At 38.0% G+C, this 112602-nt stretch overlaps 5 protein-coding genes and 2 long non-coding RNA genes across 15 annotated transcripts; 3 read left to right on the top strand and 4 right to left on the bottom strand.

Annotated features, from left to right (window-relative positions):
* Positions 1 to 1579: 1579 nt before the first annotated feature.
* Positions 1580 to 38259, bottom strand: LOC110842667 (L-2-hydroxyglutarate dehydrogenase, mitochondrial). 5 transcript variants are annotated; one of them, XM_022088449.2, is made up of 16 exons: positions 37967 to 38259; positions 37702 to 37865; positions 30345 to 30469; positions 20620 to 20762; positions 20506 to 20521; positions 17959 to 18083; positions 15220 to 15276; positions 14898 to 14988; positions 14381 to 14460; positions 11164 to 11266; positions 10866 to 10924; positions 8938 to 8965; positions 8363 to 8426; positions 8057 to 8254; positions 2117 to 2222; positions 1580 to 2043 (listed from the first exon to the last, which is right to left on the bottom strand). In XM_022088449.2, the coding sequence occupies exons 2-16, from the start codon at positions 37857 to 37859 to the stop codon at positions 1954 to 1956; spliced, it is 1443 nt and encodes a 480-aa protein (XP_021944141.1). In that variant the 5' UTR covers positions 37860 to 37865; positions 37967 to 38259; the 3' UTR covers positions 1580 to 1953. The 5 variants fall into 5 exon arrangements, with proteins under 5 accessions (XP_021944141.1, XP_035704551.1, XP_021944142.1 ...); XM_035848658.1 differs by lacking the exons at positions 37702 to 37865; positions 37967 to 38259 and adding an exon at positions 30846 to 32616; XM_022088450.2 differs by lacking the exons at positions 20506 to 20521; positions 20620 to 20762.
* On the top strand, positions 2214 to 3071 carry LOC118434649. The gene is made up of 3 exons (XR_004834170.1): positions 2214 to 2458; positions 2570 to 2872; positions 2937 to 3071. It is a non-coding gene; the product is annotated as an uncharacterized LOC118434649 (long non-coding RNA).
* On the top strand, positions 18556 to 20305 carry LOC118434648. Its single transcript, XM_035848655.1, has 3 exons — positions 18556 to 18775; positions 18833 to 19464; positions 19521 to 20305. The coding sequence occupies exons 1-3, from the start codon at positions 18568 to 18570 to the stop codon at positions 20256 to 20258; spliced, it is 1578 nt and encodes a 525-aa protein (XP_035704548.1). The 5' UTR covers positions 18556 to 18567; the 3' UTR covers positions 20259 to 20305.
* Positions 38260 to 38590: 331 nt separating the features above from the next.
* LOC110842666 (cytochrome P450 4c3) lies at positions 38591 to 41533 on the bottom strand. The gene is made up of 13 exons (XM_022088448.2): positions 41188 to 41533; positions 41019 to 41125; positions 40849 to 40939; positions 40583 to 40768; positions 40422 to 40497; positions 40222 to 40348; positions 40053 to 40146; positions 39860 to 39975; positions 39677 to 39751; positions 39525 to 39605; positions 39361 to 39451; positions 39131 to 39292; positions 38591 to 39053 (listed from the first exon to the last, which is right to left on the bottom strand). Exons 1-13 carry the CDS (start codon positions 41378 to 41380, stop codon positions 38875 to 38877), a joined length of 1578 nt encoding a protein of 525 aa, XP_021944140.1. The 5' UTR covers positions 41381 to 41533; the 3' UTR covers positions 38591 to 38874.
* A 2907-nt stretch (positions 41534 to 44440) lies between these two features.
* Positions 44441 to 109585, top strand: LOC110843043 (E3 ubiquitin-protein ligase TRIM9). Of its 4 annotated transcripts, none has more exons than XM_035847854.1 (18): positions 44441 to 45352; positions 45802 to 45973; positions 46076 to 46261; positions 82431 to 82526; positions 91322 to 91479; positions 92079 to 92154; positions 94033 to 94255; positions 95341 to 95364; positions 99140 to 99279; positions 102236 to 102374; positions 104470 to 104563; positions 104725 to 104773; positions 104854 to 104869; positions 104948 to 105013; positions 105601 to 105641; positions 105759 to 105843; positions 108338 to 108384; positions 108672 to 109585. In XM_035847854.1, exons 1-18 carry the CDS (start codon positions 44727 to 44729, stop codon positions 108804 to 108806), a joined length of 2373 nt encoding a protein of 790 aa, XP_035703747.1. In that variant the 5' UTR covers positions 44441 to 44726; the 3' UTR covers positions 108807 to 109585. The 4 variants fall into 4 exon arrangements, with proteins under 4 accessions (XP_035703747.1, XP_021944647.1, XP_035703748.1 ...); XM_022088955.2 differs by having other exon boundaries at positions 95332 to 95364; XM_035847855.1 differs by lacking the exon at positions 95341 to 95364.
* On the bottom strand, positions 99286 to 102228 carry LOC118434406. 2 transcript variants are annotated; one of them, XR_004833986.1, is made up of 3 exons: positions 101975 to 102228; positions 101272 to 101465; positions 99286 to 101189 (listed from the first exon to the last, which is right to left on the bottom strand). It is a non-coding gene; the product is annotated as an uncharacterized LOC118434406 (long non-coding RNA). The 2 variants fall into 2 exon arrangements; XR_004833987.1 differs by having other exon boundaries at positions 101272 to 101448.
* A 1145-nt stretch (positions 109586 to 110730) lies between the features above and the next one.
* On the bottom strand, positions 110731 to 112315 carry LOC118434650. Its single transcript, XM_035848659.1, has 3 exons — positions 111867 to 112315; positions 111621 to 111791; positions 110731 to 111542 (listed from the first exon to the last, which is right to left on the bottom strand). The coding sequence occupies exons 1-3, from the start codon at positions 111933 to 111935 to the stop codon at positions 111303 to 111305; spliced, it is 480 nt and encodes a 159-aa protein (XP_035704552.1). The 5' UTR covers positions 111936 to 112315; the 3' UTR covers positions 110731 to 111302.
* Positions 112316 to 112602: the final 287 nt, after the last annotated feature.

Below are 112602 nucleotides of genomic sequence, written 5' to 3'. Positions count from 1 at the left end.
CACTCAAAAATATTTCGTTGTATTTATTAACCAAAATTCGAACGTTTACAATTTTTCTGCTGGACCTCATCCTCAAATCTCTCACCCTTCAGCCATATACCGGGCTTCACTAGGTTTAATGCTAGCAGCAGGGAAGTAATATACATTACGATTTTTAAATAAATTTTCACAAATATTTTTTAGTGTGCAGATTTAGGCTATTTTGGCTATATTTATGACGATTTTCAAAAAATTCCTGCGGCCAAACGGGGCGTGTAATCACCTGGCGACTTTCTTGGGGTGAGAGCCCAACATAGGTAGCGTCGTTTGAGATAGCTACGAACTCATGAATGAGGTCGCGCACTGCGCCACGAGGGCGCAAAGTTGGCGCAGAATGCAAAATTTCGATGTTTGGAGGCCGATAACTTTTCTCTGGAGCGTCGTACATTGGTGTAACTTATATGAATTTGGGTGAGCTTTCAAAGATCTATCGAATGCAATAGTTTTCAAAGCCACACCCCTTCAAATGGAGATAACTCCTCCCCCAGGGGGTGTGGTCGCACTACAGTCATATAATCTGTGTCATCCGTCCCCAAACTACCTCATACGCATAAATAGCTCAAAAAAAGTCATAAAATAATTTCTGATATTTCCTACCATAAGGCGGCCCCATTGTGCAACCGCTAAAACATGGACACTTCGCATTTTTTCCCTTCACAATATTTATCAGTTTCTTTCGCCTTTAAGTATTTTTATGCCTAGTAGTATTTTCGCCAATTTTCATGGAAATTAGTCCAGGCACAGAGGAGCACGTGAAAATCAGGTAGGCACTAAAACGAGGAGAGTTTTTAGCAAATCGGTTACATTAGGCAATAAAATCATGAGGATATTTGTGATATTTTAATCGATATTTGATGCAAGTTAACTCTTTCATTAAACAAAAATGCTATTTGCACATGTCTTATCGATATCGGTCGGAGTGTATTTTGCTAGATCACGTTTACAAAGGTCGACTTGAGTACATAGTCCCAATGTAGATTTAGATGTTTATACATACATATGAATGCCATTATTATTTATTTATAGTATAAGATATGTATAGGCACATGAAATAATCCTGAATTCGGTTAGCAATTGAGGTGGTTCCACAGTTAAATGTACCTCACATTCATAAATAAATACACAGAGCAAAATTATTACTATTGGGCTTGGTAATTTCACTTCAATCGGCTCACTTTTTCCTGTAGTTCGGGGCTTGCAAGTCTTGATGCCTTTGCATTGTAATGTTTACTGTATGTGTTTGGTTATAGGCAGACTAATCATCCATATTCTATGTATGCATAAGCACCTTACTAGTTGCAACACTATGTACTATACATACTTCTACCAAACGTCATCGCATTTATCGATCGACAATGGCAAGTCAAATTTAGCTCTCATGAAGACAGTGCGTTGAATGATCGGTCGGCACTGATTATACTCACAACCAAACCGTTCATTGCACAGCATTTTGCATGAATCGACGTTCAGAAATAAATTCAAGCATTGTTCTCTTTTTTTACACAAACGTCTCGTTGCCGGGGCGACGAGGTTAATGATGTCGAATTGACAGTTGATATTTATTGTGAATTGATTCAGATAAAGAAACACACATTTCCAAAGAATTCAATGTAAGATGTATTATTTAGAAATATATCAGTATTCGTTATGTAGTAGCATTGGATACCAGTGTCATCAGTTTTAAGCTAATAGCACCGAAGACTTATTTCAGAAGCGAAAAACTGGCAATATTAGATATTTAAATAACAACAATAGTCTAGCCATAACATAATTAACCATTGTTACAGGGCCTGCTGCTTGTTAGCTAAATAAATGGTACATAGAAAAATACCTGCGTCTAATTTAATGCTGAATGGAGACATCGGTCTAGCTTGTACATGTCTATCATAATCATAAATGTAACATGCCGTGCAATTATAACGAAAATTTTGCAGTAACTTTTTCTAGAATCATTTTTGCGATGGCAAGACTTGATGTTGCTCCGGGTGAAGGAGCATTGCGGACCTAAGACCAAAAATTGGCGTACAAAACTAATAAAAATATACATGACATCAAAAATAAACAGCTTTATCCTTACGTGGAGTACTCGGTCACTTAGCTCGCCTTTTCCTGAATCGAATACGAAGTCCTCCACCAAATTTCCGGCTTCATCCATGGCCTGTGCTCTCACTCCAGCAGGTCCTCTGTAGGTTTGCATGCAAAGAAAAAATGTTCATAGAGTAATAACTGCACATCTATACTTTGAACTATAAAAATGATACAAGACCTCAAAATTTGTTTCAAACAACGCAATTTAATATTGGCCCAATTGTCATGATGAAGAATAATGATAAGCTGCAAGATTATTTGACACTGTATCACTCTATAAGGGACCCTAACGTTTCTAAACGTCAAGCAATCGTGGATAAGGTGATATAAGGTAATTTTTTCCATTTCATAATAACGTACTTTTTTAAAGGATTTTACTGTGAAATGCATATTCTTGTATGGTTTGTTGGTGCTATGTCATGGTGTATTGTATTTTTGCAAGACTAATTGCGGTACTCTGCACTTACGCCTACATTGTTCCTTTCTAAACTCAAACTGAAGGTTGTCAATCAGCTCAGGATCCGTCAGTGTGGTGTAACAAAGTAAATAAAATGAACCTGACGCTTCATGTCACTGCAAATTCGCCTGACTGTGCCATTCACTACAAGAAATTAAATCAAACAAAATTTATTTTGTGCCATCAAACCGGGCAAGCTTAGCTCGTTCTAATAAAACCCCCTTTGACGTGTCCTTGGTCATATGGTGATCCTGCATAAAGTACGGAAAGGATGCTACGTTTATGAGGGTACGCTCCTTTACACTATATAATTTTATTTTATTAAGTATTTAACTACAAAGTACATACACAGCATGGAGAAGCACCGCACAAACCACCAAAGTTTGTCGCCTTGCTCGCAAGGTTTCATTTGCACAGTTTCCTCGTTTCTCGTTTAATTTGACGACCCAGACCGTATGTTGTTATTTTACTTTTGCTTCCCCGTCTTGTTTGCTCTGTTCATCGACGAGGAACATTGTAATGGAAATCAACATCACTATCCAACCATCGTAATTTTGATCATGGACATCTACGGCCCTCATCACGAAATTGTTCTAGATTCCAGACCACTCCCAAAACTCTCTAGATGCACAACCAAAGGAAACTTGGATCAGTCTTGAAACTAGTTAAATGATACTGTCGCGTGTGCTCGTATAAATAGGACACGCCGCCGCATTTTCCGACTGCTGACTGGCAACAACGCAGCAGCTACATACATATTCGAAGCACAATTATTGTTCTTTCAAACACGAGGACACAATTACCAACTCAGGGACTACTTTCACCCCAGGAACGCAGTGAATGGAAAATATGAACGTATTCTGAAACTATGCGTGTGTTGCACTGGTATAAAAAATTGATCTAATTCATGCCAACTTATTTAATAAATTCATACATTTTTACAAAGTTTTTTTTAACCAGAAACAAACTTGTAAATTTTAAAATGCTAGATTATTGGAGATGAATGTATGTATTTATGAATCGTGATGTAAATTCCGCTGTATATTCGTTCTGGTAAAATAATTGTAATTATTTGCCACATTGAAGGAAAGTATCAGAAGCAGAGTATTATCCTTACTCTGTGTCAGACTTGATACTTTCTTGTCCTTGCAGTTTTACGATAGAATAATCATCAACAAATATGAACTTCCGCCGTGTAATATTTGTATTATGTAATATGTAGAAAGATTAAAAAATAATAGATTCTTACCAATAAACGGTCAAAATAATTATAGCAAATAACATCGTCGTGGCCATGATATAACACCCATGTAAGTATTCACTCGATTTTTGTTTCAATTTTTCTTAAACACACGCTGTCAGGAAGTTCAACCAGTGAACGTATTAACGGAAATATGTCATGTGTTCATGTGGAATTTTCGATCTCTGACCCAGTAAATATGTACTATCCCAGTTTCAGAAAAAGATTACCGAATGACTTTACTGTAATGTCATCTATCTCTGAATTGCACCCTGGAAATATATCTATATCTAAGCTTGAAGTCGAGGATAAGCCAACTGCCAATTGCAAGGAAAGTGTACAAGATCCAAAAGTTTAGCAGTAATAAAAGCGTGGCAAGACAACACTGACTACGTGCACGACCTTCGTTGTCGTCGTCCAACGTAATGGAAGACACATTAAAATAAGGACATTTGTACAGTGAAAAGTAAAATGCTGTGAGCGTATCCCACCACCACTGACGGCCATACTGTTAAAATGACAGCACAATGCACGCACATTTGCCATCGCGTAGAAAATGACCATCCAACTGCTTTTACTTTTACTTCTTTCTTACAAAAGCCATTGCCATATTGTCGTTTAATTTACTGCCACCATACCATCACCACTCCAGGTTGGAATAATAGTGGTATTGTTTTTCTTTCCCCTGCGCCACTCGAAAAGAAAACTTTGGGCAGTAGCGTTAATGGCTCTGTTACACAAACTTTCCAAGTAGGTGGTAGTTCCGTTTTTATGTGTCGTGGTGGTGTGGTGCAAGGCAGGTTCGTTGGTTGGTATGTAAGGAAAAGCATAACCGACCACAAATTTGCAACACCAACACTAACCAAATTAGAATCAAAGAGAAACACGTTAGCATTATTAGTTCCAAAGCGCATTTCTATGCAAGTTATCAACTAAGTATTCACGAGTGAGTGGTATCACTTATGTATTCACTTGTAACAGAAAGTCGCTTAACTTGCAATGCGACATTAATTCCGCGATATGTGCTTGATGCCTATTAGTGCACGATGTCTTTATTACAGACTGTCCAAAGCTAATAGCTGTCCAGCATACTATACGATGGATAAGGATACAATATAGCTTGGCAATCATAAAACTACTGCCAATTAACTACTTGATAATGTTGTTCGAACATAACTCGTGCTATAAATGATAATCATTTAAACTGAATTCCTTTATTTTCCTTCCTCTAAATTAGTCATATACTGTGTTCAAGTAATTGTAGCACGATTTAACCATAAAATTTTTTAGTAATGCTTCCAACTTACAACCAGAGAAAAAAAGCTACACAACACGAGAATGATACGTAGATACGAGTCAATAATTTAGAGCTGAACCTGCAGCAATAATAATACTAGTTTCCAGTTTCAACTCAGTGCTTTAAATCTACCTTTACATCAAGTCATTCGTCCAACAAACGCACACAATAAACCAGTAACTACATAGATAATCCTTTAATCATGGAAATTTACTCGTTTCTTTCATTCCTTTGCAAACTTCGTTATAATCATAATCACCTCGAGACTCGAGCCTAACCAACAACTGTCCATGTTTTAACGCGATGGATTATAAGTGACCAGGATTTTGATCAGAATATTAATGTTCATTAAGAAAAACTGACTCCCACCTAATGCTCAGAGGAAGCAGTTCAGCATTGTAAATTGAAATATGTCAAAACCAGACTGACTGATTGCCTTGGGTTGTATTTTTTACGTTGTTCACAGCCGGCTGGTTTTCAACTCTTGTTATTACAAACTCAATTCCTAAACCCTATACCAACAGAATATCCATCTACATACACCATTTGGCAGTCACCCGTGCCACATTAGTATTCAGTTTGTGGTACCGTCAACCATCATTTAAAGTGAGACGATCTGTTTGATTAAAATATCCACCGTTTTTTTAATTGATCATTTTTTCCGGAAGGAAATACCCCTGAACATTTGAACATGGGTTCTCCAACAGTCAAACAAGGAGCAGATTGTCAATACCTGACAGACAATAACTGCATGCATACCAGAAAGTGCAAGGATGAGGGATACGGTGTGCGGACGGACATATGGTGGTTACACTTCTTCTCCTTCGTTATTAGGAGCGAGTATCCGTACATATGCGGTGTCTGCATAAAACAACATAATTTTGTGGGGTGGCAGAACCATTAGAATTTACGTCGTCCTGTATTAAACCACCACCTTTCTTTCTCAAAGAGCAGTTGTCGTACGCTAATGGAAGGAGCTCGAGTCTGAGGAAATAAAAGCCGGTTGGACTGAATGGGAGCAGAGCGGAGTGTGTGAAGACTTGGAGCGAGACGAAAGCGCCGTCTTTTCTTCTTTCTCCACAGCTTGCTTTCTTTATTCTTTCAAAATATTGATTAAGTCAGCTCTCTGCTCGCCGCTTGTTGGTTCCGCCACCACCACCGCCGCACCAACTTCACACAATAACCAACATGAGGAAGGCATAAAAACGGCAAAAACACTCAACTTCACAACTAGTTTCAACACAACACACGTAATCTCCAAACTAATGAAATATTTCGTTACACTACTTTTTATCGGGAAATGGTGCTTTCATATGTCTTGCCAACTTGTGCATTAACGAGTTGTCTTATTTCTTGGCAATAGGAACACACAGGACCGATACCGTTTTGAGCAATTTAAATTTAAACTATGAACAGATGAACTGGGAAGGACGTTGGACCAAATAATATCTTTTTTATTTATTCACCCAGAAAATTATAAAGATAAAATTGCAATTAAGGCTAAAAAAATGTGACTATCAAGTATGTACGTTTAGTCTATTTTCTTGGTTACTGCACATCGAGACTAATTGATAGTGCTGTTATTTTGAAGTTCATTTCACAGGGTTTTCCCCATTTAAGAAAGCACTAGTCATTCCGTGAAATTTCTGTATGGACCTAATTTCATGCTATTGCTGTATTTTTAAGATTTAGAAATTGCAAAAAAGGACCATTGTTTTGTACTCACCTATTTGTACGATATTTTAAAAATAATCGTGGATGTATAAACTCTAATCAGCATTACAGCGACATACACAAAGTAACGAATTTGTTCTATGCTTTAAATGGCATAGCCCTTATTTGCATAATGTTAACAAGCTCAATCAACTCGTCGTCAGATTCGGGTTTACTGTTTCTACAATTCTAGGAAACTTTCAAATCCCAAGACAAGTTGATATAATGGATTGAAGCCGTATTGATTGTTGGCAAATAAAGTTTAATTAGCAAAGTGCACCCTCAAGGGCAATGTTAGTAATGATCAAACAATTTATAAGAAAAGTATTTGCAAAAACAAACAACTTGAATACACGACTACTAAAAGCTGGCAAAACACAGATAACTAATACTCACGATAAAATAAATCAAATCAGTGACGGATTTAACTCGCAAGAAAAGAAACCATTACCGTATTCACAGCTTAATTCACCGCTTATGAATACAAACTTCGCAATAATTACGAGTGAAAGTAATACAACAGTAATAATAATTCTGATATTTGTATCGATATAATTTGTACAGAACTACTAAACGAAAATAATTAGTTTTTAAGGGAAGATCTTCGCATAATTCGAGCTTGGTCGTAGCAATCCAAAATAATATTCGTGGGGCAAAGTAGCAGAGGAAGAAATCGATTTCATCTAATCTACAGAGTGATGTTAACCCATAAACTCTCGACATTTGCAATTCAAACTGCTTCTCAACGATGAGTCAATCTTTCCAAGAACCAATATTGGCCAAGAACAGAGGGATATACAGAGCTCGCTTAGGTACTTCAATTAGATAGAACCATGCGGAATATTTAACCCCGGATCATAAGGACATGAAATGTCATTTAGGACATTTGTGGGGTGGAACCATGTGGATTGGTAATGGCTGACCACTGGCTATTAAATAATGAGTACCACCGCATCAAATGTGGTATCCTTACAAGAGTAAAACTCCATTCCTATCTACCGACATGTTCAATATATATTTGTTTGCTGAGTTTTCCACATGAGGTTTTTTGATACATTTTTTTTTTTACTTTCCAGCCATATGAACGCGTTGGAAAAAATAAAACTTCAATTCGCAAGCGAGGTTCGTTGGATAATTTGATTTTGGACAATCCATGTTAATAACTAAAAAGCGAAATGTTTATGAAATTAAAATGTCTCACAATTCAACCTTTCGAACTTACCTTGTTATATCTTGTGGACTAATGTCGGGAATATATTCTTGGAGAGCTCCAAGCTGAAGATTGGGCATAGCAGAGCGAAGCATTTCCCCTAATCCGAAGCCAATGTATTTCAGTGCAAGCTTTTGAAATCCTGGATACCGAATGGCATCCCAGACATCTCTGACATCAACATCTCTCCAACGGTATCCTTCCCTCTTCCTTAAAATATAAGTATGATTTTAAATCAACTTGAAAAAAATAATAAAATTATATAAAAATCAAATTAAAAATGAAAATAATTTAAGTAATTAGTTAAAGTAAACGAACAAGGCGAGCACAGCATTGGGTCCCAGCCAGACACTACCATCCATCCGTGGAGTAAAGTGGACTCCTAATATACATACACCACAAAAGCGATTAGGTACGTTCCCCAGGATATGTATTTATCATCCAAAACAACTAGAAAAATTTGCCCAAGGATGGAAATTGCAAATATCAATTAATCTTTTCAGTCACAAATACTCGAAAGAGTTTATATGGGTCATGGATGCTAAGACCTCTACATCCATGGCTAAGACTAAAGATCTAAATATGTATGAATGTATCTAGTTTTTTTATTGTAGACTTTCCGACTAAAGACAAGAATCAAGCGTAGACCGCTTTGTAAGCTTTTACACAGTTAAACATCTTCTCGAGCCTAAATATAAATCATAAAACTCGTTATGAAAATATTTAACATCATTACCAACAAACTGTGCATATTCTCCAAGACGGTTCTCATAAGTATACTTTGAGTTTTTTTGCGTGGGGGGGAAAACTAACTTTGTTCTTAAAAATCGAAAATTGTCAATTTCCACCTTGAGTAAATTTCCTATCCTTGAACGAAAAAAAAGCGGACCTACCAAGAAACGGGAACCTGGGATCTGGAACCTGTGAGTGTGGAAACGAAAGAAAATGAAATTACTGCGAGCGAATAACCTGCAATTTCCACTTTCTCCCCGGACAACAGAACACCATCACACCAACCTTTCTCTCTCTCTCTCTCTCTCACTCTCTCCTAACGGCAATCGAAAACGACCTCAGTTCTACTTTACTTACTCGGTTAGGCTGATATATTTATAACTGTTTCTACTCCTTGTCCTTTCTCTCGCCCTCGCTCGCGCTCCCCAGCTTAGCGAATCTGAAACTCAGTGAATGAAGAAACTCTTCCATGTAGCTGCAGCTCGTAAGGCGACTTTTACTTTGGTGCGATGCAAGACATCCTCCACCTCGAAACTAATCTAATGGTCTAAAGGTGCCCTGATCCAACTTTGTTATATCTGTGACCTTACTTTCTATATTGTGAATCTACTACTACAACCATTCACGAGCCAAGATTTCTTGGATTCCTTTGCCTCCTTCGTGCGTGGTGATATTTAGCAGTCCTTGTACACATCTAGGGCCTCTTAGTCCTCGTGGTAGAAGGCTTCGCAGCATATTTATTCGTGTGGTATGTGGATATATGTTGTATTTCTATATTTCCACCGAGTATCTCATTTCACTCTTCTCCTCAGTTGGAGAAGCAGTTGAATCAAGATATGTGTTCATATAACGCGATGCCATTGTTTGGTGCTGGGAGGAGGGCAATCTATTCCTTAGGGAAAACCTGAGACACAATAAAGCCTTCTTCAGATTCATGGGACGTAATTAGTCTTGGAGAAACGGATTAGTCCGTAAAGAATTGCACTTTTCACAAGATATCCAGTCCTAGTTTCTCAATAATACACCCGACATCCATTTATCTGCAATATGGTCAAAGTTCTTTCTGGGTGTGTTGGTTGGTTACGAATGGAGAGATCTGTCCTCGATGTCATTGTGGTGGCTTGCTCGCTGTATGTACAGAGAGAGAGCTTCTACTACGTCTGATATATGCGACTGATAGGCTGACAAGTACTTGCGTAATTTATCCTTCAGCAACATTTCTTCCTCTATTACCAACAATGCAATGTTTGTGTCGTGGGGGAATCTGAATTGATCAATTTACTTTGGTAGCTGTTCAGTGGTGGTGTGTCGTTAAGCCAAAAGTATCCTTGCCAGCTACCGGATTATTTGTTTCGAGGGGTGATTTGAATAATTAATTGCTAATTATTCTTACAGCATGTATCTTTAATGTGTCTATGAGATAAGATGCAGGAAGATTTTTTTGGAAGTGGTCATTAAGACAATCCCTCTCAACCCATGCTCACAAACCTGCATATATGCCTTGTATTGTAAGATATGCAATGTTAATTTCCTCCATTTCACCAGACATTTTGATCATTCCAAGGATTCTTAACCAACGCCAGCAGAATTTTGGGGCTATTGTTTTTGTATATGCAGTTGCCGTGAAAATAATCGAAAGCCCAGAGCCAACTTCCCTGATATCTGCAGCTTTTGCGTCATACATTTTCGTTATCTGCGTTAATGTGAAACCTACCAGAAAATCTGGTCCCATAAATCTTTCCACCTGGTTTTATCGGTGTCAATGATAAATACATGGAAAGGATCTACACTGTCTTCTTTGCCTGCTAGATTTTATATGAATGTAGGTGCGATTGAAGTCACATAAAAATAATAATATAGCTGGCAATGATAAATAATAAAAACTGAAAAGAATATTGTGGTCCTTTTCTAATTTAAAATACTAGGAAAATCTCAAAATTTTGCAAAACCTACAATGACAGCTTGTTAGATACTTTGGCTTTTAAGACTCAATAATATGTCCAAAATCGGTTCAGTTGTCATATTTAGACGGACATCACGAGTCCATAAACTTTGATTTAGACTAAATATGGATTGCAAATTTACTTACCGGATATATATTTCCTCGGATCATGTGTGCCTTGTCTTTGTTTAAGAGGAGATATTCACCTGTATTTCAGATAGATTTCATATTATATAAGTAATGCACGAGGTATGTAAATTACTAATATACTCAAATTAAAATGCTCATTAAACTTGGGTTGGTACAAAGATTTACATTTGTAATAAAATTTGGGAATAATCTCACTAACCATACATCAGAATTACCTAAATTGGTACATAATTTTGTGATATCTGTGTATTTTATGGAAAGTGTATAGTATAATTATTTAACATATTATTATTACCTCTGAAAGGAATTATTCGTGGGTTGCGACTACCACCAGACATTTCCGAGAGGCGGTCGGATTGAAGTCCTCCACACGTGAGTACATACTTTGCCCGGATGCTCTGAAACCATAATTATCGTGCAGCCATACAATTTGGAATGCGAAAGTAGTTAAGACGGAATTAAGAGAAGAGTTTGAAATTTCACAGACTACTACGTTCGTCGAAAGAGAGGAGGGAAAGAAAGTAGATCAAGCATTTCACCAAGTTGAATAGGCAACGAGGCGGCGGTTGAAGGAATTAACATATTTTATATCATCGATTCTCTTTCCTCTCTCTCTCTCTCTCTTGATTAAAAAGCATCAATTCTGTCCAATGAAACCCTATTTCTATTCAATGTTGACAAGAACGGATTTAGGCTCCAGTATCTATTTCGCTCCTCTGCCTGTCTCTCTCTCTTTCATGGAAAGAGAAAGCTTACTCCTATCTCCAGCAGCATCCATTCCGCTCGAGATGAAATGCTAGTCTTCACTCCGTCCACACTCATTGCAGACTCGACATTGACTGAGTTTCACCCAGCCATCCAAAGTATTCACATAACGCGGCTAAACAAAACTGGCATCTAGCTTTAAGCCTATCCTCCAATTTGCATAAGTTCATACGTGCATCTGTCTGTCTGTATGAATGTATGCATAATACAAATCCAAATAAATATATATTTCGTGCAGTAACAATTCCTACTCATTCATCCCAGATTATGACTATTTCTACAGAATTGGAATCTTTGTAGACAGTCTGCCAATGCAGTCGCACAATGTGAGATGTGAGACTTTTGGACTTTTCTAACACTCGTGCGACCCTCTCAGAATTTTACATGCCGGATGAAATTTCAAACTGACAAGGCTTTCGTTGGAGTATGGCTTTTATGCCGGCTTGGAATAAATTTCACAATTGCTGAATTCTATTCCCATTCCGGTCAAAACTTTTACATCTTTCGTAGCAATTTGTCTCCAAAGTCCACAATTTATGGATGGAGATTCATTAGTTGAACAGGGCCGTAGTAAGGAAGGACAGGTTTTTTGAAGCTCGCTTGCACCGCATTTCCTCAGCATTTTTGCAAATTGCGAGTTTATACAATGGGTTTTAAATTGTGGTTCCACATTGTTTGTTGTGTGTGTAACAAGAGGGTATACACTTGAGAAGAAAGGAACACGGATCCATTGCTCATTAGTGGTTTTGATTCAACTACAAAAAGTAATTAGGATTTCGGTAATGATCATATTACCTACTGCTGCCTCAACATGCTACCACCCCGCAAAGTTCCTTCTCCTTACTTTCATCCTCTTCTTCTTCTTCCAACAACTAATAATAAACTCGTGTACGGACCAGCTAAAGATAAACTTACTGCCTGTTTGCTGCTCAACTCACGACGAAACTAAATAATGGACCCAGCAGAACACAATGGCACAGCAAAATTCGTTCTGTACCACGGACCACAACTACATGCTACATGGAAACCTGGCTGCGATGACGATGATGATGCTCTCTTTGAAGAGAAACTTTGAAGGAACTACGCTCACGAGAAGGCAGCTATTGAACAGCGAGTGAGTGAGAGAGAAAGTCAGCAGCACTTTCTTTATTAGCCTGTCTGTCAGTTCTTCGGATCGCATTACCATAGAGCACACATTACAGAAAATAGCTTGGCTTCCGTCCGCTTTCTCATCCTTCTTCCCTCCCTCCATCCAACCAGACGGAGCAGTAATGCCATGTGTGGGCTATACTCATTCGTCTTCAATGAATGTCCATGCACTCCGTACTTTATGTACATGTGTATGATTACGAGGAGCTTCCTTGGCTAAATCATTCAGAAAAACAGGCTCCAATAACGAACTGTACGAAACCTTGGTATTATCGTTATTATTATTATTATTGGTAGTAGTATTATTGAGGATGTAATTGTGTAAACTGCTAAAATGACAATTCTTAATTTACTTTGTATAGAAAAATATATTCCATTCGTTATTTAGTTTGGAAGTCAGTACAGGAAAATTACACTTAAATTTCTGTCATTGTGTGCCGTTATTGACAAGTACAATACGTTATATATAACCAGTGCCATTTCGTCGTATTATATTTTAGTTATGAATAGGCATATAAATAAGACGACTATGAAATATAATTGCACGTAATTTCGTAGGTTACAGAAGAATTGTGTTAAGTCCCTCATTCCAATTGCACAAATGTTATGCTTAAGCAAAGTAGTTGTCAGGACGTACTCAAACTCAAAATAATTCGAAATATTCGTACAATTTTCAAAATAAAGCAGCTCTGGAATAAAACTATAGTCGCGAATTGATTAAAAAATGAAGCAAGTATGAAGGTGTGTCTGCACTGTGTACATTCAGAGGCCTTCAATATTTAATCCTTAGATAAAAATCAGATCTACACCATTAGACACATACGCATACATTTTGAATATTCGTGAAAGTAAGAGTCAGTCGTTTTATGTAATGGCCAATTTGCTACTCGAGACTTTGAACAATATTTTGTCATCAGAGTCAAAATAAATGATCCCCTTAGGAAAAATTCTGCAAGGAGTAATCTTTTTTCAAGTTTTTGGCCCATTTGGCAATATCACGTATTCCATGAGTTCAGATGGCAATGTGAGGATGACAGGAAAAAAGAGATATCAAACGAACGAAAACAAACTCCAACTTTCTAATCTCACCAGTTGTCATCGAATAGCGCTCCAGCGTCATTTGCCCATTTATATGTTATGATGATTGTCGAATCTGTTGAATCATACATGTTTGTGTGCATACGAGGATTTCACCATTTGTGATTTTATTCTGTTAAACGGAGATTGCTTTTGTTCTGCATTATTATGAACATTCGAAATCTTGTTAGAACATGGCATGTTTTGGAATAATACAAACGTACATTTGCAGGATATGAATGATTTCGTGTGCTCAAAAAGTCACGTGCATATAGGCACTACATATATATTGCGATTGTAGCATCTAATTTATATATGTGCAAATGTATGCAGTTAGAAAATCTCCTGCTGAATTTCTATCTGTGCTTTACTATTTATTAAGTTATGAAACTATTATTGCTTGATTGAACTACTCATCCTCAGTTAAAAAGTATGACAATTCTGACTTATAAATTTTTACTTGTACCGTCAGTTGTTAATAAGTTTTTATATACACATAAAATTCGAAGAATTTGACTTACTTTTCCCTTATTGTTAAACACTAATACAGGATAGTCGTTTCCTGACTGCTTGCTATTTGGAACATTAGCCCTTTGGTTGCCTGAAAAAGATACAAACCCAGTTAGACATTTTCTATCTTAAGTTTCTCGATTCAATTCATGCTACTTGAAGAACTCGGAGTCGTATAAAGTTGACATGACGAGTTGACGATTTTGTACAAAAAGCGGTCCTTTAATTACAATGTTTTAGAAAAGGGATAGTTCATTTTAATTAGCGTTTGGGGAATTACAAGAGGATAGATTTTTAGACTTGTAAAAACTCGATAAACTCCCCTTTTCGTCCACGTCCACACCCGGAAAACAAAATAAACTATACCCAGATGGTATCCCACCTTGTTTGTCATTTTTATTATCTAAATAATGTTTGACGCTTTTGTGAGGTATTTTCGATGGTATGAAGAGATACCCATTTCTATTTCTCAATGGACCATCACGCTTCACCCTTGAAGACAAGAGTGAAATTATTTTCTCAACTTACTTGAAGATTGGGAACTTATTTGGAATTTAGTTACGGGGAAGTTTGTATGGATTTTCCCTCCTGATTCAATAAAATCGTTGGCGTAGGATCTCTAAAATTAACAAAAGCAAAGAATATTTTTTGCTACATTAGTTTAGGCTTAACGATTATATTTTTGAAATTATTCGCAACCCATTCCGAAAAATTACTTTCGATTAGAAACTCGAGTTTTAGCATGTTTATTGTGGCAGGTATTCGACAAAACTGTATTGAAACCAGGTTTAAGAAATGCAAAATCAACATGCTTGGTTTTATTTGAGATTGAAATCGAAATTTGAAATACCGTCACTTGTGTGTAGTCAACGATGCCAGTTTCCGGCGACCATATTCCCATCAGTCCCTACAAAGATAATAAAATAAATATAAAAATATTATGCCGGTTGTTTCTCTTGGCAGAAGGGAAGATTTTATCTGTAGCTTTCCCATTTCGTGAGTTCATGCCTCTCTCTCTCTCTGTATCTTCGACGAAGCCAACTACATTTATTTGTCCGCATGTGTTCCAATCTAACAAATAATAATAAAGCAAGAGGCATAGGATAGGAAAGTTCAGGAAGTAAAAAGCAAGGATGGATCTCATTTCATACTACTTCTACTATTACAATGAGGACGATTTGTGCCCAGTCTTCTTTATTCCACACACAGTTTACGATTACGAATGTCGTTTCGGGATTGCATTTCAACTATTTGGAACTAGCGTGTACAAAAGTCTGAGCAGAGTGGTGATGGGTATTAACAGCTCGTAGATCTTATGCTTAGTTAGGGTTGGCAGTGGGTGTTTATGGACATTTACATTACGTAGCCCAACTATGAGAAAGATTGTGAACTTCATCCATTCCTCGTCTCGTTTATCTGTGTGGATCGAATTGTGTAACCATTTATCCGTCCATATGGGCCATCCGTTCGCCAGGCGTATGTAGTTCGTTCGTTATTTTGGATGTGATTGTGGATCGAAGTTTTGTCGAATTGAACGACAGCAACAGCAACGGGCAAAAACAGCAGCAGCAGAGTTTCCTTTCACTACGAGTGGGAATTGTTATCGCCTCTCTCGCCCGCTTTCCCCATCTCCTCACTTTGTTACACAGTACACACATGGATACGAGATACGTACGTACGATGAAGTCGGGGAATGAATCTTGTCGGACTGGTTGGTTGGTAAGTAAAATGGGAAGACGCATTATTTTTCACTACGTTTTTGCCGAGGTAATTTCAAGAAAGATAAAAATTTATAGTCGTGCGCTTTACTTATAAAGATATAAATATTATGTGGGAATCTGCTCCATAAGTTACCTAAAACTAATACTAACTGGTTTGCTTTACAATAATGGTTGGAATCTTTGGCTTGGTTACTTTCTCCTCCCGTATAAAACCATGATTATACACGCTGCTTGCTCTGCTTCAAGCGAGAGATAGGACGACCAAAAGTACCCACGATGCAGAAGTAGAAAAGACAGCAACAAAATGGGACTCTTCATCTCATCCTGTGTGTGTATGTATAGAACAGGAGGAGCAGTTAGCGATGGAAACACACGTTGCTTTTTGCAGCTGTACCGTAGTGCAGCATTTATACCAGCTTTTGCTTCATCCGTAGTAGCAGCAGTAACTACCTATAAACCGGTGAACGGAGATGGTCCCTTCTTCTTCTTGCTGGTTCGTAGTAAGTAATAATGGGAAAAAATAAAGTGGGTCGGAAATGGGAAAGAAGATGGAGAACCTCGGATCTTCTGTCTCGCCGATGGATCCTTTCCCAATGAACCGAATCTAAGACGAGGCTTCTTAAGGCCTGCAGAGACGGACAAAGCGAGAAGAAGTAAGAGTAAATTCATGTATTTCTGTTGGGCGTAACCAGTAAATTACTTGCACTCATGTAACGAAAGACTGATTTCTCCATATTCTTCCCTTCTATTGATCAGCTCCACTGTACGCACGATATACTTATATACAACGTATGTATGTACATATACAGGTAGGTATATAGGTATATGTACCTATGTACAAGGGACCCATGTGGATATGCGGGCATCCTTTTATCTCTATGCATCTACATATATTGAATACCATCCCTTTGTTAGATTGAAATGTGGGAAGACAACTATAAAATATATGCAATGGCTGAAAATATGGTAGCTTTCACATGATAAAATTTGATTGCTCGGTAATGACGAAGTGATACAAAAAATATAATTTAGAAACTTAATGAAATTAAGGTTGTGATGTGACTTGCAATCGATGTAGTTATAATATTGGTAGATTCGAAATTACGAGGCTACATTTTCGCGTGCAGCCACTTTTACAATTAATGTCACCGTGGTGGTCGTTCTCTTCAATCCGCTGGAAAGGAGAAGATATCCACAAAAGCGTCCAGCTTCAATGCCTCCTCCGCAAAGTCTAGATAATGGTGATAGTCGGCTCGACAATGAAAAATCTTGGTCAATTATAGCAAACATAAGGAAATTGATCTAGATTTCTGGGAACGACACCGACCGCACAGCCACACCATTTTTCCAACATTGTTTCCCACTACCACTTGAGTTGGCATGAAAAGGCAAACGTGTAGCTACATACGTACGTATATCAGTATTGTCCAGGAGAAGGCAGGCGGCCATTCATCGCGTGTCGTAAGTTGGTGTCAATGATAGGACTGAAAAGAATCGCCACCATCTTTCCTGTGGTTTTACTGAGGAATGCATGCTGGACCGGCTGGACGTATGTAGCATGGTTGTGGCTAAGCTCGTATAAGAGGATTGGCTGCTGCTGCTATAAAATACTTGATGATGGCGGTGGTTCGTGGGCACTTGACTCAACTCAAAGACTAGACTTCAACTTTCTTTAGAAAGTTTGGTACACATGTAACGAGCCCCCACTCAGTTTTGTGAGATCCGTGGCACGTCTCTGGTTTGGTTTCAGTCGGTGGTTCCGGATTTAGAATGAGATATGGGGAAATCGGCCAGGTTATGTGGGAAGAAAGCAAGTTAGCAAAGGCGGAAGGCAGAAAAGGAGGAAAGAAAGTGGAGATCGGACCAACCTGACAGTAGGGTTCGTAGTCCTTGATTTGTTGTCCGTCGATTAGTTTGAGTCCTGGCACATTGTTTTTCAAGCCTCGATCGTACAAATTTTGCAATCGAGGGATTTCGTCCGGTTTGACGGCCACTATATTATAGAAATATTCGAATGATACAATCCAACACAGCTATATACATTTATACATATATTTACAATTTAAAGAAAACACTCAGTCATTTCAAAACTAGTCAAAACTAATCAAAACAGTTTCACATGTTACAATTTATTATTTTATATTTTATAATTTTATCAATGGCTTGGGGCGTGCAAAGAAAAGTGTGAGCACGAGGCAAATGCGAACTCCGATCATACGACGACCTTTCTGTTTTGTGTTTTGATGAACTAAATACTTTCAATTTTCTTCGTCTCATATTTTCCAATACTTTCCCAATTTCTAGCACAACAACAACAACCCTCGGTCATTCACATTCTCGTTTTCTCCTCTCGTGATCTCTCTCTCTCTACTCTCGTTTTCGTCAAAATTGTACAAAACCACACCCACCGGAAAAATGAAGATATGTTTTCAAAATGACATCCATGTCTCCCGTTAATTCTTCAATTAATTAGTATTATGTTGCAGAGGAGCCATCCAGTTCATCCAGATGTTTCAGAGCCTCCCCCATTGCAGTCGGACTCTGAGGAGGAGGAATACGAGGACATGTCCACCCAAAAATTGAAGAAGGTGGTTGAGGAGGGTGGACTCACTCAAACCTCCACGGCACTAATTTTGGGAATTTTTATGCAAAAAGTTGACGACAGAGATGAAAAGTTGAAAAATGGTACGTTGTTCAGCATGTAATTTGCTATTAAAATAATAAATTAAATTGTATTCGCAGTTGTCAAAGCTGGGTCATCTACCACTACTACTACGGTGGCTACAACATCCCGGTTAAAAGCGATACGGGAGGCAGTCCAAGGAAGGATTTCATTTGTGGGGAATGATGAAGACTTGGTGAAGGATCCTCAGTTCAAACTGGCTATGGAATCACTCGTCAAGAACCCGATCACTGCAGTTTTCAACGGTGTCACCCTCACCGCTTTATGGGACCAGAAACGATCCAGGTTTGGATATCGTGACTCCACTCCCAGGCATGAGCACCCCAATGGGGTAAACTTTTTTAAGTGTCGACTGGATTTTTGTTGGATTGATGAGAAGTGTCCCACATGGAACCATTGTCCCACTCACTGCCCAACAAGCGTGTATTTTGTTCGTGATATTAAGGCTAACACCACCACCATTGCAATCATCATTCCAAAGATTCTAAAAACCGGTGGGTACAAGGATGAAGAGCTGCAAATATACTCCAAATCAAAAACCGGATTGTCCAACTCAAAGTCCCTCTACTATTACATGGACTCCCACAAAGATTCCAAAACTAACCCCCACGAAGCTGTTCTTAAATCATTCAATTCCTTCATTTACTCGACAGAAGACTTGTTGGCAGGAGAGGGAAATCAGCATAACATGGTATGCATGAAAATTGTTAAATAATCGTATTTAATCATGTTCTGTTATTCATTTAGGTCGCAATGAGCGTAATGACAATGTTATACAACTCGGTTTGTGATGTGAAAGACAGGGTCAAGTTTATAAATGAGGAGATTCACTTCCGAAATTGTGATGGATTTCAGAAGGACTTCTTTGTGAAGTTGAGACAAATTTTTGAAGTGAACGATTTCATCTTCAAAATCACGGGCGAGAAGAAGTCCACCACCGTTCTACCGAAGTCTCTTCATCCAGCAGTCTCCTACGGCCACCTGCCCAGCTCGTACCTCGCAAGGGACACCACAACGGGTGAAATCTACTCCGGGGTTAAATGGGGGATGAAGGTGCACACAAAAGGTGCAGGATCCAATGGTCATACCACAGCTAAAAAGACGGCATTATCCGATTTTGACAAGAGTCAGATCAACAGGGTTTATCAATTTGCTCACCCCAAAGCTGATCTCATCAAGGACAAGAAGAGTTACACTCGGTTGTCAAAGGGGGAGAAAAAAATCCACCTTGAAATGAAGGAGAAAGCTCAGCGCGTCGAAACTCTTGGCCATATATCATCACTACTCGCACAGATGCTTGGTTTGAAGATCAACAGCCACGACATAATTTTTATGGCTCAAAAGTTTTCCCACTTTGATGACTCCTTTTCAAAATCTATATTCGATGATGTGTTTGGTTATCTGTATGGTGAGGTTGTGGAAGTGGAGATTCCAATGGTGGTTAAAGATGGGGATGGGAATCTCATTTTTCAGTTTGTTAAGTAGGTTGTTGTTTCTTTTTTTACTAATAATTGATTGTACGGTGCTGCTATATGGAGTGAATTAAAAAGGTCTTACTTACCCTTCCCTCAATAACAAACACGAAATCATTTCGACTATTTTGCGTAAAATTTGGAATTTTAGTTTTATACACTTACACAAATACGGCAACAATTAGATCAAACGATTTGCACACCACGTACGAAAATTTTGTTTTTTAATTAACAATTTCGAACTAGAAAAAATAACTTACCTATTAACTTTCCAACCTGCAATATAGATCAGACGCACCAAGCTTATTGTTTCCATTTGTGACTAAATATTCTTTATCGTCATTGTCGTATAATAACAAGAGAACGTAACCAACTTTTTTGTAGGGGATGCCGCGTTTAGATAAGTACTCGTAGCTCAACCGCATGCCTTCAACACACAACTTTGCTTTCAGCGAGCCCGGTGTATAATAGATCCCAGCGTGTATGACCCCAGAATTATGTCCTGACTGATGCTTGGCTATTATATTAAATCAACACATGGAGTAAAAAAAATTGCTTTCACAAGCGTCAAGAAAAAATCATTTATCAAAACCAAACCTCTGTCCGTACATTGATTTGAGCATTTTAAATCCAGCACACGGCTTTAGCATTACAAATTCGACAAACACCCGCAGCAAGTAGTGTTTGTCTATAGTCGAGCCATATACTAAAGGGAGGGCAGCCTGGTGGATACGAATTTGGCCTTGAATAACCCCGGAACGGTTTGTCGTAGCGGGTCAAAATTTTGAACAGACGAGCATGTTATCCTCAGATAGTTGTGTGTAAAATTTCAGCCCTCTACTTTCAAAAATGCCTCCCGTACAGCCCCCAGAAGTTGAGACACTCATTTCAATTTTTTCCAAACTCCGTCTAAAAAATTCGGTCTCCGCAGAAAGAATTTCTTTTTAAGTATCCGAACCCAAAGAAGTCTATTTGACTTATATCAGGGGATTGTATAGGTATTTCACTATTCGAAATGATTTTTATCCCCAATCTAGGTTCAAGGTCATTTGCATAATCTTGGGTCAACTTTATCGTCTGGGAAGACGCTGCGTCACGATAAAAATTACCTTATTTATTTTTTTACCGTGCTATTTAGGAAAATGTTACTCTAAAAGTGGTTTCGAGACACGGTCAGCATATTGCTTTGCAGATTTCTTCACTTTTTGGGGGACTTTGATACGTGGGAGGATACCACGATCGGACATTGCACCCACAACTTAAAACTGTTTACAAAAGTTCTCCTCACGGGAAAACACCAAATTTCGTGAATTTTTTTTCGGCATTTGTCGTGTAGTAAGCTCTTCGAGCTCAATTAGTAACTTGTAGAGAAAATAGTGCTTCGTCAAATGTGACAAATAACTCACTCCTATTCCTCAACAGAAAATTTAAATAAAATTTTTTGTAAGCACGAGCCAGATTTTTTCTGGAACTATTTGAAATGACTATCTCAGCTTCTGGGGGCTGTGGGGCAGGCATTTTTCAAAGTAGAGGGCTGAAATTTTGCACACAACTATCTGAGGATAACATGCTCGTCTGTTCAAAATTTTGACCCGCTACGACAAACCGTTCCGGGGTTATTCAAGGTCAAATTCGTATCCACCAGGCCGCCCTCCCTTTGGTATAATGCCTTTGATGGGTGCAGTACATACTATATTTGAGCCTAAGTTTCGATTTTGCAGCGTCTTCTAGATATACTAAATATATATCGTATACATACACGTAGGCTATATTTGTATGTTCGCATCATACAAATTATTAATCATGATCACTCGCACGCATTTCTTATCGCTACATACGAACGTCGTGTACGATCATTTTTGTCAAATTTAATCCCGCACCTGGGCGAGATCCTATATTCTCATCTTCAGAGTGTGTATTTTGGCATTATCGTTGACCAGCGCTCGTCGAACAGCAGTTCCCCATTTCGCTATAATCCTCTGTCCATGTCTTATCAGAATTGTTTCAGGAGATCTAGATACACTGTTCCCCATGAAATCATCCATGAGACATGAGTTCTACTGATGCTTTAAACCGACACAGGAATCCGTCCAATCCCAGTTCCTATCACGTACTTCACGTCCACTTTTCTGAAAAAAACTTCACAATTCAATATCGAATCTTTATCTAATCTGCTAGCTTACCTCCCCCAGATTCACCCGACCCCGTTGTTGGCATTCTCAACACTTCACTTGTAATTCCATTATCTAACTTTCTCCGTTAAACAATAGAGCAGTTTTTCAAACAAAAAACATGTCCTGTCGTCAGTGAATGGTATTACATTTTTTTTACAGCTGAACAACCCTTTTTCAATGTTTACTTGGTTGATAGCAGACGAGAATAACAAGCACAATAGTTCTGTCAAACTACATGTTGGTATTTTCTTTATAATCGATTGTGAAATTCATTTTCCTGTCTCGTAGATATCTACCAAGCATTGGTTCTAAAATGATTCCCACGACAGTATAAAGTATGGAATGATATATATACAAGTTAATTTATAGCTTTTATTTATCTTGTCGTGTTAATCACATCATGAGAGAAACAACTCAATTTTAAAATAAATCGAAAAATATTTCATCTCTTAATAAATATTTTTGCCAGATTTGACCTGTTTTCCATTATTTATATCGTCTGATCTGCTTTCTCTTAATACCACGGATCTAATACTGTGCCACGGACTTAGGTACATACGTGGATCTACAACTCTTCACTCTCAGTCTCTTGCTGAGATTCATTACATTCCAACGAGGAGTTGGGTGGATGCAATAAGACTACTTTCTCCCCAGCCTGATAGTGGTAATAGGAGTGCAGGCTGATCCATTCTCCATATGAATCAGCCACCAGCACACACACACCACGCGGAGAGTTCAACCTTTAATTCCTTTGCCGGAGTTGGGAAGGGAGGAGGAGGAGGAAAGTAAAACTTGGTGGGTTGTTGGCGGAGAAAGTTCATCCAGTAGTCACTCTCATTTAGTTTAGTTCCTCGTACTCATTCTGGTCCAGTCAGGCCGAAGCTAGTTAATTTTCATTTCCCTTTCCTCGGATTTCACTCAGACTCAGTCCCACTCACTCACTCATTCATAATCTCCCCTAACACTGTTAGCCCAGCTAATTGACTTCCAGCGACCAACCAACTCTAACTAATTTCCTTCATCATCAGTAAAGTTCACCGGATGGATGATACTCGTGCGCTGGCTGCTACATGATACGCACTCGATCCATTCCACGAAATCCTCCTCCCGTCCCATTTCGTTTCACTCCACCCGGTCACCCACCCAACTAAGCTGGACCACGACATGGACGGATGCCGACCACATCACCAGTATCATTTTATTTGCTCTGATATCCTCACACAAACTATTTTGGATTAGTTTAGTTACTCATTTGTATTAGAAAATGGTGCTGCCACAACGATCCCACCTTTCTCTCTCATGCCTCACCAGACCCGCCGGACCGACTTTCTCTCTCTCTCCACGGCATTCCTCTCAGCCCAGCCGCATCCAACGTCTCTTACTTTGAGTCAAGCCAACTTATAATTATAAATTATCTTCAATCATCACCACCTCCACCACCACTGACACAATACTGACTCAACACTATAAATACACAGTCCGCGCTCCATTCTTTCACACTATTGGTCAACTCATCAATAACTTTCTGACAGACCTTTAACTTCCATATGGGCACTCCGCATTCACTGAACACTACACTAAATCCATACAATTTTTACATGTACACATGAGTAGAAAAATCGGACAGCCGCATTGTGTGGCAAGCATTTCTTTTAGTCTCACTTGATCTCCCCTCGTCAAGTAACACGAACGATGCAGTTCCCCAAATGCATAAGCGAGTCACTGCTTCTGCCCTTTTAATCCAATTTATTCTAATTAATCTCTGACATTTAGCATTTAAACACTCATTCATTCTTGTACAATTTGTAATTAATGGCATCCAAATTAAGTAATGAGATCACGATGAGTAGTAATAACGTAAGTAAATATACAGTGCAGCATTCCCGTATCAATCAAGCATATTATTATTTGTAAAAAAACAACGGCAATTTCGGCAGTTTCCATTAATCAAGAAGAAATAATTTTGGAGCATCTCAGAATCGCACTGCAAATACATTCAAAAGACAAGTAGACCGAAATGTATATAATTTTTGAGAGAAAGTGCAATTTTTCTCGACCTGGTACGTGACGTACGTCAGTGGAAATATGCCCCTTGAGTGATTTGACAAAATTTCACCATCCAGTTGCTGGAGGAACCTACATATATGTAACATAAGCATGTATGTAGGAGTACTTTCACTGCTGCTGCGGTGAAATGAATGAAGCCATGAAGCTCTCTGTAAGTGGAGCGAAGCGGTTGCCAGTCAGCAAATTGATGATTTTCATTATTATTATTACTCCACACTATTTCCAGCCCTCCAATAATTACAGGCAATTCAACAAACTAATCGCTCCTTCTTTGGTCTTATTAATACCTATCCGACTGCCCTGGAAGCGTTTCATGAAACGTTTCATGTGGTGACCTGACTGACTGGCTCTCTCCTGGCTTATAATATGTAACCAAAGATAAATGCCAAAACCAAATGAGCTCGGAGCAGAACTAAATCCACTACAATGTCGACCAGGGAAACCGCGCTGCTCGACGACGATGTAATGTGAAAGCCAAACCAGTGCAGCGCTTCACTTTGCTTTCTCTGGATCCTGCCAGAACGGAATAAAATCCTGGTCGGCAGCCATCACTGCACTGCTCATTCCTTGCACGGCTCGAGGTTTTAGTTGGTTGATGACCTCCGGGAGTAAGTAAATGAGCAATAGGAAATAAAATAGCTCGTGTGTCATTTATCTTTTACTGAACCGCCATGTCGGAATGTCCATTTGCGGTGTCTCTCCCTTTCTCTCCTTTCACCTACCATGATTTCATCTGCCCAAAGTATGTAATGCGAGAGGCCTCGATGTACATGTGAGCTCTAAAATAACAATACAGCGAGATTCATCATCGACCGGTGAAGAATTACTTCGTAAAAATTAATGAAAAGGAACAAGTGGAGGAGAAAAACATCATATTCACCAAGTTTTCAGTCAGCCGGCAAGAATTGCGTTAACTAGTTGAGGCATAAGTGCAAAAATAACAAAATGACGTTACATACTAGTAACGCCGCAATTTTGGGAGCAACAAGAAATAATTATATGGGTCACAAGACTTGGGTCCTAAACACACCAAGTATACTTAATGCTCACTGTTTAAGCTTGTCTATATAAATACAATTTTACCCCCGTGATTCTATTTCAATTGTATATCTTTGTGTGCAAGAGGAGATACATAAAAACCTTCATGAGCACATACATGTATGTACATACGTAAAAGGAGCTCAATTCTGCAATAATTTCTTGCTCAGGTACCAGAAGAATCAAAGGGCATAGGTCAAGGCATGCACATGATGGGCAAACACCCCGAGCAATGAAATTATTGCTAAAAAACGTGCAGCTTTTTGCGATTATGGAAGTTTAATTTGCAACCTATGTACGTTTGTTTAATATTTATAAATTACAACAGCTTCTGCAGGGGTTAACTTCATGTATGTACGTAACTCTGTAACAAGAGGCGTTCTTATACATAAATACCTCAGCACATGAAGAGTGGGTTTCATGGAGGGAATGGTGAAATCTATCCAATTCAATCTTTATGTTTTATGTCGACACACGAATGAGGAATTAAAACTGAAGTCCCATAATATTATGCATGTCGACTCCCAAAGCGGAAACCAGGACAGTCTACCTCATAATAAAGCAGTAAACTAGACTCGCTCACTTTCCTCCAGTGCTCGCATTTGAAATACAGTGCACACTCTAAATGCCATGCAGCAACGTTCGTCGTGTAATACCCGGAGCGAGATGGATTGATGTCTCGTATAGCGGCAGTAATAATGCATGCAGTGAGTCTTGGTTAGTGTGCATAATGGAATATTTGTCGTTATACGTTTTGTCCGACTTGGCAAATGAAAGATATAAGATTACACACAATGTATGCATTTAACTTGGTCTCTCATTTCGTAAACTACCAACTAGCTCGAGGGGGATGAATATGAAATGGTGAGCAAAAGTAGACGAGTCCTGGAATTAAAGTTAAGAAAAGCCACAAAACAACAGAACATTCTGCCCGCATTTTGACTTGAACTCCATTTCTCCACCTAGTCTTTACACGTTCGCTACTTGGTTGGTATAAATCTGCTTGGACTTTTATATCATGGATTGTACATTTATTTTAATTTATTAAGCTGCAGAAAGCAACTGCAACTGTTTTGCATTTACATATGTACGTAATATGCGAGAAAATGCTCTGGTCTTGCTCATTTAATATCTCAGGTGGGTCATGCAAACTTTAAATTTGGCTACGCCTACTTCTTACCACCAAGATTAACACAAGACGCAAGACCAGTGCATAATTAAACTTCGGGCGTTCATGTTATTACAACGATAATGAAATTCATTCCAAAAATATACATATTCGCTTTTCGTACTAGACACGACATACTTAATTTCATTTAGTGCGTACTTAGATATTTACATGCATACTTCGGTCCAACCAGCTTTCCCCACATACATAAGTTACATAAATGCATACTTAATTCTACGTCAAGCAAAGTAATGGAGGATGAGTTTCCAATATTTATTCCAGATATCATCATGTGTGCATAAATGGAAATTAAATATCTCTGATCGGGTATTGTTGAAACTAATTAAGGATTAAATTATAAAATCCGATCCGAAATTGATTCCATCATTTCAGGCTTCAAATTTCAGTTTAATTAACAAACATGATACCTTTGTCAGTAGCAAAATTTTAGGAATATGTTGTATGCGGAGTATTTTTCATCGAGACAAGGTAGACGGCGTTAATGTAGATACACAATGCACGTATGCATGTATGTATGTAAGCACAAATAACAGTTGGCTAAAATGGCATGTACGAGGCTTGTATATAAAAATGTATAAAAATATTTATTATGTGGGAAAATTTAAAAATCAGAGATTCTGATTTGGTTCAAACTCATCATTTTCTATTCATGGGAAATGTTGACAAATAATCTAATCCTTAGCAAACTAAATAAATGTGAATAATCATAGATGAAGTTCGTGCTTACTGTGTGAATGATTTAATTGTATCCAATATTTCTTCAATTTATTGGTGATTGACATTTTGTGAACAAATAAATTTTGTATAAATCTTGTACTGTGTAGCAATGAAATTTAAATTCTGAAATTTGTGTATAGAAAATGTAGTGTAGCTCATATTTCACAAAGTCTTATCTTGCTATGGAAGTGAAAAATGGTTTTCTTTGTCTGTATACACCTCTCTACAAGATTGTACCAGCTAATCGTAAGTATTCCTAAGCGAGTGTAGAATATTTTGTAAAATGTTTGGATGGCATTGGTAAGTAAACGGATTCATCGCGTTAATATTCAAACAATCAATAACCCCTTCAAGGGTTAAAAACCCGATTTGCTGAGCCGACAACAAAGACAGTAATCTGAATCTGTCCTCAGGGGCCAAACAATTCCAATCAATTCATATTATATTTAAACCATAATAGCAATATAATGGATTCCAAATCATAACATCAACTATATACTTTACTTTCTAGGCAAGCCTGTCCAAGCAATAAAATATGAGACAGGTGAACAGGTGAACAGCATGCTTACATTACTTTATAACCCCTTTCATCTTGTCTTATCTTTTAAAATCCCTCCACCCTCCACTTTTTACAGGCTTTATAATTTAATTTAATGCTCTAATAATGCATGTCCATAGTCTCGCTACGTCTCTCTGCATACATACCTTTTCATAAACTGAAACCATTTGAGGCTGATGTGATCAACACAAAGCATGCATTAATTCAGTCAAATGGCCAAATAAGCAGCACGGTACGAAATATGGGTTCGTTCTTTCAAGCGTGTCTACAATGAGTGGTAAAAAGTAAACGTTTAGACTTATTACTTTTCAATGTGAAGAAGAAATGGCAGGTAAAGAGAATCAAAAATTAAATTAAATTATGAGACTCCTGGGATATTACTCTAAAACAATATACACGCTGTAAAAGGAGATAGGCGGTTCAGATTTATTCGTGAAATTTATCAGGTGAAACAACAGCGAGTGGATGAGATCATCAAGTAAACGTATAGAGACAGGTGAATATTAAAATAATTCAATAAATGGCGCACAATTTCCCTCGTAATTTATCAAAACGCAATTAACTTTGGAACAAAACAAGAGTTTACTGATTTAAATAATTTGCAAACTTCCATTTCAGGTGAATATGCACATATACACACAAAACTTATTTACACGTTTGTTATCGGCTACCACTATCCAATAGAAATATTTCTGAGTATCATTTTGCCTATGTACGTACGAATTTATGAATTTGGACCAACTGTAATTTGCAATGTTGAGATAAACAAAGCATTTACAACTTTGGTAACTTTTCCATGCAGCTAAATATTTCTAGGCATGTATGTAGTTACAGATTCGTTTTATTTCAACTTCGCAAACGAAAAGGCATAAGCCACGTCGTTGTCTGGCTCAATTTATTTTGCTCAAAATTTCAAAGCGGACTCGGACAAAGTTGCTAATCTAGTCTGGTAATTCATTTAATTTTTCACTCTTGACTCATGCCAGCAATGTGCTGTCCAGAGCAAATTAAATGCTCGGTATTAAACAACGCATCGTGCTACAAACATATAAATAGGTGGTATACTTGTATAGAAAGCATTAGCTTCGTCTCTTATATGCAAACGAATTAGTTGAAGCTGAAACTAGTCCAACAAGCATAATTCAATTTCGAATTTAATTTAGTGTCATTATCTACGAGCAATATATCATTTCCTAGTTGAGCATGATTTAAATCTAAATCACTTTAATTTCGGCTACAAAATGTGAGACATGGAACAAAAATTGTACCAGACTACAACATGGTCTGCATGTACACACTAATACTCCCCCAATTATCTCATCAAAACTGCGTAGTTATTTACCCTGCTATATACTTACTAATCCTAAGTATGCATGCACATCCATAGTCATCCCAGAAGTAAGAATGGAATTTCGGTTAGATTTATATTGAATCCATGAATTGGCACTTTACTTCCCTTGAAAGGTATGCCACCCTTCCGAGATGATATTGATCTTTGCCCACAAAGTATAAATCATGCAAAGACACTTAGTCTCATCAGCTCATGTACCGTCCTCACGAATATAAATCTCTACACACGGGGCTGGTTGGTTGATGTGAGAAATAGGGATTATTCATGTAATAGGCAGGCATGAAGGTATTTTGATGCAGGGGAGACTGCCTGTTTATTCATCGTCGTCGCCGTGTTGTTAACAAGTCCAGATCACGTCAAGAGATTTAAAAATATCATGGATCGAGTCGAAGCAGAATTGGATTCACTCATTCAGTCCGTAATATCACGCAGTTAGTCCCACTAAAGGGATGCATGATAAGAGGGTTTCTCCAACCAAGTCAAGATTTGGTTGGAGATATTTGAGAAGGAGAGCAAGTCATGACCTGAAAATCGTGAAGCGGACGCCATCCACCTCTCCACGGGGCAAAATCCTCTCTGAAACTCTGGTGGAACGCTCGTCGCTGGCAACGAAGCCGTATGAGAAAGTTCATTGAAATTTGTCGCCGGCATTTCTCTCGTGCCTTAAAATCGATATCACCGTTCTCTCATATCCCCCCTTTCCCGTATGTACGCGTAGAATAGCATGCACGCCAACTAACTTGTTCACTGTTGCTTCCTCCTGCACTCCACACAACCAAGTGCTTAATTTCTCAATGTAACGATATGGGATTCAGCATTTTATGCCGGTCCCTATTTTTGGGTATTGAATATTTTTCTACATCGTTAGGACTAGAGAGACAAATCTCCAGGCTTGGATAAATCAATATACATTGACAGAATCTTGGGGTTTGATTTCGCCAAAAACTCAAATACGAACTGTCATAATTTATTCATAATTTATAAAACTTAAAAGTGGAGCTTACCAAGTAGAGATTCTTTCTCTAACAGAGCCATTTTTAGGTTTGGATAGGTTCCACTTAAAGCCATGGCTGTAGCACATCCGACGATCCCACCTCCCACAATGACAAAGTCGTAGCTGTCTCCATTCCTGCATGCAAGAATACATTGGATAAAACATTACGCAAATGCATGTCGCATGTCATCAAGTCTGCTTGTCATCGGAGCTTGTTAATGTCCCGAACTCAAATTGTATCATCTGATTCTATTCCAGTTGATTAAACGACGAATAACTAAGGCTTTGTCCTTTTAGTGGTGCCATTAGTCCATCTTTCTTTCAGTTCTTTCCGTGTCCCAAAATGTATTGTAAATAATCCTTGTAAAATAACCAGCAAAATTCTAAATGTCACGCGTCATTTGCTTTTACCATTGTTATGGACTTTCAGATATGCGCATGTATGCATGCTTGGATGGAATCAGGTAGGTTAAAGAAAATTTTATTAAGTTTCTTTTAAGTTTCAAATTACATTTTCATTTGACTGATTTAATATTCCTCGAAGGAAGCCTTGTCAAAATTGTGGAGCTATGTTCCGTGAAATCCATGAGAAGTTTACCACCATAGCGAAAGAAATCAGGATCGATTTCCTTCTCTCGGAATAAAGTGAATTGCAATTTCATTTTCCTGTTCTCATCCAGAATGTGGGGAAGACTTGTGGAGTTGAGTGGAGTGCAGTGAGGCAGTAATCGTAGTAGTCGTGGGCGAAAATGTGAAGGTACACAAGAGAAGACAGCTCTCCGAGAGGGCCAACATAATAACTTCACAACTACGTGTGTGTATGTTTTATTATACTTGCATTACATCGAATGTGAGAAGAAGAGAAAATGAAAACTGTCATCCACAAGAAAAAGTAGTGAAAAATATATGAAATATGAAATGAATGATGATCATTGAAATGACAATGAAAAAAATGTAGTTATTTAAATATGCTACCCAAGGGCCGGCCTCTTTTCACAGGTGGCAGATTTGCGTCTTTGCGTGCTTTGGCAGCATCTCTCAGTTGGGCTCCCGTAGAAAGGGTACTCCTGTCCGGCTTCGTCTGGCCACCTCTTTTCAGAGGTGGTAAGCCAGCGTCTTTGCTTGCAATGGCAGCATCCCTACGTTTGGTATCATCCGACACCTTCTCTCTGTCTGGTTTCCTTTGACCACCCCTCTTCCGAGGTGGTTGACCAGCGGCTATGCGCGCTTTGGCAGCATCCCTACGCTTGGTTACTTCCGACACCTTCTCTCTGTCTGGTTTCCTCTGGGACCGACTAATATTTTGACCTCGTTTCAGGGGTGGTAGACCAGCGTCTTTGCGCACTTTGGCATTTTTCCGTTGTGTGGCTCTCACTTGAGACGCAGGTGTTGGTAACGGGCGCACATGCCGACTCCTATCCGTGGCCATGTCAACCAAACCAGGTATATCAATACATGGACAGGGTGGGCCATGAGAAGTGACATCATTGCCCCTGCCACAGTGAATACAGCATATTTTCCCGACCGACCAATTACTGCAATGTGGCTTTGGAGTCACATCTTGAGCAAGGCCTATGGTTACTACTAAGTAGTTAGGATGATCTGACGAGATGGGAGGAGTATTTACCAGATCAACTCTGGATAGTAGACTAGGTGACGAGCGGACCATGGCATAATCGAGCATATTATTGGAAGCACCTGAAGGCCCAAGATGAGTCCAGGGATGCGTTTTGTTCCCATTGCGGTTCGTTGTGCCTAATTGAAGATATGACTCTATCCGCATGCCAATATTCGAGAAGGATCTCTGCATTTGTCCCAACATAGGGTCAGAAATGCTGATATTGGTATCACCAACAGCCACCCAAACTGTTGTTGCATTGTTTGGTCCAAACTGGGCATAATGATCCACAGTAGCGTTCATCTGCAAGACTTTGTTGGCTCCAGCCTGTGATCCAGGTCCATGTACGCCTGACCTATAATGTAAGCCAACAAGGTGACAAGTATGCACGCCGCTTGTTAGAGTGGCTGCTATTTGCCGGTGATCGTCCTGTCCCAAGGGCCCGATGTGGACGTTTTGTGGCCCACCGCAACCTAGTGTTGGGTGGACAAGAATGGCCACCCCATTTTGACCTCTACCTCTGGGGCCACAATTGCAAGGGACATGACGGAAATGCCAGTTGCTAAATGCATTTTGTAGCATTCGAACTGAAGATGTTGGGCTGAGGTGAGTCTCGGTCAACACAAGAACATTGAAATTAGTATATGCCTGTATCCCACCAAGCTGGATAATCTTCGTGGCAGTCAAACCTTGAAGGTTAAAATGAACAATTTTAAAAATAAAATTGGGCGTCATGTTTGATTTTCGGGACACAAAGCCCTATCCGCACAAAGCAGATTTATTTCCGCACTAAGCAGACTTTATTCCTTTCCGCACAAAGCAGAAATTATTTAATGACCGCACAAAGCAGTACCAAACAACTACCAATAACCTAAATAAATACAACTAACTAAAATCTAAACTAAACAAACTCTCCACGAAGGAAGACAGCAAAAAACGGAAGATGATTAATTTGGATTCCTGTAAGAAGATCCAACAGATTTCATTTCATTAACATAATCACTCTGCTAACCTAGTTTTTAACCATTTAATGTCATTAAATTAATGAATTATGAAATTTACCTCGATCCTTGCAACCATCGACGACCATCAACGAAGAGGAAGACACGACGAGAAAAAGAAGAATCCAAAGTTTGTGGGGTTCTTTAGATGAAAATCTACACATTCAACCAAAACCTGTGACAAAATCTTTGCTAACCTAGCTTTATTTCAATTCGACGAGAACAAATTAAAACAATACGACTTACCTTGTACAACGTTTGATGAGATGATTAGGAGGGGTTGACGACGACCACGATTTCTATGATGTTTCTGTACAAAATATACGAGTAATTATTATTATTTATTGATGGCTTACCAAATAGTTAATTGATATTAAATTACAAATTTCCAGGAGTTGTGTTTAGGAGGAAATGAGGAAACGTCTGCACTGCATTGGTGGTCAGAAAAAGTGAGCGAGCGAGCGAGTGTGCAGCAGTGGTGGTGGCAAAACGTTCCTCACTGCTGCACACTCGCTCGCTCGCTCACTTTTTCTGACCACCAATGCAGTGCAGACGTTTCCTCATTTCCTCCTAAACACAACTCCTGGAAATTTGTAATTTAATATCAATTAACTATTTGGTAAGCCATCAATAAATAATAATAATTACTCGTATATTTTGTACAGAAACATCATAGAAATCGTGGTCGTCGTCAACCCCTCCTAATCATCTCATCAAACGTTGTACAAGGTAAGTCGTATTGTTTTAATTTGTTCTCGTCGAATTGAAATAAAGCTAGGTTAGCAAAGATTTTGTCACAGGTTTTGGTTGAATGTGTAGATTTTCATCTAAAGAACCCCACAAACTTTGGATTCTTCTTTTTCTCGTTACTGGAGGTTCCTCTAAGGTGAAGCTTTTTAATTTTAATTTTTATATAAATTGATCAACATAAAGCTAGGTTAGCAAAAGGGTTAAAACTAGCTCACTTTTTTGTTAATTTTCAGATGGATGACTATATAGAACTAAGCTTCAAGGGACAAGCCGGTGGTCTTCGTCGTGCGATCCTTGGCGATGGTGGTGGTCGAGGTGGATCATTTAGAGGTGGTCGAGGTCGTGGATTTGGTGCGGATCGAGGTGGTGGCAGATTCAGGGGACGCGGAGGATTCGGTGGCCGTGGTCGAGGAGGTTTCCCCGGAGGTCGTGGTGGCGTCACCAGGAAAGGTAGAATTTTTTGTATGACGAATGATTTATGAATTTATTTATTCCTTGATTGTTTATTTTACTATGGGTAAATTGTGTTTTATTTGATTGCAGCTAAGCAAAAATGCGCACTTTGTAAAGAGCGAGGTCATCTTGCAGCGTGAGCCAAAAATTCTACGCCAGAATTACAATCAATTGGTTTAGTTGGTTTCTAAATTTTAACTTTGATGTTCAGGAATTGTCCATACTCTGAAGAAGACGCCAAGAAGAAAAAAGTCGCTGCTTTGCAAAAGCACGTCGAGATGGCTGTCGCGGCTGCCAAAGCTGCTGCTGATGCCACTGCTACTTCTTCGTCTTCTTCTACTACTTCTTCTACTACTTACCAGGTGGCCCATTTGCGGGTTGGACCTCCACAATCTGTGATGCCATCTCCATCCCTTGTTGATGCTGATGAAAATATGATAGATTAAGTAGTTACTTCGAATATAATCAATTCCATTGTTATTTGACCTGCTAATACCATATGTAATTCTCGTATTGTATTTAAAACGTCTTGCTTTTGTATAACAATTCCTAGACCATTTTTTTCAGTCATTTTAAAAATAAGAAAAAATTTGCGTGGAGCTTCGCCCCATGTTAGAATTTTCCTAATTTCTTTAAGAATTAAGAAACAAATCCTTTACCATTTTTTTATATAGTAAATCAAGGGTGACAACTTTGGCATATTTGATAAGTAAAAGTTTGACTAATGGTCTCCACCACCATGAACTTCGAAGGACTCGGGCTTACTTGCCTTCTCTTTGCCGGCACGTCTTCACGTCAGTCAGGCCAAGATCTGGGATAATGCTGCGCTATGTTACGGATTCCCATTCTGGAAATCCAATATTTTTCGTACTTACAAAAAGTAGCCGGGTCATCCGGACTTGCACTTTTTATTCAATTCTGCCATGTAAATGCAACTAATATACGAGAAAAAATTATTATTCAAATTAAAGTTCTGAATTAAATAAAGTCGAGACTAAAATGACCTCTAAATTTTTTATTAAGAACAAATTCTAAAATAAATGTATGTGCCCTTTTTAAGAGACCAAGTCGTATTAATTCACTATTTCATCGCAATTATTTTCCGCCTGTTGCAAAATTTTAATGAAATAACTATACTTGCTGGATGAGCCACAATAATTAATGCTCAAGTCAATATAAATAGAACATGGATTATGTACGTATATAAACATACATATACATTTATATCGACTATAAATACCCGGTTCTAACCATTCTTGCTATCCGACAAAATTAAACTGGGCACGAAAAATGTAATAAATGGTAATGAAAGCTTTGCTCAAAGGACCTGCTGTGCTTTGTGACTATCTTCTTTCTTGCTTGGAGAGCGGAAACAGAACATATCTTCGGATTATGAAGCAATGGTGATACACGAGAAAAATAATAATATTGATCCGATTCCTTCCATGATATCATGCAGTGTGGGTAGTACATACTTTATAGTAAAAGAAGAAGTACATAGCGCAACAATTCTATCGCGTTTCTTAAATCGACTGTCGACAGAGCTAAAGCTTTGGTGGTTCCAAGACTCTCGAGACAAGACAAGATTGACTGGCCGAGAAGAAGAAGAAGGAAACTCTGCTCGGAAGAAAGAAACATGGATCTGCAATTTGGAACGAGCTGACTCGCCTCTCTGCTGAGCACCAAATTATTACATTACATTACCCAAGGAAAATGTACATCATTAGCGTTGCGTAGCATATATGTAATGATGGTAATGGTGTATGTTGAATGTTAATGCCATGGTTTGAATATGATCGAGAGGATATCATTCAAAATGTGTGCTGTATTTCCGTTCTTATAGCTTCAAATCACGATTTTCACGTGGTGGCCGATCGAAAACTCGAACGAAGCGATTTATTTCAAAAGCAATGGTTGCTGCAGCATTTCCAGAGACGTTCTTTCTGGTTAGGTCAAAAAATGAGCAATCCAATTTATGTACATGTGAGATATTGTCGCATCAAGGGAATTTCGATTCTCAAGTTGAAATGTGTATCTCTTCTAATCAATATGCAATATAAAACCGTGCAAAATCTGGACCTAAGGTACAATTGTTTGGTTTATCCCTATTCAGAAAAATTAATTATTGTTTAAGAATATTAAAAGCACATTACAAGGAAAATTAAACGTGTACAGTAAGTTGGGGTATACACCTGACTACCATTTATGTGTACAAATTTTGTAACTTCAGCCCCCTGCTTTCGTGCAGGCGTGTTTTTTGTACTCGTCTTCAGAGATATTAGTTTTCTATACGAAGGGTTCTTGTGTTTCTTCTTCAAGGTAAAAAATGGAATTCCAGAGATGGTGGCAGTTGGGTATCTTATTGCTCCAACAAAAAAAACAATCCAGTACAGACATTGTTATTGTTATACATATAGTCAATACATAGCTGCGAGTATAAATCCAGTACTTATCTCTTTCAACGTATTTATGTAGTACATGCATATATCACTCTACATATCTACAAGTCATACATACATACTGTGGCATTCCTTGTCTATGAATCCAAGATGATGACAAGGAGGGAACTTGACCGAAAATGTGTGTACATATGTATGAGCGCCCAAACCTACCAAACAAGGCACCAAATTACCAAACAAATAACTAATAAGGTACATAAAATACGCAATAACAAAAGCTCCCAGCCCCACCAGATCTGATGAAATTACTATTCATCTAGACCAACAAGAAGGCTTCACTTCACAGTAAATTTTGAATATGCTAATACATTTTCTCAACATGCATTCCAGTGCTATGTGAGTGCACTTTGCCTAAGGGATCAGTAATTTACTACTACTTGCTCAAGGACGGATAGATGGATGGACACCTTGTAGTACCCAGTTTTCAAACGATCGGCACATCATGATAATAATTTAGGTTTACATTAAATTCATTTTTACGTCTTAAATTTGAGAGAGCGTCGGAGGCAGGCACATTTGACACAAATCAATTGAGATTCTGAATCACTAGCGATACTATCGAATGGTTTAAGATCTCTTTTAATTTTCCGAAATACGAATTTAATTTCCCTAATCTCCCTGATATCAGGTTCATAAAGGGTGAAGTAAATCGCACGTAAATAGTAAGAGACAGAAAGAAGATAAGCATCCAAAATTTTGAATTCATTAATTCCACATCACCTTTTGTCGTGGACAGGTTTGCATATGCAGCTCAGATCTTACCCTTGGTTTTAAATTAAGGATAAGGTTGTAACAAGGGGAGGAGTTTTTGAGCCGAGTGCATATTACAGCGTGTAGTTGTTATCTCTCGATACATAGTTTGTACGTGTCAGAAGACTTTTAAATCGAGAATCTTGATTGAGATTAAAGGACGTTGAATTTGTAAGAGTTTATAGTAAATTAAACCGTAATAAGATAACAAGTCATATTTTTCTTCACATAAATGTAATATCATTTGCATATAAAACCTATTAATGATTTAAACGTTGATACATACTAATCATGAAATGTAGCATGCATAGAAAAAATATTAAAAATTTTGCATACTTTGGTTCGGTGCTCAAGGCTTCCGGGTTAAACTCTCGACTGGTTTTTACTTCAAACTTGGGAGATGACGTCGTACTTAAGAATTTGACTGAACACGCAGAATTAAGGGTTTGGAGGAAAGCTCTGCTTTCACCTAAATGTTTCCACATGTACGTCATGATTCCCTGTGATTTTCAGCATATAATTAATATTAGTTGATATGATTGATGAGATATATTTAGTTTTAATCACGTAAATAACAAAACTTTGTATTTATTTCGCTTACTTATAATATTAGTTGCAGCAACGGCACATGAAATTGGTCACTTGAAAATATTTGACAACAGCTGGTGGCGTAGATGAAAATGCACTAACTTCGTTTTGCATTATGTTACTTAATATGTATGTAAACTATAGTTGCTTGGTTTATTTATTTTCATAATGAAACCTGTTCTGTCTGCTTTATCAATGTCATCAAACGTAATGCAGTTATAACTCTAACATTTGTTCAGTTATATGGCTTTAGAGCAATCAAGTACTGATTAACGCAACACTACTATTAGATGTTATTATGTGTGACATGTAATATCACGATAATACAAACCAACACCACATTAAATTAATTCAGGAGAACATTCTTAAATCACATGCAAACAGATACCGGATTTATTCCCGGTTTTCGCAGCAATTTTATCGACCGGTTCATAGCTCACTCTTTTGAGCAATTCAAGAACCTCGAGTTGGAACGATTCATCCACGGATGGAGAATGCATTCCATGTTCTTTGTCTTCTCTAAAGTGAAGTAGCAAATATTATTTCTTAACTCATTTTAAAATCATATAAATTAGATGGGACTAACCCGGGTCTTTCATGTACATTTACTACTAATGTATTAATCGTAGGATTATTAGATTTTAGGTCGCAACATTAGTTTAAACGTTGAGTTTTAATATTTCAAATTTATATCCAAGAATGGTTTACATTTTATAATTTCATAAGACATTCTACTGCTCTCCAATTGTAATGTAGTACATATATTGCACTGAATAATAATAATATAATAATTTGTCTATCATTTCTTAATTTATGTGGAAGAATTAATTAAATTCTTTACAACTTTTAACATCGATTTGCTTGCATTCTATTTCTCCTCTAATGACGTTGAATCCGCTAGAAAATGGATTGCTTTTAGTATCAGTTTCTTTTGGTTACTTTAACCTTAATGCCTTCACATGGGCGAAGAATAATGTCTGGAACCATTTTAACATCAATCCTCTTTAAAACAGATTGGAAGTTATAGTTCATAAACAGTTTTGACAAAACAACTTTCTCCTCCAGTAAAGCAAACTTCTGGCCTATGCAATTTCGAGGACCTATGTAAATAAATTTAAAGGTTCGACTTTATGCCATTTCGAATTTTTAAAATTGCAACAATTTCAAGTAAAGTTACCTGCGGAAAATGGCACGTAAGCAAAGGGATTCCTCCCAGCCGAATTTTCGGGGGAGAAACGCATGGGGTCGAAAACTTCCGGGTCTGAAAACACATTTGAATCCCGGTGTAAAAAATAGTCAGCAACAGCAACGCTTATCCCTTTTGGGAGAATGTTTTCTCCTGCAAGAAAAAATGTCCACGTTATATGTAAAAAAATATGCAAAATGATGCTGATTTTAAATACCAACCAATTTTCACATCTTCAGTAAGGTGTCGAAAATAAAAGGGCACACTTGGCATTAGCCTTAACGTCTCTTTGACGCAGTACTCTAAATATTTCTTTAAATCAAATTGGCATTTATTTTAAACCGAATGTTAAATGCAGCATAATACTGAAATAATAAATTTATACCATTTTTGAGATATCTGCAGAAGTGACATTGCGATTTTTATCATTGCCAAATATCCCGTCAAGTTCTTCTTGAACTAATTTCTGGAATTTGAAACACATCAAGTCATTATCTTCTCCATATTATAAGAAACAACTACAATGTTACACACTACCTGGTGCACTTTATTTTCATTCAAAGATAGCATTAAAATCGTCCACGCCATATTAGCAGCCGTGGTATCATGCCCCTGTAAATTAATGTACTTATGTATATACGCCATGCATCATATTTGGCAGATAATTGGTATGTTGAAATATTTTCTATCTAAAATTGACAGAAAATGGATCATTTTTACCTCAAACATAAATGTGTCTGTTTCTTCTCTAATCTCCACATCCGTTAATGTGTTATTACCATCACCACCTTGTTCCGATAAATCCAGTAGCAGATCTAAAAATGCTTTTCGCTTCTCTAAAATTTAAATAAATCCGAATGTCCTTAATAATTCTAGGGTAGATTGCAATGCATTGTTAAATATTTATTAATACTTTGTGATACGCCAGCGTCAATATCATCGCTTACAGGTGGATTTGAATTTGTTTCCGACTGATTTTTTCTTTCAAGTTTCTTTTCAACTATGACCTAGACAAGTAGAATTACCTTAACCTATATATTTCATTACTTAAATATTTGCTCATTTATCTTTGTAGTTGCTACCTTATCAGTAAAAGAATGAAGCACTTTAATGTACTGCGCTTCCTGAGGTTCATATCCACACAATCTCCAAATCAAGCCTATTTGAAGCCAAGGCCTGGCAAACTTTTTCAGCAATATGTCACCGTATCTAATAATTTAATCATCATAATGTGCAAGGTAAGTTTTATTAAAGTGAATTGAAATACGCATTTATTTATTACCCATAAACCGCTTTTACGTATTCCGCATCTTTACCTTCTTGCAACTGGGCATTGAGTTTCTTTCCCATTGCAGTTTCTGGTAGTAAATATGTACCACCATTAATAACACAAGTGACAAGCTTGCCCTAATTAGTAATAATGCACAATTACAAAAATTATACCACATATTATATCCAATGCACATCTTGTCACGTATGGGAAAATATCAAGCGGTTTCCCATCTGCCTTTTGCTTCAAAATTTCCGTAAACACATTGGCTTGTTCATTAAATACGACAATAAACTCTTCCAGAATTTTGAAATGGAATGTTGGGGTCAACATTTTTCGGCGCCCATGCCATTTCTTTGCTAAAATATTATCAAACTCATTATGAGTCAGACATTGATATACTTATGTAATATGCATGTATGCACTATGTTAGATTTACGCTTAGCTGTTAAGAGACCAAGTCCAAGCCATCGAAAAAGTAAATCATATTCTCTGGATTTTTCAATATGTACAGATGACGATAAAATAGTCTGTTAAACATGTAAGATTATTAAAGTAAAGATTATATTAATTAAAGATTATTCTTAACTATTTAATGCAAACACGTACTTCAACAGATGATGCGTCAGCCAGTAGTACTATTGGTTGGTTCCCCATCCAAATAGTAAAAATAGGTCCAAATTTTTTGTACCAGGAAGTAATTACCTCCATCAATTCTATAATACAGACGATTTTTTAAATGAAAAGCAAGTTCAACGTATTTCAAATTAAGTCATACCATAATTAGGACGTACGAAGGACAGTGCATTGCCAAACACCAGGACTGTAGGAGGACTTTTCACGTTTTCAAGATATTTTGATTTTCTGCTGTCTCGTTTTGTTGAATAATAAATTATGAGCCCAAAAAGGAATGTGCTCACAAATTTCCAATTGTTAAGAAGCCAGGATATAATTTCTTGAAATAAACTCATTTTGTAATGCAGTTTTGAAGTTTGTTTGCAATCAACTGGTATAAATGATCAAATATATTTGTTGGATGACAATTATATACTGGTGAAAAGCGTTCGTATTGACAAACCTGAAGAATAAACATGATACACACTTGATTAACTATACAAGTTAAACTGTGACTCAGGGTCGAAGGTTAGCACTACATATCATTTGATAACATTACACACGTATGCAAATACTCATATTGCAAGAGTGTGCCATATGTACACACAGATATGCACAATTGCACATACATACATACATGTAACGACGAGGTAATGGGATCGTCTTAGAATATCACGGGTATTACAGCACCTCCAATATTAACAAGTATAATAAGTCATTGCAAGAAACTGATTTAACTCATCAGTGCTCAGTGGTGACAGCATTTATTGCAAATTTGTAATCAAACGTTGAATTATTAGACAGCAAAGCATCAAACGGGTACAACATATTTATTGGAATATGAGATCATTTGGGGTACTGTGTAACAAATATTTGATAACCCCAATTATCGCTATGATAATCCCACATTCCGCAACCTTAAAATTATAAATTAAAGGGTTTGTGGAATTCTGTCTTAAAATATCTTTAAATGATACCCCACATGTTATGATTGTTATTTTGATATTTGACGGTTTTTGTGACCTTCGAGGTCATCGCAAGCAAAAATGGCTGTGATTTCTGGAACCCCACCCCAAACAACAATGTCTAAAACCATCAAAACGTTCAATGTCGATATCATAGACCTTTGACCTCGTTTAGACGGTCAGGGGGTCACCGTAGGTCAAAACGACTTATCCCATTAGACTCTTTTAAAAGTACTATCACTTTGGCACCCAACATGAGTGTGTTGTAATTTAACATAATCATGGGCTGTGATCTGGCGCCGTGTCCTTATGAGCTATATGGTCAGTTAAAGAAATTAGCCTCCGCCCTCTAAGTTATGTCGCTTTAAAAATATAACTCAGAAAAGTTGACTCGTTGGAACGTCAGACAACCAACGGACAAGACGGATAAACCGTTTATATAAGGCTTTCGCAGCGAAAGCGAAAGTTTCGTTACTCAACGTAATAAATGTTATCATGCTCATGTAAATTCTTCAGTAATTCTTAACTCAAAAAATCACCTCCTCGCTGGACAGAATATACTTATTTACGCAGGAGATCAACCTTTGACCCACAGAACCAAAGATTTTGATGTATCAAAATCTGTGATTATAGGATTGTCCTCCATAATCACACTGGCCGAGCGTAGCTGCCTGGTATTACTAGTGTAAATATATATTTAAATGTAGAATAGTTTTCATTTAATTATTTATTCGCTGACTGAAAGAATAAGCGGGTTCACAGGATACATAATTGATTCACGTTCATGTGCAGCGTTCTTGTGGCATCATTATCTAATGATGTGCATAGATACATATGTAAATACATAGATATATATGTAGCAAAGATAATTGTGTTATACGTGCATGAAAGTACTGTTTATTTACCTTTGCATCATCAGTTACATAACATGTTTGTGCCCGCAGTACAAAGATAATTTAAAATCTACCACAAATTAAGTCGCATACTATCATTGGATGGAATTTAATAGATTGAAATGACAATAAGTGAGAAAGAAGGACCCTTTAAATTGAAGTTTTGCTACCATTAGAATATCAATGAATTAATCACGTGTCCAAGACAAAGTATTCTGTAATGATAAAGTGGAATTACTTATCTTTGACAAACCGGCTAAAACCACTAGACTTTCAACCAAATAGCTATCTGAATTTTCAAATATTTGTTTTATCTATAGGTTAGATGCGTAATTGCGTATGTGTTACAAGTATGTACTACACCCAAAACTAAACTGTGCCAATAAAATTGTCCCTGGAGGAGAAAAAAAGGAAATTAAACATTTATCAAACATCTGCTTACATAGCTCTCATAAGAGTTTAATATTTTATACGTCACTCAGCCGCATCTGATTGCATTTATAAGCTGCCCTTTTAAATTAAAGAGTGATAGATCGACAAATGATTGGGTGCATGGTTGATTATTACAACTAAAGCTGAAATGGTAGAAAAGGGTCCCGATTTAAAATAGAGTCAAGCACAATTGCCCTCTCTACCCATCCAAACTCTGAAATTGTGGAGTCGATACTCCATTTTGACAATCTAAGCTTGTATTTCGATCAGATCTGGTTGAATGATACACATCAAAGAAGGACGAGCAATACATAATGGTAAATGGTACTCTATCTCTATCTATATTATATGAATTTCAAATTTAGTTTTTCGGAACTTTTGTCAGGGTTGATGTTTCATGTAAAAGGTTCAGCAAAATGCAAATACTTATTAAAGATCCATTGGTAAAGAGCGTGGCAATACAAGCCCGGAAATGAAATCTGGAGAACCAACTCCACATGTGAGATCAGTATGAGATCATCACATTGTTATACGTATTTATATGTGTAATTATTTGAATATCACAATATTTCATAGATTTATGAGTAGTATAACCACAAAAAACTGCATTATTATTCAGTTTATTCGAATTTGTTTGTAGAGAAAAATATATGTACTTCAACTCAAATATAAATATTATTTGCAAGTTGCTGACTAAACTTCATAAATGCCCTACTAATTTTAAGTAGTGTACCAGCGAACTCCGCTAACTCCGTATCCCTCTTTTTGGAGTATATTACTAATACGAACACCAATTTCAATATTTGAGAACTATTTACGTGTGTAGTTGGTGGGGTGGGGACGAATTTAAAGAGCTGCTGCAAGTCTGTCGAGTACTAACTATTCAGCTTGTAGATATAGTGCGACTTGGGAGTACTCTCACCCTAGCATCGCAACTGACCCTGCATTAACCCAGAGGGAGAGACCCTTCAGATCCTGAAGGGGAGGCAGAATCTAATAAAAGCAACGCACCAAATCATTATCCACCCCCCTACATCGCAGTGTTCTTTCCGAGCATCTGCTACAGCGAACCTCGAATGTTGTTGTGGGAGTCAAAACTTTCCGGCTCAGTTCTCTCTCTGCCTCCCGTTCGGTTGGTTCCAGCAGCGTCTCTCTCCAACTTCGCGTTGTCCTCTTTTACTCCATTTCATCATGATACTTCTCATTTTGCAGTGATCCAGTTATTAAAAAAATAAAACAACCCTTTGAAGAATTTATGTGCTCACTATTTAACATTTCTGAACTTGAGACCTAAAGAAATAAAAATTCGGGTAACTAGTGTATGTGCGAGGCAACTGTTACATATGTAGATTTGCATATAAGCATAGTGTAAAGTTTACGTGCATAATTATTTGTGTACTTAAGTGTACAAAATGGAAGAAGAATTAAAGTGTGCCGTTTGTAAACAATTATTCGCTAACCCTGTCCTTCTTCCATGTTACCATTCAACATGTCTCAACTGTGCGGTGCAAATCCAATCCCCTGTCCACCAACAATCCCTCCCAGCCACGTCCAACACGAACCTAAATGGTCACCATAGTCATGTATCTACCACCAACTTTCACGGTCATTCCCACCATATTGTCATCACCACTGCCACTGTTCACCACAATAATAACAATGGGTCGACCCCACTTCACCAGAACCTGCATCACAATCAAGGTCATCACAATGAAAGCAATAGTGTCAACAGTTTTCGTGCAGATAGTGACAAATCCTCAACAACGTCCTCCACATCCTCGCAAACCAGTGGGGGCGAAGACTCGTCTGACAAAGTTTCCGTTTTGTCCGAGACTGATTCTGGTGTCGTCATTTGTTCAAATTCAAGTCGACCCAACAGTTATGTCAGTTCGCATAACATGCACGGTCTCCTCTTTCCTCCCATCCAGTCCACATCCTTTTGCTTATCGTGTCCAGTCTGTCATAAGACTGTGTATTTTGATGAGAACGGAGCTCACAATCTACCAAAATATAGAGTGATGCAAAATATTGTTGACAGGTGAGATTGAGTGACAATATATACATGCATGCGTATTATTCAAGGGGCACATATGTACGAAAACTCGTACTTGTTACATTATTGATGCCAAAATAGCACAGAAATTTCTGAATTGGTATCCATAAAAAGAAGCGGTACAAGTATCGCGAGTATTGGTACGGATTATCCATCGGGTGTGGTGGTTTGAAGCTGATAATTTATATGATCTACCAAGCACCTCTTGTGCTTCTTTCTTGGAAAAGATCTATGTAGCCTGTCAGTGTTGCATGCAAAATCATGTAGTATTTTAAACAACTGTAGTGAGCACATGGTCATACTTTTCGAAAAACCATCTTCATCCCATGCAAGGGATCATGTACGGGAAATTATATAAATAATGGCATCCATAAATCCAACGACCAGGATTCAATGACAGTCAGTTTGATGATTTATTTTCAATTTCATTCCAGATACATCGAGTCCCGGAACCTTGGTACGAAATGTCAAATGTGTGAACGGAGTCCAAAGTTAGCAACAGTTATGTGCGAACAGTGTGAGATTTTTTATTGTGACAAGTGTCAGGCAAGTTGTCATCCTCAACGTGGTCCGTTGGCAAAGCATTCACTGGTTAACCCAACTCAGGTACCCGTTGCAAATTCACATAGTAAATTGTCTGTTACATGAAATTAAGTATTCGTGTTGGACTATAGAAATTAATTATTATGCATTTTCACCTCAACTCAGGGAAAGGTTGTGCTAAAGGAGAAAGCTGGACCGCTGGACTATTTCAAGTGTCCGGACCATTCCATGGAATCGCTCAACATGTACTGCATGCTGTGCAAAGTTCCTGTTTGCATTGGATGTCTTCAGGATATGAAGCACGCGGATCACGATGTCCAACCCATTCAACACATGAGCAAAGCTCAGAAAGTAAGTTAAAGGCCAGAAGTTCTTCTTTCGCATGTAATATGCGTCTACATAGATACGTAAAAATATGTAGTGCGTAGACGCAACCTAGTACATCCCATCAATTACTTTTCAAAAGAGAAAGCTATTCAATGCATAAAACTAGGAGAAAGTCATGATATCGCGGGACCAAAATGGTGGAGAAAGTAGTAGCAACAAATGTGGAGAAAGTTGGCGCTCATTATTCAACCAAGGCACGATTTCTTCCATGACAGATTTATTAGCCTGGTGGACAAAGAGTAGTCCGGAGAAAGTGGTGCCGGCCTGAGTGCGTTGTTAGATAGTCCTCCTTTTCGTCCTCATATATTTATTTACTCTGCCACATTGTTGTGACATGACTTACTTCTTTTTTGGGGGTCACCTGTCAAACTGTAAAAATGTCACTCCAGTTTGGACTCTATATATGAAACAAGGGGAAAACGTGCCATCGTATTGTCTTATACTTACATTATTCCCAGCTGAATTTCATGCCTTAAATAGCAGTCATTTATATTCGGTATTGAGTACTCGGCATGGCATTGCAGATATCAAATTTAATATGAACTGACGAATTGCAAAGGTTCCTATATAGTTCCTCTACAACATTATTTTGGAAGAAGGTAGTTGCGGAAGAATGATATGAAAGTCCAGAAGGTCCTCTATTCTCGTGTCAATAAAAATCGTTGAAAGTAAGATTCAATTTGTTTCGTGTCATAGCCTATCGAGACACATTTTCACACCACTTCACCACATTTAACTTGTGAACTTTTTGAGACGTAGTGCGACAAAAGTCAAATAAATGTTTTTTTTGCAATTTCGATACAAGGGGTACAAAATGCTATGGGTTATAAAAAAGTCTTTAGTAAAATGTATTTCGAATATTTATGTATAGAAATTTTGTAGCGTAATGGGGCAGACTAATACTAAAATAAGCATGTAAACTGCAAATAGTGAATGCACTGTAATCATGACACATTTATGCACATGCATACCCATGGAATCCAAAGAATGGGCCCACAATTGTACCATCATCGAACGAAAGAAGAATGCGAATAAGCGTATGCCAAGATTTTGTAATGCAATCGTCCTCCAAAATTTGTCATTCAAATATGAAACACCGGGGCACAACCAGCGATGAATAGGTCTCGTGTAATCCAGTCTTGCTTTCAAAGTTTAAGACCCACACGTGTCGCGTTCAGCCGTTCGAGCAGGGGTACCTGAGTCATCCCGCTTTGCACATATGCTTAATAGCCACATTGCAGCCTTGCCCCTTTGTCCCTCAAAGGGCTGGGTGTAATAATAATACAAAGAAATGCTGGATCTCCATGCAGCCGAGGCAGACTCTTTATTGCTTCTCATCTCGTCCCTTAACCTCATCTTCTTTTCTAAATTATTCAACATGATGTAATGTAATCTGATGCACTTGGGTCCAGCCGGTGTAAAATAAATGCTGATGGTGATCCTGCCATACTCTTTGCAGTAAAAAGATATGATCACCATCAACTAGCAAACAAAAATGAAATCCTGCTGGCATACTCCAGTCAGGCTCCTACTTGCATTCATTCAAATTGTTTAGTATGTAAGCCAGCAGGCGCCGGTTATACATACCTGGAATTTCTATTCAAAATTTCTTTATCTAAAAACTGGACCTGCTTTTTACCACCAGAGTAACATTGACGCTCGTCCTTGTTCATGATGACGCTGGAATTAGCTATACTTTACTAGACATCGGGACTTGTTAGCATCAGCAACATTTCAATTGGTCGTAAAATTAATGCTCCTAAAAAGTTGTAAAAGAAGAAAGTTTAATGCTGAACATGTCATTTAAGATTCAAATAGAGATTGTTGCAGTACAACAGCACTACTACCGAATTCTTTCAAATAGTAAAAAGTGGAATTAAATGGTTAGGTGGAAACCGTCGGTTTTACAATTAAATACCTCCCAAGATGATCTCAGATAAATTGTGACATTTAAAAAACGACTGAATTATTATCTAAAAATGAGAAAGTTCTAGTGGTATATGTACAACTGTTCAATGGGGATGAAGAATCACCAAGTTCAAAGATGTGAAAATTAATGCGCACATTATATCTGCTATTATTTGTACAAAACTTTAAATTACACATTATTTATGTATGAATAAAAATGTTCTATTCTAGGTTAGCACTAATCATAAGCAGTATACTTTAACACTCGGAAATTTCGAAACACACACAAATAAACACATCTTAATAAACATCCCAAGAATAGTTTGGAAATTAAAGGAATTTTGGATACTTGTTATTCATGGACCAAGTCCAACTTGCCTTGTTTACTAAAGTTGAAGCACATCCAAGATCCAGCAGATACATAAATCTCTAATTGTATCGGATTCTGAACCAGTTGCTACAAATTGATTGTGTTCATCTATACGTATTGTACCCACAATGTGCGTGCACAGAGTTCCCATTACGTATTCCAGGCCGAAATACATTTCCAGCACTCTTTCCAATTTGTGAAAGTTAAGCTTTCTTTAAGGAGAGGATGTGGAGGCAAGGATGAGATTGTTAGTCAGCTCATTAGACGGTCTCCATTATTATGGACCATCACTTCAACGCAGTCTTGAGTGTGGAATGGGATTGGCCTCAAAATAATGAAGAGTAACTAACCAACCAACAGTTGGTGGATGAGCAAGAATGAAATGAAGAAACTTTTGCGAAGAATCTGAGGAAGGAGGATGTGGATGGGATGTAATAGTTGATAAGGATCAATCTAATCAATCCCCAGCTTGCTTACAGTTCGCACCAACCAAGTTTCGCTTTATCAACTGCGACGAGGAAGGCACGAAACAGGATAAGCCAAATATATCCAGGAATTCTGTTCCATTGGTATCCGCACAAATCTTAATCAGAGAAGTCGTTCGGGGGTGTGATTTTGTTTAATGAGTTTGATGAGATTGGGAATTGGTACATTCATTGATCAACCGTGCCTAGCATCTCCGTTGTGGGAAATGAAACCCAAGACCGTACGGTGGCTCGTATTGTTACAATCATCTTCATTTTGTCATGGAATATAAAGTCTATATACACAAGAGCTCCTAAAGGTATACATAAAATTACCCTCAAAGCACTTGGAGTATACTGTCAGTGGCCTGAATGAAATACGCGAAGTATGAAATAGTGTGTTCCTCTGAAGTGATACTAAAAGATCCATTTACATTACACACATTTTCAATTTAGCAAATGAATAGGAGGTTTGCCAATTTGGCAAGTAGAGCAGGAAGTTTATTAGGCAAAAGAATAAAGAAGGACTCGTATTACACTTGCTAGATAGATACATTAGTATTACATAAATATATTTTCAATGCGAGAATACGACTGCCCACAATATACGTACTTAAAGTGGAGTACATAAGTATTCTAATGTTGAAACACTAAAGCTAAAGTTGTGCTCAAAGAATTATGATAATATATACAGCACTTTGTATAAATAATGTAATATAGCAACATGATATATATTGCATCCTTTTCATCCTTGAAATTAGTTGAAATGCTCAGTTAGTACCATCCACAGGTAAAACCTCGGGTTAAGATCAAGGTAGTTTGACTTTGTGAATATATTTCAATTTACTACAGGCTACAAAATATGGAAAATTTAATCACGTTGAGAAATGTGTACGCAGTACGCACTGCTTATGTAAATTGGTGAGATGAAAACTATACTTACATTAAAGTTCAAAAAGGCTGGAGGTGTTAATATATCGATAAATTTAAGTACGCACATTCCACTAACGTATTACATGCTATTTTTGCTATGAGAGGTTATAAAAAATTGAGACGACTTGCTTTTAATGAGTTTAGCTCCACACGATGACGAGTGAGTAGGCCGTAAAACCGTGCATACGCTGTTTTCACATTCGCTCATTGTCAACATAAATCGTTTCCCAGTTTTTGCTTGACTTTGAACATCTCTTTGAACATTCAAATCAGCACTAAATCAAGCTGGATCAACAAAAGGTCAAAATGAAAAGTCTTCATTTACAGAATCAGTGAAAGCCGGCCAAGTGTTTTTACAGCGGAGAAGAAACAACTTGACTCGGGATAAATATTCGCTCTGGACTAAATGAAAGAGATTTTTTGCGATCAAATGAGCGAATTGTGTTGGAATAGTGGAGAGACTCGACGTGCAGGGAGATGAGAAATCCAAGTTGGAAACAAAATAAAATAAACGACTCCGTGCATACAATGAGATCGCCCCAGCCAGCACCCTTCCTTCCACCATGAACTACTGAAGAGAAAATAAGTTTACCAAATCAATGAGGAATTTTGCTTCACTTTATTTTCCAAATTCCTTTGAAAGGTTCTCAGAGTTTGGTCTGTGTCCGCCGCTTCCGAAATATCGAAGATCACGAGAATTTCAATTCTTTCATACCATCCGACTTGTGCAATCAAGACTACGTCAAATTCTCAGTAAAGAATAGAAACTTTTGTTTCATGCAAATTTCCGTTTCATTAGTTTGAATTGTGGAGTAGAAACTGACAGATCAAATATCTCAGCTCATTCATCTTCACTCTTTCTTCTTTCCACGAGCAATATTCTGGTTCAAACTTTTTCAGGACATTACAGCGAACTTCTTTATCGTAATTGTTTCTCCATTATATTCTCTTACACATGACCAAGTTCAGATCAAGATGTGTGTGCGTAGAGGAAGTTCAGGTTTTGGTTATTTTGGTACTTTCCTCTATAACAGGAAAAGTAAGAATGTTGTAAGTAATTTAGCATTTTGGTATGTCGATTAGAACGGGTGTATTTAGTAATAGGATTTATATATGTACGCATGTTTGCTGCATGTACATATATTTTCACTGTAAAAGCGATTTTTATACGGTAAATACATTTAAATATTTACTAGTTAATTTGTACAAAAAATTGCTAACATAATATCTATCAAACAAAAAAGATTTTGCATTTTCAAGTTCTTTCTAGCGAAGTAATCGTTTGAACAACAACAACGACAACTGATATATTTTATGAACACATTTTACAGTAGCAACAAAGGGACATAAAAAATAGGAAACGATGTCACTCAGCAAACGAAGCCAAAAAGTTTAAATCCAATTCACGCATTGCATTTCCTCTCAGTAATCTTTTTGGGAACTTGGGAAATGACTTGCAGCTTCCATAATATGTCTCCCTGTCAATCCCTGGAACATATCAGGCCTGCTGTAAAAAAAACATGCATTCTGGTATCCGGCTGTGAAAATAACTTGTCGAGTATTTCGTGATTCTACCTGACGTTTAAATTCGCCAAGCCCGTTACTATATTTCCTTCTTTACTACTCGAATTGTGTAGATAAACAGGTTTGGTTACTAGAACGAACTTAATATGTGTAGAGTGCAGGCCAGGCCGAACATGATAGATGTTCGAAATTCTGAGAAACGATCATAAATACAATAATGTAATAATCGTGAGCTGCCAAAGGTGTAAGACTTCCCCCGGGACTTGTCCCTACGTACATGTGATAAGAGAGGAAACGACTTTACAACTTTACCTTTCAAATTACTCAAAGATCAAAGATTTCAAAATATTCGCATCCTGAACTCTCCAAGTCCTTCTTCAACTGACTCCAACCGAGATTGCTTTGCTAGTGCGTACGTGTTTTCGAGCATTCCACATAAAATGGATCGCTCGAATAGATTATGCATAAGAAAAGATCATTTGCATGAGAGAAATTCAACTTGCACACTTCTAAAGTATTGTCTAAAAACTAAATAATCGGATTATTAGGTTTAAGCAGTTAATTTGACCATTTAATGTGTTATTCGAATTATATTAGGATTGATATCTATTCTCAGGATCAGGCTGCAAGATCTGCTCCTAATTTTTTTCTCGACGAATACTAAATTTCACGTTTGCACGACAAGGGACAGGAGTTCAATTGAGGGATGTGAGTATGTACAAAGTTCTCTTAAATTTTCTTGAGATCTGACGACACTTTAGATTCAATACAAATCGCATAATATAAAGTCGGAGAATTTCTTATCTCGTGTAATAATGGACATCGGTTGGTTACTTTATGTACATAGCGCAATGTTCCATGTCGTGTATTGACAGGGGATTTCACATTTTAAAACGTATGCGGAAATGGAGAAGGGGAAATGTCTAAGCTCCTGCACTCACTTTCGCACCACCCAACACGAGCTATTTTCAGAATGACAATGTGTGCAAGTCTGAGATAGCAGCAAGTTCACCAGCCACGCCAATCTAATTCTCCAGTCAGTCTAGAGTCGAAAAGCGTAAAATCTTTCTCTTATTCCAGGTTCCATTCAGCTGTGGAATATTATGCAGAGCTAAAAATGAAAGCAAAGAATAGAAATTTTCCTCACAAAAAAGAATCTCATAACGCTTGATGTGGGATACTGTGCGCCGTGTTACAGGCGGACTTGACACTGACTTTGATCTAATCGTAAGGGGAAAAACCTTGAACTCATGGGAACAGAGAACATTTCTATTTTTCACGAGCCATTCCACATTTATTTTATTATAACTTGGACAATTTGTGCTTGAGATTTGGACCAGCATAAAATTGTAGAGCACATGTTTCAAAGGTTCATATGTACAGTCAGCAGACATAAAATTACTAAAATATTATTATGCCTACTGAATACAATATTTTCGTAGTAAAAATATTTTGTCCAGAACGAGTCAGTCCAAAAGTCAAACAGGGAGAAATGGCAAATATTGTATTTTTGGTCAGGGTCAGATATCAGCATTTGGTACTTTGTTACAATCTTAGAATTGTGAGAGGAAATCTTTACACTTTTATCGTTTTACCTGACTGAGACACATGTGTGTCAAAAATTTTTAGAACTGGTCTCGTTACCAATCCAATAAAACTTGGGATCGAGTTGATGTTGAAGAACTCAAGTTAAACCTTGAACCTCATAAAGATTTCCTTTTATTTGACATTCTTCCCTCTATACTATTTTTCTTAAAGACTCAACTTTTACGGAGAATCTGTCGATAGTAAAAAAAGTTGAAAAGTTGCCAGTAATAAACAGAAACTGGACTACGCATCGAAAGAATTAGATAAGATTTGTTCAGCTGAACTATTACAATAAAATAGAAAAAGGTTTATTTCAGTTACAGTATTAGGTACTAAATGTCACGCATTATAGTTTCAGACTTAAATAGGTCTCGCTCGCATCCTTATGAAATAAATATATAATGGGATCTAAGAACAATAAAATTTTAATATATTGAATGTAACTATCTAGTATCATGAATGCGATAGTCACAAGCTGAAGCCACCAGTAATATGATCGAACCTTTCATTGAGACATTAAGCTTCCAAGATGTTTTTGCAGTTGCAATTTTAAAATGATTATAATTTACTATTATGATTTCAATTGGTGCGGCACCGAATGGCGCCAGTCGCTGATTATGTTGCTTATCATAGCTACATACATACATATGTATATGAAATAGTTAATGGGACAGTTTTAAGTTTACTTTGTAAACAATGGTCGTAATTTTCAACGAAACTGATCTGTGGTGTAAGCATTTCTTGAAGTGAACGAAGTCAGACAGTTTGAGGTAGATGAAATCGTATCCCTGTATTACTTTTTCTTAGGTGTGGCATAGTAGCCATGCCTCGATTCTGGTCCATTCCTTTATATCCTATTTTCAATTTTGGATCACCGTTGGCTGCAATTAAAATGTCCCAAATCTTAGAAAAATGAAAAGTATATAAATATTAAACACATGCGAGTAAAATATGAAAGAGTTACAAAATATTTAAAGTTAGAACAAAATTAAAAACGCTGATATCCAATTTGCCCACGTGATTCAAGCTGACAATATTAAATATGAATCTCGTAAGATTTTTTATTTAAGAAATAACTTGTTTTCTAATTTTTGGTGACGCCTACATACCTAAGTTTTTTGATATACATATATTTTGAACAGACATTGGAGAGAAATCGATCATTAGCTGCCAGAGCAGACGAAAATCAACACCCCATTTAATTTTAAAGCAATGTGATAAAGATAACATCTTTTGTTTGGGTTTCTCCGTAAGAAAATTAAGCACTCGTGTAATTTTGAAGTTGACTGACGACAACTGATATTTTTTATGACCAGTGTGCATGATACGACTTCAAACAAAGATGTTTGAAGTCGCGGTAGGGAGTCAAAAGCTGGACGAAATTAAAATAGATGGATGTTAATAATATCTCTTGGCACGGGAAGCTCTCCCCTTTTCCATATTCCTTAGAAAGACATATCTAATACAACAATATTTGTACTCGAGTCGAATTTACTTGCTCCGCTAAAGTGCAGGCATGGGTAATGAGAATTGTTTAGATAAGACTTGTGAAATCACTTGTAAGTTTAGCTAGCGTTATGCTCACTCTTGAGTAAGGGTTTCAAAATGTAGTAAACAAATCCTCCCTGCTTTCAACCTCTGTGGTTTGAATCGGTATTCATGCATACTGATGGACTCCTACTAAATAAATAAGTTGGGACAAACGCTTCTTTGTGCACTTAAATATAAAGAATTTAAGCTGTAAACTGCTGCAGTTTTTATTTGACATCATTGACTGTAAATTTTTGATATATGCACAAATTATATTTGGCACATGCAAGTAATTTTCTTACCCTCTCCGACAAACAACCTACACGTGCTATCAATTGAGAGAATGGGTCCGTAATACCAATGCAACACCAGTGATTTTAATATTAATACTGCAAAAGGAGTTGGAGTCTAAGGTGTGGCATCGTTCAATAACGTAAATATCTACATTTGCATATGCACGTGTGTATGCTGGGGAGAATTAAAGGATAAATTTTACCCAAGAAAAACAAGCATTTGTCCGGTTTTCGATTCTAATGGCTGTAACGCAAACATAAATGTATTCACGTATGTATGTATTCACGTGTCGGGTGGTGCATGGTGTGAATAGAAGGCAAGAAGTCATAAATTGTAAATTGCATATTACGGAGCCATTACTCTGATCTTCGCCTGGCTCCAAAAGAAAAATGAATTGGTTTGCTTGGCAAAGTAAATTTAAGCGCGTGTTTAGTTTTATCCAATAATTTCATGGAAAAAAGGAGCTTCATAGCTTCTTTGTACATATCAAGCTTGTTATCTAAACGCCAGCTGGATTTTCCTTGTTTATTCGATACCCAATCATCGGTCGAAAGGAATGGATTTATGAAAACAACTTCTTGTGAGATCGTTATAAATATGCGTACATGAGCAATTACGCGCATGTATAATTACCGTTTTTTTTCAACTAATGAAAATAATTAAACTTGCTACAATTTGTGTCGACGGTATGTTTTTCTCATGTGCATCTGGAACCTCGATCGGTTCACTTAATTTGTTTATTACTTTAGTCTTTTTTAAATGAATCTATCTAAGTGGTGAACAGCCGAGACCATTTGTATACATGAATAAGGATTACAAATTAAATAAAGTGGTTACATTTTTACATTTGTTTGCATTGATGAAGAAAGGCCGGTAGTTGTACCGCAGGAGCGTCGAATACATACAAATTCTGTTGCTACATATACATATGTGCATATGCTTTGCATTTAGTAGTAAATGGTGGTTTCAATTTAAGGGGGCTTATTTCCTATATGAAATCCATAATCAAGATGTAAATGTCAGTTTAGATTTAATCTCACTGATGATAACTCGTATATAAATACATATGTGCATAAGCTTCACTTTGGACTATTGATGGACATTGTGGGCTTCAGCGTTTGAATAGTAAGCAAATTTTAGAAGCCACTATGACATTGAATTGATTTCTACTAGATCAATTTATTTGCTCACAAGAATAGATTCGACGAAAGTAATTGACGTGACATTTCCCAATCGAATTTTTTACAGTTTCTAGCAAATTATTTTGGTAGAACTTGTAAAATGTTTTTGTTGAATTTCACTCGCGTGTCTTAATTTCAATTAAGAAATAATTTTCAGTTCTTGATGGTTCAAGTTCAAGGAACGATGTAAAAATTGTTCTTGGAACAAATTCTTTTATAGTTGTCGTTGTCTGATGTAAAGTGGCTTACAATTGCACTTTGACTCTTGAAAAGAAACTATAAAATTTGTCGCATACGAGTATATATATATAAGAGACTGATTGAAGCTTATGATCGACACACATTCTAGTTTATCGTTTTGAGGTATTCACTTGCAATTTATTGACTGGTTTTGTAAAACGAAAATTTTTCTACGGTTAATAATAATGAAGGTAAGTTGAAGGTTAATAAATATTTCCTCTTCCTACATGCAAACAAATATTTGACCAGTTGTTAACTTGGGACATTACATGAAGTCAATAAAATACATGTAGTTACTGATTAAAGGGGCTCAATATTCAATATCGAAATCATATGTACATACAAGTCTCAAAGCTGTGTTTGATTTAGGTCTGATGATAATGTCATTGATTTTCAGTTTCAGTTGAAAATTTAGAGAGAGCGATGTCCACATCCATTTGTTTACATATTTTTTTATAACACGTTGATAATAATTGACACGTATCATATGCATCATCAGCTGCAATTTATAATAACGTTGTAGTTTTAGTGGTAACGTTTGGATCACTGAAAAAATATGATAACTCGTTAATTAAGTACTATACATTTCTATATGGAAAACGGGTAACAAATTTTTGTATATTTATGACCGGATTGACTATGCATCATCTTACCAGATTACTCACCATCCTATAATTTAATACCATACTCTTATTTCCAAACATAATTACTCTACCCTACTAAAAATACTGATCGTATTCACTTCAAAAAGTCTCAAATTAAAGTACCTAAAAATAGTTCCGTGAAGATACCCTTCACATCTCACTTGACTAATTTTAACATTTCCAAACTAGCCATGTTACAGATAGCACAGTAACACAAATGATAATCGTATCCTTTCCAGCCAATCCCATGTCTTGATAGATACCATCTCACGACAGCAACAACGGTTTTCCACTAGAACAGACAAGATTAACGCTCCAGTATCAACGTTAAAATTAAACGCAGCAATGTCCCAGAAGGAAGTCGTAGATTATCTCAGGGCCAACTCCATCCCGTTCGCTAGACTTGGTCCAAAACACCTTAGTAATTCATCACGCAACCTCGGACAATATAATTGATCTCGCAAGTATATCTTCCGTGACAGAAATTCGGGCTCCAATAGTTGCAAAGCTGGGGAGTAACTCGGAATACAGCCCTCATACAGCGACTTTATCCATTAGGATTCCTCACAATCAGTCTCCTAACGTCCAATGGGGATTAGAGAAGTTAAACGCCAAAGAATTGGGACTTTTGCTACAATAGGAGCTGGGTGGTAATTGCCAATATTGACTGTGGAGTAAGATGGTCACACAGGATATTAAAGAACAACTTTCTGCCGGGGCACAATCCTGTTAAGAAGCCTGTTAATCTAGAAGATGAAAATCATCGTGGGACTCGTTCTCATATTTGGAGAATTCGAGACTATGGCACATGTCTCGCAGGGCTCGCTTAGGAATACTTACTGGCATGTGGTCAATTTCTACTCTGTCCTGCTGTAAGAATTTGTACTACTCCAAAGGCCAAAAGGCTAAACCCGAACGTTGGAGTAACAGTTGGAGTATGACTTTCACGAGTGACAATAGCAGCTCCTCTTTTTACGACGATGTTCTAGCTGCTTGGCATGTGGCGAAAATTATACCAGTTTTCTCAGCTGGTGAAAATCGAGCGTTCTGCGAATCAATTAGGTTTCCGGGTTATCATGAAAAAGTGATCACAGTCGGCTATGCGAATTGGGACGATTTTCTTCCCCCTTCAACAATCAGTGTCCTTCTCCATTTATTGAAAAAATTGAGTCTGACATTTCTGCTCCAGGGGAATGGATTTGGCCTGCACCAAATTCTGGGGATGATGAGTTTGCCATTAGATTTGGGGTCACAGCTTGCCATGTTGCGTGAGCAGTTGCGTTGTATTTGAGCCAAATTCCGTTTATAAATTACAATCTTATTCTTACAGTCTGACGCTCAATGCCATAAAAGTGAATTTGACTGGGCCCTGTATGAATTGTGCAGGGAATTGGAAATCTGAATGAGAGCCAGTTTTTTTCATAGCGCTTTCGGCCATGAGGAAGCTTCGTCAATGTTTATTTCAAACATTTCTTCTAAAACCAAATGATGTAAGTAGAAAATATGGAAATAAATAATTTTTGGAAATATATATTTATGATTAAATCAAACAAAGATCGTAACCATTCTACGATAATATAAGTCACAACCACACTTTTCATAATCAAATTGTAGCTCGTTTAATTAAGAGGACTTGTGTCCTTGCATACCTTATAAATTATGCACTTACAACAAGGCGCACTTATGACAAGATCAACGTTAACTCAACTACAAGCAACCTTGCTCAAGGCCACGGATACATGCCTGCGCTCAATTTATAATTAAATAGAATGGAGAGAGGGAGGAAATGAAAAGAACAACCAAGTGAAGTTTTTTAGGACGGAGTTGAATATGTAACTATGCAGAGAGGAGCAAGGGTTGTTACATTGTTCGTACATGCATAATAATAAAATGCAGTGTTGAAGACAAGAGAGGAAGGCATAATTCTGGTGTTTTTTGTCTCACCCAAATGCCAAGGCTCACCTGGAGACTGAGGAGAGATTCATTACAAGATATTCAAACGTCAAGTCCTACGGTAAAGTCAAATATGCTGCTGCTTTTAGAAGGAAGCGTTCCTTGTCTCGCTCCCCTCCCTCTTTCACGCCACTTTCCTAGTTATTGCATCGCATTAAGTAAAGCTAACCCAACCACACAATCATCAAATGAATTTTTCCTTTATATGATCCTAGATCGCCTCCTTTTGCCTCCTATACCGTCAGGTTTCATTAGGGAAGGAATATTGTTTCGTGGTTCAAATGAAATTAAAACCATGCGGGCTTTGTGTGTTCAAACTTTACGTGTGCATTATCACTACATTCACGTACGTAATCATGAAATGCAACAAATACTAAATAATATCTACATCCGATAGAGATGATTCCTTTTTTCGAGGGAAGTTAAAAAATATTTGTGTTGTATGAATATTATAATTGGAAAATTTCCAGTGAAAATTACACATGCACTGACAGACTTCTGTATGTTGAGAATGCTTGATTGATTAAAAAATCAAAGAATATGGGGTCATACGTAATTCTATATTATATCGAGAAAAGTGAGTAAAAGTGTGTGCACTAGTGTGATGATTCATACTCTGCAAAAAGGAGGTTTTAATCATTATCCAGAAGGAAGAACCCTGGGGGATTATATAAACCCTGGGACAGGATTTATTTCCTAAAATGAGTATTTATGTTTCCTATTACTCGGTTGCAATGAAATGAATTGATTCGAAACACATCCCAACTTGCGTTTTCCCGTCGTAATCCACCCGATCAGCTATGATCTCCTCATTGGCAACAACTGCTTGCATTTCATCCATTTTGATGGGATAAAGTAAACTTGAATTTGAAGTGTTCTTGACTGCTGCAGTACGGAAATGGGGAGCGCAGTGGTGCGAAAACGACGAAATATCATCAAACAACATGTACATAAACCAGTGATTTGAAATTTTGCTTTGCTGAAGGAAAGTTGCCTTGAGCATATTTCTTTATGCAAAGGATTTATGAACTGTTATTTCTGATTGAAAGGGTTTTGATTACTTTGACGAAGTGGATTTGAATCTTGATACCCCTCATTCCGCTGCAGTGAGTCGAGATTTAATGAGCTTAGATTTAAGGAGATGGAAGATGTCGGTAAATAAATTATCCTGTTTGGAACATGTGTTAGTGGATACCAGTGAACATCACCATTTAATGTACCTTGTCAGATTATAGCAGGATTTGAAAACGAGAGACCTGACACCACTGAAGATGCAAGCTTTGGTCTTGTTTGTTACATATTTACATACATGGTACATAACTGCATTTTAGGCATGCATGTACATATATGTATGTATATTGATTTTTGGAAAGCAAATCCTTATTCGAACCATCACTGAAACAGAAAAGGCGACAGATATGAATGCCAATGTCTTGAACTTGGTCCATTTGTAAACATTTAATGGAGCCGAGAAGAGAGGGCCAGACTCCAACTTTTGCATTTACGAACCTTCTTATCTATTCTGCAACTGCTAAACTTGAGGTTTGAGTTGGGCCTCTTGATTCCATTTTTCATCGCTCCTTCATCTTTCTACTCACTTTACTCGAAAAGATAAAAGTTGCTCATCCCTTGTCCCACATGTAAAAAAGGACATGTGACGTTTCTATGTACGTACTTTAATGGAAGCGTAGCTGGGCTTTATTATTAACCAACTTTTTGGCGAAGTAGGAAGGAAATGCAAAAATTCAGGCTTGAAGTGCTCTCGTTTCTATTCTTAGTTTGGTTCAACTTTTGCCGGCAAGGGAGTTGAAAGAGAGTTTAGTAAGGAAATTCGAATGCAAAAATAAATTGTGTCGTAACTTTTGCCAACTTGGTAGAAAACTGTTGTGGATGGTAGGAAAACCAGCGAACAAGTTTCACCCTAGCGAGACAACAATTCAGATAACTAAACTTGGTTGAAAGGTTATCTGGGGGAGATACACGAGAAGACATGTGAATATATGTAACAAATAATCCAAGTTCAGAGATCAAGATAACAAGAGTTTAATTGGCAGTGGCAGTCTCCGGTGTTTTATCTTATTTGTGAGACTCTCATTTTCGCAAAAATTTCATATCCAGAGAGCTACAAACAATTTCGTTCCCCGCTTGATTCCCAGTTGTTGGGTCGTATTCCTCGCCCCTAATTCAAAGAATTTTACAACTTTTATCTCCCACCCGCCCACGCTGCTTCAACAATCATCATCTCAGAACAATGGGAACGATCTCATACTTTTTCTCCCCTAACTCACTTTTATTTCCCTCTCGTAGAGCCAAGAATCGGCCATAGGCCAAAATCGTGTCAAACTCAAGTAGAGTGGAAGTAGTGGTGCATTGCTATTACATTACTCTTGCGATCTACGTACGTCTTTTGCAGAGTGTTGTCTCATGAGGTCTTTTATGCTGTGGAGCAGGGTGCGGACTCGAGTTGGCGTGGGTCCCTCTCTGCTACACATGTGGGGACGCTGATGGTCGCGTCCGTAGGGGTCGAATTTCGACAGATAAAATTTATCGTGTCCATTTCACAAAAATTTCCGATCTCTTCTCACTGCTAAGCACCATGCGGAATGGGCAGAGAGCGATGTGAAATATTCGAGGCACTTGTCATCGTACGCAGCTTCGTTCAGTGCTCCTTGTCCATTCAATTGGTTTTTGACGATCTCGAGGTGGGACAGCTACTATTTATTTGCCATTAGCCACGATTTCCATACTTTGTGAAAGTATGAAGGGCTTTCATGTGTGTCCATATGGAAAATGCTCTCCTTCACTTCAGTGGATGGGTTTTTTGGACATTTTATTTACAAAGTATTGTCAACTCAACGATGACAACAGAGTTGACAATTTATCAATCCAATTCAGACTTTCTAATCCAATTTCAACTGGATAGAGAGGTGCAAGTGGGCTGAATGCCGGATGGAGTTCTTTCTTACATACATGTTCATATGAATGTTGTCTCCTATGAGTAGTAAAGTTTAAATCGGATTCAACACGCGACACGCACTTCCTCCTCACTGCTCCTGCGTACTTGCGTAAGCAGATTGAGAAATCAGAAACAACCAACTTTTGTGGTGAGTCGGATTCTTGGAAACGGAAAAAGTTACATTTCAAATGAATCCTTCCCCTCCATACGTACGTACGCACATACTTCCCTTGTGTACAATAGCCCACATCGTCTCTACAAGAAAAATTTAGACATAAATTCATCTCTGGAGAAATCACATCGTTATCTTAAAATAAGAAAAGCAAGCAAACCGGTATAAACCAGCCTTCGTAGTCGAACTTGAACAACCGCACACAGTTTTAAACGGGAAGATTCGATGATGTGAGAGAGGGAGACGATTCTAGTTTCCACTAAATGTGTAGAATTCGTCCTGCTTTTACTATTTACTGTTTCCACTAACATACCATGCAACAAACGGTGCATGCACATGTAGCATTGCACAATGATGGCATTGTCTCTTGGGCAACACGGTACCCACTGGAGTCCAAATACTTTTGATCATTCGCATGAACAAACTTTCCGAGTGCAACAAAAGCGATGCAAATTCAAAACTAGTGAACTTTGGTTGTGGACTGTAACTGCACTTTTTCTGCTTTGGATGTAAATTGTTCTTTCGTTCTCTGAAGCACACACAGGAGGAGGAAGAAGAGCAGTCGATTCTCCTGGATATTCAGAGATCAGCAGACAAACAAAGTTTAAAACTCTTTAAATGAACACCATTCTCCCGTATGAACACGAATGTGAATAGGAGAAAAATTTCAAAGGAGGGAAAAGCCAGGGCATGATTTTATTTTTATTATTGCGAATCCCCCAAGGAACGATTCGTCGCATGTCCCTCATGCCTTCGTTATGAAAAATATTTTTCATCCAACTAAGGGTTCGATCTTGTGCAAAGATTTCTATTTGCACAAGTAAAAGGATCTGGAAACAGGGAAATCCAGATCCAACTAAATCCAGCTCTATATAATGGACTCAGTCAGATGTAAAGCAAAGCAAAGAAGAAGAAGAGTCTTCACGACATGATGACGACGATCTTCACCCGGCTTCTTCTTCTTCTTGGTTACCTTTCCTCCTTCAATGGCATGCACCCGAGCAAGGCACAATTCTGCCAAACCTTCCCTTCTCCTGGTAGCAGATTCTCATACTTAATACAGGGAGGCTCAAGTCAGAATAAAATATGAAGGTTTGAGACAGTCTTACTGTTCTTCTGTCTGACATTGAATTTTCTTCTGCCATTACACATGCACCACAGTGAATGTACATGAATACTAGCAACGTGTTGGTGTAGGCTTAACCTTCAAATAGACACTTTCTGTAATGCACAAGATGTGATCCACTCTTCTCATATTCTCCTTTGCCACCAATTCATTTTATGAAAATAACGAATTTAACATTACTGGCTATTGAAGCAATGCGATTTGACATGAGAAGAAGGGGAAGGAAGAAAGAAAGTTGATTTTGGTCTGGGCTAAATAGCATATTTTCCTTGGGTTGCTGGGAGCTGATGGCAAAGGATACTAAATAATATCTTGTGGGTGATTGGTGAAAGTACAAATCCTGTACAGTCACCACTATTTCCTATACGTATGAGGCTGCGATGGAAATGCAATGTATTGGAAAAGGATTCAGTGCACGCCAAGGATTATGCCACATATAAGACACGTGAGACGAATCTGAACTCAACCCCTCCCTTGGGAAAGGGTTTGCTACTTTTCTCTTCTCTGTTTTCATAGAGCGACGGACGGCAGGTAAGTATTGGCAGGACGAAGGATTCACTACTAGTCAGTCAGTCCTCCATTGTCAATACTTTCCCAGCAAGAACTTCCGGCTGTATTGGATATTAGAATCCCCAAAATATTTTTTTGAGCCGAAAGCAGTTGTGCGTAGGTGGATGGAGGATAAGTCATCAAAGCCATCATATTATGCAAGCTGCTTAGGATCCATGATGCTTTTTAGAAAATTCTGCACCTTGTGACTTGAGTTTATTTGATTTGTTGATGGCAGAGTAGTAACCACTCATTCTCAGCTACAACGCGAACATGACTAAATTAAGACAAATGCTAGCTGTCATGTGTCCATTTATTTATTAATAAGTTACGAACTTAATTCATCTTAATATGACTTCAATTATATGATTATGCCGATACTATGGTAGGTTTATATTTTGGAAAACTTGGGGTACAGTTCATAAATTATCTAATTAGGAGATTTTCGGGTTTTGACTGATAAACTTGGAATTCAATGCGAGTGCGTCTTGGCGGACTGAACTAGCATATTCACTTCAACACCATGATTTACTACATGATTCTGTACGATATTCCGGTTGAGAAATATTTGTTCCACTCTTTTCTGTCATCTCACTTCATTTAGATCAATTTATCATCTTTCTGGACCTGTCACTTCGCTGGGATGAAAATCAGGAAAGGGAATGGAACGTTGGTTGACTGGCTTAGTTAGTCATCACATCACAGAGCTCATCACATCCTGTTAAATAACTTGAATCTAACGACTGTGATCTCACAAACTAAAGTATAGACAATTCTTGTTCCATTTAAAGACTATAGATCTGTATTACCATAGTTCTTCCTCAATGCAAACATCATTTCCTCCATAAAGACATTATTTATCCAAATAATCAATGTAAGTATTCAAGGGAGGTTTATGAACATTGACGTTTGGAATATATGAAAATGAAGAAGATTCGAGCTACTTGTTTTATTAGTAGTGTTGTGCATTATTATATAAAATTCTGGCACGTTCTGATATTGGTTTCCTAAATTTGTTTCATAAAAAAATTGTTGGTTAGTCTTTTTGACTTTCTTTAAGACGATATTTGAGATTATGAGGATATTTAACTGTCATATACAATGATGGTCTTCTTTACTCATTTAGCACTAGACAGATTAGACTTTAGATGGCAAAATTAAACGAGCTGGGATTTGCCCAAGTGAGAGGTACGTGTCATGAATCCCAATATTTCCTTACTGCCATCAATCTTAATGCCTGTTATCCCGACAAGTACTGCCCCCCCCCCCCCCCCCCCGATATAACAAATCTACTACCAACCACTACCACCCATAGGATATAAGTACTTTATGGTCAGATTACTCATTAACAGAGGCAGCTAGATCAGCGGCGGTAGAACATTAGAGGCCAATTACATCCATAAGATATAACATGTAAAACTTTGATCAACGAGAACTTGTGAATCCAATTCTAACAATTTTATTTACAAATATCAGAATTTTTCTTCGATCTTTGCAAGTAAAATTTTGAAATTGGAAACCGTACGCACAAATTCTCATCAGTTTAAAGTTTGAGGTATCTTGATCGACTCGCTAAATTTCGTCTTATCTAATTTCTTCCTGTTTTGCACTACTTGATGGAGAAAGCCTGAGGGGCTTTGAATTTGGCGGTTGTGGGGATTGAGAATAAATCTAGGTTTAATTTGTTCTCAATTTTTCCACTGGATAAACCCTCCGGGATGACGCGCCTTGAACGCAACTCACATAACCTCAAAAACCTTTAGAGGAAACTGCTTAAGATGTTTAATTTCCTAAGCCGATAAATTAGCCCCAAGATTTCCCATGGGTTGGCATAATGAGTTGTGTGCCTAGAAGGTTGAGCGGACTGTCGGAAGATGAGGAAACTGCACGTAATATTTTCCTTTTTTGCTAGGCAAGACATTGCACCTTTCACCTTCGCATATTTTAGTTCATAGTAATCCAAGTGAGCAGAATGTAATTCCAGATTTACACGCTTTGCAAACTCCACATCTCTCTAAAATCCAACACCAAATAAATACTTCGAGTACACCGTATAAACTGGAGCCTACTTGTGGGGAAATGATGAGAACATTATACTTGATCGAGCAATAACTTATTAAAGGGCAATAAATTGATGCAGGGGGAAAATGGCTACTTTTGACTAATACGCCAAAACACAGCTCAGCACAGATTATTTTTGTTCTCAGGTCCGTTACTCTGAAACAAGAGAGGATATTACATAAGCATGAACCCTTCTTTATTTTAGTGCATATCAGTAGGTATGCATGTGTGCATCTGATGATGTGATATTGGATGTTTGAGCTGCACTATTTCACAGAAGAGAAAAATATTTTCGGTTGAGGGTTGACTTACTGGCGCCCGAGTGTCCACGCCAGACTCCCCGAGGTCTGAGTAAGAAGTCAACGTTATGTAATAATGTTGAGCCTCTCGAATGCGTACCAAAACACACTTGGTAAAAGATTTGTCATCTTTTCTCTGGATACACGAAAGGTTCATAAAACAAAATGAGCTACTCTTCTTGCTTGCACTTCACACACTATTGGAAAAGTGCAGCAAGGAAGTTACTATAGGTTAGTTTGGGGATGAAACGACTGGCATATTATTTATGATCATTGCCTTAGCTTGCAACTATTCTCCCCAAACAAGTATAATTTTGGTCTAGTGACACAACCAACACAATCTGTTCTGATGCAGGAACAACACAATGTTTCTTGCAATATTGCAATATTTTTAGCTTTCTAGGGCTTTAAGAGAACGAGTACAGATTTCATCTCAATCGCGACATTGGAATGCTGAATTGTTTAAGCATTCTCATCTGATTGCTGCGTACATTTATGCGAAGACATTAAGTTTCTGTCTGCAAAGATTACAAGCTAATAAGATTAATTAATTAAGGGATGAAACTATGGCTAATGGAAGCATCAGACATTACTGTACATGTATGTACCCTACCTAATATAATTTTATGCGGTGGGGTAAAGCTGAATTTTTCTCTACGAATTAAGTTTTCTATGCCTCACCAGTTATCATCTTAAGTACAGAATATTACGGTTATGTAATATCTTGAAATTTGCTTTGCTTTCCTTCCTTCCGGTACAAGAAATCAAATGCTGTCTGAACGTAGTGGTCGTATTCTGCGTTGATGTGCAAACCTTCATTTTCCGCGTTATTGAGCTCGCAACATGAGTTCAATTTATGGAATGTCCTTTATTCTTCCATCTCAGTGCATCGGATATCTTGGTTCTCGTCATATACGTACTCGTGCTTTAATACGGTAATACTCCGAATTATGGTGAGGTTGTATTTATGGGGCCTGCGCTTTTTGTGAACTCAAGTTAATCGCATACTATTGACAGACTTTCATGATACTTTCTTGACGTCATCCACCAGTGCAGCATGCAACGTGGGTTACGACATATTAATTTTAGTACTAACTAGTAACCAGGAGTCGAGAAGATGCAACGAAACCTACGAGTTGTTGAGTGAGGGTGGTTGTCCAATTTGAAACGTCCCATTCAATTTCACCCAAGAAACTCCACGGCAAAGATGAGGGGAAAGTAATGACTAGCCAATAGCGAGAACGAGGGGAGCACTATGCACGACGGCTCTCATAATGTTGTTGAAAGCCTTCACAAATTTAACCTCAACCTATCTCGCCATCCATTACATCACTATCTCGCTCGCAACAGGAACAGAGGAGACCAAAACTATTTGCTTCCAGCTAAACAGCAAAACTAGTTAGCGTAAAATGAGAGAGAGTACTGCAGTCGGGCATAAGAAACCAAGGTCGGGTGGTGAGATCACTAATGCAATTCATGCCGGAAGAAGAAGACTACATTTTGGGCTTGCTTTCTCCAAGAGTATCAAATAGTTGGCTGGTGAGAGATGCATGCAGCAAGAAGACGCGATGATGATAATGCAGTTAAGTTTGCACTCGTGGCTGCTCAAGAATGATGCAACAACGTGCCAGCCATATATGAGAAAAATGATCCAACTCCAGATACCACACTGAATGCTTCTTACAATAATAATAATAATAATGGAGTAAAAGTCCTCGCTGCGTTGCAGTGATACCGCTGCTGACTACACTGTCACGTGAATATTCAGTTTCATGATGCGTCTCCTTGCTTGTTCATTTCACAGTCTTCAGTGTATTGTACTTCCATTGATTTTTGACACGAGTGGAACGTGCCCCTCCTCGCAAAGTATTGCATTATGTACAAATACTGTTATATAGAGAAAATTTATACGCATCTAGTTCGTTTTTGGTGACGTTGAAGGTTTAATAATGTAAGTAATTTGACCCTACAAATTTTTACAGCGACGTGGTATAAATTTTACTCCGCTGTACGTAGTATTTAATTTATTTCCTAAATTTGGTAGTGTGCAACCCATAATGCACAACCTAACGAACCTTTTGGCTCTGGTTAATTGTGACTAACATGGGAATGTTATATTCATCAGGACGATGTGTACTCATGTATGCAAATTTGAATTTACGGAAAGTTACAACGCACCTTATCTCGTAGAATGTTCGTAGGCATAAATATTTCCATTTTCTTTCATCGTGTGTGATTAGAGCGCATCAACAAACAAAGTACAAAACGCACATTTATTTATTCCCAAGATCAAAGGGATGTTGCATCATAGCTACAAACAAAATGCAAATATGGAATGAGTGCAAGCTTGTAATCTTCTTGTACCAAACAGAATTCTAAAGATTGTCGTTATAAATGGTTGCACAACATAGAAAAAGAAGCGTTACTCACCAATTTATACTCTGCAATCCACTGCAGCTAAAGTCAAAAGTTGGAATGTCAATGCTTTTCAGTTCTACTTATATATGTAGTTGAAAAGATTGAGCAATTCTCCATTTGCATTTTCAAAACCAAAACCATTAAATAATATATTAAATACGAATAAGCAGTTGATTTTTATGATTAGATTGCTGTGCTTCTTTTCATGTGTAAAATTAATTGGGTTTCGTTTTCTCTGGATTGAGAGCAACAAGAAAGCAACTTTGTGCCTTTCTTTTTGAAATCAAAGTTATTGATATGTATGTCTACCTCACATTTCCTTTTTGTTTGGCAAACATTTTCTTGTAACGGTGATCTGCCCACAAACTACGAACAAACGGACAGATATTGCCCTTGTTGCAGTGGAGTGGAATACAATATTATGAACGTCAAAGGATGAAACTTATCTCTGCAGATTTTGCCCAGATTGTTTGATTTTCAGACAAAGTAATAAGATGAGGATGGGAAAAGGTTGTGTGCCATAATGCATTTGGCACATTTGTCTTGCAGGCGGAGAAAGTTGTTTGATGTTGGACTTGGTCTGGAAGGAAATTGTTGCTAGTGTTATGCCCACTCTGTTGACTAAGTATTCCTAGATTTAGGACTTTGTTCCTCTCTCTTCTATTTCAGAAACTTGAATTTAGGACTTGTTTGTCGTCGTATATTTCCATGTTACGACCCAGACTAACAAAGTCCTATGGCCTTTGGGTGGGTCGTGGTGATGATGGTGGGAATTTGGTTTTCTCAGCACTCAAGCACACTGCCACTTTCTCTTTCCTCCACCGCTGTTGTCCTGCTGGGACATCATATCGTAAAGTCTAAGTCTACACTCCATGTGTCATGGGTGAATTGTTGAATTGTTTACAATGCCAATCTCATTTCATCCCTACGACGTACCCGCTCGGGAACATTCAACATATTTGATTCTATCGAATTCTATTGAATGGACGAATGTAGGCAGTTCAGGGGACGACATTGGTATCAAATTGAAACGCTTTGTTTGCGATGATGCCTTTTGTGAATACATCATGCGCCACATTTGAAACGTTCCAACTTGGTAGTTTTGTCAGGACATTTGATTGAAATGGTGGACACGTTTCAATTCAAATAAAAAATTCCTCATGACGACTTGTACCGACAGCAGCCATTGACTTGGTGGAATTGAGAGGGATGATATAACATGTGCGATTTAAGTATTGAGCTGCAATATGATTTGAATAAATAATATATTAAAGGTCGCCCCATTGGTTATACTACACTTGTTGTTCGACGCTAAATGCATATGCGCAGATTATCACGTTATTGTCATATATTCAGTTTTCAAGTTATATTTATTTAGAATTGGAGGTGTGTACGAAATATGTAGTAGACACCTATAAAATTCTTCCTGACACTTTTTTGTAACTTTTTAATCAACCCATGGAAAAGGTGGACTTATCAGAATTCCAAAAAAATACGACCCATACCAATCAACCCTTCATGAAATATTGAACGCCATTTAAATTTCATTGGGTCTCAAGGTGCAGAGAACGTGGGGTTTCGTTAAAGTAATTGGGTTTTGCACTGAAACAACCCACTTCACATGCGGCTGACATTTCATTTTCGCCATTTCAATCATTTACTGAGCTAAACCCATCACTTTCAGTTGCTTTCTGTTCCATATCACCAGGAAGAAGGGAAAAATTGTAATTATTTGGCATGTGTGACACCCATGTACTAAAAACAGTAGCACGTGCAACAAACACTTTATAAAATGTACCACATGTTATAACTTCCAATGGAGCGTCCAGCCATTGGGGCGATGATGACCCCATGCGCGAACTCCTAACGACTTCACATGTACTGCCTTATTTATGCATGTATTTATACATTTATGTACAGATGCGGGAGTTGGGGACTGTTTTTGTCACATCAATATTGAAATGTCAGCGAAATTTATAATCATTTTCTTTGAATACATTTATTTCTGCCGGGTAATGGCTATTGCTTATTCAGATGCGGCACAACAAGGTTCCTGCGTCTCAGGTTTCATTTCTCTCATCCTTGGAAATATAAATCACGAGGCATTACGGGCGCGTGCTTGCCATGAGACGCCTTGCACTTTCTTCTCCCCGTTTCCCTCAGTGTAAGATGATACGAATGAAGGTGCAATTAAGTAGTTTTTGGTCTCAAATTTGGAAAGTTTGAAGCTCAACTCAAGGATTCTTGAGAGTCTCTCGACTCGAATTTTGAACAGGGTGCACTTACTAATGAAACTTCATTGCAAAAGTAGAGTTCCCGATTTTCCTACAACATCCCATGATGATAAGCTAATGAATAATAATGTGAGCAGAATTTAGAAGAGATGTCCGATTTACATAGAACAAGGAATAAAATAACTACATAATGCAGGTCTCTGTGTTTGCACAATGAACGAAAGTGGGGGCTTTGAGTCCCTTTGATGATTGCTCGTAATCTATTATTTTGTACAAAATTCTATTTGTTTCTGCATTCGGAGATTCACTTGCTCAGATATCTATTCCCAATTTTAATGACTTTGCAGTGCACTACGTGAAATGTAGGCGTCTATTGAGGAGGATGATAGCACTGGAAATCGGTTCTAATGCCTGGCGTCTCTTTTCCTTGCCTTGTTACTTGCACCAACCAGATCCAGTTAAATGAAACTTGTCCAATTACCAGCACAACTTTTATAATAAAGTCTCATCAAGTCTCACCCACCACCACCCTCGTTGTACACGACTGCCACGTTGGCTGGTTGTTTACTGGAGAATGGGATGGGGAGTCCCGAACCCGATCTCTTTTCTCCTCATGGTAGCGTCCCCCGTCTCATCCCGGTGCATTTTATGTTCGAGTAACAATGTTATTTATTACGGTTTTTATTCGAAAATACGACACCTCCGCAGCAATTTATTTCCTCGTGACAGAGTTATGGCTCGAGTAAGAAATTGAACCAGGACTTCAGACATTTTCCAGATTTAAACAAAAATTAAGAAATTTTATGAGTGACGGTCCAATGATACCCCCACTTCACACTTTACTGTATATATACATGTATTTACTGCCAATAAACTTGTCATCGTCATCCCGAATTTATGGAATGTTTCATTGAATTAAGTGTGCAAGCCAAATCGTAGAATTTCTTGACTGAGAAGGACCAACAAGCGTTGTATGTATTTATGTAGGTGTAAAATTAAAGTGCATACCGAAGTAGCAGATGTGTGATAGACGCACACATGCAGATGTACAAACTATTTAAGATTGCACAACTTCATTGTGTTTTTATTAATCCCGATTTTAAGAAGGTTTGTTGTTTTACTTAAAAGGCAAAAACTAGGAAAAACTATACACTTTATTATTGTTTTCAATATATTTACACATGCATAATCAGATCAATTTGTTTCAATTAACAACTATAAAAATCTAAAATTAATTTAAAGTTGCTAAATTGTACCTAAAACATTTCAGTTTTTCATTCAGAAGTTTAATTACAGATTGACATCCTATTAAGAACCACAAAGTGAACATTTACTTTGAAATATTTTTAATCACGCTAACCACCAACTAAAAACTCACCAATGTTTACTCTACCGAATGTTTTTCTTCCTCTCAAAGTTTGGAGAGTCCACACTTGAGAGATGGAATAGATTGATTTTATTAGTTGACTTGAGATTCAGATTTGATACACTTTCTGCCCCTTAACTTGCCTGCTTGGTCCTGTGTGTAAGTGAAAGTTAGGGACCAAGAAAGTGAAGAAATGGGACGAAGAATTCGACGCTTTTCTCTCCATTTTCGCTCACTCCCCAACAAAAGCTTAAAGTGTAAAGTAAAGGTATAAAAACCAGAAGAATTGGTTGCACATCGACGATGCTGAAGAATCCAGTTTTTACTTTCCCCGAGAGATGAATGAGCAAGGATACCCCTTGGCCCCGACTCGAGGACAGATAGATAGCAAAACGCACCGTCTCGAGTTTCCACTTTTCATCCTCAAGTATTTGGATAGTATTTGGACAGGGGTTGTTGGAGAAAGTAAGAAAAGTGTGTTTGGGCCTGAATTGCTGATCAAAGGTGCGTTTGATCGAAGAGGGTGGTTGGTTGTCTTGAAAGTGAAATGCTATGCCATCATCATAATTTCTTCGGTGCTCGACTTAACTCTCGAGCCAGAAACGTAGACGGAGAGGGAGAAAAGTGGTTGCAAGACATTGTTGGCGGATGACTTGACTTGTTTAGTATATGGAATTTTTCCTCAATACATATCTACGTTACATACTTGGTTCGAATGTCGTTCTCCACTTGCCGTCCATGAATGAACTGCCGCTTGATCGAATGGAATTTCTATTTGGAAAAGAATTCTGCACTTAGATTGGATTTGGATTAGATTTAGAAAGATCACTAACGCAGAAAGCACGAGTGTAAGGGTGAGTTACTCGTAGAGATTGACTTGTGCCTAATCTCATCTCAAAGAAAAACTTTGGGAAAACCCTAACGCCACGTAAAACACAAGCAGTAGCCAGCGTCCAGTCTTGTTGAAAGTCAATTTTGCGAAATGTATGTAATGCACGTGGTTGCAAAGAAAGACTTTGGACTGAGTGGACACGACTGCGAGGACGACGACGACCAGGACCACATACATTTGACGTCGACTGCTCTTGCGAACCACTCAACTCACCACACTCCACAGTCGAGGAGATGCGGAGAAAGTTGTGGTGTAAAGTTTTAGTCTGGAGGAGCGGACTTGAATCCCTTTAATTTTGTCTGCCCGTTTGCTGTGCACTTGAACTTTCCTTGTAGCAAATCATCACAATGTTCTGCAGCTTTTCTGTTGGGCTGACGTTTAAAGTGCTCAATGCTTAAAAAGTTTGTTGAATAAGTGTTCGTTATCTTTAATCTAAATTTGTGAAGCAGGAAACATGCTTACAAATTACCACGTTAAAGTAACAATAATCTTTTGACTTTCAAACTTTTGCACTGCCAAAGTTTCTAAGTGTTGATGAATAGAGGGACGATAGTTTTCAATCAAAGACAATAATGTACTTTCAAACTGTCTGAATAATTAGCCTACGCCTGCCCGATTGGTATTATTTAATTGATGGATGCGCTGTAAATGATTCTTTATCGTGATAATAGAACTTTTTCTTCCCTCACCGTTCATTGAGGCAACATTTTTGTTGTATTTTCTACTAAATCTTACGACTGACCATTCACTATACTTTTTCTTCTCATAGATAGGAAGTAATTTCTGAATTAAATGTATATATTTCCCCTCCTCTTTTCTTTTAGTGATAATTTTTTGAACCTAGAGATGATCACGAGTTGGGCAAAAGTTGGACAGCGGGGATGGATAGATAGCGAAAATGGTCAAAAGTGTCCTTGTGATGGCACATGGCGTTAATGATTCCATCTTGATAAGGATAATGACCAAAGTTTCTTTGTCAACTTGTACAGTTGAGCAGAATTAAGGGCAAAATATGTACTTTCAGTGCGTTGTGTCCTGTCTACATCATGACGACGCGCGGTGTGGTCATTGTAAAGCAGTTACATACACAGAGCAATCGGAAATTTATCCTTGGCAAAGAAAAGAAACTGTCATTGCTGCCTGCAAGCAGAAAATTACTTTATATAAGAACGAGTAGGTACTACTCTGTTGACCCGTAATAATGGTAATGATAATTTGGGTGAAATAACCCCGACCACTCTAATGTGAACGATACTACTTAAATTAGGATTAGTTCTTGCTGGCTTGCACATAAATATCTCATAGCGAGGAGGTTCACAGTCATGCTGAAGGAAATTATACCACCGTTTTACTTCTATGAGATCTACATGCACTCCTATTAAGGAGCAAAATTGTAATAATCACAGTTTGAGACGAATTGTGTAATATAATAACTGGAAACATCACATGGAGTTGAATGCGCGTATGTGTGCATATGTAGTAGCCAGCCACATACATATCTTGCATGTTTGGTTTGAAAGTCCTGATAAGTGGATCACTGGTCGTCAACCAACCGCGGATTCTATGCCTACGCAGTTTCTATTCATTTGTTCATGAACTTAACTTAATTGTGAGGGCGAGTAGCAATAGCCATAATTACACGTTACGAGACTAAGCACCGCTGTAATTGATACCTTTATTCACCACAATCCTACCTTTCCCCTGCTGTTCGCCATGCAGCTTCTCCTTGAGGAAAAGACGGAGGCATTCCTTTGTACACAGGTCTGGATTAAATGCCTTGGTCTCCTTTCGGTCGAATCTATCAGATGCGCCTTAATGTGAAACATTAAAGCTACCAACTGGTTTCTGCAGTTCTTCTTATTGTGGTTGTGCATGTAAAATTAAGCTTTAGTAGCGGTAATACTAGTCCCACCATCATGGTTTTAATTATTCTCGTGCTGTTTAGTCTGGACTTGAAGTTGCTCCATTCCAACTTTAAATTTGTGTTGGTGTATTTCTCAAAGCTGCCCTGAGCGAAAGAGAGTGTTCTTGCGGTGAACAAAACCGCAGAACCATTTGTCAGGAGCTATTTAGACCAACTGACACAAATTTATTACGACCCATGAACTAAAAGCAACCAGGTGAGATGAAATTCATTAGGAAATGAATTGTGTGTGACAGCAAAAGTAAGTGATGGGAGAGCACTTACCCTCACCGTAACCAAATAAACCAAATACGCTTCCCAACCACACACACTCAAAACAAAGAGCACCTTTGGTTGTACATACCAAAAAATATAAACATGCTTCCCCATCCAGCACAGACACGCCACGGTGTTGATTTTACTGCCCTGAAAGTTCGGAATGTTGTTCCTACAAACTTTTATTTAACAAAGCAAACGAACCGGAAGCAGTTTAAAATTCCGGATTTCTGAATATTTACTACACAAAAACCTAACAAGAAGTAATGGCAATGTGCATGTAATTTGGTTTCAAATATGACTCAAGCTTCTTGTGTTTATCAACCGTAAAAATAAAACGACCGCCAGTGTGCTGTTTAAGTGAATGACTTTTAAGATGCAATATGTCACTGGTTGGTGTGCTAAGCAGATCGTCGTGTTATGTCATGCAATGTAGTACGTATGATATTAATTATGCCCTTTATTATCGTTGTAGAGTGTTAATTGCTTTATTTTCAATCGACATTTATTATGCAATCCAAGCTTTGTATGTATATTTATATGTTTACTATACTTATTTGGTTTTGTGTGGTGTGCAACTCACATGCTGTCCACAGTCATGTCTATTATGGAGAAAAGTCATCTATTTTCATTCCAAGTTGTTGCCCTTTCTTTGCTGGGTTAAGGAAACGAGGGCTGGAGAGATACGGGTTTATATTTGGATGGGCAAAAAGGCAGTGAGACAGAATGAGACCTGGAATAGATTTAAGCGAAATAACCATCTCAACCACCACGGGTAATTGCTTCGCCGCTGGGGACATCCGGCTAAAGATTCTCCCTCCGCAACTTAATCATGCTGTACCATCTAAATATTAATGCTTTGTATTCAGTGTTATCTCCTCTATTTTGTCTCGAGTATTGATTGCAAAACTTGTCATCCTCTTAATCTTCGAGCGAACACAATTTGTCTTCGGTCGCCTTTCTTCGTGTGTACTGTTATAAATGATGAAAAGTCGAGGAATTTTTAATATTGGCTTGAAATGGATCAATTCATCTTGAATCTAATCAGCAACTTGACCCAGCCAATCCGCGTGTCCGTCATAGAACTCACGGACAAAGCATATGTACAAAAACAAAAAAAGGTTGGGAAACTCCACTCTTCTTATTTGAGCGGAGTTGACATTCACTAAAATCTGAAGCACTTTGGTCCACAGAAGCAGATGGCCTGGGTAATATGTATTGTCCTCTTCAGAAAATGAAATTCTGTTCATGCTTGTTGTGCGTTCCATTTTCCTATTGTCACAAGTGTTGATCTAACCCTGCATGTGTCCAACTGGCGTAGTCACGCTAGTGCGTTAATAATCCGACAAACTGAATGTGCAAATAGTCATCCACTTATACGACGTAATCTATGGTTTATTTTTTTGTGTATACGGCCCAGAAAGGTATATGGATCAGATTATTGTCACGAGTCGTTTCCAGAAGCATATATCATTGTGAAAGCTAAAGCAGAATGGGATGAGCTCCGATAAGATTCAATTGTCCTTAAAGCTCTCTCTTTTTATCACATGCAATTCTATTTTTATCCGATAGCTCTACAAATATAGACAAAACAATCCAGAAGCTAATTCAATTTAATTTGGGGAAAGTGCACATCAGTTGCTTCAAATCTTTGGGTACATGACATATGAGAATTGTCTTGAGTTCAATCCCTCACTTGTGGTGCGTGCATACGTAGATATCAAACTTGGGATTAGTTAGGTGGCTGGTCTTTCAGTTTTTGTGCATTCAGTGTAAATGGAAACAATGCACATAAAGCTTGCGAAAGAGACACATTATATTATGGCGCTATGAGTATGTATATTACCTCAGGCTTCTATGCTCCCATATCTCTTCTACATTTGGGGGTGGCAATCTCTAGATAAAATTGTCTTGTGCAAGTACGAGGATTAATTACTTCTGTTTTTTTTATTGGATTTTTCATTGAATGATGTACTGTATACATCGCCCACGCCTCGATACATACTAACAGTGCAAACTTTCAAATACAGATAAACACATTTAGGTACCAACCGAATGCTAATCTATCTTGTAAAATAGGTTATCGATTAGGGAAGTGGTTCATACGGTATGCACATCTTCATTTCTCGCAGCCTGGAAAATATAATGGATTACGTGAGCGAGCAACATGCACTCCCCTCGAGAATAGACAAGTCCTCTCTGAGAATATTAAGACGGGCTTAAAATTCTGTCAAATTTGACAAATGATTCAACGAAACGTAAAAACCTTCATTGGAATGCAAATTAGTTCTTGATGTTGCGTTCCTCTTCCTCGAGGAGGAATACATTTCATCCGCCCACGAACGAGATCAGATCTGCCAAGTGAAAAGTAGTGAAAAGAGAGGTTCAGCTCAATCAAGATATGGGTTTCATCGGGCAGCAAAGTACACACATTTTTGCCAATATTTAACATGAAGAGTTTCCCTCCGTTGGTTGACTTTCAAACATTTACAAAGAATCTGTTCAAGTCAAAGGCATGGTTGACTAGCCAGCCCTGATACTGATGGATGCATGCCTTCACTGGATTTTGATAGCTGGTAATATGCTTTGACGAAGAGAAAAGTTTAAAACTTTCTGCTCTGGAATCACTCAACTTTATTTGGAATTTTTGTTAATGGTTGAATAAATTACTGGTCGATGATGTACTGTGCCGAACAGAAGGCAAGACCAAAGTTTACACCAACTTGTCATGGTGTTTTTTAACTACCGATAAACGGATTGACTTTGAAAGAATTTTTTTCAACCTCTTTTTAAGTCACACACGGGATTCCAATAGAAAGAAATGCATTCACGAAAATGTCTGTTTTTCCGTACGATCAATGATCAAGTCGTGAGCAAGAAAACTTTTTTTTCTTGTTAAAATACTCGCACAGTACACATACTAAACTTTTATAGTTGCATTTTGCCTTTCATCTCTAAAATTTGAAGAAATAGGAAATGATGGAGTAATGGGATTTTAAATAAGTAACGAGAGCATCCTGGTTGGTGCATGCTTTATTTGCTCGAGCTGAGCGGAAGCAACACCATACCGGGAATTTACTTCTCGTATAGATGCAAAGTTGCATCTTTCACAAGATGCACGCTAATGCTTCTTTATTTTATTGGGCTCCTAATGAGGTTGTGGAATTCGTAAATTAGAAATATGCAAGACATGTTTCCGAGACGAGGAGGGTCGGATTGTACGATGCTGCCAACTTCCTCTGCACCCATTATCCGCCGAGAAAGGTTGTGAAGGAAACAGAAGGAAAACAAAGTTTGGACAAGTCAACAGTGAATGCGCATCCGTTTCATTGTGAAAGTATGCATTTCGCATTTACTCAGGAAGGAAACTTATTTATGTTGGAGGTCAACTTTGTAAATTAACACAGTGTCTCTGATAATTAACGAACCGGTGCATTTGCATTTATTTTATCACAGTTCCGAATTAAACTTTGCTCCATTCCCGTCTCTGCACGTTGGTTTACGAGGGGTTCATAATTAATTGGATGCAATTCCTCCGAGTTCTTCTCCCCATGCTGTATAATTATTATTTGGTTCCTGGCCGAGCACAAATGTTCACCTCATAAATCTACATTTTGTCACATCATTTCGGTCAATAATTCTCTCACTATTTTATGCATGCCTCACACTTGGGTCATATTTCACATGATGTAATAAAGTCCATATGGTTTGGTAGTCCTTGCTCTTTATCCATTAAATATCCTTTCATTAGACGAGTGCTTTCAAAGGTTGTACAGAAAATAAATTCGAATGCAGACTGATGCCTATTGATCAAATGAAACATCTCCATCAACAAAAATGTAATTTGATTCGAGCTTCAAAATATTTGATTTTGTTCACCCGTATGCATGTGCACATGGTTAGTGTGCGCCAGGGTAGGAAATTTGACAGCATTCCCTTCCAATTATTATTATTATTGTGAATATTCAATTTCACAGAATGGTTTGACAATGCTACATGAAAATTTGTTGAGTTGGAATTAATACTTCTGAATGACTGAATCAAATGACAACGCACGGCACTGTATCCAACTCAATTACGTGTTCAAAGCTTTATTTACTTGAGTATCATTCACTAGATATTCACTCACTTGTTGTTCATCTTCCTGACATGAAACTCCAACCAAAGTCTGCTCCCCTTCGAAACTTTCAATCAAATTTGACTCGCATGAATTAAGTGAGCTGTACAAGAATGATAAGCGGATGTTTCACTGGTGGAATGCCACTGAGGAAGAACTCCAGTTTGAAACTACTTATTGTGCCTTCAATGTTACGTCAGTTACACTTGTAAACTTATATCCTACTTGAAATATGTATTTATATGCGTACGTAACCAAAGTCGAACAAATTGTGTTCGCTGTATCGATTTTAGGTGAACCATTGGAATTTATGAAATAATATTAAAGTAATATCGAAAATTAGAGGCGGAATTAACGTGTATAAAGAAGTGAAAGCACTCGCCCTTTTAACACTTAATATAGCGATACTGAAATTAATTTATTATTCCACAGATATTCAAATGCGAAGTAAATATAGTGTCACGATTCTTGCTCTTCAGTTTTGCACTGGAGAATGTAATAGGGCCAGGAAAATCAATTTTTATAAAGTTATACTGCACCCTCATACATACATACGTATATACAGATATGCATAACATACTAAACGTGCTATAGCTACTTTTAGTGGCAATTTGCATTGTAACCCTGAGAAAACATGATAAGAATTAAATAATGGAGAATAGGAGATTTAAAAAGTTTTAGAGGAAAAGTTTCACTGAGCGGAAGTGGAAGGATGCCTCATCGGCAGTACTTTCTAATAACGGGCAAAAGTGAAATGAGCAAGCATTTATTATTACGCACCATTATTATTCTGGCTCGCGGCGAGTATATCGTCGTGGCATTACAACCAGCCAGCCTTATTAACTTTCTCAATATTTATGCACATCATCCTGAAGAACGCATAATGCGAGTAATGTGAGGAGGAATATGATATGAATTTAAGATACAAGAAATTCGTTCTTCATTACAGTCCACGTCTTTGAGAATCGTTTTTGAAAGCACTTTCTCCAACTTTATTCTCTCCCGTCCGGAGAAATTTTCCCCACTACGCGTACAAAGTACATACACTCGGTATGCATATCCCCCCACCTTCATGGCACTGGCTTCTTTTAGAAGCATTCGTGCATTGGTAACGCCAGAAAAACATAATAAAAGTGCAGTTCGAGAATTGTAATGTATATCAACGAATCAGGAAACCTACACATTTTGCATTTGGTGTTCCGATTCAACGCTTCATTTTGTTCTTGCATCCCGTCAATCGCCTTAAAGAGCCAGTCACTCAGACGAGAAAGCTGAAGGGCGGGTGCAGTTGCAGAATGGAAATACTTATCTCTCGCATCCCCACTGTTACAATAAAATGCTTCTTTAAGAAATTGAGTTGGTATAAATCCTTCCGCTTTCCTTACGCAACAACGCATTCGGCATGCAATGTTTCATTTGCCTCGAGTATTAAAGGCGACGGAGATGGAATGTGCGTGAGGGTGTAGTTGTGTCTTGCATCTGATAATATTATTTAACATACAACGGCTTTGGAACTGCTTGGTTGGTTATTCCGCTCCCCCCAAAGTCTTTTCTGCTTCCCATCACCACAGGGCTTATTTAGACGTTGGGATATCTGATGAGCAGCAAAAGATCTTTGGAGCAATATATCACGAGGCATTACGTCCTCTTAATCTGACGTGAGGTTATTAGAGAAATTTGTAATTCTCAAATTTTAGATAGAGTCGAAAAATTTCGGCATCAGCACAGCGAAGAAAAATATATAGATATGCTTGTGGCATCGAAAATTCAAATTTTAGGTGTGGATACGCGTTCGTTTAAAGTACGATAAATACACGATTATGCAATGGCGCAGTGTGTATAGTATAAATAAAGTAATTATTATCTTGGCAATGCTTTAAGCACTTCCTTAAAATTTTATTGTGTGTAGTATGCAGAGCTACATACATTTATACTTTTTAGCAAGCTAATTTTAAAAAGTCTATCAAATAACTTGAAATAACCATTAGTCAGGTATGCAAGGTATTTGGCCCCAACATTCCAACGTCATAAATCTTGAAGCATTTGTCAAATATCTAATGCGTATATATAGAACGTGTATTTAAAAAACCCTACTTTGCACAATTTTCTGAACGGTTTTGCAATTGTTAATAAATTGCACAACCGTTCCAGCATACATCACCCAGTCGGCTCAATTGTGCCGCGCCCTATTTACCCCAAACTAACAATAACGATGAGAAGTAAAGATTGATTTGATGAGAAAGGTATGTCAGCAGGAAAACAGAACGCGTTTTTGACGCGTTTTTTGCACTGAAGTTACAAAAGATCATGTTTTTCCACATCATTCAAAATGCATCAACTCTTAGCAGCCACCCGAACGATTTTTCAGTTGCGGAATTGCCACTTTCCTCCACATTATGAAGAGTAATCTTTCTCCGGCTCATGTCTGCTTGGGGAAAACCCATCAGGTCAAATCCGAAATGAGTGTGAATGGAGTGATGATGAATGTGAGTTTCATTGTTTGGATCGGAGTTGTTGAGTCGAGATTTTGCTTGTGTGGCGTTGGCACCTTGCCACATGTGCACGATAGGTTGACGATTATCCGATCTGATACATACATTAGAGCTACAAGAACTCCCCAACAGCTCCAAGCCAACACAAAACCAAAGCCATTACTTTGTTTGAAAAGTACTCAGAACTCGGGTGACGTTCAATAGAAAGGAGACAAATCACAAGAGACTTTCCCTTCTCGGCTCCCAAATGGATCTCTGTGATTTAATTGGAAGGGAGTGGTGGATGGATAGCAAGACTCGTTGACATACTTTCTCCCCCTCTTACATATCAACCATATTTACTCTTCCTGAACAATTAAAAAACATTGTTGCCTCCAGAGCAAAGGTTTCATTTTAATACAGAAATCCAATGAAGAATGTCTAAACCTTGATTTCATACAAATAAGTTCAACCATACTAGTCATCATTTGGAAACTGGTTTAACCAAATCATGAGCACGCACTGATTTGAAAAATCAATGTGTAATAATGTTACATAGGAAAATATGATTTGCTTCCCACATATGAAACAAAGTGCTTTTCTGAACCACGAACCAATTCAATTTCATCACCAGATTCACAATCCATTGTCTTTTGAATTTGCAGACAGACTTATCACACAACCTGCAGCAGCTCTCGGGAAAAGCCAAAGCGGAATCAGAATTCATCCAGAGATTGAAGACCCAAACGGAGAAAATCAATGTAAGTCCTATTTCCCTCGCCCTTTGTCTTGTCCTGCTTGTGAAGGAAAGGAGACGAGCACTTTCTCCGTCGAGGAGAACGAAACAAGTCAAACCTCTGCTCTCTCAACTCTCTCTCTGACCGTCTGCAATGCCCATCTCTTTGTTCAATAAGATATTTTTTTTTGCTTTCCTCCACTTTTGTTTACCTTCATTTCCTTCCACTTTCTCCGTGTACATCATCCTCCTCCTTTTGCAAGTGATACAAGCGAAGGAAACGAACCAAATAAACACAAGAGGAGGAGAAAGGCTTGAGTTTCTCCTTAGTTTTTCCTCGTTCTTCTCTGCCGAGGGCAAAGCTCACGAATCTGGTGGCGGAGAAAGATATCTTTCACCAGGGGGGACGAGAAGTCGACTTAAGATTGAAGTGAGATTAGTCTGACGTCTTCCTTTCAGCCCTTCCTTCCATGTACGAAGGCTTGTTGTAGTGTGATGATATGTGAAAATAAAACTAATAAAAGTGCTTCGAGATTAATTACCTTCGTAAAGTTGGCTGCGTTTGTTACAGTGTTTTACGAGTACTCGGCTTGTATGTACGCTTGTTTATGCTTTCAAGGGAAGCACTATTAATAATTTGATGCAAAACATTGTCCATTTTGTAGAATCAGGATTTTATAGTGTTATTACAGATAATGGAAACTATTTATGTATGTATTTAGCACTTAATTTCTAGATCTTAATTATCTTTCTACACAGTCAATATAAGCACGCCATATAATCCTTTTGTCCTTGCAACAAAACAATGGGTTTGAAGAAAATCATTGTGCACGTAATACATCATGTTGAATAACAATGTGTCTCATTTGCTGTTAGTTGATTAATACGTCGTCAGAAAAAAATAATTGGATGCAATGTGTCACTCAGGAGAACGACAATCTGCCCGTCATGCGGTCCACTGGCTCATAGTAAATAGTGACACAGGGTGAAGCAATAACAATACTGCGGTTGACTTGACGGATGGCCATCCATTACTTACTTGGCGGGTTGGTGGGGCTTATGTGTAGTCGTTTCATGGGTTCACCTTTACTCACCGAAGGTGAAGGTCTCTCTCTCTCACCAAGAAAAAGTTGTTGTTTCTGTTGCAACTCCCTAAATTGCTTTCTCCAAAGCGCGCACGAGTCTCGTGCCACGGCATCCTTTGAAGTAAAAGTCATTTTCTTGTGTAAATCGATCAGTTATGGGTTGACGACGATAGAGAAAATTTCCAGCATGGGAAGGAGTAACAGGGACGGGTGTAATAGATTCCCGACGAAAACGGTAGCAGGGTGAGCAGTGATGAAAACGACAACGAACTGAATATGCATATACGTAGACATGCCCAAAGCCAATTTACTCTGCATAGAGCATTGAGTTTTATCAATGTTCCATAGGACAAGTGTCATTTGTCTCCCGTTCATGCAGATACGTACGTGCGTGAAAAAAGAGTCAAATAAAAGCAACGACGATGGATAGACCGTCATTTATTTGAGGTTATTATGATACCGATAATTCACCTCATGATAACCGGTGTCCGGTCAATTTGGTCGGGTCAGTTTGGTCTTGGGAAATTTGGTCTGGAGTCAGTTTGGTCTTGAACAAATTCGGTCTGGCCAATTTGGTCTAGCCGATTTGGGCAAACCAATTTGGTCTGGTTAATTTGGTCTGAAGTCCCATATTATTCACATATTACCTGGATTCACAGCATGCCTAGCTTAGGTTAATAAATCTTGATTCAGGTTCACCTTTACTTAACTAGACTCCGAGAACCACACCCCCTGTAAGTGCGGTTTTAAAATTTCCAATATTATGTCGGAATTGTCTCATCGGGGTGAAAAACGTGATATGTGGCAGGGTTTTACTTAACTTAATTTAGGTCCAGAGAATAACACCCCTTGAGGGTGTTTTTACATTTGGAATGTTCTATTTGGACTGACTAAAATATTTAGTTTACAGTCAAATTTTACATAAATTTAAATAATAAGTATTTATAATTTTAGAATTGCATCTAGGTCTTTTTAAAATTAAAAAGAAACTGCAATTAGGTCGGCTTAGACTTTGTACAACGATGTGCATGTAAATGCTGCTAAGTGTTTGAAAGATGTCTTGGGCTCCTACTTTCAACCCATCTAATGCAAATTCATCTCGTACACATCTGGAAGAATGCATATTAAATTTTTTAAATAAAATTCTATTTTAGCATATAAATATTAAAGCTCAAACTTCACTAATTCAGTAAATTTTATTATTTTAATAAGTGAGACCAAATTGTCCAGACCAAATTTACCATACCCATTTGACCAGACCGAATTATACCGGACCAAAAAAACCCAGACCAAATTGACCTCTCTTGGGACCAAACTGACCCGACCAAACTGACCAGACCAAATTGACCTAGCATCATGATAACCATATGCACTCACCTACTGGTCTTCACTGGGGCTAGTTTTTCAAAGATAATGGAACTACTTTTCTTCGACCTTCTGGTGCTTTGTTCTAACTCAATTATTGACTAATGGTGAACACTTATGGAGCACTCTGGCGACAAAAACATACCAATTTGTTATACTAATTGAAAAAGTAGGTATGCATTGATCCATCAGAATACCAAAACTTGACCTGATACTACAAGGGGTGAGCAACTCAGGTAAGCACACCCCGTCCTGGTGCCACAGTGTCGAAGAAATTAGGAGTAAATTACCCATCTGAAATTCCTTTCTATTTATTCACAAGCATTTGGTTGTAAGCGATTTTGATCTCTCACATTGATTGATATCAAACTCGCTCATTAGTCAATGTCACTTTCAGTTAGACAACCCGGCTCTCACAACACAATCAGCCCTTGTTCTACCAGCAGCACTTGTACTGTGAGAAGTCGAGTCAAAATTCAATCCATGTTTTGCGCACAAGAAGCAAAACTTTCTCCTTCATCACCGTTTCCTGTCGGCACTCATTTCGGCAGCAGTGTAATCTATCACAAAGTAAAATGCAAGAAATGCTCGAGTATGAAATGTTGCCTCAAACAAATTTGGAGTCAAGCTGAAAAATACGGCCTCTGCTCGATGCTCATTTGTGGTCGGTGCTTACACCATTCGTGTGTATGCATATTCACTATCATGCACATGTAGGTTGTGCAGGCTTGGTTTGTCTCTCTCCCTCACTTTCTTGAAAGCCTGTGCTGTGGCTAATTTTTCAAAGAAGCAACAGCAAAGGGGCACACAATTCTGAAACTTTTTGGTTGTTGCAAGTGGCTCGACTGCCACTGCACTCACTTCTTGTAATAATTCTGTCAAGTGGAGAAAGCTTTCTTATCAAGAGTTGGCGTTGGCTGGTGGGTTGTCTGCTGACATTCTCTTGCTTGCGTTCCTTGCGTGCGTGGCCAGTCAAGCTTTTCATACTGTGACTTTCCTTATTTATGATTATGATTATCCAGCCACTCAAAGTTTGCAGCCGCGTACACTACTAAAATACTCTTCCGCTACTATTGTTCCCCAACGCGTGTATCATGATGGGAAAGAGAGAGTGTGATTTCACAACCACAATATGTGCATTTTGTTACTTTTGTACGCGAAAATGGCTGTTTCAAAGTTTCTTTTTGTTTTCACTTTCTTTTAAGTATTCTGCCCTTGCTATTTCTTTGTAGGCTGAACGTTTGGCATGCGTATAATTATAGTACATTTAATGCGTTGTGTTTACCCTCTCCATGCGTAGGTTTCAAGTCAGGATAGTGAGAGCCATACTTGTAAATTTAAATGAGTTCATTCCAGCCGCTTGAGAATTAAATACTTATATTGAATATTTATTTACTTATATTATCCAGGATATAAATATAATCTCCTTTGAGTAAGAAATGCATATATGTAGAAGACCACTTACTCCATATTTAATTTATTGTGCAGCTAGAAAAAGTTGACCATGATGAAAGTTTATTTTGGAAAATAAACATTATTAAAGAATTTTCAAGTTATGAGATCCGTTTCTGCGGTTAGGTTGCTGTTTGACCGATCGCTTGGACATACACTGGTCATGAAAAAGACGTGGCTTGGGGCAGCTTACGTATCGTGTATCGTGAGCACCGCATGTAGCCGTTCTCATGTTCAAGTGCGTACTTGTGGAAACTGCCCTCCGCTCCTTAAGTTCTTTAATAAGTGGTTGTTCTTTATATTCGTTTATTTCTTGTGCTGGTTTTCTTTTATGTTCATGATCTTATCTAACCCATCACTTAAGATCCTGCGTTCTCATTGCGCGATATAAACTAGAGTTTGAGGTTTCATTACGCAATTTTGCGTAGTCTCTGTGTTTAAGTGCAGGCTCCCATTTGGTTGTATTTTACAAATGGACAGTGTTCTTATTGTTAGAGGCGTACTTTGATATGTGCATGTGAATGCTACTGAATATGTATGCGTAGCTTTTACTACACAAGATGAAGAAGGATTTCGAGGGCATGTGCGCATTGTCAAACAATGTAATCGTACGATATGGTTTGAGGAATGGTTGGGCATCCAAAAATACAATAGTTGACATTATACGCAAGGCAACATTAGTTTTGGTTACATGAGATTACAGCACTCCAGTGAAGGTATTTAAGCTCAGTGATTAAATTACAATTGGACTTGTACATATAATATTGTACTAGTCAGTCAAAACTCTCCCAAGAGTGGTATTAGTTCATGGAACGAAATTGTGGAGGATTTCTTGCGACCATTTCTTTTAGCTGTAGTGCCCAAATTCTAGAGATAACGAATTCATGTGAGGCAAAAAACTGCATTAGGAATTGGTAATGTGAGTTACTTGGGCTGCTGGTCTGTAGCTGCATGAGATATCTTATCTCTGCACATGATGCTAAAAAATATATTGTGCGTTGGTGGTGATGGTGGTTTACGGCTGTTATTCTCCATCCCAACAAATTCATAAATGCAAATGGCTGAAGAAAGCAAAGCCCTCGACCAAGTGTATTAAACCCAGCACGCACAATTCAAAATTCACCGTCCACCGTACATATGATCGGACTTTACGATGCCAGTTTTATCTGCTTCCGGTGGGTGACTTACTTCATGGTCAATTTAAATGTTTTTATATCGGGTTTAAAAGTGGAATCTGACGTGAAATGAGGAAGGTTTACGATCTGTTGGATACCCCAAAATGAGGTTTAAATTTACAACTCGCAGTGCAGTACGTACAAGCAAATTTTTTCCTACCAAGATTGTCAAAAATATGCAATCAAGACACGAGTATAAGGGAAAATAAAATGAGGCAACAAAACCTGCCTATCGTAAAGTATGAAATATTCAGGCCACAAGTGCCACCAACTTCTCTAAAGTTGAGAAAGTCTGCCCCTCCCCCCAAGCACATAATGACCACCGAGAGTTGAATTTTGTACATCACTGAATATTCCTCCTTCCCAAATCACAACTCGTATCTTTGCTCCTTCATAAATCTCAGATGCACTTGTCTTCCAAGTTTAGTGTCTTCGTACAATTTTAAAATAGGATGCGGTGGATGCCGTACTTGGAGCGTGTACATTTTTCAATTACAATTTTTCCCCTTTTCATTATCAATTTTGGTGATAAACTGGCTCTGCAGGATAGAATAAGAATCAGTACTCAGCAGAACAGTACAGTTTGCTCTTGATGGAAAAAACTGAGTTTTAAAAAAGTTTTTTTTACATAAATATTCAACAATCAATTATAAATTAAATATCACGGTATGACATAAAATATTATTTTTAGTTAAAATACTTGTCAAATTATGATATCGTTAAATACGTATATATTATGCCACGTAATTACATATTAGTACCAAGCAAGGCCCTATGGCTCAGAGGTACGAGGGTAGGATTGTCACCACGCAGTCACACGTTCGATTCCTCTGGCCGGGAAGCTATTGCTAATCCTACTCGGCTCGGTGTTAGTACGGGGTAGGTGCTGTCTCGTGACAGGGTGAGCCCAGCCATACGGAATGGCAATGTCACTGTGTACAGCCCCTAGCAGAGTCCGTTCTCTGTGGGGATGAGACAACTTGCTACGAAATTATGGCAAGAAGTCGCCATCTGAGGCTGAAAAGCAGAGAAATCTGAGTCCTGGCGATGTAAAACTGTCACATTTTAACATTTTTAACATTTAACATTGTATAGATCGTGATTATGAGAATTGTGCGTTGAAAAGTCAATCCGTGTGGTCAATAAATTGTTCAGAGATTGTGTCTGCTTTCTCCGTGATATTATTAAATACGAGTCAGAATCAGAACGGGAGTTGTTTGCTTCTTTCTAAAATGTATAAGCATATAATGTTTAATGTTGGTCGATGCCAATATATTCTCAAGCAAGCGTATGTATAGGCGAAAGAGTAATATGTGTTGATCCGTGTGGGGAAATGACTAATTCATAAATATTTCTAAACATTGTCGGCAGTAAAAGACAATATTTAATTGATTCTATTCGCCAGAAATTCAGTAGTTAAGCACGCATTGTACACATCTTCAAGTGCACATCGTAGCGATATAATATCCATTGAAAAAATAAATCACATTGTTCATGATTTGAAACTTTCACCATTCAACAAAGGTGCACATCTTCAAATGTGAGGCCTCTGTTTCCGTTCGATACTTGAGTGGTATTATTTCCTGGAGGGAGATGCACTGATTTTGTATTTCCAATTGGAACGTTTTCTTCAAATTCTTTGCTAACCTTCAATATCACAAATTAAACTTTAGCCGTACGCGAACCAGTTTGTGAATGTCCACCGTCTATCAAAACGCATTAAATATATTTCAGAACTACTCACGCATTTATTATGCGAAGGTCCGCGAACTTTGATCCGATCTTGAGCCAAGTTATTTGAGTTGGTTTTGCTCAGATTTGGATTTGAATTCGATACATTGTGTTGTAAAGTAGAGAATTGGATTGTATTGGGAATTGAGGTCTAGTCTACACGCACTCGTCCATGCCCGCAAAGCTCTTCTCCTACATACTTCTTGTATCATTCACGCTCGATTTATTTTGCGTGTTCCATGTTCAAGCAACTCCATTTCGCCTAAATCCCTTCTGAAATAAATATAACCGTGGGCTGAATTTCGAATTCTGGATTTCAATTCCAAAAAGATCATAAAGGAGCAGTTCAATTTGAGATTTTGAACGTATTTGTCTATTTTTAAAGCAAGTATTTTGGTTTCAAAAGTAAATGTGAGTGAATAACATTATTCACAAGAAGATGTGTAATTTAGTTCTGAAAATCCTATGTCGCATGGAGTAGATGTGCCTCTCCTAAGTTATGGGTAGGAAAAGTGCGTTAGCTGTGGCTGAACTTGAACGTCAACTATGTACATACGCACAATATTTAGTTGCTTGGAATTGTATGTATTGCATATTCACATTATGTATTGGATGAGTCCAATCCAGATTCTATTATGTCCCTCCTTCGAAAGATGAGGCTGGCTGAAGCGAGGATTAGGATTTGATTGTTCAATGTAAAAATGTAAATTCTCTTCAATTCCTGGGATTTGCAAGACGACGATTCTAAATCCAAACAGTAAATTGTGCACCACACTCGAAGCCAGAGTGTTTTGCATCCATATTTTAATGTTAATATCAAATCCCTCAGACGATATGAAAAAAATTTTTACTACAATGGTTCCCAAAAAATAAAATTGGATCGGTTTTCTACGCAATTTTAAAAAGCTTCCATTGGACGTATACTGGGAACAATAGTGGCGCAAGGAAATGCATAGATCACAGAAAAACCTTCAGCACATATGTATTTGCTTTGCCCGTACCAGGATTTTTGTGCATATTTATGTGTTAGCTGCTAGCTAATAAATTGGTAAAATTGCTGAAAAGTAGAAATATCAATAATGTTCTTCTAAAATTGATGGAGTGAAGGAGCGAGTGGTGCTGTTACATAGATCTATGTGCATGCCTTATTGTGACGTTGATATAATTCTGGCTGTTGGTCGTAAAACAATATCCCTGGTCGTCATTTTTAAGAATTTTTGAGCAGTTGCTAAGAAATGGTGCAAAATTTAGAGGAATAATTTCCTTGAATTTACATAATTTACAGTGCAGACCCCATATAACCCGAGCCAGGGACTTAGTCTCTGACCACTCCGATAACCCCCAGTGGTCAACCACTTGACCGATTTCGCCAATCTTCAAACTCGTTTCCTAACTTTGTCCAATATGCATATGGTAAAAATTTCAAGTCAATCGGTTCAGTCGTTTTGGCTCTATCGTGTTTTGGGACGGATGGACGGACGGAAATTATGACGGTTCCTTAAGCCCTGACTCAGGCTAAAAAATTACCGGCGAGAAACTGACGTTGAAAGCGATCTAATTCCAGTAAATTATTCCTCTAAATAATGCACCATTTCTTAGCAACTGCTCAAAAATTCTTAAAAACGACGACCAGGGATATTGTTTTACGACCAACAGCCAGAATTGTAATCCACCCAAATGTCTGGTTAGCTTAGTGACGGGATTAATTTCATTTTGTCTGACTGGCTGGAGTGAAGTACACGAAACCATTTATTTGTGGTTTTCCAAACATGACTCCACAAAGTGAGTGACAGATTTGATACTTGTTAGTAATCATGCCGCAAGTATTTTTGGACTTTGCATGCAAATTAAAATAATGAGGGACGTGTATCCTGATGGAAGTTTTGATGGTATCTGTAAAATGCACTTTTCTGGTGTGTATATACATAGCATTTATTTGCTATCGTCACATAACTAACTTTTACTCTTGTGGATGAAATTATGCTAAAATGCAATTTATTTTTTTCTTACAGGAAAGCAGTCTTTCATTAGAAAAGCAAGTGACGGCCCAAGTGGACGCAATAATTGAAAATCTGCAGAGGAGAAAGCACGAACTCATGGAGTTTATTCACAAGGAGAAGGAATACAAGTTGCGGTCCCTAAAAGCCGAAGTTTCTAGTCATGGACAGAGGTAAATACAATGAGTTCGCTTTAAAAATAACAATCGTGTCCAGGCTAGTGCCTCTTTTTTTTGCTGCCCCATGCAAATGGGTCGCTATATCCACCCTAACTTTTCACGGCATAACACTTCCCATCCTACGGAGAAATGTTTGACCCGTAAATCAAGGTTTAGTCCCTCGCACGGCTCACCCCGCCCCCCCACCCCCCCCCCCTCGGCTATCTATTCATGGATGGATGTGATTCAGATTAGAGTTGGGTCGAACATTTCGAAGGGAGTGAAAGAAAGCAAGAAGAGTGATCAGGAAAAATAACTAAAACTCGCCATAAATGACCGGTTCCGCATGAAGTACTACTTCCATCAACTTTCTCCACTCACGAGTTCTCCTTCAAACCAGGGCCAAATAGCCGGTCATTCCTACATGCACATATGTACTCTACGTTTTACATAGGGCATATAGTCGAATATAATTGTCTAGAATGGCCCAAAGTAATTTTGTTAGGTCAACTGGAAGGAATTTATTATTATTGTTATTTATTTATAAAATACCAATTGTGAAAGCTACATGTCAATGTAATGTATTATCTAAAATAAATAATTATTTGAAATAGGTTGCAAAACACTACTTCGTTGATTCAGTTCTGCATCGAAGCCCTCAAGGAGACAGATCCACTTGCTTTTCTTCAGGTAAGTCTAATAAATGTTTTACATTCATCTGGAATTATTGATAGATTTCTACAAATGACGATATGACACCAATAAAATGTATAAATTATTAATCTTTACACCGACAGCAGATAAAATTATTGAAAAAATCGTAGACACTTCGGTATAAAGTAGACATATTATATGTAAATACTAACAACTTTGTTAACAAGACAAAGAAAACTTTGAATTTTCCATAAAAAGTTAATTTAATCTCAAGATAATCATCACCCGTTTCGGCAGCTCAGTTTCAGTGGCAATCCTTTTGCATCATCTCAACACGCCTTGTTTTCTCATCCCACGCTGGCCTCATACACTTTCATCGCCATTTCATCTCATTTGGACTTTTTCTCTTTAAATAAATGGTGAAAGTGTTCCATCCTGTTTTTGTAAAAGCATCCTATCCAATGCATCTGCAAACTTCCGCGGTTGAGTCGTCCGACTCAGCAGCAGCACTCTCATCTCCGTGTGTACAGTTTGTGTAAAAAAGGGAGGAAATAGTTTCTGAGATAAAGAGACTTCTTTCTGTACTTGGAGAAAGGAGAGGAAATGGGAACGGTTGTTTAGAAGGCAATCTCGGCTCTCGGTTGTTTTTAAGCAGAAGCTCTTTTCATTTCTCGTCTCTATTCACCACGACCAACGAACCACCATCAAGTTCTCTTCCGAGTTGTTCTGGCCCTGAATCTCGAGATTAAGAGAGATGCATCTGATATCTACCATTTCGAAAGTTGGGTTGGACGAGGACATGCACTTTCTAGGAGCATGTTTGTGTAGGTGGTGGTTGGAGGCCTGGTACATAGAGCAGGTTAGCGCAGTTTAAATGAATTATGGAATCATATTTCCTCGTTATTCCTCCCTGTCTCAATCCTACATTCCTTCTCTCACATCCTTTCCTCTGGCGCCTATAAAAACGTCCAGATTTGTGATAAAAATGGTGAAAAATCAATTTCTGTACTTTAAGTAACTGGAACTTTCGAGGTTTTGACGTTCAGGATGCAACAAACACCTACGTTGTATGCACTCCAACTTACTACATTATTGAGGTTAAGGACAGATAGAGAGGGAGAAAGAGAGTAAGGGTGCGATAGGCACGTGCTGGGCGGAAAATTGATAATAATAATAAACAGGACGAGATTGTGTGTGTGGGGAAAGGGAGGATATATGACATTGAATTCTTAAAAGTGGAAAAATGATACAGAATGAGACAAAATTGAAGGTCTTTGAAACGGTGTTTAGTGTTTAGAATGTCTATCCAAGAGCATTTATCCTTATCTTTGACTTTATGTTAATGCAGGAGGGAAAGCCATAAAGTACAAGAAATACGGTAATGTGTCGCTGGATTATAGTGAAAGCATTTGACTCCCCATCTTCCTGCGTTATTATAGCTTTTTTGTCCATCTTTTGATCTTTTAACCCCTTAATGGCTCCTAGTTGTTGGTTACATAACGGCGCAAGTGAAAGTGAGAATTGTGATGGTGGATGCAATTTCCTCAACAAATGTATAAACTTGGCCAACCTTTAGCATAAGAAAATTTAATGGCTCAAGTTCTTTTAGTAGGATTTATTGTTTCTTATGATGATGCTCCAGTAGTGCATTACATTACAAATTGTCATTGAATTAAATTGGATGAATAACTGTTATGGTTCAAGAGGGTCCGTATTTCAATCCTTGTTTCAAACTTTACCACTTGTTCTCCAGCCAATGCCAATGTTGCTAAATGCATAACTGGAGAACCAGTGGGAACGTCGTAGAAGATGGCCAGACGGTTTTTACATATATTGAATAAATTTCCAATCTGGCACATGAACAAATTTTTTTTATTTTGAAGGATAAAATTGCATTTTTCAATTTTTCGGCAGATTGGTTCCCTGCTGTTGGCTCGAGTTCGTAATTTGGAAACCTCATGGATCTCTGATTTGGACGACTCTGCCAGCGCCACTGATGGATCCACGATGCAAATGTCCTCCGGAAGAAATGCTTCCTATTTATTAGCTTCCATGTTCAATCCGGAACTGGATCTGACGCTGGATGACCGTGGCGTCACTCATGCCATTCGTCAACTCAATTTCATCCAAATGAAACGTAAGTTGTGTAACTCTTTTACTTTGATGCATGAAAAATATACTTGTGTAACTTCCAGAATGTCCCTAAATTTCCCAGAATCTACATTTATTTACGAAAGAGTTTATTTTTAGCTGCGGATGTGAGTCATTTTTGCCGTGTGCCTGTGCCAAATTATATGAGTTTTGTGTTTGGTTTAAATTTACATAATTTTTTGCACTTAATTTTGTGAATGTTTCCGGACTATTTGCAAATGAAACTATTTTGCATAAATAAGACATCACTCAAGTTTGCAAATTGGAATTTGGTAAATTTAGAACCTTTTTCAGTTCCCTGTGTTCATTTTATCTCATTTGCATGTTGTTATGAAGAAAGTTGAACCCAGAGGATACAAAGTTTGTTCATTTTTGTTACTCGAAAGAAGACACCATGCACGTGCAGTGGCGAAAGTCGTTCTGTCCACATGTCTCTTCCCTCTTTACTTATTCATGAACTGTGTAATTTGCGTGCTTATTTATATTCCATTCGGTCCATCTTGTCATTTATTTGCCTGATTTATCCTTCGCCAACTACTTTACACAAAATAATTTTCACTTTGGTATTATACAATTTGCTTCTAAATCACGAATCGCAAAGTGATGATGAGATTTTTGTCAAAGTCAAGGAATATAGTAAATACTTAGAGACTTGGAGGAGCATGCATCATCTTTTCAGCAATTCTTTATTTCTCACAAAAGTTTTTATATAACACACAATTCAGTAGAAAAAACATTTTTTGCTGCTCTCAACATTCGTGTAAGATTGCGTTCTCATTTTATATTAATCAGCCTTTGAATTTTCATGCAAATTTGCTATCAATTATTTAAAACTACCAAAAATTGGATTATTTTCGCTAATGTGTTCAGCATTCACAGATCATAGAAAAGTCAAACTTCAACTGCTTGAAAACTAGTTACAGCTTCTTACTCTTAGAATTGATTGTTTGCTTATTGTAGCTAAAAGTGTCCTATTCTGAATTGTGAATAAATCGACGAGTAAACTAAAATGGAATGTGATTGCATAATCAATGTTGTGAATGATATTTTTCTTCATTGAAGCTGCTAAAGATGGTGAGGAACGGAAGCCAGCAGGTATTCATCTTTTTCACATTTTCTCCTCGCTCTCCACGAACACTATTGACGCCAAGCACAGGCAACTTATTACTCAAGCTTGTTACAAAATTTGCACTTGCATAGTCTTAAACAAAACCTATTATGCAAATTACCCTCTTTTCCCCTCAGCAACAAAATCACTGGCTGATAACGGTAATTGTGCCGAAACGCATTTCTGCTGTGTTTAAGATAAAGCCTCAAAGACGACGGTCTACGCACATGCATAAGTATATTTGCCTCAGATTGTAATCAAAATTACGCATCAGTTAGAAAACTTGCGTAGACCATCCAACTAAAGTAAATACACACGACAAACTGCTTTCAACATTGTTGAAATACTTATCATTTAAAAAATCAGTACTCCCATTAAAACTAAATTGCAGAGATCACTTTCTTAGGCGTATCCAATTTGTGTGCCTAATTGTGCTTCGGACGCCACGATCATCGAGTCATCCTTGCATTTTAAGCTGCATTTGCAACTCCTGCTGCTGAAATGATGGAATTACTTTCTCCCATCTATGAAACTATTTCTTTGAGACGAAACGTGACGCTAGATATAAATTGAGATTAACATTCTACAAGTTTCAGTCCCACCAGCCGACACTTCTAATTACGAGGAGAGGGGAATGATTTTTCTCTGAGGAGATTTCAGTACTTGAAAAGACGACGCTGAAAAAGACTGATTTTTTTAGAATACGACTAAATGAGATCTTTAAAAGAGAGAGAGAGAGCTGGAGTGAGAGGATGAAGAAGAGGGGACGTCACGCTAATAAAAATTGATGGGTTGAGTTTCCTTGTTTGAAATTTGAATGAATCTTTTCTAGGAACTTAACCAAACTGATGGAAAATTGTAGGAAACGTTCTTTCTTATGCAGTGCAAATTAAGTCATCGCATCCTCTGCATTTCCGAGATCTTTCACTCACTTATATACGACTGCAACGTACTTAAATGCTCGTGTGGAGAGCAAGAGAGAGAGATGCTGGAGAATCTCTAGCTACAACTAATAAGGGAAATAAGTCGTGAATAAATGCGCTTCCTCCTGAGTTTAATCATCCACAAGCAAGACGTTTCATTAGGGTATTGACATTTCAAGCAGTTCTTGTCAGTCATCAATTTGCTTAACTTATTCTGAAGTATAAGCTAGTTGGTAGTTGAAACTTTCCGTTCGGCATCAGCATTAGAAATCTTGAACTATAAGTACTGTTAACTACGACGCAGATAAATCCTCTCTTTATGAAAGCAGGTAGACACCTTGAAAACTAATTTTCAAACGAAAAAATGCATACCTTTAGATGCAGGGTGCACAGCTTGAGAGTTGAAACGTGCATACACTTGCTGCCAAGTTTAATTGAATACTTGCAATTTTCCTAGGCCGTGTCAAAAGATAATTGATTAATGATCCTATTGGAAATCAGGAGCCGTATGGGTGTTAGCAAAATTCAGCGTAAAATAGCCCACGAGATTGTTTCCACTGAGCTGAGCGGGTATCCTCACAACGGATCAAAAATAAATCGGTTCAGGATTTCTGCTGGGACGAAGAGGGTGGTCTCCGAAGACAACTAAACTCCATTGTTCCATGTCACGTCAAAAGACATTCGGCTGACAGACGACACGGTCCTGAGTATGGATCGGTTCAGGACTTGTGGTTCATGCAGTGATGGATGGATTTGTGTTTAATGCTGATTTACTTTCTCACGTTGACCATTCTCAGGGATCGAATTTATACATAATGAGTTAAGAGTAGGGGGTGAAAATGCACACTTTGTGATTTTTTCGACGCATTGCTATTGAGGGTATGTCACTTAATTATAAAAAACTATTAGAGCTGAAAATAATTTTCAGCCTTCAAAGCTCGACCAATAAAATAGTTCAAGAAAATGTGTACCGATTTAAGTACTTGGTCAAAGTAATATAATATTTAATAAAAGCCCGAAGTCGAGACTCCAAAATCACAGTTGTAAATATGTATGTTCCCATAAACAGGTTTTACTGGCAACCATATTGAAGAAAGTGGTACTATTTTCCAACTTTGGGACTGCGATGAGATATTATGGGAGGGCTACTAGGTGAGATATTATGCCGAGCAAATGCAAGGTTTCTCAAATTAACGCCTCGCACAGACAAGAAAGCAACCAAATAAATTGTGTTAAAGAGGACTTTTGCCGTGTTGTATGTGCCACTTGGCCCGGGAGCAGACAACGCCCGGCTTACCAAACTCGATTAGCCCACTTTATTTATTTCACTGTGTTCTCAACTAAACAAAAGTTTGTGCAAAATTATGGCGAATCCCTTGTGACAAATGCGTTTGGCAATTTAACTGCATTCGCCCGACTTGTACTTTATTTCTGCGCTTAATTGCTCAAGTGGCCAAAGATGATTTTTCTGTGCCGTCGTACTTTCCGAGTACATACATATGCAGAGGTTATGATGACGCATAATGGAGCCCCGTTTCTACTCATCGTTGAACAAAAGAATATCTAGTTTCTCATGTGGGTTGATGGTGTGATGTAAATGAACCTGACACTCTTTGTATCTCTCAACTTCCATGCTCTCTCTCTGAGCTTTTGCATTGTTACAATTTCGCAAACATTCCAAAGAGAAAATAAATTGTTTACTGTTGACTGCGGATGCTTGGTTTGGAAACCAAGACTGTAAATTTTGCAGCAAGCGTGGAACTCGCAGTGGTCGTTGTGAGCTTTGCTGCATCCAATGCCAGCGAAAGAGTTTACTTACTTGGTGAACACAAAGAGAGCTTATTTCCCCGAAGACACTTTGCTTATGCTCGTAGAAGAAGGAACCCAACGTATGACGTACATAAGCTGGTGGGTTTTTGTTTCGTGCTCGTTCCTTGATTCCTTCTTTGTGGGGTGTCCTCTATCTAGTCGTCCTGGTAGCGTGAAGAAAGCGCAAACCTGGTTTTCCTCTGGTGAAAGTTGACGTTGAGTATGAGTGAATTAAAAGTGAAGCACTTGACGAGTTAAGGGGAATTTCATGCACGACTTTCTGCACGAGTTTGGGGCTATGGTGGACCTGTCTCCAGCCTGTGACAAAAGTCCCATTGTTTCTTGTATGCGATAAATGCGAAAATTTCCCAGTGCAGAACCAGTCAGTCGGTTTGGCTCATCTGGAGAAAGAAGAATTATTTAGAAGGGAAAGTTCTGAGAGAGAAAAGTTGAGGAGTGGATTTATTTATTCTCTTGTCCTTGTGGAATAAACATTGCACAAACTTAAATCATGAGTTAGTTGAGTTATTCTTCATCTCGACATGAATTTAGCTAGTTGGGCCTCTCTTGATGAGTTTATGAATTTTAAATTAGACTAACAGAGTAAATACTTACTTGGTCGGTGGTTGGACCACGTTTATTACGAATTTATTCCTAAACACTGAGGTTTTACGACCATGGTGGACTACGGAAGGGTGAAATTAAAAGAAGAGTGAATGAAGAGTGTGGGATTTTAATTACTTTATATTAGACCTTGGCGTTTATATTCCTACTAACTAATCCACTTGTTTGAGGAATTATTGGCCAACCACCAACCCTCTGATTTGTGCACGGTATATGCACTGTGCATATGCACTGTGAATGTGCTACTACTCTGGCTGGGCAGTCCTACTTTAATATGAGTGGAATTTCACATGCTAATATATAATTTTTGTGGTTACAAACATATTCCGTAATTTTAGTTGGAAAATTATACATGTATGCATTTTAGCAAAATTAATCAATAGATTTGAATTTGCTTGTTTTGCAGCCCCTGGACCAGTCGTCATAATTCCTGAGGAGTGCAGTGCGGAAAATAACAGCGTCACAATAGCTTGGCAGCCTCCCCCAACCTCCTTTGTTGAAGGATATGTATTAGAGCTGGACGATGGAGCTGGTGGAGCATTCAGAGTATGACGAATTTAAAATTATATTTTATTATAAAACTGGCAACAATCTCTCGTGACTAGTAAATACGGCTCAAGTACATATTTCCCAGTCTTGATTGCATTTAAAATCCATAAATTAATTACAATCCAAAAAGTCAGTGCACATATTTTTAGGTAATTCCTTGTCCTATCCTAACCCCCAGATCTTCCTTGAAACGGAAAAACCCCGGTCTGGAGGCTTGATATGGCATCTTATCGTGAATGAACATCTCGCAGTTCTTTGCTCTTGCTGGACACGAAATCATTTCCTCCATAGGATGTGATCTTGTAGTTTCTTCATCTGACAAATAAGAGGCACGGGAAGGGAAGTTTTCACCACGAAAGCAGGAAAGGTCTTCCTTCCTCAGAAATTTCCGCCTGGTGTGAATCTTGATTTTGCCTATTCATCACTCTGACACCGACACTGTCCATTTTTTCTTGTTCTCTTTCTTCCTCCTTTCTTTCCCTTCTTTTCACTCGATAAAAGGTCTGCTGCGTAATTGTAAACTTGTTCAATGCATGTTTTGTCCTCTCGTTCTCCTAAAAACGAACCCAGCCAACTTCTTCTCCGGATATTTTTTGACCATGGTTTGAATGCCCACAACCCAGCGTGTGTGCACTGTTGCTTAAATAATACACGTGTAATAAGGAGCAGTGGCTTAGGTATCAGAGTGAGAGCGTAATACACTTTCTCTTCCACCACGTCGCGTAGCTGTTTTCTCAATTTGTCATCAATTCTGGGCCGTCTACCCGTCTAAACAGGGTCATCAGTCTGGATAAAGGCCTAATGTGGACAAACCTAAAAAACTCATTCAACCCGAGTATCAACATAAGTAATATCTTTTAGCAAAACACTTGCTGATGACGACCGCAAAGGTTTGTTTGCTCATGTGTAGAAGAAAAAAAACATAAGGATTACAGAAATTGTGTCGTCTTTAGTCTTTTGTAAGAACTGGGTAAATATTAACGGGAAATTGCGAGGCTGTAGAGGAATATCAATTTACAGTGCCTAAAAATAAAAGCAAGTCAGTAGGCAACACAATAGTTTCACATCCGCATGAATGACCACAACACTTTTGGTTTGTTTATACGTCGTGTGGTGTGGAATATTACTGTCGAGTTATTGATTACAAAACAGCATATTTTTACGAGAGGCAATTTCTGATTGCTCATACGAGGTTTTCCTTTCGCGATCTAGTTACAAAAGTAAACAGGATTCGTAGGCGCAAAATATTGCCGAGACAGCATTTCTTATGATTTTGATACCAAGCTTTGGCTGTAATGTGAAACCGACGAAGCAGAAATAGCTTTATCATAAATGATCATAATACTGATATTCTTTACTTGCACGGTGAAGCTGACACCGCAAATTCGTAGGCAAAGCCATGCATCACTATCAATAAAGGTGGATTAGTAGATTGCTACTGATTAGTTGGTCAGCTATTTTTGAGCTAAATGTCCCATTTGTAAACTTACTGAATAAAGTTGACTGGACAGTAATGTATTCGAAATTTATCTTTACCGTCACCTTAGCCTATTGTTTCGAATTTCTACATATAAATACAACTCGTACGTCTGCGGGAAGCTAAATACGGGTAGATACGAGTACATTTAATAAACTTACGTCATATTTAAAGCAAGTTTTGCAAGTTTGCTCACTCAATGATCCATGGCCAGGAGGCAGAAGGCAACGTGAAGGTATCACTGGTGGTAGCAATGATGCGATGAAAGTGGTTTCAGCTTAAGTGAAAGTTTAGCAAACACGGATTTTGGTGGTTCTGTCCATGACAGTGGAAGGAGTGAATCCCGAGGCCAGAGACAAGTCAAGGAAAGCCTCACCGGTTGGATGATCTGATACTCCAGTGCGGTTTACACCAGGTCATATCCACGACTCTGGACTCAAATATGCAAATTGATTAGCTATTGTCGTTGCTACTTTACTAATTTGGAAGTACGGAATTCTGGTTAGTATTACATGTGCAAAGTTGGTGCTACACTTCGGCTACTCCCTCGCCACAAATTCCCCTAGTATTAAATAATATAGTCGAGTTTGATATTCTGCCTTGATAAGGTTTGTCCCAGTTGTTGATTCTATGCAAATATTTCTCCATGGAAGAGACGTCAAATACGGGCTGAATGATTAATCTCATCTCTATTCCAAATTATTATCTATTAAAAACGAGACATAAATATTTCGAATTTTAAAACAAGCATCAGTGACCAAACTGAATAGCATGCTTGCGTAATGTTGATTTTTGATTGTTGGCATGTCTGAACACAGACACATAAATATTTATTAATCTTCCAAGTCTATGTATGGATAAAAGGTTTTATATTTAAACCGATTATATATTAACTAGTGCACTTATGTATCTCTAGCCTAGTAATGCATCTTCGTGTTTAGCTACATACATACAACTGATAAAGTCATGGCGGCATGTTGATGCATTGCATAATAAAAATTAATAAGGAAGGAAGTGCACAAGTCCGGAAAGTCGATTTCCGTCCGTCCTGATACCATTCTAACTAACTGGCACGTCTAACGAACCGTCGACTGCCTACAGATAGGGTTGATCACGGTCAATAATCTTCATTATTGTTATAATTACTGACAATGAGCACTTTATGACTACGTATAAATATCTATTTTAGCAATCTTATATATATATCTGACTCACCAAAAAGGGTTTGATTATCTCCAGCAGCAGGTGGAAGCGCTTATAATAGAAAGCTGAGGTTGAAGTGTATATGTAACTGGTAATCATAAATTGGTCAAAAGAACTCCGTGCTGCTGGGGATGATGGATTTGACGTTGTTGTGTAGACGGGCGTATACGAGCTAAAAATAAGAGCTGGGTGGTTGATGCGATGTATGTAGGTAATTGAAACCTTTGATTGACTGTGTTTGATTGACTTTGTTTTGTTGTTGTATCTCAACAGGAAGTTTACTGTGGGAAAGAGACAATTTGCACCGTGGACGGTCTGCACTTCAATTCACTGTACAATGCACGCGTCAGGTCATTCAACAGCACAGGCGAGGGCGGATACTCCGACACCATAAGTTTACAAACCGCAGAGGGTAAGTTTTTTCTAATAATTATAATGCTCGCGTTTTTAGTCGTTTTTAATTGCATTATAAACTTGCATTCATTAATATTTTTGTCTGTCTGTTCTATTTAAATTTATGTGCTCATTCTGAGTTGTGCAAAAAGTCCATGATTATAATTAAATGGGCATAAATATTCAAGCCTGAGACTTTTTAGCCCGAGTCAGGGCTTATGGAACCATCATGTCCGTCCGTCCGTCTGTCCGTCTTACGATAACTCTCATTAAACCAATCCGATCGACTTGAAATTTGGTACCCATGTAGTATGGGACAAATGAGGAGTTAAGTTCTAAGATGAGCGAAATCGGTCAAGTGGTTGACCGGTGGGGGTCATATAGGTGGGTGGGGTATTATGCACCAAAATTTCAAATCGTTCTAGAAAGCTAAAATTTGGCACTCAGGTGGCTAATGGTGTCTAATTGAAGAATATGAAGAGAAATTTGTAAAATTTTCATCTGGAGGGACCCGAGGGGGTGACCCATACGGATTTTTGAAATTCCTCAAATCAAACTGAAATTTGATAGAAAAGGTGCTAACAGCCCCCAATGGAAGAATATGAAGTGAAATCGGTAAACACTTTAAGTGGAGGGACCCTAGGGGGTGGCCCATGCCGATTTTAGAAATTGTCTTAAAAAGATGAAATTCGGTATGATGAAACTTAATAGCTTCTTATGAAAGTATATGAAGTTAAAACCGATCAAAGTGGAAAGTGCAATGTCATAACGAACGAATCACTATTTGAAGGATCCAGTAGGGTCACCCCCACTGTTTTGGAAAACAATCGTAGAAGACAAAAAGTTGGCATGATCCTGCAGGGGCAGATCAGCTTAATAAATGTGAAGTAAATTTTAAGATTTTTTTGCCAGGAGGACCCAGTAGGGTGACCCATACTGGTTTTTGAAATTGGTCAAATAAGTTGACATTTCGCATGCTGGATCATGGGAACATTTTTGACGTTTAAATATCACAAATATCAAACTGCAGTTCGCAATTGCGAATTGTAGTTGGTACGGGTCATTTCTCATTTGGCAAAAATTTAGAAGCGGACTTTGTCCCTGACTCGGGCTATATAAACACTGCACACTGTAGGTTTTTATTCAGGAAGGTTGAATTTATAGATATGTACATATCGATTTCTAACTTGGCACATTCGAATGTTGTCAGAGTTTTTTTCTTATTTATTTGCTGGCTCGGTTGCAGATTGCGACGGTTGCATTAAATAAGCTTCGAATATGGGTGAGGTTAGGCTAAAAGTTTAAGCAATTATATGGACCATTCATTCCATTGTCACAGAATGCATACTTTATGGAGAGAGACTAGAATTCCAGAAATTTGCATAAGACTTTTTAACTGCTAAACGCAAAGTGGGTCTTACGTATGTACACACTTAATCACTGTGCAGAACTTATGGCGACATTTCCTATTTCATGACTATCATATTCACAATCTCTACTCCAATAGAATTAAAAATTGAGCTTATAATGTACATGCACGTAAAATACTTTCAATACATACCACACATGGTCCATACAACTGCGTGTGTGCGATTTTAATATTTTTTGGTGAGGGATTTGGTGACCATGTGTAGCCAGTCCACCCACATAAATCAGAATTAGAAATAACTGAGCACCTGGTTGGGCGAACTTACTACTGCTGAATATAATTGGAATGTTTCAACATTGCTTATGTATCCTACTTTTTATCAGTTTAGTAGAAATAAATTAACGGTTTTTTTAGAGGTCAGTATGCCAGAATCTAGAAAATAATAATATCATGCCCGCATGGCGAATAAAGTTCTTTTTACCTTCAACTACCCAACCCTATCTGTATAATTAACTAACCCAATAATGCTGCCTTTTTTATTAGTATTAAAAAACAAGGGGAGAAATGAAAATTTTATTCACTGACACGCACATACTTGTGAAATAAAATCATAGACAAGAAGATGAATAATTTGATAATTTGCTATGATCTAACTGACATTTGTTAATAAAAATTATCATGTCTTCATCAACAAAAATTATGTCAGTATGTAATACTAAAGTTCGAATTTTATGTATGTTTTCAGTCGCGTGGTTTACATTTGATCCAAGTCTGATAGCGCACGGTGTTCGCCTCTTGAATGAGAACAACACAGCAACAACCGATTCCTACGAGCCGAGGTACGAATTGTTAATTGTAAACTAATATCACTGCTGGACCACATTGGGGTGTCTGCATCGGCTGTAATTAATAATATTGGAGGGCATCTCCCTCCAGTGACATAGTCCTGTTCTTGCGTAGAGAACTCATCCTCAGTTGAACATTAATTTCTTTTTTTCAGGTTGATTTTGGGTAGCGTTGGCTTCGCACGTGGCGTACATTATTGGGAGGTAAGGTTGTTTTCTATGTAATTATTACTATAATGCCCATGCTTCTTAATTTCACTATAATTTTACTTTCTTCAATGTAGTTCTCGGTGGACAAATGTAAGTAAAATTTCCTTAGTGTGATTTCTTTCTCATAAATTGCTGGTTAAAAACAATTGCATTTTGTCAACTTTACAGATGACGCAAGCGCCGACCCCTCATTCGGTATTGCCAGGATAGATGCTGCAAAAGATGAAATGTTGGGTAAGTCAACAAAGCGACTGTTTAATTAGTAATTTGTACAATAATATGTGTTGGGCCATCCTGTCTAAATGTACGAACTTTGTGTATACGAAAAATAAGAGTGAGGAACAAATCCGCTAGCTGGAAGGTGACATTTGATGCATGTATTATGGCTGATAACTAGTTCATGTCGTGGGACGTTTAATAGTATCTCATAAAATTGGGCATTGAATATATAGTGCTTTCGATCAATTCCCTTCCTTCAAGATATCCTAGTTTACGACCCAACAAACCATGCTAAATATTTGATATGCCAAAAAAAGACACGACTTTGCCTGTGCATTTAGCTATCTGACTTCGTATGAGGCAATTTCTACTACTTTACGATGCGAGAAACCCATCTCGTTGAATCCTGTAACGTTGCCGCATCTCAAATTAGCGAACACGAGCCAAAAAATTTGCACACAAAGTCGAGATCGTAAAAAGCTACAATAACTCATGAATTTGTGTGTGTTAGTACATCACATTAACAGCCTGTCAAACATCCAGAAAATAAAAAAAGTTACACATAATAATTGTCACGCTCTAATAAATCCGTCCATTTACAGGAAAAGATGACAAGGGCTGGGGAATGTACGTTGATCATCAGGTTTGTTTCTCTCAATTTTCACGATTAAATTTTATCCAAATCAGATAAATAACAAAACGAGTGTTATTAATCATTCAACTTTTAACCAGACAAAACAATCTCTTGAATGTCTTACAGAGGTCTTGGTTCATCCATTGCGGGGTTCACTCGTGTCGAACTGAAGGAGGAATTGGGACCGGATCAACTGTCGGGATACTCTTGGGTAATTAAATGATCATTTAATTGACTATTCAAATTTACTTTCCATTCTGGCTTATGTAATTGATTTATTCGTCATGTAGTTAATTAATAGAATTATATCAAAAACAATAGTTATCAAAAGGCAACAATCACATAAGGAGAGATGTGCGAACAATAATAAATAGCATACTTTGGAGAACATACATTTCAAGAAACAATACATCCCATCTCTTTGTACAGATTAGGTCGGGGGGCAGGCCGTGGAAGTTGTTTGACTGGGTCACGATTCGGGTCCAAATGTTTGCGTCTTCCTTGCTATTAGCCATCCATCTTTCCTTAACTGAGGAATGTCGAATTCGGAACGGGGACGTTTCACATTCGGATAAAGTTGCAAAGTTCGGAGGGCGAATTGGCACATCGTCATCTACGAACTCGAAAAAGGTGACACCATCCTCGTAATGATCATTTGCTAAGATCTTCGCTGCAATCTGATTCTCAAGCGGGATGGCGGCTGTGTTTGTGATGATGAAGAGTTCCGAGTTACTCATGACATTAAATTGGTCTCCATATGTCTAAAAAATAAGAAAAGATGAACAATTAAAGGGGTCGCATTACAACAATTACGCAAAGTAATGCAGTCAGCAATAATAATTCGACCGGTAATTTACCATCCAAAATCCTTCAGCCTGTTCGGCTACAAACATCTCCTTGCACAGAGTCACCATCATTTCCAGACAGATGCAGGGGTCGGCTTCGTTCAGCAAACGAAGTTTTATTTCGCTGCTGGTACTAGGAGAAACAGTGAAGTGGACACGTCTCATGGCGAAAACGCCATCACTTGACAGCCATTTGCCAAAGTAAAATTGTTTCCTTATGGTGGGATCTTGTATCAAGTCAGCCCAAGGTCGGTCGCCAATTCTGAAGGACGTGAGATCAAAATGGGGGGGTAAATACAAGAGGACGCTCAAATACAGGATGTGAATATCTGGGGTGTTGAAAACTCGGTTGTTGTTGCCTAAAAATTTGGCGCTTTTTTTTGTAGGGTTTGCGTTATGCGCCTTTTGCGCGTCCGATTGTCCACCCTTCCACATTCTACCAAAATAACTCCACAAAGATTGACGTTTCGGTTTTCCGTTGTGGTGTCCATTAAATACAAAATATCCCAGATCCAGTGCGTGGTGTACCGTCTTCTTGAATTTGGATGTCACACCTGCATCTGCCATGATCATTCGCCGCTGATCATCATTGGCATCCCGGGTTTTGAACCACTCCAGAAAAGAGATTCTTGCCCTTTGGAGTCTTGGGTTCTTCGAGTAGACCGGCACACCTCCTCCTAGATCTCCTCCAACTGCATCACTTGACGATGACGATCCCACAACCACTGGGACTGGGACGAGTGGGATGGCCTCGTTTGCCTCAACTTCTCCAAAACGGAAGGCGGCGTCGTCAAATGAGGCATCTGCAAAATAACCAAAATAGTTACTTACTTGGTTAGTTATTTATGTCGGCCAGAGTTCCTCAAAATAAGTGCACAAAGAGTGCTACTAAATAATAATTAGGTAAGTTATAATTACCTTCAATTTTTTCATCATCATCACTGTCGTCGTCGTGATCGCTTGGAGGCGGGGATCTCCGAAACCTCTTGGTCGGGACAGGGTGGGGAAATGGCTGCTGTTCCTCTTGTTCTCCAGAAGTTTGTGAAGAACTGGAGGACTCTGAAAAATAATGACAACACAATGATATTTAATTATTGGTCATACTTGTAACAAAAGATACATATGTAATTAATTAGTTAAGCAGTACCTTCAGTATTAATCGAATCATCGCTGTCCTCGTCGGCAAATCCCGCATATTCAACGGGATCCTTGTCGATATTGCGCTGTGAGCGCCTTGGTCCTGACATGGTATGAGACTGACTAAAAGACACACTAGAATTAGTGAGACGGTAAGGGGGGAAGAGAATTAAATATTGTCAATGTTTTATATAACAACCTTGGTAGGGGGGACATGAGGTGGTCGTCGCACTTTGAGAGAGAGGAAGGAGAACAAATGACCGTACTCGTGGTCCTTCAGAGAGTAAATGCCAAAATTCACTTTGTCCTGACCTGGACAACAATATCGTTTTGTTTACACGCTTGCTTCACAGCCACCTGCGAGTAATGCATTACTCTGGTGGTGGTGTGAGCACGACAAGACAGGACAAAACGTGTACTTGTTGAGATAAAGAGAGCATTGTAGATAAGAGAGCTAAGAAACGAAAGCATTGCACCAAAATGCAAACTTAAACATTGAATTGTATTGTTTTAAACTATGTTTTTAAATTCGTAAATGAATTAGTAATAAAGTTTAGAACATCTCTTGGGACTCTCACTCCCTTGTAGAAGTGGTATTCTTAAGATACCGATGGTATTTGAAAATAAAATGAAAATATATTTATGATTGTATTATTATAATATTTAGGATAATATTTATGATTGATTGATTTATGATGTCTATTTGTCTATTTTGTTAAATAGACCTGGACCGACGCCAAATTTCATTTTATGTCAACGAAGAACAACAAGTAAGTACAATTTTACTACTTATTGTGTTATCAAGTTACATGATGCTATTTATTTAATTCCGCGAGTATGTACGCTTTCCTTGTTGTGGTTGAATATGTGAAAAAAGATGATAACTTTGAACAAGTTGAGTATGACGTCAATCGATTCAATAATTCTTGGGAAAAAATCGTGGGTAGGTGGTTGGCGGAAACGAGAATTGAACTAAGCACCGTTTCCGGAATGAGATGGATAATACGAGCATTAGGGTGAATAAAAAGAATTGATCTGAACACTTTTTTTGTTTCAGGGTCCAGTAGCTTTCACTAGTTTATACGGTGTCTTCTACCCAGCTGTCAGTCTAAATTGTAACGTCACAGTCACCCTACACACCGCCATGGAACATCCCGTTCTCACGGAAAATGGGACGCTGTGCAGGCGTTAGATTGGATGAAGAAATGGGTGATTTGCAGGTTGGTTATAATTGCAGATCTGCCTGTTCCTCACGTTAATCGGAAAAATGTTTTCCTAGCCATGTTGTTACGACCCATCCTTTTAAATCTTACTACGATTTGTCCAACTATTGATTTTACCATTTTTCTCGCTTATTTTATTAGTGTCACTAGTACTAGTCTGTGAAACCCCAAAGTGTTTATATCCAGTTGTCAGTTAAAATGTTATGAGATACATTTCATCCAAATGTGTACATATAAATCTATAGTTGATCTCTTTTGTACATTAAAATAACATGTAACTCTCGCCATGTGCAGTCATAGTCATTAAGGTTCAAGTGTGCTACAAGTTTTTTGCAGAATACTGACGTTACGTTTATGATATAATCACAGATGCGTGCATTCACGTAATTTGGAAGTTTCCTATTTTTTAAATTGATACAACTGTTTAAATATGAGTTTGTATTATTCGGTGAGTTTTTTTAACAAAGTGTACAAATAAATATATGGAAAAATTACTTGCCCAAATATAGAATTGAATAGCAAAAAAATGAAAATGAAGAATTCGAAAGTACGTACCGTTTATCTATATACATAAGTTTACAAACAACTTTCGCGTATACTCTGTCAATGCTTAATTAAATGGTAATTAATCCAGACTGCTCTTTAGTACAAGTAAATCAAGTAATTAAACTGACTGTTGGCGTTTAAATGTTTTATACCAATATCGCGTCAACCTCGATAAATAAAAAATTGTTGCGTTTTCAAAGTACATGATTATGTCCATTTGTTGACTAAATTCCGCGTACTACTCCGCCTCTAGTCGAAACGTAGGTCATTATCACAGTGACATTGAGATAATGCATATACACATCCATCCATTAACTCGTCCCCAATATGCTCAGAAGGAGAACAAGCTCGTTAAATAATTAATAGAAATACAAAGTTCGCCAATTATTTTGCTCTCTCCGCCACCACCCCTAATTCATAAATGTCATCAAAGTCTTTCACCAAAGTCCACAAAATTTGTCTCCTTATGTTTTATTCACATCAACTTCAAAGTACCAGCCAATGCCACCAACAATGCCACCAACATTCGTATATTCACTAACGCACTTGCCCTACTCCACGCTTGATGAATGCATGTCGGCGCCACGACGTTGAGAGATTCGACGAGGACAAAACTTCCCCTAGTTTGTGTCCTCTGGTCGGGCATACCTCACTCGCCGATGAGAAAGTTCATTAGGAAATTACTTATCAACTTTACTTTGGGTGGCCGGGACACGAAATAAGTTCAAAGTTCTATTCTAGGTAAGAGATTACAAGCTTACAGTTTTCAATTGAATGGAGAATAATGCAGCGGGATGTCAACCCCTAAGCCAACCATGGTGCAGAAAGCAAATCTAAATTCGATGCAATAATGACTATCAGCACAATGTCCTTGATTCATTGTGTATCTAGGATTCCCTGTGGACTGACTTAATGGGCAATGCATTATTGCACCAACCAACCGACAGTCAATTTGAATCTGTCAGCAAACCCTACAGTGCAGCAAGGAATGGAAGGAGGGAGGGAGGGAGGGGGTGGATGCGTGTTGGGTGCGAGTGATGATAACGCACCTTTTGTTACATGGAGGCTCTTGTTACACTGTGCAAACAAAGAAAAATAATAATATTCAGTTTTAAAATAACTTTGTTACAGACGAGAAGGCAGCCTAATAAAGTAAGAAGAGGAGTAAATTATGTATGTGTTCTTCCACGATAGAAATGCAGTAGCGACCAGATTAACCAATTTCATTAAAACATCAATCATTGTTCACATTCCATTATTTTCAACTTGGGACGTACATTTTTTATTTATATCCAAGTTAATTTATTGTCGACGTACATGTATGTACTATAAAATATGCAAACGATGTCCGACTTGTACAATTATTTATTCCAAGCACACATTTACATATAGTAAGGTTGATGAAAATAAGTTTGCATTTGGCCATCGTATATTGCATGCACAATGGCCCATGGTCCTGAGGTGATGAAGGATAATACGTAATAAATATAGTACTTGTCCTTAGTTATAGATTTTTATAAGTAAATATTATTTTTAGCATGAAAAATTAAGTTGCATACATGGGATATCAATTAACATGATAAATAAGCGCAAGTTAATGTACACATGGATTTATACACATTATTTGTGTATATAGCGAACACAAAAAGACAGCACAACGAAGCAAATGCAAAAACTATCCAAAGTAGAACACTGGCACTCGAGGGTGGGGGAGGAAACACATTTAGGTATTTATGTATGAGTCATTTGTAGGGTCCATTCCATGTGCGGACCATTCGGCTGACGCTGACTCACTTCCACATTCCATTTGAAACCATCACAAAAAAATTCTCACCATCTCACTTGAAACTGAAGCTTATGCGATAATAATTCGACGATATTTGTAATAAGAACACAGATTTAAAAAATTGCACCCACTTTTAAATTGGAGTTTTTCTCGTGCTGTCAACATCGAAGTGTCGAATGTCACTAATAAACTCAAACACTACCCAAATGCAGTACAGCTTTAGCAAACTTGTAAAGCCTAAAAGTACTGGTTTAGCCCATAAGATGTTGGCTGTCAACCTTCCTTGATATGTTTCACATGCCGCAAACACGATCAATATCACCAGAAGTATCCAAGCTCCAAGAAACCACTTCATGCAATGTCTGCTATTATTCTAGGAATTTGCCAAAATAGTTTTCCTTCAGTTGTGCATTTTGTCTGAAATTTTTGTAGCTAAATATTAAATGCATACCTGGTTTGCTCCAAGAAACAAATACACGGTGAGGACGAATTGTGCGACGGAGAATATAAGGTATGCAATTCCAAAAAGTAGCGATGGGACATCCGCGTCTCCCCAGCTCCATGAATGTGCAAACTTTTGTACTATGATTAGCCCAGTGAGGAAAAAGGCTCCGGATGTAAACTGAAATTCAAATCGCTTAATTAATAATTTGCTGAATTGCAATTTTGTAATGTCGCATGGTTATGACCAACTTACGAATTCCACTCCTGCCACAGCACGTGCTCCATTTTGCAAAGAAATCCCACAACATGGATTTAAACCCATTATACTTAAAATTGGCAAGAAATCATATAATTACAACAATAGGTTGACACGAGTCGAATAATTTTTTTCGAGGTCACGCTGTGTCTTGCTACGAAGGCGTCTTAACAATTCACTGTTATTGGCCAAACTGTTTATAAACAAACAAATTTCTCTTTGCGCACAGAAATAACGCACTCCGTACTTGCTGAGTGTCAAGCCTATAACAATAGTGCGAATATTGCTACCAAACACAACAGGAATGATGATGTATGAAATGAAATGAAATGATGCAGTGTGAATTGAATGTTAAGGGGACAACTCAGATTTAAAGGGAACAAGCCAACGCTGTAAAGCATTATTCATCATGCGTGAGTTGGGACGAGGTTTTATTACACCAATCAGCTAGCGTTTCCTATAATAATACTTTAGAGTATACGAATTCGATTCGATATGGTTGGCATTCGTCATACAGAAATTATTCTCTTCGCGTCGTAGCGTCGTAAAATGCTGAATAAAATGTGTAGGGAGAGAACAGGTAGGTGGATAACTATGTATGCATATACCTACATAAGTACATAGGTACTACTCCAACACATGACCACGACGATGACGACGACGAGTTAAAGTTACCTGGCGGAGGGCAAAAAACAGCATATGAACATAACAGTCAAACGCTGTTAAAACTTTT

This window comes from Folsomia candida, unplaced genomic scaffold, assembly GCF_002217175.1.
Source record: "Folsomia candida strain VU population unplaced genomic scaffold, ASM221717v1 Fcan01_Sc002, whole genome shotgun sequence".
Lineage (NCBI taxonomy): Eukaryota > Metazoa > Arthropoda > Collembola > Entomobryomorpha > Isotomidae > Folsomia > Folsomia candida.
The sequence above is the reverse complement of the archived record's forward strand: the minus strand, read 5'-3'. Positions and strand labels throughout refer to the sequence as shown.

What these genes read in the sequence shown, in the direction of transcription:
- LOC118434648 (XM_035848655.1), top strand. Translation starts at nt 18,568, where the DNA reads ATGTTGCAGAGGAGCCATCCAGTTCATCCAGATGTTTCAGAGCCTCCC. An exon ending in AGATGAAAAGTTGAAAAATG is followed by an intron (nt 18,776 to 18,832) that starts GTACGTTGTTCA and finishes TTGTATTCGCAG; the next exon opens with TTGTCAAAGCTGGGTCATCT. An exon ending in AGGGAAATCAGCATAACATG is followed by an intron (nt 19,465 to 19,520) that starts GTATGCATGAAA and finishes TTATTCATTTAG; the next exon opens with GTCGCAATGAGCGTAATGAC.
- LOC110842667 (XM_022088449.2), bottom strand. Translation starts at nt 37,859, where the DNA reads ATGACGTACATGTGGAAACATTTAGGTGAAAGCAGAGCTTTCCTCCAA. An exon ending in AGAGAAAGAATCTCTACTTG is followed by an intron (nt 20,763 to 30,344) that starts GTAAGCTCCACT and finishes TTAATATAATAG; the next exon opens with CCAAGCATCAGTCAGGACAT. An exon ending in TTGACTACACACAAGTGACG is followed by an intron (nt 14,989 to 15,219) that starts GTATTTCAAATT and finishes TGTTAATTTTAG; the next exon opens with AGATCCTACGCCAACGATTT.
- LOC110842666 (XM_022088448.2), bottom strand. Translation starts at nt 41,380, where the DNA reads ATGAGTTTATTTCAAGAAATTATATCCTGGCTTCTTAACAATTGGAAA. An exon ending in TGGTCTCTTAACAGCTAAGC is followed by an intron (nt 40,769 to 40,848) that starts GTAAATCTAACA and finishes ATAATATTTTAG; the next exon opens with CAAAGAAATGGCATGGGCGC. An exon ending in TGCATTGGATATAATATGTG is followed by an intron (nt 40,498 to 40,582) that starts GTATAATTTTTG and finishes ATTTACTACCAG; the next exon opens with AAACTGCAATGGGAAAGAAA.
- LOC110843043 (XM_022088955.2), top strand. Translation starts at nt 44,727, where the DNA reads ATGGAAGAAGAATTAAAGTGTGCCGTTTGTAAACAATTATTCGCTAAC. An exon ending in ATCCACTTGCTTTTCTTCAG is followed by an intron (nt 92,155 to 94,032) that starts GTAAGTCTAATA and finishes ATTTTTCGGCAG; the next exon opens with ATTGGTTCCCTGCTGTTGGC. An exon ending in CAATTTCATCCAAATGAAAC is followed by an intron (nt 94,256 to 95,331) that starts GTAAGTTGTGTA and finishes TCTTCATTGAAG; the next exon opens with CTGCTAAAGATGGTGAGGAA.
- LOC118434650 (XM_035848659.1), bottom strand. Translation starts at nt 111,935, where the DNA reads ATGGGTTTAAATCCATGTTGTGGGATTTCTTTGCAAAATGGAGCACGT. An exon ending in CTGTGGCAGGAGTGGAATTC is followed by an intron (nt 111,792 to 111,866) that starts GTAAGTTGGTCA and finishes TTTGAATTTCAG; the next exon opens with TTTACATCCGGAGCCTTTTT. An exon ending in TGTTTCTTGGAGCAAACCAG is followed by an intron (nt 111,543 to 111,620) that starts GTATGCATTTAA and finishes GCAAATTCCTAG; the next exon opens with AATAATAGCAGACATTGCAT.